General features: G+C 42.3%; 1 protein-coding gene across 1 annotated transcript; it reads right to left on the bottom strand.

Annotated features, from left to right (window-relative positions):
* Window positions 1-63,397: 63,397 nt before the first annotated feature.
* RBM26 (RNA binding motif protein 26) lies at window positions 63,398-118,077 on the bottom strand. The gene is made up of 22 exons (XM_084279100.1): window positions 117,626-118,077; window positions 104,478-104,596; window positions 103,793-103,929; window positions 102,828-102,916; window positions 102,064-102,275; window positions 99,984-100,244; window positions 97,188-97,427; window positions 95,659-95,826; window positions 95,166-95,306; window positions 94,073-94,184; window positions 93,110-93,269; window positions 91,580-91,744; window positions 89,451-89,582; window positions 88,319-88,390; window positions 85,107-85,235; window positions 82,933-83,007; window positions 82,180-82,350; window positions 76,464-76,568; window positions 73,747-73,956; window positions 72,614-72,700; window positions 68,633-68,746; window positions 63,398-64,311 (listed from the first exon to the last, which is right to left on the bottom strand). The coding sequence occupies exons 1-22, from the start codon at window positions 117,694-117,696 to the stop codon at window positions 64,222-64,224; spliced, it is 3,060 nt and encodes a 1,019-aa protein (XP_084135226.1). The 5' UTR covers window positions 117,697-118,077; the 3' UTR covers window positions 63,398-64,221.
* Between the last annotated feature and the right edge of the window lie 26,102 nt (window positions 118,078-144,179).

Here is a 144,179-nt window from a genome sequence, read left to right as displayed (position 1 = left end):
CATCATGTGAGGTCAGTGCAGGCATGTCTCCAATGCCATTGGACAGGTCTAACTGCACTACTGGCTGCATGGTTGTGAAATATACCAGGAGTGACAATAGAACTGATCACTAGAGTGAAAGAGTTGGTGCTGAGATCCCAATGTTATTAGGACACTTTTCAATTTTGGATTAGCTCTAGACTGGTCCAGGGCCTGGATGGTCAGTAGCAACTGGAGGCATCTAGGTGCATGCCTGGAGTACATGTTTCAGTGTAAAAAGGAATCTAATTCATGCACACTTAATTCTGTGATCACTTTTCCATTTCAGTGATGGAAACAAAAGTATGGGAAGTGGGGACCTACAGGAAGATTTTCTTTTAGAAGGATGCTCCTGCTGCCAACTATTTTAGAAGGATGCTCCTGCTATTGTAGACATTCCTAGTCTCTAGATCAAGTACCAAAAAAAGGTCTAGTTACAATAACCAAAGCTTTTATGTCTGCTAATTTGTCCCTTCACTCCAGAGGATAGAACAGTGAAAATGAACAAGAAGATCTTTTCCTTACCGTGTTGAATTAACAAAAATGAGATTCTTCATTAAAAGAATATATTGTCAGTGCAACCTTATTTTTCTAGAGGAAAAAACATGTCTCAACCAGCTTTAGCTATTTGCTGTATAGCCCTTCTCTGTAGCATTGGAACAGAATCATTCCTGGTAGCACAGCACTGAACTTCCACAGGGTAATAGTCCGATCCTCTCTGATAAATGCTGTTCTCCATTGTGGCATATAGCTAAATTCTCCCTGCTCTTAATTAGCTGCACATATCTCATTAACGAGCTTTAAATCAAAGCCAGTCAGAAAGTGGCTACTGTCTCCTCTTGCAGGAGGGAATATTTCCTCCCTGTTACCCTCAGAGAATCACTAAACAATCAGCAAAGGAGATTTCAGAATAATGTGTCTCCTTGTCCCCTAAAGCTATGCAAATGATCTTTTTTATAACACTTTTCAATCTAATTGACACTTGTAATAAAATTCTGCCTGTACTGATCAATCTTACCTTAGAGTCATCCCACACCATCCCTTTAAGTAGTGCCCTTCAATTAAAACTTCCACAAGGCTGTGAAGACTGTAATAATCCACTTGTAGGGAGTGGGAGTTACTTGTTGCTCTGAGGATTTCATTAAAGATATTTTAAGACTACGTATTTTAGTGCAGTGGCTTTGTGAAGGGAGCTTTGTGAGCTTATGAATTCCAACTCCTGTTTAATTATGTCCAGGAGTCCACTGCATGAACTCAATGAAAACCATGCCATGGTTTCAAACAGAACATAGCTCTTTTCCCTGTTTCCTGTAACAGGCAGCTCCAGCTGTTTTTATTTGGAGCGTTCTGCCACTACACATCAAAATAATGACAGAAACCACACAGTGTCGATAAGTGAAATACTGTTTTAAGCAAATAATCCCAATCATATGATTCTAGATTGATCATCCGTTGAAGATGCCAATTAATTATCCTGCACAAGATGAATCACCACTGGCCACATCCATTTTCAAGAAAACTGGTGAAGCACTGGAAAGCCCTTCAGATAGACAAAATAAACTTCACAAGAAACATAGTAGCATTCATCTTTATGCAGGAACAAGATAGGAACAAAAAGACACAGTAGTTCTCCAGAAAGGTGACACAGCTGTCTATATCATAAAAGATTTTAGGTACCAAACGAACAGTCCTGCACACTGGTCCCTCCAGCCTTGATCTATGTGATCTCCTCCTACGGGGAAACAGAGGGGGTTGAAAGCCATTGCTAATTTTACTAGTACTGATGGCAGCGCGGAATGAAGAATGAACATTGTTTTTCACCTTGTATTTAAGGTAGCTTTAAGACTTTTTACATATGGTTAAAAACAAATGCAATGTTTTATTAAAGAAACAAGGAAATAAAAGCTCAGTGTCTCAATTCTTGCGACAAAAGGGAAGAACATTAGCATGTGATTGTCTATAGTAAATCCTACATACCTAGGGATTGTTATATTCTACTAACTATAGAAGGCACACTCGGGGATTTTATTTATTAAAATATTGTTGCTCCTGTCAGAACTTTGCAGTAATGCAATTTTCTCCTTCAACTTGGAACTGCTAATAAAGCATGTTAGAGAAAACCTCTGTAATTCATATTACAAGCAGGTATTGTAACTAAAAGCCCCTTCTGTGTAGTGAAGCTTAAATGCTTAATTTGCCATAAGCATTTAGTTACTCACTGAGTAACTAAACTAAATTGGTAATACATTACAAAGTAAATTGGTAATACATTCTTGTCTAGTTTTAGTAGGATTTGTGCTGCCAATGCATTGCAGAGCAAAGAAAAATGCTGTGCTATGTTGTCACAGATTATTCATACACGTGAATGTCCTTATCAAATCACAAGTGTAGTGATTAGCAAGTGCATGAAAAAAGATTGCTAAACCTGTCAGACAATCCCAAACAATAAACAGCAAAGGGAAATGATGAACTAATCACTCATTTCTTTTTTTTTTTTTTTTAAAATACCACCATTTTTTTTTCTGAAGTGGCATGTTCAGGTCATGGAGTTGATTTGATCAAAAACATACATTTCCAAAATGGTATCAACTTGCAAAGTGGAGTAAATGTTGTAATACATAATCAATGCCTAGTTCTGTGTGAGTTTACAGGAATCATCAGGGGTATCTTAACCAGAAGCTGCGTTTCCTATGAAAAATTAAAGGTGTTAGTTTATTAGAAATGTTAGTAAGAATCTAAGAGGGGAAGCAACACTGCACACTATGGTGAGACAGACCTCTGGGACGCCAGATGTTAATTTGTGATTAACCAAAACTATCCAATGAATTAAATGTAAAAACGCGCTTTCAGCTTCGACTGCTTTCAAATCTGGCACCTATTTCCTTCTTTCCTTAAGGTAAGATCTAATGAACTGGAATTCTGGGAAGTAAAAAAATAGCACCTAACAAATGTATTTTCTCTCCCTTGCATTATATATTTAACAAAATGCAGCCAAGTCAAAGGACCATAAAGAGCAAGGCTGACTGCACTCTTGCATTATGCCTGACCTTCAGTTGCCTTGACTGTCAAACTTTTAAAAATTTAGCAAACTTCAGGACAAGTGGAAACCATAAGCAAGTTTAAAACCAGCCTAAGCTTTTTCTCAGTTGTGTTGGCTACACTGCATGAAGGAAAATGTTTTTGATGGATGGACCCTTCAGTGGACAAGGAATTGGCTGGACAGTTGCAGTCAAAGAGTTGTGGCAAACAGCTCAATGTCCAAGTGGAGACCAGTGATGAGTGGCCTTGTTGGTACTGCGACCAGCACTGTTTAACACCTTTGTTGGAGACATGGACAGTGGGATTGAGTGCACCCTGAGCAAGCCTGCACCCAGCTGTGTGGTGCGGTTGACACTGGAGGGAAGGGATGATGTCCAGGGGGACCTTGACAGACTTGAAAGATGGACCTGTGGGAAGCACATGAAGTTCAAAAAGGTCAAGTGCAAAGTACTGCAATCCCAAGCACAACTACAGTCTGGCAGAGAATGGATTGAGAGCAGTCTGAAGAGAAGGACTTGTGGGTATTGGTGGATGAAAAGCTTAATATGAGATGGCAAGGCATGAAAGCCCAGAAAGCCAATTGCAACCTAGGCTGTGTCAAAACCAGTGATTAGCAGGTCAAGAGAGGTGATTCTGCCCCTCTGCTCTGCTCTTGTGAGACCCCACCTGGAGTTCCTCATCCAGCTCTGGGATCTCCAGGACAAGAAAGACATAGAGCTGTTGGATTGGGTCCAGAGAAGGGCCACAAAGATGATTTAGAGGGCTGGAGAACCTCTCCTACAAGGACAGGCTGAGACAGTTGGGCTTGTTCAGCCTGGAGAAGAGAAGGCTTATAGCAGCCTTCCAGTACCTAAAGGGGCCTACAGGAAAGCTGGAGAGGGACTATCAGAAAGTATAGTGATAGGACAAGAGGTAATGGATTTAAACTATAAGTGTGGAGAGTTAGATGAGGCATTGGGGAGGAATTCTTCACTATGAGGGTGGTGAGGCCTTGAAACAGGTGCCCCAGAAAAGCTGTCGACACCCCCACCCAGGCAGTGTTGAAGCACAGGTTGGATGGCACTTTGGGCTACCTTAGTGTAGTGGATGGTCCCCCTGCCCATGGCAGATGGGTTGGAACTTGGTGATCTTTGATTCCATGGTTCAATGTACCTTCAGAAGCTAGGTGTGGTTGAGTCAATCTCCTTGGTGGAGAGCAGCAGTCTGTGTGAGTCGACATCATAGGGTGTATATCTAAATGACACCAGAATAACTGAACCCTGAAAGTGTCTGTTTCTCTTTTCATTAGCTATAAAGGGACCCTAGAGTGGCTGGCTCAGATGTTGCCATCTACATTTTAGATATCTAAAATTAGATTAGATGAATTGTGTCTTGTAAGTCTCAGAAAGAGTTTATTGTCTTGTCCCTCTGAATTCATCTGAAAATCAGGCAGAGCATGATATTTCTTAGGACCTGATCAAAGTTTATTTTGCGTGCTCAGTTGTGCCTACATTTGGGGACAGGTGAACTTTACCTTATAGGGTTTGATTAATTCAGGGTAAGAAGGTTATATTTAAATCACAAAAATAGCACTGTGCTGAGCTCAGAAAATACAATCGACGGTACTGTCCACTTTTTGTTCCTATCCAGAGGATTCTTTTCAGACTGATTGATTTTTAAACCTTGTTTCCGCATACCAGGCTACATATGACCATAGGACAAGAATGATATCACCCAATATGAATACATCTTTATTGTCTCCCCTAAATCTGGCTGGTGAGTACAAAGGCATATAGGATTTACAAAGGTAGATAAGGAGACCAAAAAGTGAGAGACTATACCTTGACAAGCAAGTAGCTTCTCTAAGGAGCAGTGCGATGGTCACTTCTACAATCAGAAACTGATGCAGGAGACACAAGGCATTTTCTGGGAAGGCTCATTAACAGATGTTGTGTGGAGGAAGGAACTTCCTCTCTCCACCCTGGGAGGGATCTGCCCTCAGCTTTCTGAAACCCAGCAAATGAAGGTGCCTCCATGAGATGCATTCAGACCATCCCTAAAAAAATGTGTAGGCATGGCACTTTGGGACATGGTTTAGTAGATATGTTGGTGTTCAGTTGATGGTTGGACTTGATGATCTTAGAGGTCTTATCCAACCTTGAATATTCTGTGATGTTATGCTTCTATGATCCTTCCATCTACTCATGCCTAAAAGTTACCTCCAGGCTATTCCAAGCAGTCTCCTGATTGATCTACAGAGGTGCTTCAGATCCTTCTGTGGCCAATGCAGAAGAGTATGCTCCTGGATGAGGGAAAGGCTGTGGATCTTATGTAACTGGACTTCAGTGAATCGTTTGACACTGTTACCCACAGCATCCTCCTGTAGAAACTCATGGATTAGATGGGTACTCTCTTTGCTGGGTTAAAAACTGGCTGGACAGCTGGGCCCAGGGAGTTGTGGTGAACAGAGTTAAATCCAGCTGGCGGCAGGTCAAAAATGGTCTTCCCAAAGGCTCAGTGCTGGGGCCAGTCCTCTTTAACATCTTGATTAATGGTCTGGATGAGGGGATTGAGTACAGCCTCAGTAAGTTTGCAGATAAGGCAGGATGTCTGTGCAGAGGGACCTGGACAGCCTGGACCTATGGGCAGGGGCCAACTTTGTGGGGTGCAACAAGGCCAAGTGCCGGGTCCTAGACTTTGGTCACAATAACCCCAGGCAATGCTACAGGATTGGGGCAGAGTGGCTGGAGAGCTCCTTGGAGGAGAAGAATGTGGGGGTGTTAGTGGACAGCTGGCTGAACATGAGCCACCAGTGTGCCCAGGTGGCCAAGAAGGCCAACAGCATCCTGGCCTGTATCAGAAACAGTGTGACCAGCAGCAGTAGGGAAGTGATTGTTCCATTATATTCAGCTCTGGTGAGGCTGCACCTCGAGTCCTGTGTCCAGTTTTAGGCCTCTCACTATAAGAGGAGCATTGAAATGCTGAAGCATGTCCAGAGAAGGGCAACGAAGATGGTGAAGGGGTTTGGAGCACAAGTCCTGTGAGGAGCTGCTGAGGGAGCTGGGGCTTTTTAGTCTTATGAAAAGGAGGCTGAGGGGAGACCTTATCGCTCCCTACAACTACCTGCAAGGAGGATGTAGAGAAGTGGGGTCAGTCTCTTCTCTCAGGTAGCAAACAATAGGACAAGTGGAAATGGCTTCAAATTGTGGCAGGGGAGACTCAGGTTAGATATCAAGAAGAATTTCTTTACTAAAAGGGTAGTCAAGTATTGGAACAGGCTGCCCAGGGAAGTGGTGGAGTCACCATCCCTGCAGGTATTTTCAATATGTACAGATGTTGTGCTTGAGATCATGGTACAGAGGTGGACTAGGCAGAGTTAGGCTGTGGTTGGACTCAATGGACTCAATGATCTTAAAGGTCTCATCTAACCTAAGTGATTCTATGATTCTATAACTTGCAGTCCCTTAACTGGTTTTCATAGACATTATCTTCCTCTTTTAACTGAGTAATTTATCTAGGCTTTCAACTCTGGAGGTATTAGTCATTCTACAGAGACCAGAAATCCACTCTTCCTGTTTGTAATATAGTGTGTAGGTCCCAGCATAGGATACTGAAGGTGTCCTCTGCCTCCAACTCAAGGACTTGTTCAACTTCTTTTGTATTAAAACTTTGATGCTAATTACACCTAACTAACCCAGTTGACAAGACACATCAACAAAAGAGTGATTATAGTTTGCTGCTATATTACAGATATGAAAAGAAAGTGCAGAATGCAGCTCCAAATCTGTACATTTCTGTAGACTTTTACTTTCGTAAGTCTATGTATTTTAAGTCAAAAGCTGCATGTGGGAGTAACTGCCCCCCTGGAACTTACTCTTCTTCAACTCCTAATGAGAAAAAGGCAGTCAGAAAATTTCAGAGAGCTTCAGTGGCTGAATATCCCAGAGAAGGCACTAAAGGTTGCACTCATTTATTTCAGTCCTAAGTCTGGCTCAGATCTAGCTGAGCTGTTGCAGTCCTCAACAGTTTCTTGCCATTTTTGCCACCTACATTAGTGACATTTCCTAAAAGCCTCTCCTTGCTAGCTAACACCAGTTCAGTTCCCCTGGGGCTAGCAATAATTTAAAATATATTTATCCACTTAGGAAGAGACAGATCAAAGAGCAGCTGGGTAAGAGGAGGGGAAAAAAGCAACAGCGAAGACTTGAGGGGATTCTTAGGTTTCAAAATAGAAAAGGTTGCTTTTATACTTTTTTTGTTGTTTTTACATTATACATTTTTCTAGCATCTCCACAAATATGCTGATAGAACAAATGAATGCATTCTGTACAAAAAACAAAATCTGTGACAGTTTGAAGGGCACAGGATTCTTCTGTTCCAAGATCTCTCTGTGGACACTGCCCAGAAGTGATGGGAATTCCTAGACTCCAAGTGCATACCACTTACATTAATTATTGAAATAAACTTCATATCAGGTTCAGCATTTTAAAATATATTTATTTGCACAGAAGAAGAAAGAAGTAGGATGCCTCCGATGCTTCTGCCATCTGCTCCTTTGAAAAGGAGACTCGTCTCCTTGTCTCTTGGCATAGATAATTTCTTATTTACAGAGCTGAAAAAGCAGCTCCAGAAGCCTGTGTTAAGTTGAAGACTTTGGTATCATAAAAATCTTTAAGTTTTATATGCAATTTTACAGTTCAGACGTCTTCATCATGGGTGTTCATTCTTGAAGATCAGGGTCCCAAACAACATAAGGTGAAGCTGACATTGAAAACATGCTCTCCTAGTCTACCTTCTATGCTCACCTAATATTCCATCTAAGGCAAATGACATCTCAAAGTCATTGCTCGTGCCTCATTTAAGCATAATTATTGAATTACAGTCAAGCTAAGAGCTAAACCCACTCTTATTCTAGTATTCTAACTCCACCACACAAAGCTTTCAAATTCCTCATTTTTGAAAATTGCTCTTCAGTAGGTAGTTGTTCACCTCTAAAGCTACTTATTATGTATCTGGGATTCGTATTTTTCTACCAGGTTTAAATCACAGGCTGACATCTTAAAAACCAAAAGGAATCAAAGCTCAAAAAACTAGTTTTTTTAAGAAATCTACAATCAGGTTATCACCATGTAACTTTATAGTTGCTTCCCACATGCTTGTGCTCAAAACCAATTTGGAAGTAGGCACTAGCAGTTTCATTCAGTTTTCAGCAGTAAATAATTTTTAGTGAACTAATAATTGCCACCCATACAGCCCTTGAAACCAGAACGCAGTAGCAGCTAGCTTTTCTCTCTGTAACTGATTAATTTCCTTTAAAAACTCTGAGATATGGGAAATATCCATCACAAAGAATATTTTCTATAGTGGAGCACCTACCAACCTTCCAGAAATAAAAAGGAAGATTGGGGTGTGCAAGATGGGAGTTGGAGAAGGTGCCAGGAAATCTGTCTGTGAGGACTTTCACATCTGATGTAAATTTCTAGAAGCTGGTCACTTTATATGCACTTTATATACATGCCAAGGTGGTTTTGCTTTCCCTTTGATAGCTAAGGTTCAGCCTTACCAGGGCCTTCCACAATGCTGCCTGTCCTTTAGATCCTACAAATATGTTGAGTTTCAAGAGCCTAGTCCCTTCTGTGTCACCAGAAACTGTCACCAAAATTCAGAAATGAAAGAAAACTCCTTAACAGAGAGAATTTCTCCAACCTAATGTGTGTCCAGCTCAGCAATAAAGGAGATGCCTTCTCTTAATACTGAATAGGTGTTAAGGAGTTTTCTTTCATTCACAAATTTTGGTGACACAGTTAGGTGCTGAAAAATATGATCACAATCATTCTTGCTATCAAAATCCCTTTTGATTCCCTTTCTTCCCACAGACTATTCAAATTAATTTCCTTGCCCCCTGCTACAAACTCTGCATGGTATCAGAGATGGATAATGCCACAGGACTTTCTCCACTCTGCAAATGGTGGCGTTTGTTCTGCTTGTTCTTTCTCTCTTTGGCCATTACGTGATGAGTGTTTTACTTCAGCATATACAGAACCCTGACAATAACTTAGGTCAGTTCAAAATACTGCAGTTTCTTTATTTGTGATGTACTTTTCATCTAAAAACATCTACAATGTTTGTAAAGAACATGAATTGATTGTAAATCAACTCAGGAGTAACTGTGAACTAATTAGCACAGGGTATTTTAACATAAATTGGATGGATGAAAAAACCTATTCAATTAAACATCTGTTTGTTGAATGAGATTTGTCCTACTTGATTAATGAGCCCACAAAGTTAAACAACCACACAGGTAAATGCTATTTTATCTACTGAACTCCTCATTGCTCTGTATTGAGACTTGAACCAGACATACAAATTCAGACTGGTTAAGAACTGGTGCTTGTGATTTTGCATCAAACAGAGGAAATGGCCATATTTTACATGTTTGGCATGCCTTTCTGTGGTCATTTTCACTTCTAGTAGAGTGATGAACACACAACTAAGGAGTGAAAGATACTGGCTTGATTTAAAATGATAAGCACAAAACCAGCTTGAGAGTGAAGATTGATTTCTCTTTGTCAAATAAAAATGTGTATTTCTAAAACTGAGTCTATTAGAATAATAGAATAATTTAGGTTGAAAAAGATGTTTGAGATCATCAAGTTCAGCCCTTAACCCAGTACTGCCAAGTCCACCACCAGTAAACCATGTCCGTAAGTGTCATGTCTACACATCTTTTAAATACTTCCAGGGATGGTGACTCAACCACTTCCCTGGGCAGACTGTTCCAGTGACTGATAACCCTTGTGGTGAATAAATTTTTCTTAATACCCAATTTAAACCTGCCCTGGTGCAACTTGATGCCATTTCCTCTTGTCCTGTTGCTTGTTACCTGGGAAAAGAGCCCAACATCCCCTGGCTACAACCTACTTTCAGGTAGCTGCAGAGACGAAACAGATCTCCCCTCAGCCTCCTTTTTCTCCAGGTTAAACAGTCCCAGGTCCTTCAGCTGTTCCTCACAGGACTTGTGCCCCAGACCCTTCACCATTTGCGCTGCCATTCTTTGGACACAGTCCAGCACCTCAATGTCTTTCTTGCAGTGAGACACCCAAAACTGAACACAGTATGTGAGATGCAGCCTCACCGGTGCCAAGTATAGAGGACAATCATTTATTTAGTTCTGCTGCCTGAACTATTCCTGATGCTCTTTGCCTTCTTGGGCACCTGGGCACACTGCTGGCTCATGTTCAGCCAGCTGTTGACCAATACCTCCAGGTCCTTTGCTGCTGGGCATCTTTCCAGAAACCCTCCCCCAAGCCTGTAGCAGTGTTGCATGGCGTTGTTGTGAGCTAAGTACAGGACCTGGCACTGAGCTCTACAGAAACTCAGCTGGCCTCAGCCTGTTATATTTGTTCATTTGATTTCTGATCTTCCAGAGATCATCTTCTAAAGCCACCTAGTCAGTGGTGGTGGTTTCTTCACAAAAATAGTATGAGTTATTGAGATTCTATTCCCTTGAAAAATAGTATTCTGAAAGATGCTTGATCATCAAAATATTTCTAGGATATAGTAATAACAGGTTCTGGAATCATTCTGCCTGGGTTGTTGCAGTGGGATGTGGTATGCTAGGGTAAAATTATGACCACTGGCAGCACACTTCAAGGAGCAAATGAGGAGGCAGCAAATGGGGGAGGTGCAGGGGGAAGAGTGTGGCACTGTGAAGTATGTCTTTACGAATTCAAAGAGAAATAGGCAAAATGTGGATGATTCCTCTGAAGTAAAAATCACACTGGACTCAATCTGGTTGCTAAAATATTCCATAATATTATTATAAAGTAGTTTGGCAGCCTTTTGCCTTTAAAATCGTCACTTGTTTAGCTTCCTCTTGTTTCCATCCATGAGTATTGTAATTTGAGGACAGCTTTTTTTTTTGAGCCCTCTAAAATTACTGCCATATACAGAAAGCAGTAATTAATCTTGCTCATACCTGTGCTATCATAAATCAATTGAATTGTACAGATGAAAAAATGCAAAAAATTTGCAAGATATTTCCTGTAACATCCAGAGTTTTTTCAAATTTCCGCACAAGTTAGGACCTGATCTACAAATACAGTAGCAAGATTTTGAACTTGAGCTTTCAGGAAAGACATACAAGATGATCAGTAGCTCTCCTGAATGAAATCACACCAAAGTCCTTTCCCCCAGTACTGCAAAAGGATGAAGAGAAACTACTTTGTCTTCCATTTAATTAAGGACTAGCATGGGAAATGATCACAGAAATTGTTCTGGCAGTCTGAGTATTTCATGGAAGAAAATAAACTAGCAGTGGCACACAGATCATGGGGCGAGGTTCTTACAACAACAACAACTAAAGGTGCTTTGGTTTCCTTCCTAAATGTTCAGCCTTCAAGATTTTCTTTGCAAGCATAACCAGTTACACCACCACATGCTTCTGGTGTTTCTTTCTGGGTTTCAATCAGAGAACTGCCTGTTGGTTATGGTGGGTATGTGGCAAGCTCCACTTTGCATACACATAATACAAACATATAATAATTCTTATGTGTAACCCTTTGTCTCACATCTGTTGCACTGTTGCTAGCCAGAATGGTAAGCATGAATTGTTTTTTTACTAAACTGTGCACAGTATGTGCCATATATTTTCATCACAACAGGCCCTGCTATGGAGTTGGAGACTTCTGAGCCATAAAATGTGGAGTAGCTCCATGCTTACAAGGAGAGGTCACTTGGGAATGGGGTGTTTGCTACTCTAGCACATGCTTCTTGCAGGAACCATCCTCCAAAATCCTGACACTCACACCCAAAGGGTCTGATAGATTGTGAAAAGGCACAGACTATTCCTGGATCACCAGGCAAATCGAAGAAGTCCTTCAAGTCAGCCCATGCTGGACATTTTGGAGTGAAATGAGGGCTTTCAGAGCCTGCTGTGGTGATAATGGACCCATGTCAAGAAAGGGCACCCTCTCCTGGCACAGGGCCTACAGCCTGTGGTTTTAGTTTCTCCTTTCTATCCACTCAGGGCCTCTGAATTTCCTACAGCAGCAAGTTGAAAGCTATTACACACAGGCTCATTTTTAAAATATGAGCTGAGCAAAATCATCTCCGTGTACTATTTTCCAGTTGCTCAAACTGAAGGATGGTGCCTTGCGTGAGAGTCACAGTTGCTGTGATTGAAATTCAACCAAAAAAGTCCTCCTCTGACACTTTGCTGTGCTAGAACTACACTGAGACCTGATGTGGCTCTGCCTTAATATCTCTGCTGCCCACCCTGGGGCTGAAAATGCTGGGAACTTTTGCTGGTGTGTGAATGGATGGGGAAAAAGGACAACAGTCTGTAGGGCCTTAAATCCCCCAGTGTAAACCAAAGATGCACGGACAGAAGGAACTTGGGGAATAATTCACACCTTGCTGCAGCAGTCATGCAAATTGTCCACAAAGGAAAAACCTTAGGAAAGTGTATGAGGGGATAAGCAGAAGAGCGAAAAGGAGTCATGGCTTTCCCAAGTGATGTGATCCTCTGCTCCTTGCAGTACATCACGCTTAAGCAAGAATAATTCACCCCTGCACCCTTCAGCGACAACACGCCCCTTCCTCCAAGCTGTGTGTTTGTGCCACTTTTTCCTCTGTGCCTGTGTCATCAAAGAAAACATTATTAAGTGGACAGGAAGACATTTGTGAAAGATTCTGGGAATTTAGGGGTACCAGTTTTCAACAAGCTACAGGACAGCATGTCGTAAGAGTACTACAGAGAAGACAAGCACTGTGAAAGAAGTGGCAACCTGCTTTGCTGCCGAGAGAGAGAGGAATCTCTTCATGGATTCTAGTGGAGGGTGGGGGAAGTTGTGTGTTCTCTTTCAACCAGCCTGTTTGGTGCCAATATTTTAAATTATAGGCTTCAGGTGCAAACTCCAACAGCCTGAAAGCATTGCTCAGCATGCAACAGTCCTTTAATCTTGGGACAAATAGGATACTTCGGTTGCCCCCCAGCCATTAATGGGAAGTTTGGAAATTTTGCTTCTTACACATCTCTATCCCAAGAGCAAAATTAACTTACACCTCTTTTTCATGGAGATAAAACAGCAGAAAATGTAAAAGACGAGTGATGCCGTGCTAGGGGAATAAGGCAAAGGAAATGTTAAAAACTGATAGCTTATTCCCAAAGAAACAATATGAGCTCAGCCAAGCAGAAAAAATGTGCAAATACTACTCTTAATTCATTCTAGACAATTTATCATTTATAATATTTTCTTTAGAGTTCATGAAATCACAAACTCGGTGGGTAAACTGCTGCTATTTCTCTTGTGTAGCTGTTTACCCAGGGAGAAGAATGGGAACGTGGGCAGGGGGTTGTAGAAAGCTATTTAAAAATGATCTGGCACCCTAGAAGTTAGCACTGACGTTCTTGTGGTAGCAGTTTCCTCTGATCTGTGTGATATTTAAATCTCAGGCTTTCCTTTTATTTTTGCTTTTTCATAATGCTGCTTTAATATTAATTTATTTATGATACAAGTGGTATAGAAAAAAATCTGTACGCACACGTATATGGAGCAGAGGGAGGTGGGAGCACAATTTACTAATATGATGAAGTGACATGGATTCTTTAAGTCTCATTGATTTCCAGGGGAGCTATATTTAAAGCTAGTCTCTGCAAGGAAATTGATGGACAAAGGGTGGTTTGTTCTGTGAGGTAATGAAAGCTGTGTGCACTAGTGTTAACAAATACATAGCCAGGTTTTTAGGAATAATTTATGGTAATCTGTGGCTTTGCAAAACACCAGCAAAAACTGTAGATCAATACACAGAGCAGCTCCTTGTGAATTTGGCAAATAGCTCTTGTGCAAATAAACAGAAAAATGAGGCAGTCGGGAAATAAATTATCAAGTGAGAAGTGTCCATCTCAGTGTGATTAGGGTGAAATATTTTGGTTTTCTTAATTTTGATCTTTTCAGTCAAAAATTTTTTCAAGTTTACCTGAAAGGAAATGTTTTGGGTTTGGTTGTTAGCATGAAGAAAAATAAAAGGGTTTTTATTTCCTTGAATCTCTTTTTTCCCACTTATTTGGTGGACTAAAAAAATCTATCATGCACACTTATCCCATTAATTTTTTTCTGTGATTTCATTTTTTACATCTCTTCCCTTTTTCACAATAGTCACACATCTGACATGGAAACTAAAGTCACTGCAGCAACACAGTTATTCCAAATAATTATTCACATCTGTTTCCTCACAAAAAGTGACCCCTCAGGCACGTGAAAGTTAAGTGTGGATCCTTACATTTCATTACGTAGTTCTTAAAGTCTTATTGGCAATTTGGAGGTAAAATTAAGAACTTAAACAGATCTCCTAAATTCTAACTGCAATACCAAATTTATTTCTATGGGCAAATCGCTTGATCACCCCTCTGAGTCTTAATCAAGTAGATATGAAGTATGGCCTGATGAGCTAATAAGAAACTGAGACTATTTTTTTTTAATTATTGCTTCACTGAAGATGAGAGTTAGGCTCCTAGGTCATGCTGGTATTTTGGAAAAATGGTAAAATTATTACAAAACAATCCAATATATATTTTGTGGATAATAGTTAATAGAAGAAAAAAAATCTGCAAGGAAAAGCTATGGTTTCCAATTATATTTTAATGGAATTCAGTGAGAGCTCTGGTGTACTGTTTATTTCTGGGAGCTTTCTCTACAATCAGTGTTTTCAGTCTTCCACTGAGATCTTGCCTCTCAAAAAAGGAAGTCTCATTCAGGAAATTCCCAAGGGTTAAGTAGTAAAAATTTCAGGCTTCTTTCAAAATCTTTCTCTGTCTTATGCTTTGATTTCTGTGTATTCACAATATATTGTACTTGTCACAGAGACCAACGCGAGTTGTGCACCTTGTGCAAGGTTTTATCCCTGGTAGTTCTGTCCTGAGTTCGTTCTTTCCTTTATATCTAGGTCTGGGAGACATCCATGCATGGACTTCAGCAGAAGCAAAGCAGGTGAGCTGGGATGGGCATCTACCAGAAGGGCACTTTCCCAGAGCAGGGCTTGTTGCTTCAATCTATCTACCTCCTTTGTTGAAAGCTTCCTATAAAAATGGAAGCCTTTGTGACTGATCTGTTCTCCTCTGTGTGAGCTACCTAATATCTTACTGTTCTAATACATGGCAAAAACTTCCCGTCTTGGGGAAGACTTTTTTATCTATCCACTATCCATAGATAATGTTTTTATCCATTAGAGGCAGGGACTTGGTCTGCTGTGCATTTTAGAACAAAGTGCAAGAGAATCTCATCCAAAATACCATTATGAGCTTTCTGTCAGCAGACTTTTTCCAGTCCCCTTTGATCTGCTCATGCACCTATTGAAAGAAGCATAAAAAATTACTCAATCCTAACACCTAATTTTCACAGTCTGTCTTGTGGAGTGGTGTTAGCATATTAGAAAAAAAAAAAAGCTTCTAGAGAGTTTATCTTGTCCATTATGTTGTTGCAGTAGAGGATTCGGTCTGTTCATATCGCTCCCAATCTTGTTTTCTCTACCACACTCTGCAATGAGAAATAGATTGGATATTAGAAAAAAATTTTTTACTGAAAGAGTTGTCAGGGCCTGGAACAGGCTGCCCAGGGAGGTGGTTGAGTTACCATCTGTGGATGTGTTCAAAAAAAGGGTAGATGAGGTACTTAGGGAAATGGTTTAGCAGAGGATGGGAATGGTGGGACTCGATGATCTTCAAAGGTCTCTTCCAACCCTGTGATTCTGTGATAGCCCTCCGTTGATGTGTACAGACGATCACTGTGCTTCAAAATCCCCTACTACTAAAAGTGTGTTCTGTTATGAATCAATTTTCCCTATTTTCATTGCATTCCTTCATTTTCTGGTCACATGAATGTGAACAAAGGTGGGGTTTTTTTCACTCTTTGAAAATAAATTTTTGAGAATAAACTTATGTGCTTGGACATTTGTACCATGTTTCCACTTAAGCTACTGTTCTTTAGACTAAACAATCCCAATTATAAAAGTCACAAAGCTTTCTAAATCTCTCCTCATTTTTGCAACTCACCAGACTTCTTACTTTAGCCTACACCCATCTTGAAATACAGTACCCATAGCAGGACAAAGTTTGCAGTGGCTACCTAAACAAGGCTGTCAGTCACATTTAGTTTGTGATCCATATTATAGATATTTTTTTTCCTACTAAAAAAAACCCCTCACTAGTTTTCTAGATCTTATACAGAATGCTACTATTACTCATCAAAGATATTCTGAGTCCTTACTTTTTCCTAAAAAACATTACTGTCCTTCTCTGAAGTAGAGTCACACATAGACTTTCATGTACCCGGCTACCCCTGGATACAATTTTTAATGTCCCTTGACAAGTGCAATTGCAGCGTGGGGAGTCCATGTGGTTATGTTAAGCCATCACAACACTGTCTCCTCACTGTTCTAACTGCTCCCTTTGATACACGTATTGTGAGGAGCTCAGCTTGATGGCACATCACTCCGCGCTTTCAAAGGGCCTGTTTTCGCTGTAGCATCCTGGAGGAGACACGCTTCAGAGCTGCTGCAAAGGCTTGTTGTAAGGGTGGTCACTGGGAGAAAAGTCAGACCGTTGCCTGACGTTAGTCGTGTTAAAAGGGAATGCTGGATGAGCAAGGCTGCTGCTGAGCTTGTCCCTGTTCTCTTCGCCTTTGATCTGATTCAGAAGCATCAACTAAACCTCGCTGGTAATCTGGAAAATAGTGAGCATGCTTCACCTCGCTTCAGAGAGCAGTAAACGAGGAATGGCTGAGCCTGCCTCCGTTGCTCTTCATGCCAGTTTCAACAGTGGTATGTAGGTTTGGGGAAGAAGCTCCAACACAGAAGATACATTCATTTCTCCGCTGTTGTTCCTTCAGTTTCACCTCTGCATCAGGGAGGTGAAGCGACTCCTGATAATACCAGGGAGAGAAACAGAAAATAAACTTGGACAAACACTTGTGGGTCTTGCCAGAGTTTTAAAAACTACAACAAAAACTTGCTATAGGTGAAGCTAAGAGAGGGGTATTGTACTCCCAGATAGTCAAAAATGTCGAAAAAATGTAAAGTTCAGTTGCAAAAAAATTAAATTGTTTCAATTCTGAACATTGTACAAGTTTTGAAGTTAAAACAAATTTTAGGATGAAGAACTGTTTCAAGTGCGTGGAGCTGAACCTTTTTAAGCTTTTAGACACCAAAGAGGATTCCTCTCAAATTAAATCATTTGTTGAAAATGAGACAGGCTGCAAAAAATGTTATTGTCTCCAAATTGTCCTTCCTCTCCCTCACCCAGATCACCCATCATAAAACTTCACTCGCATCTTATAAAGAAGATAGCCAGTTTAAGGAGTTAAATGCAATAAGAAGCAGAAATCCATAGCAAATGGAAAAGAGACTGATGTTTCAACTTTTACTCCCCAAATAAGGGAGAATGTAAAGTCCTTTGGGAAAATGACTAATGTTGAAGGAGCAAAAGACCCTCTTTCCTGGAATAACAAAAATACACATTTATTTTAATCTCTGTTCTGGCTTTCATAATGCAGCTACATGCTTTTGACTCTGTAGTGCTGTCAGCAAAAATTAATTTTAAAAGTAGTACACATGAGTGACTTCAGCCTTTGCCTTAATTTAGTTTTTCACTAAGAGCTGAGATGAGATGTAGGCGCGTTGAAGAAGGATGGACGGCTGTACACTATATTGTAGGAGACGACAGTGCTAAATTAATCATGTTCTATCTGGAATTTGCAATTCTTTCAGAGATGCTCAAGACAATATAAAAAATTTAGTGGTAACAGTGAAAGTAGGCAGGAGGTTGCAAGGCAGAAAGCTTCAGAGGGCACTTTAAATGTGAAAGATGCATTACAGTTTCTCACACATGAACAAGATAGCATGCCTTACTAAAAATATAATAAATAAGGAGTGGATTCTGCCAGATGCAGCTGTGAAGGGAGCGCTCTCCCAGTCAGATGTAGGGAGTGTGATTGACACCCCCTTAGCTTTGCTGTGATATGACTAAATATGAAAACGAACAGCCTCGGAACGATGTTTGCATTAAGAACAACATACCATCCATTCTGTTACTCTCAAAAGCCCAGCAAATATACCAGAAGTTTTGGTACATATCCTAGAGGAGTCAGCCTGTTCCTCAGTCACAATTGCAATTTTCATTTGCTTTCCTGATTCTCTTTTCTTTTTATCTTTTAATTTTCACTGCATCCTCTCATCACAGGCTCCTGCTATATGCATCAGGTGAATGAAGACATAAATTATCCCATTAGTGTCTCACTGCTGATAATCTGATGTAATTTGAATAAATCAGTGCATGCCTGGCTGCAGCAGCAACAGGAGGGAGAGACAGCCATGCAAGTTCCCTCTGTTCAGGTCTCACTGATATCTCTGCCTGGGCTCTCAATGCACACACATGTTTTCCAAACCTGCAAAACTCCCTACAGCAACAGGGACTATCTCCTTCCAGAAAGTAAAATGCAAAAGAAAAACTGTCCTCTGAGTTTGAAAATAAATAACTAGTGAGTTTCCTTTTTTCTTGCAAACCTACTTGCTGCAGTCGGTGGATTATCATTGGGTGTTGAAAGTTGCTCTGGGAATTTCCACAGCAGTCAATAGCTCTTCAGGGTGGCCCCAAAGACACTCCTTTTCTGAGGGAAGAAAAAATTATTACTGACTTGACCAACAAATAAGATCCTCCTGTCCCATCTGAACACACTGTTGATGCTTTTGAGCCAAGGCCTCTCTGAGGGTCTGTATGGGCTGTAGGGAGGGACCTTTCTCTTACCATACCGGTGTCTTTGAATTTTGGACATGCATGGAAGTGGGGAAAAAAGATTCACCTTTCAGTTACCTGAATGTGGTGATTGTAACCACTTCATGCTGTAGATATTAATAACTTTCATTATGATTTGACTCATAATTTCTCAAATTCAATTTATGTACAAAATCTCATTTAACTAATGGAATTTATTTAATTATAGAATACGTGAAGCATGTATGTTACTCTAAAAAATCTAATCATTTGTTACAAAGATTGATAAACCTCATAGAACATCTCACTACAAAATTTTCATTACAGTATTTACAAAGTAACTAATAAATCATAAAAATTCTTTTAAAACTGTTTCTTTTCTCAAACTATACACATTGTAAGTGCTGCAAAGATCATCTCAACTATACATTTCCTATCTGTTCCAAAAGGGATCCATTTCGGTGCAAAATCAAACATATTCTCAGCTTCTGAGTTGTTCTTTGTGTCCCAGTAGTTTTTATTCCCTTACATTTTTATAAATATTAATTTGCTTTGGAGTATATTAGTATTACTTTACAAGTTTTGGGGTTGTAATAGATACAGTGGGTCCCAGCCTAGCCAAATCATGAAGTAGAACAAATGGTAGCAGTTAATTCAAGCAATTGTTACTGCCTATTCTAGCCTTGTTTTAAATGTCTGTTGTGGTTTTCTGTGGCTGGGTTCTGATGGAGAAGTAGGGGCTGCAGGGGTGGCTTCTTCAAGAAGCAGCCAGAAGCTCTCTGCAGGCCCGACAGAGCAAACACCAGCCAGCTCAAGGCTGGAGTCGTTGTTGACTGAGGCCGAGTGCATCAGCAATGATCATGGTGCCTCTCTGAGTCACATTTAGGACATAAAAAACGCAAGCAGCTGCTTTTTGCTGCCAGAGAAGGGAGTGAGAAGATGTAAGAAACTGTGCAGGCACAAAGGCCAGGGAAGAGGGGTGGGAGGAGGCACCCCAGGCGCTGGAGAGAAAGATGGCTGCAGCCCATGGAGAAACCCGTGGTGGAGCAAGCTGTCTCCCTGCAGCCCATGAAAGATGACGGGGAGCAGAGATCCTATCTGCAGCCCGTGGAAAGGCCCCATGCTGGAGCGGGTGGGGACATATGGAAGATACTGTGACCCATGCCGGGAAGAGAGAGACAGACAGACAAAGACCCACGCCAGAGCAGGTTTGTTGGGGTAGAGGACTTGTGACACCATGGAGGACCAGGCTGGAGTAGTCTGAGCCTGAGAGACTGAGAGATATTCTATGATTTGTGACTGCACCCCATAGCGTGACCCATGCTGGGGCAGCTGGTGAAGAGCTGAAGCCCTGTGGGAAAGGATTCATCTTGGAGAAGTTCATGAAAGACTGTCTCCCATGGGTGGAACCTCACGTGTCAGCAGGGAAAGGGTGTGAGGAATTGTTTCCCCCTCCCCCAGAAAGAAAACAATGTATGAGGAACTGACCAAAACACCCTACATCCCCATCTGCCCCTGTGACACCTGACAGGGAGAAGAAGGGAGCAAAATCATGAATAAGGTTAAGTCCATGAAGAAAGGAGGGGTGGGGGAAGGTGTTTTAAGATTTGGGTGTACTTCTCATTATCCTACACTGGTTTCTGTGCATGTGTAGTAGTGTAATAAATTATATATTTTTTTCTTTTTAGTCCATGTTGAATCTCTTTTGCCCATGACGCTGATTGCGGAATGATCTCTCCCTGTCCTTATCATGACTCCTAAGCCTCTCAATATGTGTTTTCACTCCTGTGCAGCTGAAAAGGGGAGTGATAGAGGGGCTTTGGTGGGTGTTTGGCCTCCAGCCAGGGTCAAACCACCACAACCTCCTTCACATTATTATTTTCGGTTTTATACTATTATTGGTAGTTACATGATGTTGGCTTTTTTGTTTTGCTTTGCAGGTAATTAAGCTTGACACGAGCTAATCACTTCCATTCCTATGAATTGCATAGGCCATTAGTTTTTAAACTAGAGCCTTTAAATCTGTCCTTGTACATTAAAGGAGGTGTGATTGTGGCAGGAATAAGCAGTAGCTATTTATGCTTGCTTTAATCTCATCAGCAGGACTAGCAGGAGTCATGACTGACTCCACTTAACATCATTTGTACAAACACATTAAATTCTGGGTTTCTCCTTGAAAGAGACTGAGGTGTCTGCTATCACCATGTTGGTACCAGTCTTAAAGATAGTTGTAGAGCACCATAAAACCACTGTGAATGCTAACTAAATCAGTGATAACTGGGACTTATCAAACCATTAAACCTCTCTTTTTCTCTGTGGACATGTTAAAAAGAGGAAGCAAGGCTCTGTGGAAATTGTCTTGTTTTAAAATAACATAAAAGGTCTAAAGACATGTAATTGTGGTGGTTGCTCTCGAAAATGCTGCACTGGAAAATCACTGTCCAGTACTGCTATCGCTTATAAAGAAGAGTGGAAAAGTTGTCTTTAATGATTGGGGTGGCTGTTAAGGAATAAATGTTAGCTTTTACCCAGTAAACAATAATTCAGTGATTTAGAGTGGTTGATTTTTTGGGGAGGAGGGGGAAGAGAGGGAAGAGATTTCATGTTAAAATAACTTTAGAGTGAAAATATTCTGATGCAGAGTTTTAAAACTTTTAGGGAGCCATTTTAAAATCAAACTTTGTTCTGACTCATCAGTCTGTTTCTTTGCAATTTGCCAGAATGTTTTTCACACAAGTAAATACCAGTTTGTAAGTGGTTCGATTTTTTCCAAGCAGCTCAGTATTTTGGTGCTCCTCTACAGCAGCCAGTAGTTGAATCCCTTCTTAAAGGCATCAAGCTGCAACAGGGGAGGTTTAGGATGGATATTAAGAAGAGGTTCTTTTCTGAGATGGGGGTCAGGCACTGGCACAGGCTCCCCAGGGAAGTGGTCACAGCACCCAGCTTGACTGAGGTCAAGAAGCTTCTGGACAATGCCCCCAGCAACATGCTCTGACTTGTCTGGCCCTGTGTGGAGCCAGGAGTTGGACTTGTTTATCCTTATGGGTCCCTTCCAACTCAGGATATTCTATTTTTCTATGATTCTTTAAACAAACAGTGAAGCATCACCTGATCCATAGCACAGAAGGTGTCCTTCTGTAATTATGGTCCACAGTCAACATTGTACTTATCACTGTGCCTTTTGGGTGAGGTTGGAGGGGGAGGGAGAGGCAGGGCAGGGGCAGATTATCCAGAGATAAATATCCTGTGAAGATGGGTGATATGCCCAAAGACATACATTGTGGAATATTTCTCCAGATACATGCATAAAACATGAGGGGTGGAGAAGCATATAATTATGGAAATTAAGCAGGAATACTAATGTAACAGTCTTGATCTGTACATGCATGTACAAAATCTATCGTTAATAATGGCAAAGCACTGCAAAATTATTTAAGGACAATTATTTACTTATATATTCATAAATTACTTCCATTGTTTGGCATAGTGTGAAGTCTTGTAGTAGTGCACCATAAGGCCTAAAAGAGAGAAAGTCCCTAACAGAGGGACAGAATTTAAGGTCCTGAATTTTTAAACTGTTTTCAGATGAAACTGTTGGAGAGGGTTCAGAGGAGGCCACGAAGATGATTAGAGGGCTGGAGCACCTGCCCTACGAAGAGAGGCTGAGGGAGCTGGGCTTGTTCACCCTGGAGAAGAGAAGGCTGCGGGGGGACCTCATTGCAGCCTTCCAGTACCTGAAGGGAACACGAGGGGAATCAACTTTTTAAAAGGGTAGAAAATGGCAGGACAAGGGGGAATACATTAAAGTCAAAGGAAGGAAGGTTTAAATTAGATATTAGGGGGAAGTTTTTTACAGAAAGAGTGGTGAGGTGCTGGAACAGGCTGCCCAGAGAGGTAGTGGATGCCCCATCCCTGGAGGTGTTCAAGGTCAGGTTGGATGGGGCCCTGGACAACCTTGTAGGATGGGGCCTGAGGTTGGTGGCCCTGCCTGTGGTAGGGGGGTTGGAGCTCTATGATCCTTGGGGTCCCTTCCAACCCATGCCATTCTATGATTCTATGATTCTATGAAAAGATCATAGACACATTCCTTTTAAGCTTATCACTTTCCTATTGTTTCACTGTAGACATAGATGTTTATTAAAGTGTTTTTGAAAACCTGATGTCAGTTCTGGCCCTTTCTTTTATTGCTGTTGAGAACTCTTTCCACCAGTTTGAAGGCAAAGACTCTTCATGCTTGATTTTGGCTTGAAGAGTAAATGGTTTTTTTTGATCATTAGAACAGAAATGGAACAGCCATGTTGACATAGGAATATGTTCCAACCTGCTTCACCTGGGAATAGAGTTTAGTTGAGAGGAGTATTCAACCAAGGTTGGTTGTAGAGCTCATCAAAGGATGCTTCACTCTTCTGATGCTGACAGTAATCCCTTCTTGCGTCAGTTTCCATTAAGTCAATGACAGTGTAACCTTTCCCTTTCTATGAGTGGCAGACATGATAGAAACTCTACTTTTTAATTAGGGAATATCATGCATGCAGACATAAGTCTGGGCAGGAACTCTTCACAGCCACTTCTCTTATGTCCCTACCCCTCATTTTCCATTCTGTTTGCATCTAGTCTCTAGCCTTGAGTTGGCCCTGATTTGAGGTACAGGATGAGGAAAGGCTCTTTGTGGTAACAGGAATAAAAGTTTAGATTAAACTAAGTTTGAAGTTCAATTTAAGTTTTCCATTAAAGAAGTGAAAGAACTCAGTTTTATGGTGAATACAATAAAATACCTCAATTTTAGAAGCCCAGGAGAAAAACAAAGGCATGAAAAGGTAGATTGGCAGAGAGTCTTTGTCCTTTTTTATGGTAACTTATTGATTAGAGTATGCATCCAGAGTGTGAGAGATCTGGACACTATCCCCTTCTCACATTAATATTTAATAGTTATACAAAAGGATACAGCATCTTAAGAGAAACTAAGCACCTAGGTACCATTGCACTGTCAAGTCAGTCCCTGGGGAAATGGAAGACCAACAGTCAAGTATCATCACATGAAGAGTGAATTGAATCCAGGGCTCCTATATCCTGGTATGTCCTAATGTCAGGTTACTAAGTAAAGGAGGAGCCTTTTCTGCTGTGATTGGTCCCAGCCTGCACCTGCACACCACGCAGCCCCTTGCTCACTCTTCCCTGGCAGGATGGGGGAGAGAATTGGAAACCTGAAAGTGAGACTGGGTTGAGATACAGTTAGTTTAATACGTAAAGCAAAAGCCACCCACACAAGCAAAGCAAGGCAAGGAATTAATTCATCACTTCCCATGGGCAGGCAGGTGTTCAGCCATCCCCAGGACAGCAGGACTGTATCACACGCAATGGTTACTTGGGAAGACAGACACCATCATTTCAAACATGTCCCACACTCTTCTTCTTCCCCCAGATTTATATGCTGAGCATGATGTCATACGATATGGGATATCCCTTTGGTCAGTTGGGGTCAGCTGTCCCAGCTGTGTCCCTTCCCAAATTATTGTGGCTGCACCCCCAGAACTCACTGGTGGGGCCGGGTGACAAGCAGAAAGGACCTTGGCTCTGTGTAAGCACTGCTCAGCAGTAACACAAACATCTCGGTGTTACCAACACTATTTTCATCCTAAATCCAAAACAGCCTTATACTTGCTACTATGGAGTGCCTTGCCCAGACCTGCTGGTGAGTGGTTTCAGAGATATGTGGACATATCATAACAAAAATAACCCAACCGTGTTTCATATTATAGTATCTTTCTCAGAAAATGAGATCAGGAAATTAAATTTTAAAAAATTAAGTTAAATAACTTTTTTTTTAATTAAAAAAAGCAAAAGCAAATAAAAACAAAAATAAGAAAATGCAGGCAAAATAAAAGTAGTATGAATTCAGATTTTGGGAATGATGAGCATTCATCCTTCTTTATTTTATATAAATATGAGTATGTATATATGTCTATTTATATGTATTTTATGGCACATTTTTATATACTTTCAGATGCGTTCATTTTCTTTTTCCTGTTAAGTTTGTCACCAATAGAAAACACTTCTAGTCAGATTGTTTTTCTCTTATATGCAGTATATCTTGTTCTAGCTTATCAAGAAGAATTGTTGCTGAATAAACCAAGATACATTTTTGGTCGAACAAACAAGCAGATCTGATCAGTCATAAATCCATAAACTTTTTCCTAGTTTCTACCTCCCCAGACTAAATTTGAACCTTTAGCTAGCATCAAACACAGAGAACAGGTGTTTCAACAGCAAGCAGGAGGAAACTGCTCTGTGCTTAACTCAGATCCTATGGCAGGATTAACCTAGGCTTGACTTTATTTTAACTTGCAGAGCAAAGCAGTCCTCTAAATTTAGGCAGTTTTTCCCAGTGCACAGACATCTTTCAAGGTCACAGAAAGTAGGAGTTTATGTCCAAATTTAGATAAATTCAAAGTTCTTTCATTTGGGATCCTTTGGAAGCACCTCGACTCCTCCATTGCCTTAATTGAGACATGAAGTGTCTCTGGCTGTAGGAATAAGTTACTTATATCATACTGAGGTTTCAGGCAAAGTGTCTGTGTTAAGCAGACTGTTTTCAATACTCTTTTCTGCAAGTTTTGTAGGTAGAACCTGGCATTCCAACATACACAAGTTCACCCCATAATAACTTTTGACTTTCTGGGCTGGAATCAAGGCAGTCTACATTTTGCTATAAGAATACATTTTCAAAGGAAACTATAAATATGCATGAAGACAGTATGAGAATAATCATAGAGTCACAGCATGGTTTGGGTTGGAAGCAACCTCAAAGATCATCCAGTTCCCATCCCCTTGCCGTGGGCAGGGACACCCTCACTAGACCAGGTTGCCCAAAGCCCCATTTAACCTTAAATACTGCCAGGGATGGGGCTTCCACAACCTCTCTGGGCATCCTGTGATGGTGCCTCACCACCTTTATAGTAAAGATTTTCTTCCTAACATCTAACCTAAACCAGCCCTCTTTCAGCTCAAAGTCATTGCCCCTTGTCCTATCACTACACTCTCTGGTGAACAGTCCCTCTCCCACTTTCCCATAGAACCTCTTTAAGTATTGGTTGGCTTCATTAGGTCACCCTGGAGCCTTCTCTTCTTCAGACTCAACAAGCCCAACTCTCTCAGCCTGTCTTCACAGGAGAGGTCCTCCAGCCCTCTGATCATCTTCGTGGCCCTCTTCTGGACTCACTCCAACAGCTCTAAATAACACTCTTTAGGTCAAGTGTTCACCCAAATGACTTAATACTGAAAAGTTTTCTAAGAAACCCACCAGGTAGATTTGCTTGCTTACATACACTGCTGAGATTAAAAGCTAGATATGCAAACCAGAATATATGTTTTGTGTATTTAAATTGTAGGATTGATCAGCAGTCCTTTATGGGACTTTACAACAAGGTAGTCACAAGTCAGCAGCCTCTCTTTTATTCTCCAAGGATATGACATTTAAAGAAACCTCAGACAAGCAGCAACATAAGTGAAATTCTTCAGGAAGAGCTGGTTTACCTGCAGTAAACCAATACACGTGGAATTTTGCCCAAATGTGGGCCAAGAGGAAGCAGCCTAGAAAGCATCCCAAATATTGCCCATGTGGAGGACAGGAGGTGACTCTTCCAGAAATACGTCCTTTAGTTGGAACAAAAAGTTCAGAGGACTGACCCATTCTCTTATGCTGGTTGAACTCCTAATCTATGACTGTAGAAATTCGTATCCCACAAATACTTGGTGTTCACACCTGCTTGGTTCTAAGCATAAGCAGCACAGCTGAAATGAGAACATGGAGATGCCAGGAGTTGTGCCCCTGTACTCGGCATTGGTGAGGCCACACCTCTAGTACTGTGTGCAGTTCTGGGCTCCTCACCATAAGAAGAACATTGAGATCCTCGAGTGAGTCCAAAGAAGGGCAACGAGGCTGGTGAAGGGGCTGGAGGGCAAATTCTATGAGGAGCGGTTGAGGGAGCTGGGGATGTTTAGCCTGGAGAAGAGGAGGCTGAGGGGAGACCTTATCACTGCCTACAACTGCCTGAAGGGAGGTTGTAGAGAGGTGGGAAATGGTCTTTTCAGCCAGGTGACAGGACAAGGGGAAATGGCACAAAGCTGTGCCAGGGTAGGTTGAGATTAGACAGTAGAAAAAAGCTTTTTACTTATAGAGTTATCAGGGCCTGGAACAGGCTGCCCAGGGAGGTGGTTGAGTCACCTTGCCTGGATGTGTTTAAAAAAAGGGTAGATGAGGTACTTAGGGATATGGTTTATCTTAGGATGGGAATGGTTGGACTTGATGATCTTAAAGGTCTTTTCCAACCTTGTGGTTACGTGATTCAGATTGCAGAACACCTTTGCAGAGCTGGGCACACTTCCTCCATGCACCTTCCCAGTCAGCCAGTACGTAACGGCGGCGTCAGGGAGGGGAACACGGGGCACTGGCAGCCGCAAAGGCTGCAAGTAATAAAAACTGCTGCTCTTACTGGCTGCAATAAGGCTTAAATTTTCTAATAAATAACACTGGCGCACGTCACCAACGAGCCCTAGGTGGAATGTTGCAATAGAGATATTTATTTGCTATAGCCAACAGACCGCGCTCACGGAGTTATAGTGCACAGCGGGGAAATCACTCTGCACGGAGTGACAGGGCGACGGCCTTACAGCCATCCAGCCCCTCTCACCACCAAGCACTTCGGCGCGCGCGTATTGATTTCAGTGACGCCGCTCAAGCTGAGCATTATGGATGTGTATTGCTGAGCTGGGTCGTGGAGCAGGGAGGAAACCAAGCAACCTTTAGGAAAATATTTATAGGATCCAGGTGGGGGTGCGAGAAGCCCAAGTTCAAGTGAAAAAGGCAGGCATCACCCGCTTCCTCCTTCTTAATATTATGCCTTTATAGTACCCGTACAACTGTCAGAGAGCTTATGTTTTAAGTGAGTTAAGAATTGCATTCTGCAGAAGTGAGAATGTCGAGAGAAACACGCTCACAAGAATTAATTCATTTTTTAATTAAGAGATTTCATATTATTTGGTACCTTAAGCCATGCAGCTGCTAGTGTTTACTGCATCTTTCTGTGTCTGTGCCTGTGTGTGTGTGTGTGTTTGGCCCTTACTTCCCTCAAAATATTCTCCTCTGAGTATTTATTTTTTTCCTGTTCTGTGCAGGGCTGCGTGAGGGAACAAGATGAAAACTGACTAATATTGTTTGGTAATATGGTTGTTTGCAGTTTATTTGTTCTCTGGTGGATTTTATTATGGCTGCTGAATTTTTACTCATTAGTTTAATGGTGGTTATTTTGCAGATTTCTTTTATCCTGTATTTTTTATTGAATCCTTATTCACAATACCACAGTGATTTGAATATGCTCTTCATGAGGCAAAATTTAATTAGATACTAACTAAGTAAGTGGTCCATTAAAATATTATTCAGATTGTTCAGGGAAATGTTTTGGTAAACATTTTCTTTGGAAGTTGACTTTTTTGGTAAGGGAAATGGAAAAAGACAAATGAATGTTGCTGTTTATTTTGTCTCTCAGCATGCAAAGGGTGAGATAGTGTGCATCTGAATTACATCTCCATTTGCAGTGGGGGGAAAGGACCTTGCCATTAGAGGAATCATAGCATCCATTTATTATGCAGTTCAGGTCTAGACTGGCTATACTGTAGTACATCAAAAAGTATTTTAGGGAAAAGATGCTCGTAATGTAGCAGGGAGCTCCACTGTTTGAATGATGATGATGATGACGCGCTGCAGTTGCTGAAGCCACATAATACACATTGCTGGAAAACATCCCGAAAAAGATTTGAGCTGGAAATAAAAGATATACATTGTGTGTATTTAAGTATGGCTCCATTCACTAACAAGAGAGGCTTTAATTATACATGGGTTTTCACAAACAAGTTAGTTCAGAGAGTGTTCAATTCACAAAGGTCTCTTTCTCTATACTCTGGGCTCCCCCTTCTAAGCAGCTTTGCAGCTATTGAAACAGCTGCACAATTTTTGATTTGGTCATGGATACTTTTAATGTGCACATAAAATGAAGAGGAGAGGGAGGGAACGTCTCACTGCCAGCCTCATGCAGGAAAGTGAGCCAGCTTGGTATCTGAAGAATATTGAACGGGTCTGTGCTGACCTTCTGGAGCTGGAAATCAGACCTCCCTAAATCACACGCAGCTTTGATGGCGAGCGGTTCACCAAGTGGCAGCATATCCTTTGGTGGCAGGAGGGAGGGAGAGAGACTTGTTAAGTAGAGAGGTGAACGGGAAGAGAAAAGGTCAGCTGTGAGAAGGAAAGAACAGTGTGTAAAGCAAAGGGACTAGAAGAAATGTCAGAATTACAAGGGAAGACAATTTCTCTCTCAAGACAGCATACTGAAACCTTTTAGCCAGAGATCTGTGGTCAGAGTGTGTCCCTCATCGCTCAAATAAACTGCTTTAGTACCACGAGGCTTCTTTCTGCATTCAAGAACGCCCTGGTGTGAAGCATCAGCTGCTCTCTGCTGAGGTGTGGCCGTGGGGAAATACAGTCAACATTTTAATCACGGTGTTCATGCAGACAGAGAGCATGGGAACATTTATATCTAGGAAGCATTTTTAAACCAATGCTATGAATAAATGGAAAATTAAAGTGGGAGGCAGAGCTCCAAACTGGAAGACCTCCATCAGGAACTATTATTCTTTGATGCTACCATTTGGCAGACCAGTAAGCCTGTTGAGGGAGAAGTTCATCTGGGAGATAAACTGGCATAAAAGATGGGGTCTTGAGGGAATACAGAAGAAATAAGGTCTTCAACATGGCTCATGGGATTATTTCTTTTTCCTATGTTAAAGGACACCTTCCCAGTCCAAAAGGAAGCCAAACCCAAGTAACATTCAAGGTGCTCTACATGGGAATGAGCCATGCCCAGGAAAAACGAAAAGCTCTCAGGATACCTTTATAGCCAAGACTAGATTTTAAAGAACTACCTATTGGCTTTCTGGCAGTTCCCAAAAGAGGTAAATTTTTCCAACAGCATAATAGATGTTACTTCATTTATTAAAAATTCGCATCTTTAGGCTCGCCTCCCTTGTGAAATGTTTGACACATCAGTGCTTGCATGGCAACCTTTCTCTCCTGTGGGGCAGGAATAGGATCTCCTACCTATTTCTATAACCATTTACTTCTGCCAGACTCATAAAAACGTAGCACCTTATCAAATGGAATTGAAACTGGATAAAATGTTTGAAACTATTATGGTGAGATTGACAGATAAATGTGCCTACATATGTGACAACATATACATGCATGAATGATCACAGAGCATTATCATGTGAGCTTCATATCCTTGGGAATCCAGATAAAATTCTAGCATTTCAGGCTGAAGAAAATGATTATGTTTGTCTTTCATTGACCTGAAGGGTTGTCAGCTTAAGTTGTTTAAGGAGTATCAATAGGATTGTAATAAATCAAGAATTTTGGAAATTAACTATTCTAAGACTTTCAGGCTTTTTTTCTCCCAAAATGTTGACAAGACTACCTTGGTATTGCTAATGTTGTGGTCCTCAGACCGTTCCAAAACTTCAGTGGCAAAATGATGTCTAAATCTAAAAAAAACCCACAAAACAAAGCCAAAACACCAAACCCTTCCCAAAAAAGAACAAAAGTACTTCAACTATGTAAGCAGGTTTATAGACAGTTTTTCTTCTCTTCCCATGCCATGTTGGAGTCTCTGAGGAATCGGAATGCCTTCCTGCCATAGAGATTTCATACCAGGGCATGCTGCAGAGTTCCTGTGTCCGCTTACACAGATGGACAGTTTAGCACTATTTCTGGAAAAAAATCTTCTCCATTTCCCTTCCTTACTTTTCCCCAAGTGAGTGTGGAGGAAAACATATCATCTGAGGGAATTTGTTTCTGATGGCTGTGGGACTCATTGAAACTGTCAGAGAGATCCCAGAGATTATTCTTCCTGTGAGAGCCAGGCTGGACAAAAAAGCTGAAAAGGCATTACAGGTGGAAGAGGGTGACTATTAAGCCCCTGTTATCCATCTCGGGCTCACTCCCTCCTTTCTTCTCTCTCTCTCTCCCTTCAATGCAAAACACGATCAGCCAACTGGCACTTCAGCTTGCAAACAGAGAGCAGCAGTTTTCTCTTGTGTGCACTGTTTCAGGTTTCAGCAGTGCTTGAGTAGAGTTGCTTTTAAACATTTATATTTTATTCAGAAAGCTTAATTGGGAGTTTTTCCTATCCTGCTGAAGCTATGGATAGGAAAAGTTTAAAAATGCTAGCCAATTACTACTGGCAACTAATTTTTAAAACATGAGGCAGCACAAATTTTCTTTAGAGGACCAGCAGTCAAGGACCATGGTGAATGGACAGTGAAATCATGTTTTCACTGTACTTTTATCACTACAGGGTCAGAGATGAGGGATCCCTGACCACATCTGCCTTTTCTACATACTTTAATTAGGTAATACCACTCCTTCTATGTGTTTGAAGAGTAATGGTGTTAATTAATAACACCAGAGGGAGCGTGTATTGTAATGCGAGGGTTTTGAGCAGGTTTAACCCCAACATGGGCATTTGCAAAGCATGTGCGATGCTGCAGGTGCCAGGTCATGCTTCTTCAATGGCTCAAACACAGCTGTGGCAGCCCACTTCCCTCTCCTTTCTGCTTCTCTTTTCCTCACTGCCTGGCAAAATTCTCCCTTGAAGGCGCTGCCTCCAGCGTTTCGCGTGTCTAGTGCTGCAGATGGGTTTCAGTCTTGCTTGTTATGCTGAACTGTATAAGTAAAAATGCTTTCTTCCTTTGAGCTGTGTCTCAAACCAAAGAAGTTTAAAGAAAGGAGTTAGAGGTAGGACCAAATGAGAAACAGCAGAGAACTAGAGGAAATTTCAGTGGCAAATTGGCCCCCTCATTAGGTGATTTGGTCAGGTGTGTATCTGGAAAAAAAACCCCTCATAATACACCACTCAGTTTGTACCTATCCCTGTGTACTTAACCATAAAACCAGTGTTTGTGTGCTATGTTTTCATGAGAGGAGATGGTTTCTCATGCAGGTTAGCACAAGACCCTTCTGCAGCAATTGCTGCAGAAATGATGTAGGTGTCAAGTGTGTCTACCTGGCTCAGCCTCATGAGTCACTTGGGACCCTATCACGAGATACAGTCCCACTCAGCTCTCTAGATGGTATAGTTAGTTCCTAGAAGTAACTTCAGTGCTTCCATTGTTTCGGTGTTGCCTGTTAATCCTCTTCTGGAATTTCTTGTGAGAGATCAAGCGGTCACAAGAACATTAAAACCAAGGGGTCTAGCTGGATACTCACCCAAAACACAGGTTTTCATGTTAATACTTAACACTGACTTACAGGGAAGGACTTACGGGGTCCTTAGAGACTTACAGTCCTTACAGGACTTGCTGACTTACAGGGAGGATAAAGAAAACAGTATGAAACCGTTTGCAAAGTTGTTATCCTACCTAGGCAGTTTCTCCAAACTACTTCTGAACTCAAAAGGTGGCTTCGTGAGACCCTTTTTTTCCCCCAATCAACAGGTCGGTAGTTTTCTGTGGAGTCGGCGAGAGGCACGATGCTGGCATGTAGCCATTTTAGGTTATGGGAAAGAGGATCGGGCTTTGCAAACTCCTACTAGTGATGCTGTCTGTATATACACTTTAACATACTGCCACTTAGTGACAGGAATGCGGTACGGCAAGAGCAGCTGCACTTGGGAGCAGGTAGCTGCCGAAAACCGGCTGGTGTGTTTTCACTCTATTAGGGGTGTTGGGCAGGGGGTGAGGGGCGTGTGGGTTTGCTTTCGCTTGGGTTTGGTTCTTTACATACATAACTTGATGAAGATCTTGTGTTGGTTTGTTTTCCAGTTATCAGAGGCTGTGACACTATTGCTAGTTGAAGTCAGTGTGCCTCAAAGTCTTTTACTTGTAAATTTATACATTCCCTTCTTTATTTCAGGTCTCTCTCTCATGTTTTGCTTACAGCCCACCTTGTATTTAAATTTATTGTGAGCCTGATGTCTAGAAAGAGGGGGGGAGGAGGGGCTGTCTGCACCTTAGCGAATCCAGGGAAAGTTAGCCTCAGCAGTAGGGCAGAAGAATTCAGTTCCTATATTTTGTCTTGATCCTATCTTGCCTCCCAAGCTATGTTCTTTGGGTTTTACCCTGTGTGAGTTTTCCAAGGGCCTAAAAATCCCTTGCAGGGGCTCCTTCTAATGCAGGATTTCCTGTTTGTCATTATTCTCCTGAGCATGAGATAAAATGGCTCATCTTGATGTAGTCACCAAAAAAACCCAAAAACAACCCCAAGAAAACAAACCATCAATCTTTTCATTATGAAAATGTAGAACTAGTCGGATCTTCCTGTTTTTTTCAAACCAGTTCAACATTGTGAAGGGTGACAGCATCACACACATTGTCTCTGCCATGAATTTGACAACATCCACATTAAAACTGTTCCGAGGGGGGGGGGAGTGGGGGTGTGGTGGGGAGGGGATTGCCCCCATTTTTCATGTTTATTCTTCTCACTGATGGCAGGTGACAGGACAAAGGTCAGTGGGCACAAACTGGAACACAGGAAGTTCCATCTCAATATGAGGAAGAATCTTACCCTGAGGATGACGGAGCACTGGAACAGACTGCTCAGAGGTTGTGGAGTCTCCTCCTCTGGAGATATCCAAAACCTACCTGGACACTATCCTGCACAGACTGCTCTAGGTGATCCTGCTTTAGCAGGGGGTTCAGACTAGGTAATTTACAGAGGTTCTTTCCAACATCTACCCTTCTGTGATTCTGTGAAAGCTTTCTTTCCACTGCTGTAGTGTATAGAACTTAGTGACATCTGTTGTGCACATTTATTATAGGCTAAAGTTGTTTTCTGAAAAGGATGATGCTTAGTTATTTTTTTAACCTCCAGAAGCTACCCTGATACACTTCCAGAAAGCAGCATTATTCTGTTTTGGTCCTTCTTTGAGACCTTGTTTGCTCTTCTAATTTCTATTCTAAACATGAGCTTAGACCCTGCATTTTTGTCCCTTATAATAGAAAAGATGAAGACACTTTTCCTTATCATTTAGGCAGAAGGAGATTGATTTGGAAAGACAGATTGCTACTACTGTAACTTACACTTATCTTGTCTTGCCAGTGAGTAAAGTGAGATGGGCATCAAGTTTTTGGGCAAATCCTTCTATCTCTGATTTGTTTTAGGAAAGGGAGCAGTTAAAAGATCTCTTCTCCTGGTGATTGCTTTGTACTTTCCCACCATTCGCAGTAATAATTGCAAAAGCAAGTGGTGGTATGTGAGGTTTTAACCTATATTTTATGGGTCACAAATGGGCTCTAAAAACACTGCAGTCTTGCAATTTCATCTAGAGATAATTATTACATAATGCCAGCAGTAAATTATTTGCTGCTCATATACTTCCTAATATTCACTGCTCGCTGGTAATTATTTCACTGTTTTAAAAAGAAAGTACATTTGAGGCTATTTTCACAGAATCACAGAATTGTAGGGGTTGGAAGGGACCTTGAGAGATCATTGGGTCCAACCCCCCTGCCAAAGCAGGTTCCCTAGGACATATTGCACAGGGAGGCGTCCAGACAGGTCTTGAATATCTCCAGAGATGGAGACTCCACACCCCCCTGGGCAGCCTGTCCCAGTTTGTAGTGCTTGTAAGAACTGTACACACCACGAGCACACTGCTGCCCCAGCATTGCATCCTCAGCATAGACATATTATTTATTACACACACTGGGCTAGAATCAGCAATCACTGTCAGTCCAGACCTGGAACCCTGGAGTTACTGACCTGCCTAGAGTTGCCTCCTCCTCCCTGATGGACCTCAGTAGAATTGTTCTGGCTTCACATGGGTGTAAGAGAGGCCATAACCACCCTTTTTTTTTTTTTTGTATTGTGCCCTCAATACACCTACATGCCTTCATCAGGTACGTGGGAAGTTTTTGGTTCAGAAAGCCTGTTTTGGATCAGTTGTCTTGCACAGGTGACTGCTATCTGGTGTGGTAAGAACTCATACAAGACTTTTTTTGTCTTAAAGTAGAACTCAAAGGCTGAAAGAGAGGCCATGAAACCATTTTGCCAGTACAAGCATGAAGGGTTTAAACTTCCCATTTCTAGGATAACACTGTAAAAATGCAGAGGTTTATCGACTTGATTTTTTTAGCAAAGCTAACTCACTTGATGATGGCTGACATTGATCATTTTGTTACAGAATAATCAGCTATATCATCACCTATGATTTACATACAGAGTAGACTGTGTATTATATTTCTAATCAAATCCATATTCTATTTGCTTGTCCATTCCAGACACATCAAAACCACCTTTTCTGTCTTAAATTATAATCAATTCAGGAAACCCAGGTTCTTTCCACACTACCACAGACCTCCTGCAAAACAGTTCTCCTATGGTCAAGTCACTTACATGATAAATTTAATGGCAAATTATATTAATCCAAAACACACCCTTTGCCTCCAAGAAAGCAAGACTGGAAAGAAAAATATGTTGACAGCAGTTTCTCTACTAATTCATGGCTGTGATGAAAGCTCTGCATGAAGTTGGTTTGGCCACAGACAAAATCACTTAGAAGCAATCAACAAACGTGCCAGGGTAGCCTGGCCTGAAGCATTCGCTGTCTCTACGAGTGAGGGTCTTCTGCAGAAGTCATTACAACGTCTTGTCACTTTTAGTGATGGCATCTGAAATCCCTTCCTTGGGAAAACGTTTTTCTGTAAATAAATCTACTGCATGATGCCTCACGTGGTTTTGTATTCGGATAAACTAAACTCAGTCTTCTCCACTGGGGCTTTAGGAGTTCCCCTCCACTAAAACCACCAAAAATAGCCTCCTTTTCACTGTGTTGGGAGTTCAGTCTCCACTACTGAAGAAAAGGAAATAAATCCCAAATCCAGGGGAGCTTTGTATCAGTATCACTTACTTTTTTTGTCTGCATTCCCCTCTTTCCACTAGCCTCACTCCTCGGGCAGATGCCCCCTACTAAAACTGCTGCTGGCAGACAGAGGGGACTTGTCAGAGCTGTGCCTGGGAGCTCACAAGGCACGCTGGCACGGTATCTGTGTTAGCTAATGCCATCAGCATGTCTTTCATGAGTACTTAAGTCATCCCAAATTTTTTAAAAGACTTGTCATTGTTTCTCAAGTAGATAAAAGCTTCATTACATTTCAGGTTACCAATGCTGCCTTCCTCATGAGTTAGGTGATGTTAAACACCACTAAAAATTGATAAAGAATCAAATCTCTGCCTAATTTACAAAATAACAGTCAACTGACACCGCATTAAAAGGCTGATCAGCCTTCAAAATTATTGCAGTGTGTTTATTTTTTAGATCATTTTTAGTCTTTGAAATGTCAAACGCAGTGATCCATCTGAGCTGCAAATGTGGATGAACATACACGGGGATGTCATCTGCTTGGAGAGGAGTTGAAAGCAATTGCACATGGATTCATTACAGAACTTCTACCTGTTCTGCATAAAATTCATGAAGAACAACGTAACCAACCAGCTGCTGTTCTCCTGCTTAATCAGTTTAACTTTTGGGGAGGAAAACCACCTTTTATCTAACACAGCAGCTGGTCATGCAGGAAAGCAGATAGTACCTGCCCACTCCTGCCCCTTCTGTTGCTGAAACTCATGGATCTACAGCCCCTTGTTGCACATTTCTGGTGCAACTCTGAAGCTACATACGGGGGCACACTTTTAAAGCAAGGGCTGTAAGCAAGTGTCAAGCCAAATTCAGGCTTCAGGAAAGAATTGAGCATCTGCAGCCACAGGTCTCTATACATAGGACATATGTACTCACCAGTTCCAGTTGCTGAGCTGTGCACAGGAGAAATCAGAACTGCAATTATACTGGAGTAGAAGAGTGAAAAAGTATTTAAAGGCCTAACAGACCTGAAACTTTCAGTATGGATGACATCTGGAGAAGGTTGTGAAAATATTTCACTCTGTCACCGCAGACAGTGGATGCCAAGAAAAGAAGAGACAACAAAAAAAAAAAAAAAGGATGTTGTATATCTGAATAATTAGATTTTTAAAAATAGTTCTCTGTTAACTGGTCTAAAAGTGATTAATCATAAACTCACACTTGAGATAGCCTGGTGTGTGGTGAATTTTATATATATGACTTCATCTAAATTGTAAGGATAGGGTGGGTATTCTTTTCCACACTTGAATGTCTTGGTGCGCTGTGGTTTCGTTGAATAAAGTGGTGTAGAAATAATTCATAACAATGTTAACTATTTTATTTCACAGAAAACCAGATCCTCTTTATCTCTGGTAACCCATTTAAACCAACCTGCTTTTACAGATGGTTTAGGGAATTTTAAAATGGTATAATACAAAATACAATTTGTGTCTTTCAGGCTCATCTGAAGAAGTACATTTTTGACCAGTCACACAGAGAAAAGGTGGAGAATTCATTTTAATAAACAATTTCTAAAAACCATGCAAGCAAGACTAGAATGATTGATACAGAAGGAGGGACACAGAGCTCTGTCTTGTCAATCTGAAAACATTCATTCACCTTGACTAAAACTTGTTATGAAATGGGGTTATAGATTGAAAAATGCAACATTTGTGATATTGGTGGTGCTAAAAAGAAAGCTTATATTAAGGGTCTTACCAGCCAAGCACTCAAGATTTTGTTTAAATCTTGGTGAAATCCAAAGGTGTTGAAATCCATGCATAGTATTAAAGATGTGTTATTGAGGCCATCGATACGCTATGTACTTCACAACACTGTCTCTTTAAGGTAAAGGTAACTTTAGGTTGGATAGTAAGAAGAGGATTTTTACTTAGAGGGTGGTTGAGCACTGGCAAAGGCTCCCCAGGGAAGTGGTCACAGCACCCAGCTTGACTGAGGTCAAGAAGTGTCTGGGCAATGCCCCCAGCAACTTGCTCTGACTTGGCTGACCCTGTGTGGAGCCAGGAGTTGGGCTCCATGATCCTTATGGGTCCCTTCAAACTCAGGATATTCCATAATTCTACATGCTTACATCCTTTATTGAATATGTATAGTCTCAAACGGGTGTCTTTCTGAATGTGAATATCAATTATTTTTTTCAAGAATCATAATTACGTTACAAAACAACACACTTAGTGGATCTGTAGATCTGGTCCCAATGTGCTATCATCAATAAAAGTTTACCAGAAGCAATTGTCTCAGGAGACTATAAAGTGAAACATTTTTGGAGGCATCTCCAAATAAAACTCTGTAATTAGTAACCATTATCTCAAGTGTCTAGAATAAAAGATTCATTAGCACTAGATTTAAATCAAACAGAAAAAAGCACCAGCAGTTTTCTCTCTAAATTTAAGGTGTAAATTGGTAAATCTTTCACACTTAATTTTGAGATATTGTCACTTCCTGTGTTTCTAATCTAAAGTGTTTGTGCTTTTTTTTCCACTAGTAAATATTCACATTATTTTGTTCTGGCAACCCTTGGTACCAGTTATTCCTCCATCATGGTTAGGATGGCAGGTTTTCAGCAAGATCTGGTATATACAGGCAGAAACATCACAGAATCACAGAGGTTGGAAGGCACCTCAAGAGATCATCAGGTCCAACCCCCCTTCCAAAGCAGGTTCCCTAGGACAGATCACACAGGTAACATGTTGAGCTACATCTTTTTTTCTAACATCCTTCAGGGGTGGAAGCACCAGAACCAAATACACTGTACCAGCTGTCACATCCTATAAGCTATGGCATGGTGTCTCTGGTTTGAATACACGTTCAGTATGTATGTGGCAGGTAGGTGTGCTTCAGTGTGGCTGAAACTGTAAAGCTCATTCAGTGCACCATATAGTTTAACTCTCAAAAAACTTACTCCCTTGTCCTATTTAATGGGTTCACTCTCTCTTACAAGACTGACCCATGCAGACCCACACCAAGTCTATGTCTCTCTTGTCTGACTTGTTACACCCTCAGTTTTGATGAATTTTATTAAGAGCACCTGTCCAGTCTCCAATCCTTCACCGCTGGCTCTGCATCGACCCTGCAAAGCGCAGGCTTTTCCATCACAGCATCACCTGGTGTATATGGGAGCACTGTGCAGAAACCCAACTCTCATCACAGCTCAGAACAACATTCACCAAACTTTTGATCTGGTCAGAAGAGCGACGTTGGCATTATAGAATAAAACCCATAAAATCACAAAAGCATCTGAAACTAACTGTGTTTATTACACGTCCTTTCTTTATTACTCATCTTCCCCCTCAGCCATTCTGCAGGAAAAACCTCAAGCTAAATGTCCGACAGTGATCCCAGCTCAGCCCCCTTGGTTATTATCTCCAAGACTCTGAGAAAATACATATATTGACTGCTCAACCAAGGAAATGAAGGTATTTAATTTTATTAGTAAGAGAATGTTCTAGTGGGTGCATCATTTTTACTTTAAAAAGCTAGGAATTGGGTATAGCATGTAGCTGAAGTTGAGGATCTGCCAACTGAGGCTTGCAATGAGTCTGTCCAAACACTTCTTAAATTTGCCTCGTTGCCACAGCCTGTCAAACTCTTTCCTCTCCTACCTGTACTTTCCAATGCAGGAAGAATGTAAATGCAGAACTTGATAAGGGGGAGAGAAAACCAGGAAGAAGGATGCTAGCTTTGTCATTTACTTTTATAGAAATATAAGTATAGTAGTGTGTTTTGGTCTCTGAATTTCCCTGCTGCTGTTTCATTATTCTTTGTCAGCCCTGTGACAAATTTTGTGCAATTAGCCCACAAATAAACCCCCTCCATCACAAGCAGGCAGTCATGCTGAAGCAATGGTTGTCAGGCTTTTTGGGTGCTCTGTTCTTCCTGGGATGCTTTTCCTTGCCACAACTGCCCCAACCAAACTTGCTTCCTTCTTTCAACTCCAAAGCATGCCAAAAGCAGTGGAGATACAAAATGCTTGACGACTTTGAACTAGAAGTTAGACGTTTCCTGAAGCGATGGCAGCAGAGGAGGAACTCGCGCTGAAGCTTCTCATAGCTCAGGATAAAGTCAATCAACCATGTGACACAGTTCTATTGGAAACTAAGCTTCATTAGTTCTGGTGCTCGTGGTACTACTTGTTTTTAATTAAATTACTAAATGAGGGATTACGTGCAGAGACTGCACTGATACTGTAATTGCTTCCAGTGATGAAATTCAGATATCAAGCCGTGAGCTTCTGTAAAACAAATGGATCTTTTATCTAGCCAGACCGTAGAGCTGCAGTCAGTTAAAAATAAGGTAATAGCTTTATTCACAACAAAAGGGCTGGCCTAACATTAACATGGGGATTCTTCTGTGACCTTTTCAAATAAACATGCATTTAGACACGTAGCCATACCAGCGCATGAGTCATACAGAATCTAGAGCTAAACTTACTTAATAACAACAGCTGCCACTTTTCTTCAATTACAATCTGAGTATCTGAGGCATGAGTATCTATTTTCACAGATTTGGATTTTGGAAAGGTAGTAAAAGCCAACAGGAACATCTATTTTGACCTTTATTGTAATAGTGGCTGCAGAACTTCAGTCGGTCGTTTCTGTATTGTGTGCAGTAATTTATGATTGAATTACAGCCTAGCATTTGGAAAAGAGTCACAGGAAGAAGGTGCATCCTGCCCTTCAGTGCCAAACACACAGAGAGGAAGGTGATTCCCAATGTCCAGGCTCAGGAGCTGAAAACACTTGTGTGCAAGAGCGGAGCATGGGGATGGACATTCACACAACAGAGAACAGGCCGAGAGTTGTTTTCAAGAAGACATCAAATCTTAATTTGGGAATATCAGATAACAGTGACTGTCATCCAAATTGCCCTCATTAAGATTTACCCTTGTTAATATTTTCCCACAGGGTTTGAAGAGATTTCTCTTTATGTAGAGTGTATCAAGTCACTACTCCAACTTTATTTATTTATTTATTTATTCTACTACTAAACTAAGAACTACTTACATCTGTCCATATGAGACATATTTTTCAGTTTTATTTTTATTTTGGCAACATATTGACATACCTCTTACGGTGCAACTAAGCACCCACCACCTGCACGCTCACTTACCCTGCAGTGGGATGAGGGAGAGAACTGAGAAAGCAAAAACTAGAGAAAGCCCATTGGTTGAGATACAGTTTAATAAGTGAATTACAAACCAATACAAAACAAAACAAGCCATGGAAAGGCATCATTTATCACCTCCAGCAGCAGCTCAATGCCCAGCCAGTCTCTGAGAAACCTTGACTACCCCTCCTGTCCTGCCCCTGTCCCTATTCCTCCCCTAATTTTATTGCTGAGCACATCGTATATCGTGTCAAATATCCCTTGGGTCAGCTATACCAGCTGTGTCCCCTTCCAAACACTTGCCCATCCCCATCCTACTCGCTGGTGGGGTTGGCGGGGTCTCACAGTGAGAAAGAGAGGACGCTGTGAAGCTGTGGAAGCACCATTCAGCAACGGCTAAAATACCAGTGAGCTATCAAGGCTGTTTTGGTCACGAATCTAAACCACAGTATGGGCTGTTCTGAAGTAAAAGAACTCCCCTCTCTTAATGAAAGCAAGCAAGCTAGACCTGGGATGTGGTTCTTGTGGGTCAGTGGAGCAAGGCTATAGGTTGAAGTTGCTACAGTAATAATCCAATTTAAATTGCAATGGATGATGCTAAGACTAAAGAAGCACCCAGCACCAAGTTTCATAACTATATGTACTGTGCAACAGAGATTGAAAAATATTGAAATTGACACCAGTATCAGAGGAAGTACATAAAGTTAAAAAAATCCATTCCATTACTCATCTGTAAAGGAAAAATAGATGTAGGTCAGGTTTGTAAAGGGTCCAATGTGTGGCTGAGGGAAGCTGTGCCGCTGAGTCACAAGATTCAGAAAGGATCCCTTTGCTCTCTAAACTTTTTCTCAGAGGGAAGCTCTTTGGTGCAATTCCCACAGTCAGTGATTCTAACTGCAATTACTTTTTACTTTGCAGCTTCTTAAGTGGACAATTTTGATACTGTCTCTTTTTCCCCAGGACAACGGTTTTCCCTGCAAATCCTGCCTCTACCTGTGCCTGCTTCTTATTAAACATGGCTTTTAAATTCATTAAGCATGTAGATCGTCAAGGTATCAGTCTGTGCTAGGTTATGCATTAAAAACCTCATGCACACATGAGCATAGGCAAGAGGAGCAACGCGACTAAAACCCTGTCCAGAGACTTCCAGGCCCTTCACAGGAGAGATGGTGGCCCCAAGAATGAAAACCATCACCACAAATCAAGGGAAAGAAGTTCTCCAGACCACTTTCTGGACTAAAGGGTGTCACTGCCTAGGGGCAGGGAACATGTACTGGGGTGCAAGAGAAGACTGTTTGGGGATTGCACAGGACTTACTTACTGTAGAACATGCAGGGGCGGAAGTAGCTGGTGAGTAGACAATGTGGTCCAGGAGCTGGAGGATGTCTGAGGGTAAGACCATGGGAAGATCTGGCTACTGGAAGCACCAAGAGAGTCCCATCCAACTGCTGGAGGGATCTTGGGGTTTGGGAGGGGGAGGAGAGACCTTCATGAGGGTGTGCATGAGGCACCTGGAGACAAGAGCACCCAGGAAGAGTTACCAGATGGGGTGTGAGTCAGAGCCCAGTTGCAGGAGATATCCACATTAAATAAACATCTGTATTTTTCCCACACATGGGCCCATCCAGAGAGAAGAACAAGATGAAGCCTCAAATGTTCACATGCGTCTGCCTGTGCGCGGCAGGAGAGATGTGTGCATGCATGTATATACATATGTATTGTATACATGCATTTGTGTGCATGTCTACTGAGAATACATCCCCAGCCTCACTACTGCTTGGAGCTGGGCACCTGGAGACGTGGCAGCCTCACCTCCATGGGGCTGCCACATTGGGAAACCCCAAAGAACCTGTTCTGACTTTTCAACATGTGTTGTTTTAAAAATACTGAAGACTTCTGGATCAGCTTCAATTTAAAAGTGCCACACACACAGAAATGTAACAGTAGGGACTCTTGTTTTGTTCTCTCATGTCAAAGTGTCCCTTTTTTATTCCTTTACTCTGGCCTTTCTGCCACATCTGCGTTCGGATTTTGGTTTGAGAAGACATCTGGTGACTCCCTTTATTAGAACATAAGAACTTTTTTTCTCTAAGCTGGTAAAGTTCAGAGGTACCTTCAGGTGCAGACAGGTAAGAAATACCACTGTCACCTCTACTGTCTGTCCCTTCGCAGCACGCTGACAGCATCGCTCCGGCACCGCGTGTGGAAGGCAGGCTGAGGAAATCAACTGTGTACAGCGCCTGCAGACCCTGCTTATTTTATTATTTCTATTAACCTCAGCCCATTTTCATTTTATGTGAGTATTTTGATTCAGGTGGAAGGCAGTTTTTATTACATAGTTCATTTTATTATTATTCCTCCACCTTATACCCCTCAAGGTCCCAGTGGTCTCCTCTTCTACCATTTGACTGTTTGCAGTGCTTCAAAGTAACCATCGGGTGCCTGTCCTTTTTAGCATCTAATTACACTTTGTAAGGGCTTGATTACCAAAATGCATTAAACAATAATTAGATAAGGATAATTTACATCCAAACAATAAAGTTGAAAAGAACAATATAACTGGTAATTGGCCTTGACCAAGGTAAATAATGTCCTCTTTTTTTATTTACATTTGGTTTTCCCCATAAACTGCCTACTGGGTTGTACAGAAGTAAGAGGCTAGCAAAAATCTGAATCCCCATCCATCAGTATTAATCTCACACTTTACTGAGGCCCCATCCATTTATCTTTCCGACACAAATTAGAAATTCAAGAGTTTTAACAAATGAGCCTGCAAATGTAAACTTATTAGGCCATATATTTTTACTACACACTGTGCAGTGCCCTCCACAAAGCTGTCCCTTCAGAGAGTGTTTTCCTATTTTGTGTTATTGATGGCAGCTAACTAATCACATTTTTAATGTAGTCTTTGGGGAGGGCTGTTTGAGTGAATGTGCAAACTAAACTACCCAGAATAAATCTACCTTATTAAATGCTTGAAATTATGTGTCTTTTACGATAAAGAAACTCTCGAGCATTGTTACATTTGCTAACCTTCTTTTTTTGCAGAAATCAAAAGACTGGGATTAATTAAAATAATACATCAAAACAGGGGCTTGTACAGAACGTGTCGGCGTGTGAGAGAAAGGCCAAGAAAAATTGGTTAATTGGTCTCTTCATCCCTGCTCTCTTTCCACCCATTGAAATATCTTTAAAAATTGCTTTTAAACTAACCTTTTTTAGCTAAATGTTGTAATTATCTAGGCTATCTTGGAGAATTTACTGGTGAAGGGATCAAAATGCAAACCTCAAGAAACAGCCCTCCTCCTGCACTTGCCATGAGAGTTTGCCAAAGCTTCTGCGTAGCAGGGAGACTCCCTGAGCCAAGTGTCTCAGATTTTGCAAAATCAGGTTATTTTACCAATAACTACTCCCTAAAACTTTCTATTAAGTGACAGAATTAGTTTTCCATCTTCTTCTTTCAAGGCATAGTTGACTGTGTCCTTAAATTTGTGTCATTTTAAAGAAGTCTGGAAGGGGAAGGGACTGATCTGAAAGGCACAGGCTTTTCTACAAGATCATGTTTAAAAGCTTTTAATGTGCAGGGATAAACATCTTTGACCGACAATATCCACGCTGTTTCATCTCATCATTCTTAGCATTTAACAAAATGATGTAATTACTTCAAGGATCTTTATTACTTTGCTAAAAGGCAGATTAAATCATTTTAACCAATGATCAGTAGAAATGCTAATTGCCCTTTTATTGCTCCCTTTCCAGCAGCAAATACAAACACGGGCAGTATCAGGATTCTTATCTTTTAAAAAAATCAGGCGTATTATCCAAGAGCAGTGTGCCCTGGTGGCTAAGAGAGCCAATGGGATCCTGGGGTGCATCAAGAGGAATGTGGCCAGCAGGTCGAAGGAGGTGATCCTCCCCCTCTACTCTGCCCTGGTCAGGACCCACCTGGAGCATTGTGTCCAGTTCTGGGCTCTCTGGTATAAAAAAGACAGGGACCTCCTGGAGAGAGTCCAGAGAAGGGCTACGGAGATGATTAAGGGCCTGGAGCATCTCCCCTATGAGGAGAGGCTGAGTGAGCTGGGACTGTTCAGCCTGGAGAAAAGAAGATTAAGGGGGGACCTTATTAATGTTTATAATTATCTGAAGTATGGGATGCAGGGGGAAATGGCCAGCCCCTTTTCAGTGGTCTGTGGAGACAGGACAAGGGGCAATGGCCTCAAGTTGGAGCACAGGAAGTTCCGCACCAACATGCGGAAGAACTTTTACACAGTGAGGGTGACAGAGCCCTGGGACAGGCTGCCCAGGGCGGGTGTGGAGTCTCCATCTCTGGAGATATTCAAGACCCATCTGGACGCCTCCCTGTGCGATATGTCCTAGGGAACCTGCTTTGGCAGGGGGGTTGGACCCGATGATCTCTTAAGGTCCCTTCTAACCCCTGTGATTCTGTGATTCTGTGACCAATGGACCAATTAGTCATAATTTTTCTTTTCTCAATTAGACCTCAGGTTCTCCAGTACTTGGTAAGTAATAAATTACTTGGGTCATGTCGTATCAACTGCATTTTTATATTAAACATATGGTTTTTCAGCTGTTGTCCCAAGCACAGGTATTATTAGTAGTCACATTATTAACAAATCGCTTGAAATTCCGCTTGAAAATTTTTTATTATTAATATGTGCCAACTGAGAATGCTGTAGGTGCCACTACAGTAGTAAAATTATCTAGTGGAATTTCAGAGCAATGAATATTCTGCCATTTCAATACAATATATATCCTATAAATAGCACTCTAATGCATATGAAATTACAAATACTGTTATGTTGTCGAAACCCTATGGCTTGTGCTATAGAGGAGGTCAGGCAAGATGATCATAATGGTCCCATTTGGCCTTACGATCTATGAATTTCCAAGAGTTATAGGTATAGTTTAAGTGCACCCTCAGCATGAGTTGCCTTATTATTTAGCAGAAAGGGGGGAAAAAAAGTAACCTTGTTCATGCTTACACTGTAATACAGTAGGTCAACACACATTTCACCCATCGGGTAAATAAGTTTTCTTTTTTATACATATAAAAAGAGCAGGCAATTTAACATATCTCTTTCTTCACAAACACCCACAGACCATGGGGATGTGCACATGGGCAACCATTCCATGTGTACTTATTCTTTTGCATTGAGCTACAGTCAAGAGCTAAGCTGGTGGGAAGGGGGTCAGCTTTGTAGGATACAATACACAGGGGGCAGATGGAGCAGTTGTCTCTCTTACATGCTGATGAAGTTACTTGCAATCTAAAGCAAAACAATAACCAAGTTAATGGAAGTTTGTTTGTTCTAACATCCAGCCTAAGAGACTGAGCTAAGGAGAAGCCTTTATTTACCCAAGCGGACCTGGGAAAATGAGAAAATCCCCTTGAATTACACAAAGGTACTTACAGAAGCAGGGGAGATTGTTTTTAATCAAACATCAATAGATACCTAGTCGAAGGATAAATGGAAAGCGTAGGGTTTATTAGAGCTGAGGGAATATGGCAAAACATTTTCCATTAATACTTGTTGAAAATTTTAAACACATTTCTTGCCTTGGCTCTGTTGTGTTTCTCTGACTTGCCTGGCAAAACGTTTTGTGGGGAAGGATGTTGAAGGATACAAAACCTGAGGAAATTTTGCAATGTAGTTTCTGAAATTATAAATCAAGTGGGCGTTCACATTTACTTGGGAGACAGATAAACTCACCCAACAAAGTTGAAAATCTAATTTCCCTTTTCAGAAACTGCCATTTAAGTTCTCCTGTCAAAAATATTTTGGCTGCAAAACTTACACCACACACACCTGCATCCAGCTTTGGAGCCCTCAACACAAGAAGGACATGGAGCTGTTGGAGTGTGTCCAGAGGAGGGCCCCAAAGGGCTGAAGCACCTCTCCTATGAAGACAGACTGAGACAGTTGGGCTTATTCAGCTTGGGAAGAGAAGGCTCCAGGGGGACCTTATAGGTGGCCTTCCAGTACCTGAAAGGTGCCTGTCAGAAAGCTGGGCAAGAACTGTTCACGAGGGCATGTAGCAATAGGACAAGGGGCAGTGGTTTTAAACTAGAGCAGGGTAGGTTTAGATTAGACATTAGGAAGAAGTTCTTCACTATGAGGGTGGTGAAACGCTGGAACAGGTCACCCAGTGAGGTGGTGGACGCCCCATCCCTGGAGACATTCAAGGTCAGGCTTGATGAGGCTCTGAGCAACCTAATCTAGTGGAGATGTCCCTGCTTACTGCAGGGGGGTTGGACTAGATGACCTTTAAAGGTCCCTTCTAACCTAACACATTCTATGATCCTATGATTCTATATGAAGAAAATGGGTTCTGAAGATGGTCCCTATTTTCATGAGTAGATAAATCTTTTTGCCTCTTTGATCACAGACATCTCAAGACAGTTCAGCTATTGGGATGTAATTTGTATGTGGGAAAAGCTGGGAAGGAATACCAAATTCACCATGGAAGATCTTGTTGAAGGTTACTCAGAGTATCTGAAAGATGTAACAACATTCTGGAAATCTGCAAGTCACGTTTTTGTTCTGCACCAAGAGGTGATACTTCAGACTTTCAGAATCAGACCTGTTGTCGAGTATAGATTTATTATTATTTTTTAGCTAAAACATTTCTTAAATTTCCATTGCTCCCTCATTTGATGCCGTGGGCCTGACACAGTAATAAACAGTCTCTTCCAAATATATCTGTATTCCTCTACCAAACATTTTATTTTGCAAATAACGTAATTCACTGGCAAACTTGAGAAAGAGGACAGGAAAGGAGGTCAACTTTGGAAAGCTGTTAGAGAGAAAGTAGTATGATGTGAAGGAAGGATGTGAAAAAGGAAACTGATAGTATTCTAGTTATCACAGACAAACAGAATTTAGCAAGTACAGAGTCCAGCATGAGCTATTTCTCCAGCTGTATTTTTAATCACAGCAGAATCCAGTAGTGAAAATGAGGAAACAAGTAAAATTTAATGGAAAACTAAAGGACAGTGATGTCCAGCACACTGAGCTGTGAATGTTAGTATCTTAAACTGCTGCAGTTAAATACATGAGCCTTTGTCTGTCAAAGCCCTTTAACACTTCAGCCCATTCAGCCTAGTAAAATGAAGAAAGCGATGACATGACAGCTGTCTGAGAACGTATAAAAGAAGTAAACATCACAAAGGGAGAAAAATTATTTAAAACAAAGGATAGCTAGCCATAGTTAACCTGGACATAAATCAGTTTAGGCCAAAAATTTTACAGTTCTTAATAATCAGGGGGAAAAAAAAAACCTTTTTATGTTTGTTTGGTTGGGTTTTTTGTTTGTTTACAAACTTACCAGAGAAACAGATTGAAATATCCTACTGTTTTAAGATAGTCCTTGATCAGTTTGTGAAAGGGATGATGCCACATGATTCCCACTTTTATCAGTGAGCTGCACTTGACATGAAGGTCACTTCAGGGACTTTTCCTCCTTCACCAACAGAATGAAATGAAATTAAAAATCATTTTAAGCCAAATGTTTTCAATTTTATTTTTAAACAATATTTCAGTCATATCTGCTGACAAGTCGTTTTCTTCATTTGAAAGCAATTATTTTGATATTTTAGCACTGCTAGGAAAATGTTAATTGTTTATGTCTAAATACCAGCTTTTCTTATCAGGTTGGTTTTAGAAGTTTTTAGTGGTCTTTATAGATTTGTATCCACTGTGTCCACATTATCATCCACCTTCTAAACAATGACAGGTACAGGCTTTCAGGGTATTCCAAACAGATGGATCATTTGGGTAGGTAGATTAATTTTTTTGCATATTTGTATAGATAATTGTTTGGCTGAATTGCTCCTCAAAAAAAAGCAACACGACATTCAACTGCTTTTTTGGTGACCTTTTGGTACACATTATAAGAAGTGATGAGTAAATTATACATATAAGAGGTGATCTGAACTAGAACTGTGACAGCAGTTGCAAGCACAGTCAGAAAGCTAAGTCAAACCCCAGAATTTTGAAAAAAAAAAAAAAATCACAGTAATTTGATCAATCCATGAGCTTTCAAAGCCGGTTCAAAAATGGGTCTTAATTTTAAATGAATGCAACACCTCCGTAATAGACTGCTACCAAGTACCCAGAAAAAAGAACATGGGTTTATTTACTGTTTGCTTTTTAGAAGAAAAATCTTAGTCTCCCTTTGGAAGCAATACATTTTCCCCCCATATATAACCAAAAGCAAAAACATTTTCAGGGTTTATAGGAGGATGAGACAAAACAGCAAAATGCAAAGGCATATACCAGTAATAGTCTGCAAAATCAATTTAAGAAGTGCAACTGCAGTTGTCTTTCCCAGGTTTTTAATTATGTGTTTGTTTGCCATGGTGGCCTAATTTAGTCAAGTAGATGAGCCAACATTAAAAGCTGGTAGGAGAGGTAAGTAATCCCCAGGGTGGGCTGCTTGTGCAGAGAGTTTAAAAGCTACATGTACAGAAGCAGAAGCCAAGGCAAATTTGAGAAGGGGGTCCACATGATAAACAGTGAAAAGCCAGCAAATCAAATTTTTCACAATTAGTTGAACAACAACTGTGACAGGTTCAGCGCTTAGCATTTTCATTTGTGTGCTCAAATTTGGTTATCCGTCCTCTTTTATGCAAATGTGATGTGACAGGAGAAGCTGGGAGCACTCAAGCAGGCCGATCACTCACAACAGGAGTTAGGTCTGTACAGCTGAGAGGCCTGGATTAAATGGACTGAGTGCTGAGGGATAAATGACACAAGCCAGGCTGAAAGCCTCATGAAGTGATTTAAAACTTCCACAAGATGATGCCCAGAACATAAATTGTACTTTATCCTCAAATGTAAAAATAGAGGGGAGAAAAACATCAGCTTCTCCTAGTAAATAACCATGCTTGTGATCTCACTAAATCCAGCATGAGTGTCACTACTGGAACCCAAAAGTTGGGAAAACTACCTTTAATAATCGCTTACGCACCACCAAGTCACTGTACAACTCACTGTGGTGGCTTTGTGCCGGCACGGGAGACCTGGAAAGCTGATTAAGCAATTAAAGCGTTCACCCTGCGTTGACAGATGGGAGCGTAGCTGATGAAATACACGTACAGACACAGAAAATATTTGCACAATGTACGGGCAAGTAATTTGGCAATAAAAAATATCTGGTCAGATAATCCTATCCTGCTGCAGAAGGTGTAATAATTAAGGTGATGTATTGCTCTAGAAAGCACGCTTACATAGGAAGGGCTAAAGGACGAATTGTCTGTGTGTAGCTCCCCCTTCGCCACTTTATAGGAAACTGCAGTTCCATAGGCAAGCTTGCCAGCCAAGTATCACAGCTTGCCACTTTGATTACAGCATTTCATTATTGCTAGGTTAATTACAGTTCAAGAAACCTCCAAACCTTACTAATGACAGGAACATTTGAATACAATGATCTATGTGTATTTGAACTTTTAAGATTTGTATTGCTTTTCTTTACTAAGGTTTCTTCTAACCCCGTATCTCACATGATGTTCATGCATTTTACACTTCTCATTAAACCCACTCATCTCCAATAATGTGTATGTTAGCAAAAGTACTGGGATTTTAAATTTTGTTTTAAGTACACTTTCTCCCTTTTTGCTAGTGTCATTTATCACTAGAGTGGACGGATTCCTTGCAAAACCGTGTTGCCTATTGTCACTGCCTTGCCAAGGAACAGATGCTCCTCCTGGAATGGGCTCCATCCACTGGTGGAACTGGACCCTGTTACCCTCTGCTGTTGGGCAAAGCTTGGCATTTAAAGATAATGCACAACTCAGACCTCATCTGAATTAGTAAAACAGGTTGTCCTGGTTCTGGCCAGGCCAGAGTCAACCTCCCCAGGCAGCCAGCTCAGGTCAGCTGAGTCAGCCCAGGTGAGCTCAGTCAGCCTGGGCTGTTTCCACACCACCTGACATCACTCCCCTATAAAAGGGGCTTGTTAGGGAGGGGTCTTCCTGGGTGCTTCCAGAAAAGTCTGGGTGCCACCAGGGCATAGGGTCAGTCCTTGCATTGTGCAGCATTCTGTGTTATCACCACGTGAACTGAGATTTGATGCAGGCTGTTATTGTTCCCCTTTCACAGTGATTTTGTCAGCAAACTGCCCTTATCCCAACCCGGGGAGGCTCTGTCTCATTCTGCTCTGGAAGTCAGCAAGCAGCCTGAGGTGCTCAGCCACTGGTTGGGGCTGAACCACCACACGGGTGTATCATGGACCATAGGCACTGGAACTTTACTGCGAAGCCTCAGCACTGCAGACACCTGGGAGAGCTATCCCAAGCTTGAGACCATTCCCAGCAGGGGATGTGGAAGTGACTGTCCTGTTCTGAAGCCCAATAGTGTGCATGAGAGTTAAGCCATGCCACTTGGCCTCAGCATCAGAGAACCCTCCCACCCATGTTTAATTTCCTAGTATCGATGCAGACTAAGAGCCTGAGTACCAACACTGAGACAGGGAACAGGACGTTGAAACAACCTACGTCTCCAGTGAGTTCTGCAAAAAGCAAAAGCTACAAAGACACACTGAAACGTGGCAGTGCTAGATAAGCAGCAGACTAAACCACAGCATGACTGCGTGACATCAAGACACTCAGAAGCCACCACAGTCTATCACCTTGCAAAATCTTCAGGCAAGGTGCTACAGGCAGGAGCAGCTGGTGTTTCAAGAACATCAATGGGCTATTCTCATCATTCAATTTTTGGGTGTTGTGGTTTTGACTCCAGACAGGAGCTGAAAACCATGTAACCATTCGCTCTGGCAGGGAGGAGAGGGAAAGAGGAAGGGGGAAAAAGGCAAACTGTGTGGGTTGGGATAAGGACACTTTACTGGGACAGCAGAGAGAAGGAGATACAATAATAGGCCTTTACAGCAAAATAGACAAAACTGGTGATACACAATGTAGTTTCTCACCGAACTGCACAACTCCAGCCATACAGATCAAAGCCATCCTGAAGCTGGACTGTCCCCAAATACTGCACATCCTGGAGCCATGCAGTCCTCCTCCACACCCCTTTATGCTGAGCATGATGTAATTGGTATGGAATACCCTCTTTAACCAGTTTAGGTCACCTGTCCAGCTGTGTCCCCTCCCAGCTTCCTGGGTGGTCCCGCCTTCTCGTTAGCAGGTCAATATGAACAACTGAAAAGTCCTTGACTGCTTGGCAACAACTAAAGCATCCCTGTGTTATCTCATCCTAACTCCCAAACACACTTGGCAACAACTAAAGCATCCCTGTGTTATCTCATCCTAACTCCCAAACATGGCATTTCACCGGCTGCTAGAAAGAAAATGAAGTCTCTCCTAGCTGAAACCAGGACATTGGGGTAGAAGCACAAGTTGTGTGCAACTGCTTGTCCTTTGTCCCGTAAACATTTGGTGTAAAATTCAGAAGGACCTGAGATGAGATACCCACATCATTCAAATTTTCATTCAGTATGCTTGTAACCACGATTACAGCATTCACGCTGAGGATTCCTAGCCCGTTATTCCCATAACCACTAAATAATACTAACCTGAGTGGCTAGAGAAGACTACACTTGTTTTCCTTGGACATTTGGATGGAAACAAACAGTTGAGCTCTTCAAAAGGCAATGTATGTTTTTGCAAGTAACATTATATATGGTAGGTGGGTACATTGTAGAGATTTGCATATGTCTTACTTTCAGTTTTGAGAACTCTTAAATTGACCAGTGGAAATAAAAGTAGAAAATTACTTTTCACTGTGATTTTTGGAGTCCAACAAAGATGTAAGATTACAGTCTACCAGCTCACATATTAATATTTTCATTTTGAATACTTTTGATTACCTATTTTAGAAAGCAGTCATCAAAGCATACACAACCTCTTTCAGATAACACAGTAAGTACTACAGCTCCTAACACTTCAAATGTTCAAAGGAGTTCCCAATCTGTTCAGAGAAAGAAGGCCATGTGACCACTGATGTTTCAGGCACATAGAGAGAGATCTGAAAGGAGTGGCACTGAAACTCTTTTCACTGTGAAAGTGTCCACTTCTGAAGATTCAGTTAACACTAGCTCCTCTTATAATAACTGTAAGAGTTTAGATCCGAACCTTCCATCTTATTCTGCAGCCATGATGCCCAGAGGATCCTATATTCCCATACTACAATAGCTCATCACGATTTGTTCTCTCTGCTGACATCATGATCTGCATGCAAAGTTACTTGGGTAGCTGCTTCTGAACCTACCCACTCAGGCAACAGAATCAAAGAGTTTAAATAACAGCAAAGATCCATTACTTGGCCTGTTTAAGCTAGCCTAACTCAGACAGGCTTGGGCACACCCTGCCTGACTGGTAAAGGACAGTAGTCTTTCAAAACAGCAACCGAGTGATGACACGACACGCTCCATAGGGATTAATAACACCAAATTCCACTACCCAAAGCCATTAAGAAGGGCTTTTAGATGTTATTTTAAAATTCCAGGTGGAAGCCTCTGTGAAAGCACAAGGTAGAGAAAGAATCACTATTTCCTTGCCCAACTTGGTGGATTTAGCAGTGTTTCCCAAAGCTTTTCAACAAACCAGGCTGCCCACAGGTGTGGCAGTGTCCTGGTTCTGGCCAGGCCAGTTGACCTCCCCAGGCAGTGATGAGACTGGCCTGGCCAGAACCAGGACAGGCAGACAGCAGGTGGACTGCAGGAAAGGAAACACACACATAAGCAGTTGTTTGGCCTAACACTTGAAACTTCAGCTTCTACCTGCCTCAGCACCTCCTTCTAGCAATTTAATATTGCTAAGCTTATTTCACTAACACCCAACAGACTTCAACAAAACTAGTCTTGATGCTGTCTAATCTAACTGCAAGTCCTATAGCACATGGTTCCTACCCATACTTCTTCCACTCTCTTCCCACCAGCTTGGTTCCCTGACTGGCCACGGTCCCCTAAATGCCATTGGAATTGTCCATGGTCCCTGGCAGATACATTAGAGGAAAGGACCTCTCTCTGCTGCAGCCTAGCCCCACAGCTGTTTTGCCCAGATGGAAATGTGAGTTCTCCCAGGAGGAGCAAATGCAGGCCCTGTGGCCCCGTGGCACAACAGTGATGTGAAGGAGAAAGTATCTCTTGAGTAGCTTGCTGCTATGTCATCAGCACTGCACTGACACATGAATCACACAGCCTCTGACACAGAACTGCTACACTCACAATCAGCTAAGCCAAGATCCACAACGCCTGACAAAATCCTTCCAAGGCTGCTCACGCCTCCTTTAGAGGCGATCCTGGGCTCATCTGACAATGTCTTTCCCCTCCCCATCCTATCAGAACCACTGAGGGACACACCAAAAAGAGTCAGAGCTCCCACCAAAAAAGTCCCCAGTAGTAAGGCTATTAAAGACTCCACCTTCTCACTGAGACTTCCAAAGGGTTACTGACAGTCAGCTCAAAAACAGGCTCACCCAGCTTTCAGTTGAGCAGGCCGCTGCTGCACCACAGCATGCCTCACGTTTCTGAGGAGCCTGTGCAAGCTCAAGCACCTCTGCTGCTCTTCTGATCTGTGGAAGCGCTTCAGCCTCTGCATCTTGCTCACTAAACACTTTGTTAAATGCTTTGGTCTTGGGTCCTGAAATTGTGTGGAAAGAGGAAAGGCAAGAGCTGAAAGCAAACACACATATTAATGTCCTGGTTCGGCTAAGTTTTTTTCTCAGCAGCTCATGCAGTGCTGTGTTTTGGATTTAGGATAAGAATAATGTCAATAACACACTGATATTTTAGCTTTTGCCAAGCGGTCAAGGACTTTCCAGCTTCTCATACTGCCCTGCCAACAAGAAGGCAAGGGGTGCTGGGAGGGGACACAGCCAGGACAGGTGACCCAGGCTGGCCAACAGGATATCCCATGCCATATGACATCATGCTCAGTATATAACCATGGGGTTGGCCGGGAGGCGGCACAGCTCAGGAACTAGCTGAGCATCAGTTCCAGGTGGTGAGCAATCATGCTGTGCATCACTTCTTTTGTGTATTCTTTTATCATTATTAACTACTGTCCTATTAAATTGTCTTTATCTCATCCCAGAGGTTGCACCTTTTCCTTTTTGACTCTCTCCCCCCACCCTCACGTGCAGCTGTTTTAACTGCCCACTGGGCTAAACCATGAACAACACTGGGACCGGTGCTGGCGTTTCTAACAGCAGTACCTCAGGTTGAACCAGAGCTCTGGGATGAAGAGCTCTACTGATCCCAGCTCCTCACTCCTGCCCCAGCATCCCCCAAGACTTTTCAACCACCTGGTGAAGCAGATTAGGATGGCGATTCAGTTGGACTACCCTATTTTTACAAGCGTAGCCCAGCTCCTCAATCACTGTATTATCACACAAATAACTGCTCCACCCAGCACAAAGGATGGGCAGAAGTGACTGGCCAGGGTCATCTTTAATACTGGCACAGAAGACTATTTATGAGAACATTTTGTGCAACCCAGTGCTGGCCATTAAAGAGTTACTCCTGCTCTATCCAGGAAATGAGTTCTTGAAAAACACTATAAAGCTCAGTAGTGGGCAGAAATTATTTAACAAAAAAAAAAAAAAGATAGATTCAAAAGCTAAAATGCAGCTCAGTATTTGTTAACTCAGGGTGACTCTGGAGAGTAATTCATAATCTTCTAAATTAATATTTTTAAGGAGGTCATAAAATGTGAACTTTAGTAACTGCTACAGCCAATCAGGCTGCCATCAATCCTGCTTCAGACTACTAAACCACTAGTAATTACCTACTCAAATTACTTTAAAAGTTTAACAAAAGCTTATCTACAGATAGTAATGTAGCATGATATACTGCCATCTTAAAAATGGCAGTTCAGTGACTATTACTGGTTAATCTTTTTATTATTTCAGTTTCTATAACTTATTCGCCTAATACAAAGCTATTTCTTTAGTGTTTTCCTGGCAGACTATCTTCAAAAAATGTAATATATAATAAATTTGCAGAGAAGGGCCAGAACAAGCACAAACACATGAGTATTTTCAGTACAGGAAGCACTACAGTAAATGAGGATGGAAAAGAAATAGTACTTACAGCTCCCTTGAAAGGATGTTTAGATATAGCTCAACACAGAAACAAAAGGAAGTAATAGATTTTAAATTATTTAATATTAAAAGTTATCAAAACATAAATTCAGTGCAGACATACAAATAATTTTGCAGAAAATCCACCAATAAAAAAAAATAGCAGATACAGACATTAACCTGATGATGTTAACGTGGTCTAATGATGACTTCTGTTTCTTAATTTTTCACTATGTATCAATAAAGTGCTCAGTTTCATTCAGCTATACTGCCCAATATCCTCACATAATTTCTAACAGAGGAATTATTTTGCAGTCCAGGTCAGGCAGTAAGCCTGCTGACCAGCATTTTGCACAGTATGCATTTGCTCTTTCACATTTTTTAAGAATAGAATACCCCCACGTGTAATTTTGGCAACATCACAGTAATACATCTATATGGGTGGACAGGATGTTGGTTCTGGAAACAAAGAATTCCAGGCACAACAGCAAAAAAAAAAAAAAAAAAGCCTTTTTCTGGCTCCAAAAAGGTAGTTGTGCAAACTAACCTATGAAATCTTCCCACAGAAAAAGCCCAACAGAAGCAGCGTGTAGGACCTCCAGTGTTTAGACCCAGCAGACAAGCAGTTATGGTTCCATACTCAGGGACATTTGATCACTCGAACAACACATGGAAGCAAAGTTTCCAGCCATGAGCAAGTAACACTTCCCTTCACTGCAAGAACTTGTTTGAAAGATGGTCAAGATTTCAATCACTCATGCACTGAAAATCCACCTTTATGAACACCTGCATACTGCACAGTCCTGGACCGCAGCAAAGTTCTCAAGCTCTTCACTTGCTGCTTGCTGGGTACTTCTAGTTCTGTGTTGGTAAAACTCAGTAAATTCTACATAACCTTACACAACCTTTTCTGTCTTGTACATGAAGAACGGTACAGCCTATGGAGGAGTTTGTAAAACAGCAGCAATGAGAAAGGTTAAGATTGTAGGCCTCTGCAATAGCAATACAGTATCCCACCACTCGCCTGTTTTCTAATATAAAACCATTACCATGGGGCACGTAGATGCAAAAATATAATTTAAAATTGTATCAAAATACAGATGAAGATAGTATGTGTCTCTTGCTTGCTAGCAAACTGATAGAAATAGCACATGGTATAATTTTAAACATCCATCTAATAATTCTCTGAGAGCAGCAGCAGGCAAATGTTAATCATCTAAAGGATCTGAATGCAAACAAATCATTGTGATTTAAAAAAACCCCAAAGAATATTTTCAACGAGAAATTACCTTCTTACAATCACTTCTGGTAAGCAAGGTTTCCATCTTTAGATGAACTCAAAAGGTACTGACTTGGAAGTTCTCCAGTATTTTACAATGTGTGTCTATATGTGACAATACAGCTGTCGTCTTGCATGAAAAAACAGAGTGCATCTTTCTCTCTCTCTCTCTCTATATATATATATACATACATGACCTCCATATAGCTGAATTTTGGAGTTAGGAGGAATGTAACCAAATTTTTGGTACCTGAGCACTTTCTGATACCACACCAACAACTGAAAGGGAAAAGAAAGGAATCTGGAACAAGCCATATTGCTGGCCTCATCATGATTTGTGTGTGTGAACACTGCACATTTGGAGTTCCAAGTGTAGACCCACACAGGCCACTACATCCGGCACTTGGGTGAGATGTTAATAGACAGAAGTACCAGGATGAACAAGTATTCCACGTCGTAGTTGGAAAGCTGCTTCTTGCTGTTTCTCTGCACCAGCTGGCAGGGCTACAGTAGCAATTCTTCGCAGTGTTTAACATGAGCACACCATAAAGCAAAGATAACTGCCCGGAGTGGTGAATTTTCTCCATACCATCTCAGGCTGGTGATTTCTTTTGTAGTTTATATAAAAATGGAGTGTCATCGGCCATTTCTGCCCTTCCTCTGCACACACCCTTTCTGGAGATAAAGTTTTAGCTTTCCACTCGTTGCACGTCCCCTACATATTGCAAAGCATAAACACACACTTATTAACTTAATTAACTGATTAATTTTTACAAAAAAGCTTTGACCAACCAGTTAATTAGCTACCCAAAGTTCTCCACAGCTTCAACTGCGACCTATCAAAACCTAATTCCACTCCCAGAGCAGAAAAGGAGACGGATTCGCACCTCTTGCAAGATGGAAACATTCTTCTGGTTTATTCAGGTTTGAACACCTGGAGCCACGTTTTATCACTGGCACCTAAATCCAAAGAGAAAGACTTTGTTTCTGTTCCCACAAACAGGATTTCTGCTGACGTGGTAGAGATGTATACAGATTTCTGCAAGAAATGCAAATATTAGGATGAGAACTGAAACAGGGAAAATATCACCGGGGTGTTGAAATGGGAGCAAATCACTCCCAGTTACTGTTTCACTTGTGTGGCCATAGTGCCCTCTAGCAGGCGAAAGAGAGAATACAGGATTTTATCTCCAGGGAAAAAAATAATAAACCCACAAAATCAGGACTTCTTTTAAGGCAGAGAAAGAGCAGTTTGCAAATGTGAGGAAGAGCATTTCTTCACATCAAAACCAAGGTATTTTAATGGCAAGGAAACGTGTCTCAGCTGTTCAGCAACAGAGTCATGTAGAGCTGGGATGCCCTGCAAAAGGAGGCTTCTTGCACCTCCAAAGGCATTTCGTGCCCCTGTAGATCATCAGCAACAGGGGCACGATTTTGGCAAAAGGACAGAGATTTTTACAAGCACAGATCAACACACATTTTTGTGAATCCTTTGTTTTCTCTACAGGGAGGAAGTGTTTTGGCTGAAACATCTTTGTCACACAAAATTGCATGCAAGATGAAGAACAAACAATGACCTTTAAAACCTGAAGAAACTTTTCTCATTTCCCTAGAGAGCAAATTATTATATATAGAGAAGAGTTAGTGCATGCCTTAGAGCTGAGAAACTTTCTGTCTAGCTGTGGATCATTAGGAAAACACTTTACAAAAGTTAGCAGTTTTTCGTTGTGGATATTTTGTTTTACCTTTGCATTTAGAAGAACATGAAGCTTAAGAAGCAGAAGGCATTCTTTAGCAACTGGGAAATGGTCATCTTCGCTGTTTGAGTTTTGAGCCTGTAAACAGCATTTCTGGTTTCAAATAATGCCAGTAGCTTGTCAGGAGGGATTGCAAGTACCAGTTTGCTCCCCCTTCCTTTCTTTTTAAGTATATGCCAAATAATTTTAAAAGATCTGATTTATGCATCAAATTACTACCCAAAAATTTTAGGTGAAGCTGCAACATAGGAGTGTAAAATAGCATGAAAGAGTTAAAAAAAGGTAATTGTACCCTCTCTGCATCCCAAAGGTCAGAACAGAAAAATGTGCCCACTGCAGAGGTTTCTCAGAAAAATGAATTTTGAAGAGTACACATGCCTCAAAATTACCCCACCCCCCCCGAGTTGCTAACAGGGAAGTACTAAAATCCAGCTCATCAAGTGGCACAGACAGATTTGCTGAATGTGCTTTTCCAGTCTTTGCCAGAAAAAGGTGAGAAGCTGGATTTGCCTGTTGTGTTCACAAAGCAGGAAGAAGGATCATGGAATTTAAGAACTCAAAATGTAACGTTAAAATTATTATCGAATACCACAGGGTCAGATGAGATGAGTTTTCAAAGACATCGACTGGTCTCAGGATTACAAGCTTACTGCAAGAAGAAAAAACAAATCAGCATGGACAAAGAGTCAACATTCAGGAAAGCTTTAGCATCAACAGGCATAAAACACACATTGAAGGATTTTACGAGTAATGAAAAGATAGTTTTCTTGTGCAGTATGTTCTTGAAACCCCTCTCATTACCATCTATTGGTTAGATCTAAAGAGAATTTAAGTAAATGACTGAAATCTCTGAAGCCTCTTTTTGTTGGAAGTATTTTTGGTGTAAGATCTGGTTGAGGATAAAACATGCAAAGACCTATCAAAATAAAAAAAACTGATAAATACCACAGTATTTAGGTAACTATGTGACACATAAAGGCACACTAGTGCCTTTATAAAGGTCTACACAAGTCCACAAAAACTAAGAGTTCATTTTGACCAAGGATCAGTTTAGAGCTATACTGGCTTAACTTAAAGATGTAATTGGTTTACTTGAAAAATAAATAAATAAAACCCTTGATCAAGAAATTCTGGTTTGTTAGATTTCACAGAATCATAGGGGTTGGAAGGGACCTCAAGAGATCATCGGGTCCAAACGCCCCTGCCAAAGCAGGTTCCCCAAGTTCATTTGAAAATAACCGTGTGCTGTTCACACCAGCGTAGTAAGAAAGAGCTTCTCCCAGAATAGAGTGATGAACAATCAGAATTTCACTTTTTTCCTTCCACAAATCCCTCTAATTTCTGCTATGTATTCCAGCTGCTCTGATCTTAATTCGTTGTTACTTAAATTACAAATTGTAATTAAAGGATTGAATCTGACTGTGTCTTTAGTTGCACCTTTAAAACACTGTTGAATTTACAGTATATGAGGTGTTTTGTTGAAGGTCTATGCCCACTTATGCTACTTTGTGTACTGGTACAACAGCAGTGCAGGACTGGTAAGAGAAAAAAGTCCCCTGCTCTTTCTCATCAATTTCTGGTGTGACCTACTAGTTCAAGAATTTGGGTTTGTTGGGTATTTTTTTTTAAACTTAACATTAAAAATCACTTCACTGAGTCAAACCCAAGTTCTTGTGTATCTTTCTGTGCTCTTTCATGCTTGTGAGAAAACTGATAATTACAAACTGTCCATTCCATCTAAAACATCCTCAAATAAATGTAACTATTGAAAGTTATCCAGGGGCACTAAATACCCTCAGTCGCTTAGGGCACCTTCAAAGTAGAAGTGCCTGAAATTACACAAATACTTTTCAGTGGGTGCTGAAAAAAATAGAAAACATTCAAAAATTCACTTGCTTAGACCTGTTTGTAAAACAGGTCCTGTTCCCTTTGTGTTTCACCAATAACTTGTATTCCTTCTGTGGGTTCTCCAATCTGAAATGAGTTTGGAGGGAAGAAAGAATACAAACAGCACTGGCCACAAGTAACACTTCAAAGTGGTACTCTTGTTACTTGGTTGTTTTGTGGAGAGGCTGTAATATAGTCTGAATCACTGATTACCATTAATTTTTTGTGTGTGTTTCAACCAAATGCTGTTTACTACAATGTTGTCATTTAATTAAATGTCAGATCACCTCTTACTCAAGCCATTTAGCATCTAACTAGAAAAATTACTTATAACTTTTACCTTTTCTTTTTTTTTCCTCAGAAATTCTGAAAAGCTGCCTGGGAAAAAGCAAGGGAACCCCGCTCTCTGTTTCAGACCAGGGACATCCATGTGCAGAACTGTTAAAGAAATACAATGATTTAGCTAATCACAGCAGAGGCACGCTCAGGAACACATTCAGAACCATCAACTAAGTCAAGAAGGGAATGAAAGTCAGCAGGACGCATGGTTTGTTGATTCAAACAAGGAAGGATGCTGCTCCCTCCAGGTGACAGCTCGTTTGACTGAAGGATATGCTAGGAAGGATCTGACTGAGCAGAAAAGACAAGAGTTAGCGAAGTAGCAGCAAAAAAGGGAGGGGAGAGCAGAGCTAGACAAGGAATGCAAGGACAGAGCTAGCCAAAAAATGAAATCTAACCAAGAAAGTCATTTGATGATGACAGAAGTATGTATAGAAACACAGAATTGTAGGGGTTGGAGGGGACCTCAAGAGACCATCGAGTCCAACCCCCAAAGAATCCTTTAGATTGCAGGCAGGACACCGTTCTCTTACGCTGAATGGTGTACAGTCACAGATTAGCTTTGACTGAAACAAACACTTGGGCTTCGTTTCTTAAGATGGGAGCAAACCAAGCCACTCTGATCCACAGCCTCACATGGAAGCAGCAGGGGACAAAATACACAGCGGCAAGAATTCCCTCCAACACCTTTCACTGATGGAAGTTTTGGGGAGGAAGGTAGATTTTTAAAAGGTTTCATCACCTTTAACAAGTAGACATGGGTGCAAACAGTTACCAAAAAAGTCCATCTGGCATGGATGCATTACCAGGCTGGATTCAAAACAAGCAAGCAAACTTGCAAAGCTAAGTTGAAAATTACATGATGCACCAAATTTGGATGAATCATCAGCAGCCCCCGTGTACAGAACAAGCTAGAAGTTGTCATTAGCTACTGTTGACTGACTGCAGTGAAAAGGCAGTCAAAAACTTGCCACCTTAACACACAGCCCTTCCCTGGGCTGTACCTGTGCCCCAAGACAACACACAGAAATCTTCCACTTCCCAGACTGTCAATCAGATCTACTAAATTACTAAAAAAAAAGAAAAGTAGGAAAGCTTGTATTTCTTTGGGTGAACCAAACCAGCTCTTTCAGAGCACTGGATAGAAAGGTTCTTGAAGTAGTTTATTTTGTCTGAAATTCAGTGTAAAAGGAAATCAGTTTCCCAAATACAACTCCTTATGGCAAGATTTAGAACTTACCAGCAGTCAGTTGTGAAATTTCAATGTGAAACTAAGGCTGTACAAAAAATTATATGTACACATTTTCCCAACGAGATAGACATGGACACATGGGCACAGGGAAAAAGAATCCAAATGAGAATAACTAAACAAACTCCCTCCCACACTCTCTAAGAGGTTCCAGGTCTCAAAGAGCCCTGAAATAACAAAAAGTCTCCAGCCAGAGCTCCTCTTACCAGGATACCACCACTTCTACTTTCCTCCATTCCACCCACACCCACCAAAAAGACAAAAAAAACCAGCATTAAGAAAAAACACTGTTCACTGAAGTACTATCTCCTCCATCTAGTTGATAAGTGAGACAGTGGTTTTATGCTGCACTCCTTAATGAGTTGATGGGGCAAAAAATAAAATAAAATAAACCCCACAACTTTTAGTACCTAATACGTGTATTTTCTCTTGAAAACAGACCAGAAGATGCCACTTTCTGATGAAAGATGCCCTTTACTGCAAAGAACTAGGTAGTTCCCCTTGCTAGGAAGAGAGGAACTTCAGACCTCACAGAAAAGAATTCCCCATCACAAAGAGCCAATTAAGTATTTCTGGGGAGTAAGAACTTTAGCATTTCACATGTGTATGATTTTAAGTGATGAATATATACTATGGTGTGAAGTTAGTATCTGCTGAGTATTATTACTTTTGAAATGGAAAAGTGTAACCACAGAAACACCGGAATATAAAAGATGTAACAGGGTGTGTAGTCAAAGTTTTAAGAATAATACCTACTGAATATTCCACTTCCCCTAATGTACTTTTCAAAGTCAGACTTCAGTACTGCACATAATTTTGTGGTATCAAATTTTCTTCTACAGCTGCACAGTGCTGGGATACAGCATAAACTCCTTATTACTGGAATATTATTCTATTGTCCATTTGTTTTAAATCAGTCTGAAATTCAGAAGACATCCCAGGGTTTTTTTATGCAGAGTATACCCGTGTGTAAAAGTAAAGGAAACATCATTATGTCAATGTTTTTACAAGTGATAGTGATTAGAGCTCCTTTTGTGAATATGGGGGTGGGGGTTGCCATTTGGAACGGTCTTATTTCTTTTCTCTTTTTTTCTTTTTTTTTTTTTTTCCATTATGAAGGACCATTGCCTTAGCTTTTTTGGTTATTGCTTTTTTTTTTTCTTTTTTTTTCTTTTTTTTTTAAGACCATTCCATTTCTTTATTTTTTAACATCTTAAAGTCATAAGGACTTATATGCAAAGCAGTCATACACTTTATCATTAAAACCCATAGGTAAAATACGTACACAAATCCAACAAAAGGCTAGTACATAGTAAAGCCTAAGCATACTACTATGCAATATTATGAATACATAACTTTAGAGACTTCGGTTTAGTACTGTTATCTATTCATTTCTGAAAACATTCACAAAGATTTTAAATGCAAATTTTTCATTCCGTATCTGGAATAGAACAAAAATTACCTATGTTATAACAACTTTTGGTCATTTGTGTTTGACCAATTCAGTAAATTACAAAGAACCCAAAGAATTCTGTAACTTTCTGTAGAACTATGTAATAAAAACATTGCATATGTTCCTAGTATGATGTCTTTAGCAATCATTTACTGAAATGTAACTCAAACATCAATCTCTCAAAACGTGTAACCGACCAGCTGCTTTTATAGTCTATATCTGAATCCAATTTCATCACAAAACCCCTTTTAATACAAAGATGCAGAAGTACATTAGGTAATACTAATGCAACACAGGTGCAGTTATAGCATTGTCATTTATCAGTTGAATCATCTTCTCCATGAACGAGATTCATTATCTTCCTCCTCTTCATCATCATCTTGAAGCAGCGAGTCATCCACCAAAGATTCTTCCTGAAACTTCAAGAGAAAAAAAACCCATGATATTCTATTGATCTTTTAACATTTCCTGACAAAAGGCAAAACACAAAACTCTGACGCTTGCAATTTAATAAAGAACAATATTGGCTTTTAATTGTAAACAGTAATGCTTTCAAAGCAGTACACTACATGTGTATGTTTATATCCATATATTAATAAATGGCAAAGAGAACACGTGTTTCTCCTTTTCAGAATGATCAGGACACATGCACATCTTACTTAAAAAGCTCTCCTGATTCTTCAGCATACAATACATGCCCAAGATGCAATGTTCCCATGAAACTTAAAGATGTGACTGAAAACTAATGTTCATTTTTACACATTCAGAAAAACTGCATCTGTTTTCATTCAAGAGCTAACCATCCTGTGCCACATTATTAAACAGGTTTAATCTGAGAGATTCTCATTTTGACAGCTTCATCAACCTCAAAACCATTATAAAGATTTAAAAGCTCCAGGTGGGGAGTCAGGTATTTATAGAAATTTAGACAAAATGTATTAACGCATTTCCAATTGCTTTCAGGAACAACATAGTAGCTCAGCAGACTTCACAAAACCATTAACATTTCAGGTCGGCAGTTACACGCTTCAGAGGGGCAAAGTTTAGGAAACAAAGATAAACAGTGTGTTGCTTTAAATTGTGTCCACATATAGACACGGGGTTGTATACATAAGCTATCCCTTGTCTCAAAACCTTTTTGATGATCCCACCTAACACAGTAATTTCAGCACTAACTGAAGAAAGGACTAAAAACATGTCCTTCCCTAGCAAAGTTCTTGTAAGGAACTGACTGAAACCCTTATTCCCTCCACCCCCACCCTGTCTTATGCCACCTGAGGGGGGGAAAAGGGAGAGAAATCATGAATAAATTTGAGTCTGCATAGAAGAGAGGGAGAAGGGGAGGTGTTTTAAGATGTGGTTTTATTTCTCATTACCCTACTCTTGTTTCTCTGTGCATGTAGTATAGTGTAAGAAATTATATAGGGTTTTTATTCTGTTGAGCCTGCTTTGCCTGTGATGCTGATTTGGAATGATCTCTCCCTGTCCTTATCTCAACTTCTAAGCCTCTCAATATACATCTTCTACCTTATCCAGCTGAAAAGGGGAGTGATAGACCAACTTTGGTGGGTATCTGGCCTGCAGCTAGGATCAAAACACCACAACTACAGAATTTCCAAATTCAACAGGAGTTGTGAAGGTTGATTACTTAAGTTAGGAAACCTGGAGAGATGTGAGGCTCTAGGGTAAAGAAAGCCTAGAACTAAACCTTCTCTTGTTTTACAAGATGGAGAAACTACCATCTTCATTAGTTTTGCCTACAGAAAGTGCCCTGTAAACAGCAGCTCTGCCAACACCTGCCCTGTCTGTCAATGTATGCCTGGGGACTCTGAGCCAGACTAAACCACAGAAGCTTTCTGCTGACTTCACCTATTCCCCTGGCGTTTAGATGTCCAGCAGGCTAAAATTCAACAGTGCTGCCAAAAAAGGAGTCCTTCTGGGCAGTGCCCAACACAGAACTCCGAGGTACACAAGGGTGAGTGGTAGGCAGTAGGCATAATCAAAAAGCCTGGAACAACTTCCATATAGGGCAACAACTATAGGGACACTCTGGCCTGGAGAGAAAGTACCTGGGAAGAATCCATATATCAGTGAAAGTGAAGAGAAAATAATGGTTTTCTTTTTCAAGTAAGATCAGAACATCAAAATTAAACATGCAGGTGGCACGTCCCATACAAAGATACTTATTCTTTGTAGATACAGTTGAACAGTAAAATTCTCTATTGAAGGGCCCTATAGATGCTATTCAGATTCCAAAGAAACCAGACAAACTCAAGTTGTACCAGGGGAGGTTTAGATATGATTCTATGAACTGTGGGCACACAGAAACACGAGACATTTTGCATCCACAAAGAATGTATGATCGAAAAACAGGCCAGTGACTGTAAGAACCCACCCAACCCACAACCCTGCATTAAGTACCAAATTTTAAACAATAAAGCCGTATGAAATTTCTTCTATGCAACTGGTTAAACTTCAGCACATGAACACCAAGTTCTGGAACTCATCCATCCAGGACTTGGGGATCACAGCATTATACTTCAAATACTAACTACATGCTAGAAGCAATACATAGCTCACAGAAGGAAAGAATGGCATTTAAAGGCAAACTTTCCCAAGGATTACTGAATAGAATTCCCTGTTTAAAGAAATCTGGTGAAGGTTAGGAGGACTAATTCAGTTGTAGAAAAATCAAAATGTAATTAAATCTCGTAATACAAAGACAGGAAAGCTACATATATCATGATTGTTTTGAAAATTATAAACAGGGATATGTACATCAGTCATGTTAAATAAATAAATATCAATAAACACTGGGCCATGTAAGAATCCAGCCACAGCAGTAAAAAAATTTAAGTAAGCAAATATTTTTATATTACACATCTTCTATTGAAAAGATTCTAGCAAGCACACAAAAGCATTAACAGCTAGAATGGTTGATCTGAGCTCAACTCCTATAGATTTTCCACAAGAATAATTAGCCAAGGAATGACTGCAGAAACAGTCCAGAGACAAATAAAACTAGTTAAATTACAAAAATTCAGATCAAGAAAAGTGGGGGAAAAATACATGGTCAGAAAAAAAAAATCTACATTAAAGCTAAACATTCAAATTATGATATTATTTCTCAATAACAACCCCCCTCAGTTAATTCTTCTATTTAAATTTTGAAAATATTGGAAGTTTTAGATGAAGCCAGTGAGGGGGGGTAGGAGGGTGTTGAGTTTTCTTTCTATACCTGTTGACTCCTGTCAAGAACAACGATCACTTAAAATCGATGTAACCTGCTATCACAAGAACTTCTCATCTGACAAGATGCTGTCAAGCATCGAGGCCCAAGGCCTTTGTAAATCTGTCCATTCCCTCTGACACAGCAGCCAGCACATTTAGCATGTTACTATGCTCATTCCTTTTCCACCACTACTGTAACCTCAGAGGTTACCTCCTACATTCAGTGTCCTCAGGTGGGGTTAAAAGATGAATCTCACTCTAGCTCACCTACCAATGAATCTGTACTTTCCTTCATTTACTCCACTGAAGTGTTTGCATATCCCTCCATGCCCTTCCTTAAGGTGAAATGGAGAAGCTCAGTGAAACAGTTATTCAATGAGACCTCTCAATAAGGTAAACTCCTTGCAGCAACAAACATTGCTGTTTGTCTTCACAGTTAATACATCCCTGAAGTGACAATATATCTAAGATGCTCTGAAGATCCCCCAACACAGCTTCTGTTTCACTCACAGCTCATTACTGTCTGACTATACTTGAGGTTTGCATGTACAAGGAGAGTAGTATTTCATAAATCAGAATGCCCAACATGAAAACAGAGAACACACAGTGGTGGAGGCAGTCCACCTGTCTTCAGCTGACATGATGAAAAGAAAATGAGCATTTTTGGAGACAGAAAGCAAGTAGACAAACTGGCTTTCCTAAAATGTACAAAGCTAACCAAATTTGGTTATATCAAAACATTCTGATGATGTTGCCTCTATGGTATTTCTGCCCAAATATCATAGGAAAAAGGTACAGACAAAATACTATCACTGAGTATGTCAAAGTGTGCTCCTACCTCACCTATTGCATGGCAATTATGTACATACACTTAACTGACAGTAAATGAATTAGGAAAACGATTGCATGACTCCTTCCCCAAGTGCAATTTATTTTTCAGAATTCACAAAAAAGTCAACATTTTGAGTGTAATGAGTTAAATACATGAAGAAATGTTGCCCTACTATTGCTAAATTAACCATTTAAGGTTATCTGGACAAGACTTTAATATCTTTCAGGCACCTCGGTGAAGACTAACACTCAGGAAGGGTACTTGAGATCTCTGAAGCTAGTAAATACTCTAAATTATCCCTTCACCTATATACTCCAAGCCATCTCTCTCTCTCTCTCTCTCTCAAGGAAAAAAAGAACCTGAAAGTTGATCCTGTACGAAATGAGTGCCTGAAGTAGATGGTACAAAATCCGCAATATCACTCATGCAAGTTCAAACCCATCACTTCCATTTTCTAGATATATCCTCTAGATTTCTTTGTTGTGTAAGGAAACACTTCTGTAAGGAAAAGTAATATATCTGGACTTTTAACAGCCCAGAAAACAAGTAATGTATTTATAGATACATCCAATCTATAATATGAGATAGATTCAGAAATAAGTATGAATCAACACATAATTTTCTTCTGAAAAACCTATATTATTTCATCTTAAATAAAAAAGAAAAAGCAAGCTTACTTCTTCTTCATCAGGTTCAGCTTCTTCTGTTTCAACAGCTGACATATTAGCAACAGGCTTGTTCCATGCCAACTTTAACTCCTGTCCTTTAAAACGAGATCCATGGATTGCGGCCTAGAACAAGGTTAAAAGTTTTAGTTATGCATTTCTGTTTTCAGGAGAAAAAAAATTACTTCAGTAATACTTAAATACTGGAAATAAACCAACAGCCTGCTTCTTCAAAAGAAAATACAAGTTGTAATACATTTGTAATGCATTACTGTTAATAGGTCAAAACAAAACAACTTAATTCACACATCCTTGCAGGGAAAAGATCAAAGTATATTCAGAAGGAAATAAGCTTGGAAAACCACAAAGCATTTGGTGATGTGGGTAACATACTGAACCAACACCTTCCTGGTTTTTAATGCTACCTTGATGGGCTCTTCACCTTTCAAAGGAGGACTCAAAACTCTTAATGCATGACCCACTCTAAGAAGAAAGACATCCCACAAATACAAGTGATTTAATGTATTTTTAAAAACCCAAACAACTAAAAAAGCCCCTCTGTGATTACAACTTAATCTACTGGAAAATGTTCCGCTTCCTGTAAAGCCCTTGTAATTGAAATGTAAAAATTTTTAACTTATGGGATATTCATGCCTTTCTAAGTACCAGCTGCATTAAGTGGCTGCTTTGGAAATAGTATGTTCAAATTAAAGTAACATGAATGAGCATAAATCAGCGTTAGCAACATTCAGAAGTAACCGTCACGGTCACAAAAGATTTATAGCACAATCTGAAAGCACAGCATAATGTGAAATGTAGAAACAATTACATGTCCAATGACATCTGAACATGAATTGTGTGATATTAAAGTCCCCAGGTATAAATTTTAAATCTGTACATATAAATTTATGATAAATTTAAAAGATTCTATGCTTATTAAAATGCAGCTCAGGAGCTTTTTTGTCCGTGGTCTCATCACAATGTCACACAACTGGAATTTTTAAAAGTACTTATAGGTGACATTTAGGTCCTGAAACAACTTGTAATCTTTGGAAGAAATTACTACTACATAAAAATGCAACATTTCACAACAGGGAATCCTCTTCTTTCTAGGCTGGAACATATATGGCCATAAAGCTTAGGCCTATTTTCATTTAAGAAGGTAAAATATTAGCTGCATTTACATCACAATTGGCCTCAGCAGAGGTTTTTAATGATTACCTTCTACAACTTCTCCAATTGCCAGGCTTAAAGTCTGCTTTAGTAGTAAACACAGAAATTCCAGTGGAAATATATTTAATACACAAGAATATCTTAAGGAAAACACAGATTTGACTATACTTGATCAAACACAAGTTTTCATAAAATTTTCATTAAAAAATGAAGATGCAATTAGACACAAAGTCATTCAATAACTAAGTTTTAACGCTAACTAAAATGTGGACATCTCATATCAATCACGAATTCTCATCCAGCTAAAAAATCCCCACTTTCTGAAGCATATTCTGAACCTTGAATACAGCTTGAAAACCCCATTTTTTCAGTTTGGGAGTGATTTAGGGAAGTACATAACGTTGGCCTCAACCTTCCACAGAAACACAGAATGGTTTGAGTTGGAAGGGACCTCCAAGATCACGTAGTTCCAACCTCCCTACCGTGGGCAGAGACACCTTCCACTAGGACCAGGTTGCCCAAAGCCCCATCCAACCCGGCCTCAGACACAGCTTCAAGGACACAGATGAGGATCCACAGATTCTGTGGACAACCTGAGGGCTGTGAGGCACTAGAGTAATTTCTTCCTTGTCTCTAACCTAAATCTTCCCTCTTTCAGTTTAAAGCAATTACGCCCTGTCCTATCACTACACTCCCTGGTAAATAGTCCCTCCTATTTCAAAGCACAATTTTATTCCTTCCACTTCAGGTGTATTTAAATATAGCAAAAAAGAAAACTGGTGAACTTTAAAGGCTGTGTGTTTACCACCAAGTATGACCCTGAGGACTAGTGGCATGTCATGGCTTACATGACGTATGGCTAAACTGTAATATCCCTATAGCAGAGAGGAAGGACACAGTCACAGGAGTCTGCTGGGAAGAACCAAATATATTCCACTGAACATACCTGTATCTCTGTCTTCCCCCCCGCCCATCCTTCTTCCCTCTCTGCACTTCCTTCTTTATCAGGTGCTTCCTATTTCTATATTTCTATGTTTGGTTCCAAAATATTACTTACAGCTTTTTGGGTGCAAAAAATTCAGCTAAGGCTGAAAAGATTCTCCATGCCAATTTTTAGGCAAAACAAGTTATAGCAGTAAAAACTTTATTTTGATGATAAAAAAGTATCCATAGTAAGATACTTCCAAGGTCCTTGTTTTGACTCATACTCCACCTGGCAGAAATAAAGACTTTATCTGGATAGTCAAAAAAATCAGATTACTGTTCTTAGTGACCTATTTTTATCTTCAGGAAAGCAGGTGGTCTTCTCAACACTGGGAATATTTCTTATGTAAACGACAACATCAAAGAATTTGAAGTTGCAAAATGCAGTACCCTGTGTCAGGAAGCACTAAAACTCCAACCTTGACTCAGTCCATGTGTAAGCATTCTAATTACGACAGCTTTTGTCTGTGACCAGGTTATTTCTTGTTCTCCACAGAACTTCTGTTCACTGTTAACCGTGTTCCTTCACTACGGTCGCACAGTATTGTTTCTCTCTATCAGTCAGTATATACCACATACCATTAATTACACTTTTCTTTTTTCAGAGTAATTACCATTTCCATACAGTTAGTGTTAAACCCTACTGTACCTAAGAGTTTAACAGAATTTCCATGTTTCTGTAAAACATCTGTGATCTTGTTTCCCAAAATATGTAACCATAACAATACTGTAAGTGTTCACAACAATGCCACTGGCTTAATCTGCATTGTAATGATCAGCGTATCTGTCAAATCACATCACTTACTGGCATATTTTGTATGCCAATAAGGCATACAAAAATAGAAGAGCCTGGCCAGGTATGAAAATTGTGTTCAATAACTCCAGAAGATGAGCTTTCTGCAAAGTCAGAAACTTTGTGCATAACATAAATATCAAGTGAAAACTTTTACATATAACCATACCATAAATACGAATCCATTCTTTCTTGAGTCCCTATTATTTTCACTCCTTTCCAACAATGACGCAAGGATTTTAAGGAAAACAAATTCATCTGCAGTACAACTGTGGTCATTACTTTGCACAGGTTCACATACTGCCTATGCCATGGACTGAAGAAAGCAGGAGTTCCACTGAGCCAAACGCTGAAAGTCTCAGTGATCCATAAGTAAGGATGCTGAATTACAATATATCTCACACTCTGGATTTTAATCTCTAAAAGAGCTACTTCTACAATTTTATACTTCTGTGATTTCCTGAATTTTTAATAAAAATGCTTAAAAAAAAAGGGGTGGGGGGAAGGAGGAAAAAGAGAGAACAGGAAAAATAGAGAAGAAAACAAAAAAAACCCCAAAACAACAAAATAACAACCAAAAAAAAAAAAAAGAGAAAAGCCCATAACATCAAATCACATTTACACCATCACAGGTTTCCATACAAAGGTAAATCCAAATGATTCCGAAATAAAATATACAGGTTCACTCCACAGGATTATCAGTGAAATTTCAGGCAGAAAGTGAGGGTACCAAGTGTTCAGGTGAAAACAACTGGCAATTAAATAAAGATAATCCAAGACATTCAGCTTTCAATTCCCAAGCGATTCTATTAATTTCTCCCCTACAGCCTGTATTTAAATTTCTTATAAAACATCCTCATTTCCTAAGGATTTCAATGATAGGCTGTTCTGTTCAGATTTGTTTAATCTAGAATTAAACTTATGTGTCAGACTTCTTTTTCAATGTTTTTAACTAATTGGCAGTATTAAACTTAAATATGGAAGCATAATGTAATTAGAAAGTAGCTGAATGTTGCAGAATATTTTCAGCAGACTATACTCACAGCTTCAGCTTCTGCTCTTGTCTTAAATGTAATCACCGCGTGGAGAGAAGAGTCATCAATCTGGCAATCTTCAATTTCTCCAAATTGCTTTTAATAAATAAAGAAAAAGCTTAGTGAAATAGTTCTCCAGTCTGCTATCTTAGATCAAATGCCCTCAGAAATCATACAAGGTTAGAACAGTCTATCTTTCATAGCCCTAATGCTATGGTACCCTAAGGTACTTGGCTTTACAAGGAATAATGTTACTTTCACTTGCACTGCTATGCTTTTCCTGATCATAAGCATACAGGTATGAAGTAAAACTTCCCTTGGTCAGAAAGAAGAGATCTTGAGATGATTCCCTTAATCTGTTATGAAACTTGTCCACCTGAGATTTATTAGACACAGGGACTGTAGAGACATTCTCAGAACTCAGCATCTGAGGAACCTGACACATCTATTTCTTTAACTGTCTCTATGGCATTGTTCCCTCTAATGCTGCCATCCCTGTGAGCTGCAATACCCAACATATCTGTACAGGTGGAGCGTGCTGCTGATGCGCAGAGAGTTGTGACATCCTATCACAGAAGCAGAAACACAGCTCAGTGCATTTCCAGGGAACTTGCAGCAAGTTTAAAAAAAACCAAATGCACAACCTGTAAAATTAAATTATTAACATTTTCCTCAGTGAGATACTACTAACACTGTGAACAGAACTGTATCTGTCGACACTACTACTTTTTTGTTAATATTTTTGTTTGTTAAATATTCTGTTTCATGCTCCCTGCAATAAAACCAAAATAGAAAAAAATGCTAAGTTCTGAGCAATTTCATGACCATAAACTCACACCACACAACAAGCTTTTAACTGTGGCAGATTCTCTGTCTTCATTTTTATATACTTTGCAGACAGTAAAATAAGCACATAATGAAATGGAAAATGTAAGAAGTTACCAGCAAAAGTTACTTTAGTAATTTTCACAAGGCAGACTAAAATACAGTACCATGCTGTAGAACAAAAATGTTTTCTTATACTTGTCATTGAAACTGGACTCATTGTTAAGTATTTCCAGCTGAAGTGAACCAAGAGAAAAATAAATCATTCAACAGAAGAACGTCATCCAAAGAACAGAGAAGGTGAAATTGCCACATACCGCAAAGTGAGGAAGAAGATCTTCTCTATCGCTTTCTGTAAATGCAGAGATCTCTAATGCCCTAGGTCGGTGATCCAAAACTGCATGCACAGGAACTCCTCTGCCTCTACCCCGGCCTCGTATTCCTCTACCTCTGCTACGCGATGCACCCCGACCTCGTGCATGAACCCCTCTACCACGAACTGAAGAAAGAATCCCTCGTTTGGCAGCCTAAGATGTTTATACATAACACATTGCTGTATTAAAATTCATAACCTAAATATTAGACAAAATTAACAAACACATATTCCGATGTTTCCTAAAAGCCAAGCCCCAAACAAGCCTCAGAAAGAGCAGCTTACAGGTCTTAAAACAACAGAAGGTGAATATGTTAATAACGTTAAAAAACTAATACTGTTAATTAATAGATCAAAAATAGGGTGGAAATGGGAAAAGAAGAACCAAGTATTAAAAACAGCTACTAAAAGAGCCCTTATCTGGGAGGATAATTCCTCACAGGAGGAAGGAACCTCAGTACATCTGAAATCTCATTAGCAAGTTTTCTTGATGTGGGGACTAACTACTTACTCTGTTTGTCTCTCAATTTGTCTCTGAAAGCCCAGCCAGGACTTTTATTCCGACCAGAATCAATGCAGCACAACAGCCACAGAACTGTGAGGTATGAAGCAAGAGCCTCTAACAAGCACCTCGAAGGGCAATCTGTGCACTAAAAAACTGGCTCTATGTACTCCCTAATTTCCATTGCCACAATACCTGTGCATCCCTTCTAAAGAACTGGGGTGGGCTCTCCAGGGGAAAAGGCCAATGACAGTATTTCTAACAGCCATTTCAAAAATAATTTGCAAACATTAATTTTCAAAAAAGCACTTTCAAAGATTAAATTTCAGTATTTATAGCAAAAAAAAAAATCCTTCAAAACACGAATAGATCTGAAGTTGAAATCAAACACTGAATGACATCACCATACTTTAACATAACCTACAGTGTTTGCAACTCAAACACTGATAGCATTGCTTTAATAGATACCCGTGGTATCACCCATGAAGAGATCAAACTGATGGCTTTATTAATTAAATTATTCAAATAATTTTACAACAGTATACAGGTTCAGGGTTTATTTTTTTAAAAAGAATCCTGCAGTTTGGTGTGGGGTTTTTTGGGTTTGTTGTTGGGCCTTTTTGGAGTTTTCAGGGTTTATTTATTTTTGTTAGATGAATAATCCAGAAAGTTCACTTGCTGACTCAATAATCAGGCTGCATACTGTTTGGGTCTTCTCATGGTAAAATCAGAGCCACCTGGAAGAGCAGCAGGTTATGAGCCACAGAAGCAACACATGAATATTATGGGAGTTAAGTCTCAAATGCAATGTGTGATTAAGTTTTTTTCTGAAAAATTTGTAAAAATACTGAAGAATCAAAAAAATATCAAGGGGAAATACCCATATCCCTTTTGCAAATTATACAAGGGATACGTTTAATCCTGTTCCTTGAAATTTACTGGTATGTTTTACTACTAATAACCCTGTTTCTCTCCATCTACTCTGACCAGTTATTTGCTAAAGGCTTCAGAATATTCATTTTATTAGCAAAAATTATTTTCCTGAAAGAGCTGCCTTTTTTCTGCAACTTGAAATACTCCAACTGTCATCAAGTTTGTAGGATTAGCACTCCACTGTCTTTATGAGAACCTACTTTTAAACTGCTATTTTACAGATAATTCATGTATTCTCTAAAACATATGATTTATAAATAAGATTTCAGTACACCTACGAAATGTTACTCACTATCAGAATACAGAGTGTTAACATAAAAGCTGAATTACACTATTCAATTGGATTGGCTTATTAACAAACCTCTTTTCAGAACTACCAAAGCTGCATAATAACTTGGTTTTAAAGTAAGACTTTAATGCAACTTAGCCATACGTATGTGCACTGTGTTCATATGCAGTTATACATAGGACATGAACAAACTTCATTAAGAGGGATTTAAGTGACACAGCAGCCTGCTTAACAGTAAAAAGAGATAAGATTATCATGCAATTAAGTAGATATTACACAATCACATAGGCAAGACAGTGCAATATAGCAAATTAATAGCACCCACAGCATTCAGAATTTCTCAAAATAAGACAGAGATGAAGAATCTTGCACAACCTTCTGGTTTTGGTTGCTTTTGTTATTTTTAAGCAAGCACTGTAAGAAAAAGTGTGTTTCTAGACAGTGAACACTTCTTGAAACATTGTATTTGCTTTTGGCAAGTCCTCCTCTTGGAACCAATACTGCAGTAGTATGACTTTTGGCACTTGAGTCTTTTTGCTTAATCTCATGAAGAGAATACTAACACTTAAGAATAAAAGATCAAAGCAATGTTTTTTAACTCTTCTATAGCAAATGCAACACCACCTACAGACAAAAATTTAAAAACACTTCACACTCTCAAGGAAGTATTACTACCACAGATCTATAAAATACCATGCCACCTAAATAATTACAGAGTTTAAATAGATTAGAAATCAAAATTAAGGACAAGCCTGTATTTCTCTACCTCATTCAGAAACAGATTTTTCAAAATATTATTGCTAAATGCCTCTATCTACATGCAACTTAATGCTGCCCACTGGGAAAAAATAGTTTATGATACCGTACACAAGCTAATGAACATAAATGAATATGTCTGATTAAAAGTTAATTGTTACAAAAGAAGAGACAAACATACTTCCAGCTGTAGCTCTGTATATTTTCGTCTTAATTCAGTAACTTCCTCCCCAGCTTGCATCTTCTTGTATAAATCCAGTTCAGTATCTAGTAACTCTTTCTGCATCTAAGAAATTGTTACGGTAAATTATTAGTTCCACAATTCACATTCTCTACAGAGGAAACAATCTTGTGACAAAACCCAAGAACCTATTGCTACGTTCCTCTCAGCAGGCTATTTCAGAAACACACACAGACACTTAAAGATTGGCCAGCACTGGCCTCCAGGTAAGGTAGAATCTGTCACAGAACCTCTATCTGTAAAAACAGATTCCTAGAAACTCTAAGGAAAAGGAATTTGAAAACTAGAAGCTGCAGTGGAATTTTCAACTTAACCAAGTTGTGGCTTATTAATTCAGATCACAGCTCTAACTTTGCCAGTATACTGCTTGCTAGGCTAGGTTTCCAACCACAAAAAAAAGCCCCAAGCACAAGCTTAGGAGTCTTCTTGGCAAGGCAGAACTACAGTGTGTAGTAGTGTGCTGCTGAGCTTGGTGATGTCAAACCTTTCAGGCTAACACACAAACCCAGTGGAAGTTTCTCTAAGCTACAGATCCACAGATACACAAAATGCAAAATTATAAGGTAGTGATGATGAGAAAAAATGGGATTCTACAAAAGAAAAAAAAAAGCAGTACAATTACAAATGAAGACAGAAACTATAATCAGTAATGAGAAAAGGCATCTAAATTTATCATTCTACAAGGCAAAAAGCACAAATGGCAGTTCTGCTCAGACCACAGTAGGAAAAAACACAGTAGCAAGACCTCTGCTAACAAACATTTGTCTCTGATGCACCCAGAATTTTTTTCCAGCAGACAATACCTTAAAAAAAAATTGAAAGTTCAAAAATACATCTGAAACTAAAAGGTATCTCTAAACCTAAATTTAGACATGTCCATTGCAATAACTGAGGTGCAGGTGCTGGGTACAGGACAGGGCTTTATGTGACCATCAGCATTTTATTTGAAGTTCTGTTCCAACTTGGAAGCTTTTTTTTTTAATGGAAAAAGCAGCAGTGAAATGTTCCAGTGACATCATAAATGAAGATAAAATCATAGATGACTGTGAAGCAGTTTTACATTTACAGATGTTGATTCAAAAACCACGGCATGTAATGTACTCAAAGGCTGACTGTCAAGAGATGAAGGTTTCACAGTTGTGACAGCTGGAAACCAAGTATCAACACTGAAAGATAAAGAAGGGGCCTTTGTTTCTTTGGTTTTTTTTTCCCTGGAAGCTTTAAAAGAAAAAAAAAAAGCTGTATTATTCAAATGGCAGCTTCAACCTGAACCCCTTTCAGCCCCATTTTCTGATTACCTACAGGAACCACAGAAAAAATCCATTATCCCTTGCATCACTGTTTTCAATCTCAGATCTCATATCCCACCACTGGGTTGCAACACATCAGTGACATGGCAATACAACCACTTCTGGAGTTTAATAATGACCAGCAGTTAGAACTCACAAAGCAGCCAGTAACCCTGGTAACACAAAGAAAGTCTCTAGATCTTTGAAATTTATTTCTAGTGCTCTTAATGAAGACTTCTCTTTTACAGAAGTGTGCCAGGTGTCAAGTAGTAAATACCTCCCTGAAGATACACAAAGAGGCAGCAAAGGTTTCTATACGCAGGTTGTGGGAAGAGTATTTTGTAATCTGCATGAGCTAGAACAAGACAAAAACAGGTAAAGATAATGGCACACTCACATAAGCCTCATCTTCAAGTCTGCAGTTTCTTCTGAGCTGCCCAGGTTTTAAACAGTAAGAAAAAGCAAGAGAATCTAGAGCAAAGTCTTTCAGAAAATTGTCAAAGTTGTAAGTTTTAACTGAAGGCTCTGTTAACTCCTCACTTTCACAAAGGTCAGGTGGGACGGGGCTTCTGTCTTTCAAACATTAACAAAACAGTGCTCACAGACAATGCACAATCTCTGCCACAGGAAAGCTATCAATAAAATCAAGTTTTCTGCAGTTTGGATATTTTGTCCATTATGAATTGTTTGCTTAAAATGTTTCTTGCATTCTGTATTACAAAGGAAAGAGAAAAACAGCTCAAAAGGTTCATTAAAACTGCAATTCAAATCAGCGTTATCACCTTACGTTAACTAGAAACAACAATCTCGCACAGGAGTGGTGGACCAGGTTGCCAAGCAAAGGGTGATGTGGGCAGAAGAATTCTCAAGATCAAAAACACCTCAAGCATACACATACCAGACCACATAAATGAGGGAGAGCCTACAGAACAGTATCACAGGGGAGGATCTAATTTCTTTTCTAGATCAGTGCCCCTCTGAAGAGCCTGTACAGCAATGCACACAACATGTGAAACAAAAGGGGAGAAATTAGCTATCTGTGTACAGTTACAGGGCTACAACCTCACTGAGACTACAGAAACACCAGAGGAAAACTCACACCATTTGAGTGCTGCAGTGGACAGGCTCAGTCTCTTACAGCTGGATAAGCCGGGATGACAAGGAGCCGGCGCTGCCCTGTACGTGACAGGGCAGTATTAACACATGGACCTCTGCTGGGGGCAGATGAGGAGCCCATCAAAAGTTTGAGAGTCAGGATTAAGATAGCAGGCCAGTGCAGGGAATGTTGCAGAGGGTGTGGACTACACACTGCCCAGGGTCAGGCAGAAGTAGATGAAGCCTTATTCAGACAGCTGGAAGAAGCCTCCTGCTGGGCTTGGGTATCTGCTGGAATAGCAGAATCACATCCTCCAAGTTCCAGAACACGCAGGAAATAAACCATGAGTTGGTAGGAAGCTTTCCTGGATAACAAGGAGCAACAAACCAATCCAAAACTAAGGTGTACTAGAGGTGGGAGAAAGATCAGATGTCAGAATAAACACAAAGAAGCTAACTGAACTAGTGGGCTCTGATTTCACAAGTTGAAGTCCACCTATAGATGAATCTGGCAAGGAAAAAGAAGAAAGGCTTCTGCAGGTCTATCAGCAGCAAGAGAAAACCTACGCTGTGAAAAAGGTGGGCTGACTGATAAAGATGGAGCTGGCACCAAAAGACACAGGAACACACAAAGAACTCAATAGCTCTTTAATCCTCAGCCTTTACTGGAAAGACTTGCCTTCAGCAATCCCAGATGCTGAGGCCAGTGAAAGAGCCTGGAACAAGACTTAACTTTTTTTTGGAAAAGAATCAGGTAGGAAATACTTAATCTAACTGGACACAGACAAATACCTGGCACCCAATGGGATGCAACCAATAGGATGGGGGAGCCTGCTGGTGTCATTGTAAAGCCAATCTCAATTATCTTTGAAAGGCCATGGCATTTGGGAGAGGTTCCTTGGGACTGATATGAAGTGAGTATCACTCCAATCTTCAAGGATAAGGAGATCTTTAGAACTATATGCTAGTCGCCCTCACCACAATCCTGGGAGGATGAAGGAGCAAATAATCTTGGAAAATATTTCTAAACATATTACAAACAGGAAGGTGACTGGGTAAAGGGAAAGAGAAATCATGGTTGACTTCAAATGAGATGACTGGCTTGGTAGACAAGTGCATAGTAGTGGAAGCTGTGTATCCTGACTTCAGTAAGGCATTTAATACCATCACTCACAGCATCCTTACAGCCTAAAGGATCAAGCGATGACTAGATAGGTAGATAGTGAGATGGACTGAAATCTAGGGGAACTGCTGAGTTCAAGTAATTCTGATCAGTGGCAGAAAGTAAAGCTGGAGACCAGTCACTAGTGGTGTACCCCAGCAGACAATGCTGTTTAACACCTTCATTCATGACCTGTATAGTAAGACAGAGTGCGACCTCAACAAGTTTGTAAAAATTTGGAGGAGTGACTGCTACACCAGCCAACTGGGTTTCCATTCAGGAACACTGAATGGAACACTTGGCGCACTGAAGAAATGGGGCAGGAAGAACCTCCTGCGTTTCAACAAGAGGAAATGCCAAGTTCTGCACCTGAGGAAGAACCACCCTAGCCACCAGTACAGGTTGGGAGCTGCCCATCTGAAGAGAACCTGAGGCACCCTGGTAGAAAGTTGAACGTGAGCAAGCAGCATGTCCTTGTGGCAAAGGAGACCAACAGTCTCCTGGGCTGCATTAGTAGCAGCACTGCCAGCAGGTCAAGGGAGGTTATCATCCTCTTCTGCAGTGCGAGGCCAAATATGGAGTGCTGTGTCCCGCTCCAGGCTCCCCAGAACGAGAGACAGACTTAGTGGAGGGAGTGCAGTGAAAGGCCACAAAGATGATTTAAGGAACTGGAACATCTACAACATGAGCAGAAGCTGACAGAGCTAGGACTGCTTGGCTTCAGGATGAGAAGGTGGGGGGAGGGGACAGAATGCTCTTATCCACGTGGATATCCAGTGTGGATGAGTGAAGACAACATTCAAACTCTTCCTAGTGGCACCTGGTGATGGAACAAGACAAGCCCCAGAGATTCCTTTTAATCTCAACAGCTCTGAGAAATTTTGTGTTATTGAACTGTTTTGTTATCTGCTCTAAGGATTTACCAGACCATTCTCAAGGTAAAACAACTGTCACAGGTTAAAATACTGCATTTATGGTTTTCTAGTCAAGAATTTACCAAGTTTTCGTGATACAATTTGCTGCTTCATTTCTATGGGTCTGGGTTCTTTTCCTGGCATGTGATGAAAGCCACAGCCAACTGTTATTCCTGAATCAAAACTGTTATTAACTATTCTTCCCATTCACGTTTAAGAAGTACTGTACACCACCAGAAGAGTATTTCTCAAAAATACAAGGCTTTATCAAAGGCAGCTTTGAAAATATTGCCAATTTCTAAGACTTTATCATTCAAATACACCATACAGGTAGAGTAGGTTCCTCCAGACCTCTCAGGAACAATTTTCTCACCAAACAACGTATCTCTCTTTCAAAACCATAAAAAAAATTCTTCTCATCTCAAAAAAAAAAAAAAAGAGGAATTCCATCATATTATAGTAGCATCTGAATTCTCAAAAAAAAAAGTTAGTTACCCCTCTAAAACACATTAACTCTTAATAACCTTGTGATCTGTTTAGGAACAAATACTTTTATAAAAAGCAAAATAGTGCAGTTAGAAAAGATAATGTATTTGCACCTTCAGGCAGTTCAGGAACTGGCTATAGCCATATACTAACACAAACAATAGTAGAGGAGGGAAATTCTTCTCACAGGTACAACCCAAACATGGGCAGATAGTTCAAAGGAAAACTGACCAGTATTAATCTTCAACCTAAAAAGCTCAATACATTGCAAAGTTTCAGTAACATAAAAAAACCCAGAAAATTACATACCAATAGTCAACTAGCTTCATGAAGTAGTATGTTGAATAATGATAATCCTTTTCCATAAGAAATATTACTTTCACATTTTCTATTAAAATTTTAAGAAAGCAAGAGACTATAAACAAAAGATTGGATAAGGCAAAAGAGGAATTAAGTTTTTTGTTTGGGTTTTTTTTTTTAATTTTCCAGATGATATAGAATCTTTGTAACAGTGGGTAAGCCTTTTAGACAACAGCACGTTTTTACAATTAACTATGTTCCTTTAAAAGAGGTCAAAACAAATTTCACTTCAAAGAACACTTCAAAGTTAAAGCAGCATGGTTCTAAATATTGCTAATTTGTATTTTTTTTTTCTGCTGACATTAGCACATGAATCCATCTTATTAGAAAGCTGACCAAAACTTGAGTACCTGAGTCTTAGTTTTCATGCTTTTTAAAGGAGCCACTCCTCCTGGTGATACACCTTTTAGTTCATCCTTTAACTTGGTAATGCTATTAGTCAAAATTTCCAGTGTTTTCATGATTTCTGCTTTATCTTCTGGCTTCATGGCTTTATTCTTCTCCAGCTTTGAAATCAGCATCTGTCCAATTAAAAAAAAAAAAAGTCAGTCTCTTTAATGGGCAACTACTGTTGCAGATTCTGTTTTCCAGTACTAGTTACAGCTAACAGAAAAGCACAATATTGCATTTCTTCTGTTGTGATCTTCAAGTTCCACATATAGCAGCTTCCATTAAATTAAAATCTGTCTGAATATCTGATTAATTCATTTTCTAATGAACAGCTAATATCTCCATTTCATTTGGACAGACTTTTTATTCAGCTTAAATGACGTTTTGGCCTTTTTATCCTCCTCAACCTGAATGCAGTCATGCATGCTTTCTGACACCAATCTCCTAGGCTTTCACTTCTCCCCAAAGTACGCGTGTTGCACCCTAATTCAGGCAATTTTGTCTAAAACAGCATCTAAATTGCATAAGCTTCTAGTTTAAGTGGACTACCAAAACAAGTCAGATTAGAACTCTAAGCATAAAATAATGTGATAATAGCTTTCTAAGAAAATGCTATATTTATAGGTCAGTTTTGTAGCTGACACCTACAGATTCTAAAATATTTCAGACAAGTGAACTAACATTTTAACTGAATAGAATAATGCTTATGTTACCTTTTGTGTTTCAATGTGCTTCTCTAAGATTTCTTGCTTCTTTTTCCTCACATCTTGTTGAAGTCGCAATGCTTCCTATAAGCACAAAACAATTACAGAACATTTCTGTATTTTGAAAAATAATGCCAAAAGAATATGCTACAGACAACAACTACACAATTTACAGTAACAGGGGGAAAAATAGTAACAGAATCTCAACATACTGATAGGCAGTATGTCCAATTCTGTTTTTGAAAATAGTGTTTCATCAAATTAGTGAAGGATGTAATAATCTTTCTTAGATCAGTGCTGGGAAAGCTTTGTTATTATTTACGTACAAGGTAGCCCATTTACACTACTCAGCTGAAAGGCAATGTAATACACTACCACAAGAGGTACAACACACAAGAGTTTAAACATGCAAGGACAGCATCTTGAAAGCAACCGTAAATCACGTCCATCAGTTAAAACATTCTTCAGTACAGTTACAACCAGAAAGAAAACACATTGTATTTTCTAAAATTCAACTGTAACCCAAAGAAAACCACTTCTCCTACATATGACTACTATAACTCCCATGTTAAGCACTACCACTCAATCTGCTAAAAACAGAATCTTGACGCTGCAATGGGCAAATCAAAATTAATTTAAACTCAAACTTGTGACACAAGGAGATGCCACAGCTGCTGTGCTCAACTCCTACTAATGCTGCTTGAGAGAAAGCAACTGCTTCCTGCCCTCAGATACAGAACATAGAAGTACTGGGACTTAGATAGCAGGATACTTGCAGAAAACAATTAAGAGCTTCAATACGAACATATTTAATGGGATAAAAGAGGAGTGGCGAAAGTCCCAGCCAACTGGGATCAGACAAGTGGATTACCTTATACCAAGAGCATAAATGTACAATAGCCATAAAAAAGAAATAGTAATAAGGTTATGTATGTCTTCCCAATTAGTGACAAATTATTCTGCAGGAAGTGTTAGTTTTGCGATACGGTGTGCAATCATTTCTTTTTGAAGGGAAAGGGAAGATAAGACAAGGGGATGAATGCTGAGAAAAACTAGGGAGACAGGAGGAAAGAAGGGAGCGAGTCCCACAAAATCATGTTTTTCCACAAAAGTACTAGTATATTGTAATAGAAATCTCTGAAGACATGGAGGAGCCAGTCACATAGCACAGTGTCTTCTCCCCAAAAAAAACCCCTACAGCTCTTACAAGGAGTCAGTAATTTTATTACAAGCTTTTTGCCATTTCACAGGCAGAGTCTTCACTTGAAAGGTACTGGCTCCAATTATGAAAAAATATATTTTAGGGGACAAATATGAAGTGATGTCCCAAAATCAGAAGTGATTTCTTTCAAGTCTGGACCAATGCTGTAACTGACACACAGCTACAAACTGTTATTTTAAATTAGATTAGACATTAGTGACAGAAGTTTGCCAATAGGCTAAAACCTTCATTTAATGCTTACACTGCTTTCAATATTTATGTTTGAATCTAACTTAATATTGAACTCTTTGTTTTGAGATTTGAGACCAATATGGTAAATACCATCCTACATTTAGTATTCCTGAATTTTAAGAACAGTTCCAGGTAAGAATAAACCTGAGAAAACAGATTTACTGGGCTCTTCAGAAAATTCTGTGCAAGCTACACTACAACTAAATGATCTTTTCAAGGCCAGATTAATTTTTGTTGCATTTCATCCTTAACATGAAAAAACCCTGATAAAACCTAGTACTATGCAAAAAATGGATGCAGGGGAACTAGTTTGGAAATGATGTAACACAGAGTCATGCAGTTCTCTCCAAAGAAGAAACAATTTTGTTCATTAAGTACACTGAGAATAAAGGCCGGTTCCAGAAAGGCTTGCAAGATAAGAACAGTGTCTATACTATGCTCCCTACTCACTCACTACTCAATTCATGCCTCAACATGGAGATTCTGCTTCCAGGAAAAAGTGCTTCTAGAGACTTTTAATCCTGCTTACACTGCCTGAACATACACTGAAAAAAAATAAAAGAATGATTCTTTCTGAATTTTCTTGTTCTTCCTAAAGAATGCATCATAGTGAATTTAATATTTCAACTAGCTTCATCTATGCTTTCAAGAAGAATATACCTAGTGCACTCTCTCTAGTGGTCACAAGTTCCCAGTCTAGGTCCATTTCAAGAAGAAGCATTTAATTTACCTGTTTTTTCTTCTGTGCTTCATTAGAGTCTAGCACGGAAGTGGAAACAACAGGCAAAGATTTCTGTGCTGCCTTCAAAGCAGCAGGGTTGTACACAGTTTTTGTCAAGCCAGTAGAAGTAGATAAAACCTATAGGAGGAAATCATTTTATTTTTTTTTGCCAGTGAATTTCAGGTTTTTAGAAAAATACACACACGAGTGCTTAAAATATATAAGTGTCTTTTCTTTTGTCTGTTTTGATGATATGGAATATAAAAATCTGGTGTAACAATTGTATTTGGAGTTGGTGAAATTCAAGAATTTTTAAAGAGGCAGCATCACATCAGAAATGTAAGATTTAAGGATCAGATCATAAATGCTTTTCATTGAGCTTTCATATGTACTGCCATGTTTCAAGTATATAAAAATTTACATATTTGAGCATTATTAAGGAAACAGAAGACTGAGATTTTCCCAAGAAGCTTTTGAAGTTTAAAATACATTTTTTGATGGATGCATGAATTTTCCAAGTAAAAATGCAACAGAATTTTAGACACCAAGGTCCAAAGGAGATAGCTTTTTTTCATATGAAGTTTGTGCAAAGCAGAGCTTGCACAACCAATGAGAAGGAACTCATACAGCATGGTCTTCAACATCATACAGCAAAGGAAGAGACTCCTATGGTTCTCTGTTGTCTTTCCTACATTTGTAATGAAGTATGAAAACATGCCCATGACTTACTAAGAACACTGCTGTCTTCATTATAACCTCTCTAAAGCACAATGCTATGTACATCTTCACAACACCCAAAGATTTGGACTGTTCTGTTTTCTTTATCACATTCCTTAAAGGACATTTTGTCCATGCTCCTATTGAAAAATCCATGGCTAACTGCTGCAGATGACACAGGCACGGTCTTGTCTGCCTTGTTCAGCCAATCACAGCAATCCGGCAAATAGTATCAACTCCAGGAGTTTGAAAATACTTAAAATATATATATATATGTGGAAAATTAAAAGGTGCACACAGAGTCTATTGGTCATCATGCACTCCATAAACAGACACAATGCCCACCAACAGGAAGAAGAAAAAAAAGAGACAGGCAAGAAACACCAGAAAGACAGAAAAGATGGAGAGATCAGGAGAATTTACAAGAGGAATGCTTCATGTAAAAGCTTTTCACTTTCTTGTGCTATTTTTACTATTTCTTCACACAGTATATATTTTTCTGGAGTAAACAGTGCACAGAGAAGAACAAACAAGAAAACAAAAGCATGTTACTGGGTATTATAAAAGGCAACAGAAAATACTCTAAGCAGGCCAAAAAAAGCGGAGGTGAAGGAATTAGTATTTTTTTAACTCATTAAAGCACATCAATGTATGTATTAGTTCATAGAGTTCCTATTGCACAGTAGCTTTAGGACACGCTGTATCACAAACAGAGGACCAAGACAAAAATATTGACAAACACTCCTTTTGCCCTGAGCTGCCTTCATGGCAAAGTGAACCATGCGTCCTCATGTCTTCTGATATGAGGAGAAATGCCACAGCAGGTGTGTCTGCATCAACTAACACGGAAGAGCAAGCAGCAATATATTAATGTCTTCTAAATCTCTTCAAACTATTCCACTGAAGGAATACTATGAATATTTTCACAAGTTTCCAAATTGCAAATCCCTATACAGATCTTGTAATGCCTCAGAGTAACTGCTCCATCTCCTTTTCCTCCTCTGAGAAACAGAGCTGCCTATTTTCTTACTTAAAAGTTCTTGTTTAAACCCTGCACTTAGTCAGAAACAAAAAAAACCCACCACATCCAGGACATGCTATTTACACTTTTTGATAACTGTCAATCTTTTCATTCCTAATGGCTACAGAGCAATGTCACTGCAAACAAAGGAAAGTATCTCCTTGTAAAGGGAGAGCAATAGGTAGAACCAGGTCAAAACAAGTTTCAGCCGCCCACTAAGAATGCCAAGGGAAACAACTGCTCCACAACCAGTTCATTGAACAGCCCAGCAGCTCATCAAAATGAGTGTGGGCTGTAAGACAGCACAGCAGAAAACCATTTTAGCATTGATTTACTCTTTGTAGGGAAGTCTACCAGGCAACTCAACTCTTACAGATTAAGTTATAATTCACTCAAACTGAAACAGACTTCCTATTTCTAAAGTAAATATACAGTACTTACATACTTCAGGATTACACAATAAAATATTTATCTGCAACTAATTTAGGCCAACAAGACGGCAACTAATCAAACCAACACCATAATATAGGCAAGAAATCAAATTCTGTGCATTCATACAATTAGATCTCAGCATTAGGCATTGTTACTTTTGCATGCTAAGTACAGCATAGTAACACTGGAGTGAATTTTGCTTTCTAGATTCCAGTAAATGAATTTACTGCCATACTGGGGGTGGGAGGGTGAGGGTAGAAATGCAGTGGGTGCTTTATTTATTTTAGGTCAAGCCAACTCCCAAGAGAAAAGACAGAGACACAGGCAAAGGAAGCTTGTTACCAAGTAAAACTTGCTCCATTTTACCAAAGGTCTTGGCACATGAATATGATAAACACTGGGGAAGTCTGTTCCCTAAGGTGCTACTCAGATCTAGAAACACTCATCACCAATGCTGCTACTAAAGTAAACACATCAGCATCTCCATGTTCTGAAAATTGTAAATAGGCAACTCATAACCACCATTCAGATGCACCTTTCCCACCTTACCTCTCTGTCCTTTCTATACAGATTCATTTCCACTTTTACCTTTTCACAAGTACTGCAAATTCTAAGTCCAGATAAGAGGGTAAATGTTTACAGCAACACCTTTCAAGGGACACAGAAGCCCCAAAATGTATTTGTAGAAAAGGCTTTCAGTAATTCACATGTACTGTCAAAATGTATTTATTTTTTAAATTTAGTTCTGTGTTCTTCTAACGTGTCATCTGGTTATTTTTATAACTGTATAAACAAAATTTACTATATTCAAAAAAACCCAAAACAACAACCACCCACAGAATAGCAGCTTCTCTCCTAGCATGTTTTTTTATTCTTATAATCATTTAGCCATCTCCTGAACAGTTTCAATATACTATAATTCATAAAACTAGCCTTAAACAAATAGTTTTATTCACAGTTAAGAAACAATACTGACACAAAGAGATTTAGGATAAAATTAATTCTACTGAAATTAAATGTGAAAGGAAGAGAACATGAAACATTCTCTTACCTTTTCAGTTGTTGGAGTAACTGGCTTTGACACAAAACCCAGTCTATCCTTCACAGATAACTTAGTCACATTCTAAGAAAGCAAAACAAAAATATAGTTCAAATATATTTTACCTTATTAATATTTTCATTTCCTGTTAAGTTCCAAATGTTAGAAATTTAGAAAAAAACATACAAACTAATAAACTTAGAAAAAACTAACAAAGCCATAACATTTTGAGCAACAATACAATGAAAAGTAATGTTCAAGCAACTGATAAAGTTAATTTTAGATATCTGATTTTATAGTTAGCTTACATCTGTAAATAGGCTGGAGAAGACAAAGAGAGAGTCAAATTTGTAATCAAAGATTATACCATGTATTTTCTGCAAGAAGCCCATGGCATGCTATTTGGCAGAGGATTATCTACACAGATCCTTTTTAAACACACTTCAGTTCTTGTGTTTTATAATGTGGTACTTGCAGACATCAATTGCAGGAGGTTCTTACTTAATTTAAACTACAGTTGTTTTCTGAAGTACGGTGGCAGTCTTTTTCTGAAGTAAAACTAAAGCAGTGGCACAATGCTAATAACGAGGTATTTCTAACATAATAAAACTTTAAAGACCATTTCTAATGGGAGCAACATGCCAGATTCAGTCATTCATGCTGGTACTGTGGTTACATTTTTCCTTGTATTAAGGACGATACTGAGCACACTTTTGGATGCTGACCATCAGCCTTCAATTGTCTCAGCTGTTTAACAGATACAGTATTTCAAAAAGGATACTTTGTAGTTCTTTGCATAGAAAACAACTTTATTTTGAAATCTGAAAACTGCAATTTAACACAAGATTACTGAAATATTTTCAGAGTCTTTTTGGGTCTTCTAATTTTTAGTGTCTCAAACTAAGTAAAAAGCTCTGACACTGAAAATTAAGTAAGTACCGTGTGTGGTTAAGAAAGCCAAATATCACTGCACTGAGGAAAGCTTTTAATATCAATACACCACTCATTCAAATTAGATGGACTTCAAAGCAGTAAATATGTACTTGCACGGTAAGAGTAGCTGCAATGGATACATTCATATGCTATGGAACCTATTACAGAGAGAAAAACAGGCAACTGATTTTTTTTTAACAATTACACATACCTGAGTGACTTCTGTATTGGCACTCTGTGCTTCTGCAGGTTCAATATTACTTGCAGGTACTGGACCTAATCGCTCCTTGACTGATTGTTTCACTACTGGTAAACTCGGCTGCTGAACTAAGGGTTGTATTACCTGTAACACCACCCCGCCCCCAAAAAAAGCACATCATGATATTAGTAACACAAAGCTGCTACGTGTATGTAAGTTCAGTAAGTACACAATGAAACTCCTGCAACGGCACTCAGATTTACACTTCTTTCAGTCAGTCAGTAGCTTTTTCACCTGATGTCCATAACAAAGACTTCACAAGATCTAGGATGTTCTACTACTTGTGCAGTGCACACAGCGGTACGTGTAGCTCACAGAAGCAATTAAAAAACTCCTGCCTATTTCTGTTAATCATTTCTACTGAGACTATCTTAGTTCCCACCTCTTAGAACTGAACAAGTAATAAACAGTCTTCTGATTCTCTTCACAACTCTTCTATCATCAATCATTCATAGTTAAGGAAAGGCAGAATACGAACTGCTATCATAAAAACACTCTCTTTTTACATTGATGACATTTTTTAACTCCTATGTGTTTGTTTGACAAAGTAGAAGGATAGGGTGACATGTTGTCATGGGACTGACAAAAAAAAGCAATCCACAGAGGATATGCCCTGACAGCTAACACCTTGCCTTTTCATTCTTTAACAAAAACATTAAACACCTATGACCAATAAAAAAAATGGTTCCAAGCAACATTCTTGACATATTTATGACCCTCAGTAGGTCACCTAAACCATTCCTCCACTCCAGGGAAAACTCAGCTATAGCTAATTCATTACAGAAAGTATCTATCTATCTAGTTCTTAGAGATTTCACGTGAAAGAGGTCCTAACACCTCTCTACAGAAGTGTTTCAGCATCCTTTAGCATTAGAAAATGTTTCTTAATATGTAAGCTATTAGGTATTAAGTTCTACATCAAATTGCAGTCTCCTGACACATTGCAAAAGGCCGTCCTTTGAGAAGGAGAAACCCTTAATGCCACCTGGTACCAAGGGGAATTTATGCTCAAACCATCAAGGTTAAATTGACAGAGATGGTGTCCTGAGAAGCTAAATGACATCACTAAAACACGTAAATGTATTTATGTTTTGCAAAGCAACAAATGTATTTATGTTTTGCAAAGCAACAAATGTATTTATGTTTTGCAAAGCAACAAATGTATTTATGTTTTGCAAAGCAACAAATGTATTTATGTTTTGCAAAGCAACAAATGTATTTATGTTTTGCAAAGCAACAAATGTATTTATGTTTTGCAAAGCAACAAATGTATTTATGTTTTGCAAAGCAACAAATATACAGATATTTGTTTGGAAATACACAGTTAATAACCCAAGCTCAATAGCATAATCAGCTATCCGATGTAACTATCCAAGCCATCCTTTGCGAGAGAGGCAAGGAGTGTACAAATGCAAACGACAGACTGCCCTCTTCTGGCTGATCAGATGCACATCAGGCTGAGAAAATAACCATTTTCAGTAGCACTAGTTCAGATCAAGCATCAAGCATCCAAACTCAAATCTAAGGCATGGTAACCGAGGACACAGTGAGATAGGTGCCATCAAAACTGCATTTTTGTAGATAAAATGCAGGTTATTTGTTACAAAAGGAGAGAAAGAAAAACGTTACCTAAATTTGCCTACAGCAGGATTGCTACAGAAAGCTCAGTAATTGATTCTGAGTGATGAGGATGTACACCAAAGAAAAAGATTCCAAAACTTAGAGCTGCAATTGGAAGAATCCTCTAACAACTCATTAACAAACAAAACTATACTAGTTAAAGCAAAATAGATGTTATGCAGCAGAAAGCAGGATCAAATCTTGCTTCACATGAAAAGAGAATAAAATTCTCCTTAGGTCACTGAAGGGCTTTCTTTAAATACCTTCAGTCACACCTTGCTAATCAACTCCTGCACCTCGTATGTGAGGCCAAGGAATCTACAATTAAAGAATAACTTTCAGAGAAGAATTACACAAAGTATTCATTATTTCAAAAGTACTTAGTTCACTTTCCAGAGACATTTTTAAAAGCACTTTTATCTTATGCAACATTCTAGACAGAACAGACTTAGATCCTCTACCTTCTGTGGGGTGGTTTGGATTTGCGGCGCGCTGCCTTCTCGGTGCCAATAAACTTTAATAAAGCGATTATTTAACACTGCTTCTGTACTTGATATAGCTTTCTTTGCTTCCTCATGTGTGGCAAACTGAATAAGGGCACCTTCTGGATCACCTTGATATGCAACCTGAGATATAAAACAGAAAAACAAAACTTACTGCACATAGGATTGTCATTTATGCCTCGATTAACAAAAAGCCATTATTTTAAGGCTCAGAAGCTTACAATTTAAACCCAATTTGGGCCAGCAGTTTAATACTTCCTGTTCATGATTCTCATTCTTGACACCAGACTTCTCAATCTTGAAATGAAGCTAATAAACTTCAAGAATAGTTAAGAAAACACAGACCAAACAACTGAAGTAAAATACCTAAACAAACAGTACTTGTATTCACGAATACGAGCCACTGTTTGAAAGAGGAAGCATCACTGAAGAAAACTGTTCCAGAAATACAGGGGTTAGTTAATAAATGTCCTGTCTGGTATCAGAGCTGGACAACAAAGTCCATTTTAGTTTTCCTCTTCTGAGCATTAATATGTTATTTTTAGACACCTTCAAAGAACAAAACAGTACCTTTCTGAAGAAGGGCATAGCTTGCAGAATCTATCTGCCTGTCTGTCTACCCACAGCTATGCACAATTTTACTTGCCTTACTGAATCATATTGCACCCATATCCTTATGTTAACTATGGAAAGGTTTAAGATTTCTTAAAGACCTATTAAGAAAGATTTAAATTCTCTCAGTGTGCAGACAGCCACAGGAGCTTTATTCTTCACTGTATCAATATGCACAAATACACTCTACTACACGTCTTCATTCAATCTCTCAGTGCAAACTAGAAAACAGACATAAAAACACCAGCTAGCACCTGGATCTTGGGGCTGATAATGAAACATGATGAAGAATCAGATTGGTTACGAAATAATGACACTACATAAACAACCTGCAATAAATAATACCAACCTAAGCTAGGCCTTGGATCTCTGCACCTCTTCATCGTTCTCTAATAGTTTGCTTATTCCTGTTTACAAATGTGAGTCACTCAGATACACCATGAAGTAATTACCAGGGATAAACCACCACTAACGTGGGACTACAAAGCAATTATTTAACAGGAACTGCTTTCTGGATAAGAAATACACGTTTTCTGTATTCACAATTTATCCCCCTCCCAAAAAAGAGGGTTTATTTTAAGAGATTGAGGGGTGAAGGAAAACCACTTCAAATCAGTTTTCAATGTTTTAAACAATGTATCTTAAAGTCTTATCCACGATAAAAACATCTGTTCAAAAACTGTAAGGTGACTAGAACATTTCATTTGTACTTCTTCAATCACAATTCCACAATGAGTTGATGCTTAAGAAACAAGCTAGGAAAATAACTAGAACAATTTCAGGGAAACAATTAAAAACCCAAATGGCTTTCTCACTTTAGCAACTACCTTTGATATTAAATCAAGGTATTATTGTCTTCTCTTTGTTGACTCTTACCTGCAAGTTGACTAAGTTTCCAAATTTACTGAAGTGCTCATTAAGTTTGCTGATATTGTTAAGTTCTGGGGGAACTTTCCTCAGTTCAAGCTTGGTGTTTTCATTTCCAAATTGCACCTTCTTCTGGAAACCTGGACTGTTCGTTCTGTTAAAATTTTGCCTGCAACAAATAAAAATCAAGCCAGAAATCCATAGCAAGCTAACAAACACAATGTGAAATTGTATGCATTTACATAGGAGCATGTGTGTATAAGACACAAAGAGAAAACATCTGCAGACTTAAAGAAATGTCATTTTAGAAAAGAGTGGAAGACAACAGTGCACAGACCCTTGTATCTGCAGTTTTCCCCACTGATACTCCAAGCACACCCCAGCACATAAATCTGTGAAATAATTCACAATAACTAGCTTGTGTCAGTAAAGTCCTGACTTCCACACTGCTTCTTTCCAGAAACTAGTTCTCAGCTATTCCAGGGAAATTCCCCACTCACATTACAATAAACTGTTGCTTCAAGGCTCTCCGCAGCCCCAGTAATCTATTAGAACACATTCCAACTTCTTGTCACCCCAGGTATATTTGGACACTAAGCACTGCACCCTGTATTTTGTGTCAGTAACATACCTGGCAAGTCAATCCAAAATAGCAATGATACAATTCACATTTCAGAACTAAAACCAGTCATCCCTAACCATCATCACACTGCAGCTTATGTTTCTTAGATCATTCCAGCTTTCAGGGAGTAGATTCTGGTATCATCCAAAGCAACTTCAGCTACCTCTACACTGCCTTTGAGAGAAGACAGTCAAACACAGATCACTACAGCGTGAGTTATTTTAGTACAGTCATCTTATTGACAGATTAACTTGCTTGCAATTTATGGAGACCTGTGTATGATTCAGACTACAGAAAAGAGCTCCATGGAAATCCAACTATTAGCCAACCTTGAGTTAATAATCACTCACTTGTCAAACCAAGTCTTCTTTGTAGGAACTCCACCATCACCTGCACCAATTGTTCTTTTCCTGGATTCAGCATCTACCACTATTCTCATGCTGCTTTTATTAGGAGGTTTTTCTGTAAACAGATAGAAAGATTTTACAATACTTTTTTAATTTTCTGTGAAAGGTATTTTGCTCATGCTGAATTTGCATTAAAAAGTACAACTGTTTGTACTTTTAAATTACTACAACCCCTATTCACACTGGATCAAATATTGGCCACAGACTTTGCTTCTAAGCTATCAACAGATGCTGTGTCAGATCAGGATACCAAATGGCTTCCATTTTGTCACAGAAACATCCTACGTAAGGAAAACAAGACAGGTGTGACAGAAAGCATCTGCCTCAAGATGACTGAACTCACTGATTCACAGTGTCCCATACAACACTCTCAGGTTCACTCCATTTCTTCTAGCACCTCCTTTCTACTGTTCAGTAACACACACTAAAATGCTTGTGATAGGAAAGGTACAATACTACAGAGCATTGTAACCTAGGAGCAAGATTTTGGGATGGGTGTGGCAGGAGGAGCAAAGAACAGGTATCGTATTGAGGTGCCCCTCACTGAAAATACACCACCACAAACACAGTAAGTTTAAACACAAATGTAAACAAAACCAAATTAAATAACTGGGTTTATCCCTCTTCCTTTCCCATTCTGTATGATGCTGCCTCTTCTCAGAGCCACAGAAACTATGAGGTTAAGATTAGTCATGCATAACTATCTGCTGGTAAACAAAAATGACCAGCTCCTCTCTGCCCTAAAAACCATCCTAAGATTCTGTTGCAGAAACATTAACTTTTTTTCTGTGTATGAGATACAAAGTGACCAGTTATTAAAGCCAAGTCTAACTGTGAAATACTCTAGCAAGAGACTTTATTTTATAGACACAAAAACAGACACAAAGCAACTGTGAGAATAATTCCCTATCCAATTAAGCTTCTTTTGATTCCACAAGTTTTAAAAAAATACGTTTCCCAGTATTACATTCTCTGAAAACTGCCTCAGTCTGCACTAATGCAAGAAAACCAGCTAAGCCAAGTTTGGAAAGCATACCTCTGGGAGGGAGATCCATATCACCTGATGTGAGTCCTATTAAATTTGGTCTTTGGGCATGTACTCTATGTCTATACATAGGTCTTGAAGTATTTGTTATACTTGGAGCTTCTGGATTGTAACCATCTGTGTCGTACGGTTCTGGTAAGAAAGAAATTGTCTAATTAAAATAAATTGCAGTTAAAACTCCTAAGTTTTAAAATATAATATTTCATTTAGTTACAAGATACAGTTACAATGTAAGACTTGAATAACAGCTATCCTAAAAAACTGCCATCCCACGTTTTCTACTTAAACACAGTGAAAATAATATTCTCCAGTCAAGATTCACATTTTACATGCAAATTTTACTTCTGTCCTGCCCTGAGTTAGAAAAAGTGTTAAGTCACTGTCAACAGTCTAAATGATACAAATTTATTCTCCCAAACTATGACAATTAAAATCGCTAAAGAGTACAGTATAAAACAAATCAATGTTATTCTATTTAGCAAACCTTGTGGGCAAAGCCTCAGTACTACACCTGCTGTAAAGAGAGAGGGTGGAGCAGGAGGCGGCTGGTGATGAATACCCGTTGTAACAACAGTAGGAACTGAGCTAGTTGCTGAGTTTGGGGGAGCATCCATGCCAGCAGGCTGCAATGGGGGAAGGGGAGGGGGTGGTCCTGTCAAAAACAAAAGAAAACACTGCATTAATTTATTATTCAAATGATTACATTACACTCAAAGAAACTGATCTGAAATGTCTTGAAGACTATTTAAAAAACAGGGGGTGAGGGGGCACACATAGAGAGATGACGCTGTACCCTTAATTCCCATGAAACCATCCCCACCAGCAAATGACTCAGAACTCAGATTACAGGAAAAAGCATTTGAGTAATTTAACACTTCTCCAAACACCTTCTTTCTATGAGCAAAATTTAATTGCTAACCCGTTATTTATCTTCACCACCAGAATACCTATAAAGCTTTATAAAAAAACCCTCAAAGAAACCATTTATCTTTTTTAATAGCATATAACAAAGACATTCTATGATAATTATTAATCTGACTGAAATTATCTTTCCAAACACCCAAGAAGAAACCCACAACTGGTAAAAAAAAAAAGGAAAAGAACCCTTCTGGAACCCAACGGGGTGGGGGTGTTTGGTTGGTTTGACACTTCTTTTTTTACCACAAGTAACATAACATTTTCAAAGCTGGTCTCATATATGCACTTCACATAGAGATCTGGAAATAGCATACAAGGCCGAATGGATCACCCCAGCAATACAGTTACTCTCTATACCAAGTGAAATGAATAGATTCAGTTTTTACTTAACTATACTATCAACCAGAAATGAAAAGAGTTGAAGAAATTTTCAGCAATATTGAATACCAATTATTCTGGAACAACTTTACCGAGTGGAACATCTAAGTTAATAAAAAAAGGGAAATAAATAATCCCATAAAAATAACACAACAGTTTTTAAACCACACAAGGGAATGGAATACTAAACAGCTATTTTATAAATGACAGGCAGGCAGGCACACAGCTCCTCATGCACTTTTCAGTGCTTGAGCCAAAGTACTGCCTAATGTAAGAGTAAACTAGCTGGGTAATTTTCTTTCTTAATTACAAGTTTAGTTTCAAATTTAATCACAAATCACTTATTTTCAGGTGTAAATTTGACGTGGTCACAAATTCTCTTCAATTTAAGTATTACAGTTGAAATAACAACTATCTGTTGTTTCCAGGATTCTCCCTTCTCTTCAAGTAGTCAGTTTTTGGAAAAGTAAAAAAAGCCGTGCTGTGCTGTTGCTTAAACACCATTATAATATTACTCCATAATTGAGACTCACATTTAACATGCAAATTTTACAACAATCAATTCTGCATGAAACTCAGGTATATGGGGATAAGCTATGGCACAGTACAGCTTTCTAAAACGTAGCTGGCATTCTTACGACAGCTTTTTGCACTGCACGCAACCCAAACAACATCCAGGCTTTCCTACTAAAAAAAGGTTGTTTAATCTTTCATTACCTGTTACAGGTGGAAGGCTAGGTGGTAAGGGGCCTGGTGGTGGTACCGGGGGTCTAAGGTTAACAGGAGGAGGACTCAGAATTGGTGGAGGGGGAGGAAGTCCAGGAGGAGGTGGTCCTTCGACAACAGGGGGTTGTGCTGGAAAAGGCAGAATGCCAGGAAGATTCACATCCTCTACCACTACTGGATCGCTGCCATGATCAAAAGGGCACATGTCTCCTCTCATACAGAAACCCTTTTCTGAAACATTAAAAAAAAATACAGAATTGTTGTTATTGTTTAGTATTTCACAGCTGCAGTCTGAGTCAGAGTATATATGACATATCATATGTGAAATTCAGCAATTTGCAAATTAGGAGCTTCACATAATAAGCAGAAATTTATATTAAGAAAATTAAATTGGCTGTAGAACAGTCGGCACACAGGAGGATTGCAGCAACATTCTAGCAGAGTAAATGTAGGAGTCAGACTTTTCTTCAACAATTAACTCTGCATTGAACTGTAAAAAAACTGAAAGAATGAAATCTAGGTGTCACTGCATTATCAAAACCACAGTGTTTCTAAGTAAAAAGTGCAGATATTAGGATTGAGAAATCCTTATTAAAGTTGTAATTTAGTAGTAGAAAATTCCAACATGAGAAGATGCACTCTGGTGCTTTTTTCTCTTTTACATTTATTTCAAGAAGAACTAAGACTATTTTACTAGTTTAATATGATTATGTAAGAGCAAAACCTTCTGTTATTTACGTATTTGTTTTACATATACATACACACATGCATATGTAAATATGCAATACACACATATAAATGAAAATTAATGTGCAGTCACTTCTTTTACAGGCAAAGTAGAACACTGGAGTGAGTCTAAAGGAGGGCCACAAAGATGATGAGATGATCTCCTATGAAGACAAGCTGAGAGAGTTGGGCTTTTTCAGCTTGAAGAAGAGAAGGCTCCAAAGAAAATTTACTGCAGCTTTCCAGTCCTTAAAGGGGGCTTAAAAGAAAGATGGGGACAAACTTTTTAGTAGTATCTGTTGTGATAGGCCAAGGGGTACTGGTCAAACTGAAAAAGTGTAGATTCAGACTAGATGCAAGGAAATTTTTTACCATGAGAGCAGTGAAACACTAGAACAGGTTGCCCAGAGGTGTGGTAGATGCCTCATCCTTGGTAACAATAAAGGTCAGGTTAGACAGGGCTCTGAGCAACCTGATCTAGTTGTAGATGTCCATGCTCATCGCACAGAGGTTGGGCTAGGTAACTTTTAAAGCTGTGATTATCTGTTTAGCAACAGCAAACAAACAAGCAAAACAATGCAATATGGGGGAACAGTTGAAAACATCTTCTGGTGAAACAGGAAGAAAGCTGACCACCCACTTCCTCAAAACATGATGCTGAAAAGCTGCCAGTACTACCTCATCTTCAGGAAGAGTTATAGAACATATAAACTGAAACATTAAGGAAAAATACAAATTCTGCTGAGGGTAAAGTAGAAAATACGCAAGCACAGATAGGAAGAGTGGTTAGCTGGAACCAGCTAGCCAATGAAGAGAGAGAGGTGAGTTTATAAATCTACAAGACAAACGGCTATGAGAAAAGAAAATAGAAAAGAAATTTTAGTAACAGTCAGAAAAGGCTGGGACACATGCACACAGGACGGGATGAGATGACGGACAACAAGACACACAGTAAAAAACTGAGGACTCTTATCACAGTTTTCCAGTACATAACCACTTGCTTCATACTCAGAAACTGGAATTAATAAGCTGCTATAGAAGACAGACTGTTAAAGGTACAAAGCCCCAGTGTGCTGTCTGAAGATGTTGTTTCAAAAGGGTATTAGCCTGCACATTCTGTTCCTTTCTAAAAAACCTGTAGAGCTGGGAGACCATGACACAACGTTCTGCAGCTCAGCCTGCATTACAAGAAAATCTCAGAACAAAACTACACTTTCACAACGCTACTGGCTCCATGGTATCACTGTGACACACACTGGCAAAGCTACTCTTCACAAGTAGGACTCTGCCAATGCTTGAGAGTTCAGTCTCCCATTTTCTTCACTTAAAACCAAATTCTGTTCTAATCACAGAGTTCTGAATGTAAACTGGCCTAGATCTTAAACTCATCATTGTGGTTTACAACAAAAAATATCCTCAGAAAAAACTTTAGCTCAGAAATTCCCAAGTTTCCTTCTAACAGGTTAACTGGATGAATTTAGCCAAGTCACTGCCAACTGCAGCAGCCTCTTGTGTGGCTTTTGGCACTAGACATTCCAAGTGATAGCTTAAGATACAGATAAGTACAAAAAGCTACCCAATTCTAAGAAACACCTACATGGAAAAAATGAGTTAATGTGAGCCAGAAAAGCTGCAGCTCTGGACCTTTCTAGTTAAAATTTATATCTTAGGATGGAATTAAAAAACAAAAATCATGTCAATAAGGTGCTAATCATGGTTAAAACCATCAAATATGGTATTTGGCTTGAACACGACATAAGAGAAAACCTGAGTAAAATTGCATTTTTTAAAAATAACTTCTTAATATAAATATACTGGGTTTTATCTACATAAAATAATTCTAATAACTCAAAAATCTATGCAAGCACTAAAGAAAGCAAGCTGGCTAAAAGCTATGTTAATAAAAAGTGGGATAAAATTTGGATTCAAGAATTGTGTAGTAGAAAAAAACCCCAACATAGTATTAGAGCAGATGAGGAAAAAAAGAAAAATAATCTCAACCTTTTCAGAACGGGGCCAATTGCTAGGAGCAATTAAACAAAACCCCAAAACCAGACTTACCATCATAATCCCTACAGCGTTTCTTTGGCAGCGGAGGTCTTCCATAGGAGTTGTGGTCCAGCTGCTCTTCATGGAACTCCGACCAGCTTTCAGTAGTGTTATTTCCATGATGAGCAGGAGCAATAACAGTAATAGTGCTGCTCAGTGTAGGGACAGGGTAGTGGCCGGAGGAAATATTTGTCACAGAAGAAACTGGAGTATAATTGTTCTCTAATGGATCCGTCCTGTCCATATCATACTTTGGCTTCCCCAAATCCCTTTCTGCATTAGGAAAAGAAAAAAAAAACAGAAAAAAAAAATAGTTGTAATAGATGATTCGTTCTGCAGATTTTTACGAGAAGCTGCCACTAACCAGTTTAGGTATTTTCATTCCACATCAATTCAACTCAAAATATAAAAATAATAATTGAAATGTTCAACAGGTTGCCCCAGGGCCTGTAGAATCTCCAACTCTGGAGTTAGAAATAACCCAACTGGATATGGTCCTCAGCAACCTGCTCCAGTTTATCTGCTTTGAGGACTACATGACCTACAGAGGTCTCTTCCAACTTGAACTATTGATTCTACATTCCAAAGGCTTAATCAGAAAAATAAAAATCTTACAAGCACATTGTCTGCCACTGTGTTATTTTAGGAACAGCTATAGTAAAGCAGAAACCTTATTTCACTTCAAGCAGAGTAAATCTTCTGTAGCGATGCATATACTCTGAGAACTTCAGATAGAAAGTTATTCTGAACAAAGAGAAGCAATGGGCAAGAAAAAGGTAACTATGAAGTTACACATCTTAAATGTTTCGATGCACTGTTACTGTTGTATCTCCATGCTGTTCATCTTCACTTTAGCTGCATTCAAACGCATATATTTATTGCGTGCAAAGGTTTGACTGGAGAAATAATAGTGCTTGACAGGTGCAAAACACTCCTGGACAGATATAGCAGCAACATGACCTTTTATTCTGAATACATACAAACTATTCTCTGAATTTTCTAATATTAACGTTAAATGCACAGTAAGTTTCCAGATTAAGACAGAAAAGCATTGTCATGAGCTAAATTGGTAGGCTTGAATAACCCTACATTAAAGGGATATTAATAAGCATGTGTTTAAAATGGCAGGTAAAACTGTGGATAAAACAGGCTTTTCTTAATATGCTTAGAAAAAGAAACAAAGCTTTCACTCTAAGATACTGTCTGTAAGATATTACCATCGCAATTTATGTAAAATAATCCTTAAATTAAGATTTAATCACATTGCAATCTTTTAGTTAAATTGCTGCATGCTATTTAACTTGCTTGTTCATTAGGATTTTTTGGAAAACATCCACTCACATTTTCAGGAACTCTGCATTCCTACTTTCAAGGCTGAGTTACTGAAGCCTATTCTACAGAAATGCACAGAAGACTTAAACAAGACTATTTTTACCTCTACACAGTTTAAGACTCAAGATATAAAATGCTCTTTTCCAATTTATCAGTTACAACATTGGGGTAGAAAGCATTCTTTTCAGCTGAATAAACAACTTTGTTTTTAAAGAAGCTTAATTCAAAAAGCTAATGCACTGAAGCCTGAAGTCCTACAGATATGCCTGCAAATGTAAATATTTACCATAGTAATTTCAGCCCCTCCCTATGACACCAAGAAGGGGACACCACAAAAAGAACAGAGCTGTACTGTTCTGCTTGACAAGTCATTTACAGTCAAACAGGTAATTTCTGCCAGTTCTATTTCCATGGATACCCTCCCTAGATGGGTATTAATTTCTAGATGTTCCCAAACCAGAGTCTCTGTTTCCTAAAGCTTAGTGAAAGGCAACTGACTAGGATTTTTCTGCCTCTCTTACAATACTGCTTGCAAGTGACCAACACAGTCAAAGATATTAGAGAAGAACAGAGGGAGAGGAAAACAAGCACTGAACACACAGTCACATAAACCCTATTTCCACAGAAAGCCAAGCTAGAGTTGAACAAAGAAACAGGAACAATAGAGGAAATTTTACTACATCGTTCACATAGTGTTTAAATTAAATATCTAAATTTTGTAGGCAACATTCACCGTATTTTAGAGACCAACTGTTGGTACCTCTGCTTCGTGTTCTGCTCCGGCTTCTGCTCCGGTCTCGATCCCGGTCCCGCAATCTCTCTTTGCTCCAACTTCTACTTCGACTCCTACTGTAGCTCCGACTCCTCCCCCTTCTTCTGTTGTATCGATCCCTATAGGAATCTCTTCTGGGAGGATTTCGATCATAATCTCTCTTCCGAGAACGTTCATCCTTCTTCCTTTCATCCCGGCTTCTAAAAATGAAGCCGTAATTCAAAACTGTAACTACCATTAAAAACCTTGAGAAACATCAGTGAAAAATGACAGAAAAAGCTACATATGGAATCTAACTGTGGCCCTTCTTTTCTTATCGGGACACTTTTAAAACTCTTACTTGACTTACTCATTTTACTTTTACCATAAGTTGTTAAATGATACGTAAAATTCTGTTTCTGCCAACCACTGCACCCCTCCCAAGCTGGAAGTGCCAAAAAAGGTAAGAGTTACTGAAGAAAAGCCTTCTAAATTAAAACTGTCACAATTCAATCCCAATACTGAGCAGAGAAAGTGTTATAATCCATAAATCTAAAAGCGAATCATAAAGTTCAAACAGGGTAATTGTGCACAACTCAAACAGTTTACATTGTCATTTATATAGCTGCCATTTAACTTCACATGCATAGAAGTCTTAGTTTTAGGCTTCTTAGGTGACCATACAGAAATAAAATATTGAATTTAGTAAAACCACAAAATCCAAATCCATCTGATGACTGAAACAGTGCAAGAGGTTAGGCAAAATTTATTACCTGGTATCTCTGTAGCGAGAGCTTGACTGGGGAGGGCTGTGATTTAATCTTCGAGAGAACTTTTTCTCACGCTCTTCCTCTTTCACTATCTGTATTTACAGTACACACATTAGATCAAAACACTACCCACATGGAGACTTCCTCACAAACAAATAACACACAACCCCCCCCCCCCAAAAAAAAAAACCAAACCCAAAATTCTGAGAAAAGACAGCAGTAACACTGAAGGCAGACAACATTTTTGCATCTAATGCAATTAAGAGAATCACATTTGATTTCTATTTCTAGGAATATTCAAAGCAGGGGTGGAAAGAAAATAAAGCAGACAAAGCAATTCCTGCTGTGCTACACAGAATACACATCCACGTTTGCTGCAGGTCAACAAAAATCCATACTAAGGCATGGTGACAGATTGAGAGAGACATGAATATTCAACAACTGACACAGTAAGGCATTTTCTTCAGCAGCAGGTTAGTTGCTTCAGATCATGGTTAAACACCTTCATGCAGCCAAACCAAGGCTGCTGTCGAAAAAGAACAAAACCTACTCTTCTGCCTCAAAAACCCAACATCAACACTTGTGTTGAAAAAAGGACTTTATGTGGATCAAGCAGCTGGAGGAATGAGAACTGCCATTTGGAACAGCAAGTCTGGGTTTATGCTGAATTAAAGGGCAGCATAACTACAACAGCAATCCTGACTAAAGAACTAATGTAGGTTGAATAGCAACTCCTATACCACTAAGTACTTTTATTTACATTTGCCTAGTCAGAACGCCTTCAGTTTACCTTTGAAAACCCCACTTAGGTTTAGGAAAATGATGCAACAGTACTCAACATAAGCACAAATCTTGTGACATATAATTAGTATGAGTTTGGGTAATAGACACAAAGCTGAGCCACTTAAGTAAACTACAAGAATGAGGAAAAAAAAAAAAGACATGAATTTAAAATATTCAACACCTACCTCTTCTTTTTTTGTCTCTTTTTCTTGGTGCTGAAAAAATTCTACTTTCAAGCTTCCTGATGATGGCTGTTCTGGTGGAGGTAGATAGCTTTTTGTATTCACAGCATCAAACAGTTTTTCCACGAATATCTGAGTTTCTAAAACCAAAGAATGTATAAATATCCATTAGCCAAAACTTCCGTTAACATTTGGTTTAAAAATAAATACCTTGGGAGGGTTAGGGTGGGCAATCACCATTCACCAAAATGATAAAACAATGAAATGCATTATTTTTAAATATTCTGTTGCAAATTTTGTATTTTAAAAAGACATTTATAGAGTCAAGAAACAGCGATCATATTTCATAAAGGTTTAGAACAATTTAATAATTTAATGTGTCTTAAACACCTGTAAAAATATTTCTGGAATATATGCAGAGCACCAAAACTTCTAATTCTGGCAATAACTCTTAACAACCGCACTCTTCTTCCAGGAATACCAACAGACACAAAGCATTTACCTAATATATGCATATTGTGTTATACACCTCTTTTTAGAAACAAATTACTACATTAAAATTGAATGGCATACTTCAAAGAACCAAAGCTAATATGGAGAGAAATGCACAATTCAATGGTAAAAGACTGTTTGAATTAAACAAGACAGACTTTTCACTCAAGCTTAATTGTTATCACAAAGACCATACCTTTCTGAAGAAATACATCCAGCTGATCAACACACAATGCCTTCAGCTCCTTTTCACTTTTATCCTTCTTTACCAAGGCCAGAACATATTTAGCTAGGGCAGATGGATCTGCATCACATCTGCAAATAATTAAAAGAAAAAGGCAATTAAATTACAGAGGTTTCTATGTATCAGTCATTCCATCTTCAGGAATATGTGTTGGTACAATACTGTCACAGAAATCTCCCTAGACATACAGAGACAAAATGAAATTTAGGGGATGATGTTTTAGACATGTAAATTCAATCTAAAATTAAGTATGGGGCACTTCAGGGTAGAAGCTCATGATCTCAGCACATCAACAAAAAAACTTAATACGGATATAGAGCTTACTCTTAAGTCGAATCTTATTTAATATAACTGATAAAATTTTATTATATTTCGTGAACAGTAAACTACAATGAACTTTGCAGTGATGCTATAGAGTAAAACATCCCAAAGCAAGCAAGAATACCACAGGAAAACATTTCACACTTCATCATTCAAAACCAGTAACAAATGAAACAGACTGGTTTGTCAGGCAGAACGGCAGCATTTTCTTAAACCATTTAAATCCCATTATTTAGCACAAACCAAAGACAGACCTCAGACCCCACAATACCAGATAGGACTTAAAACACACACACACACATAATGTGATACTGACAGCAAGCTTGCCTGGGTGATGATCAGTTAATACTAGCGTCTTTAAGAACTACAAGAGGGGTAAACTGCACTCATGCATCCAAACTGTACATTCTCTCTAGCAAAAATAACTGAGAAGTAAAACACAACTGGAGACACAGAGTGGCACTGAATGGAAGTAAAACAGAAATACTGTTCCAGCCTGGAAGTCCATTAGTCACAGTGACAGAATGAAACTGCAGTTCCCAATCTCTTCCACATTAAGTGAAGTGGCATTTCAATGCTAAAGCTTATTTATAAATCTGATCACAGAATCACAGGGGTCGGAAGGGGCCTCAAGAGATCATCGGGTCCAACCCCCCTGCCAAAGCAGGTTCCCTAGGACATATCACTCAGATAGGCATCCAGACGGGTCTTGAATATCTCCAGAGGAGACTCCACACCTCCCTGGGCAGCCTGTCCCAGTGCTCTGTCGCCCTCACTGTGAAAAAGTTCTTCTGCATATTGGTGTGGAACTTGCTATGCTCCAACTTGAAGCCATTGCCCCTAGTCCTGTCTCCACAGAGCACTGAAAAGAGGCTGGTCATTTCCCTTTGTCTCCCACACTTCAGTTACTTATAGACATTGATCAGATCCCCTCTTTGTCTTCTTTTCTCAAGGCTGAACAGCCCCAGTTCATTCACTCTTTTCTCGTAGGGGAGATGCTCCAGGTGAGCTGATGTTGACCATTTAGGTGACACGTATTTAAACACTGTGCAGAAGAAAACAAATCCTTTACCATATCACACTACCTAATTCCTCTCTCCAAAGAAGCTATAGGCTGCACAGCAAGTCACATCCTCCACGCAAACATGTCCAGTAAGTAAAGGAATCACATCAGTTGGCATCCATCCTCAGAAGACCCTCTGGATAGCCTGGGCCCAGCACAGAGTGCTCTGAAGTTAAAGGTCAAAGCATCAAACATAACTCATCATCCTCTAGAAAGCAGGCAATAGCAGAATTCCATGCTTGTAAAAGCAACTTGAGCTGCTAGGGGGCCATGCCACGGTATTCTGTATTGGTCTGCATTATTCATAGATTCAGTTTACATTCCAGAAGAACCCACACACACTAAACTGACAAAATGCAAATACAGGCTGTTAGCTGAAAAACAGACCACATATCGATTGAAAATGTTTCAGAAATGTCCTTCAACTATCACATCTGGTTTGCCCTTGTGCAGATTTAACAATTCTTCACCCAGAAATTAAAAAAACACTGTCCAAGCACCAAGTCACCTTGGGAGTGGGCACATAAACAACCTCCTACAGTGAGAGAGGCAGGACTGCATGGTCTCTTCTGGGCTGCTGGGACCTGAGCACATCATCCCCACGGGTTACCTGAAAGCTTAATGTTCCACAGTGTTCATCATAGGCTGCAGCAAGGGTTCTTGTCTAGTACAACCCCCAGGAACTCCTAACACCAGCATTTCATCTATTATCAATGCCTGAATTACTGGGGGGCGAGGGGGAATAAAAAAATTGATTAATTGTAATTTTTTTTTTTACTGTTCCTTAATGCAACTTCAACATCACTACAGACAATTTTCAGTCCTCTCCTAGTTTCAAGCTGAATCATGTTTCAGGAAATCAATGTGCTCTTCTTATCTATCTACAGTCATAACAGGAAAACAATTTTTGGGGGGGAGAGGACAGGACACTTCATATGACAACCTTCAATTCTTTACTTCTCCTTTCTATTCTCCATCAAATTCAGATAAAACATCAGAAGCTGAATTGCTTTATTTCAATTTCCACATATTTGATTCTCATCTGGTAATAAGAACTGTCAGCTGTCACTGTTCAAAATCTGCTACAACTGATTTCAATTACGGACTCAAAATTATTTAGTGAAAACTGAAACAGAGGCAAAAAAGCCACTGCTGTTAGCTACTGCAATATACTTTTAATTCTCCAGCTCCTACAGAAGTGACCATACAGCAAACTCATTTTCAGTTTAATTCTCCTCCCATGAGCAGGGTAGAAAATTAAAATGCCTTTGTGTGAAAAGCTATCTGAGGCTCCAAAAGGTGTAAGGAAGAAACAAAAAACCCAAACCAACCCAAAGCCCAAAGAAGCAAAATTCATTTAAAAATAACAAACTACCACTGCTTTCCTCCCACCCCTTGACTGCTTTGGAAATCTTAGCAAAGTTGTCCACCCCAGAATGACCTGAGAATTTCAATCCATCCATCCAACTCCAAGATATTCTCAAGAAAATATCCTCAACAAAAACGTACATAAAAGTACTTTTAATTTCCAAAACACAGAATCACTTTCTCCTGTGGCACTGTCGTCACATTTACCACTCCACACGTGATACTACCACATATGAACAACGCAAAATAATAATTCTAAACTTCACTGTTATTCAACAAGTCCATGTAGAAATTCCCCTGTACTGAACAGGAAAAAATCCTATGCCTTCAAACTAAAACTGTACTTATCTTGGCTATTTTTAGAAGAAATACTAACAGATTAATTCCTTCAAACTGCTTCTAATTAAGCAATAATGAGCTCGATGCATTTTGTGGTGTAGTGAGATGGCGAAAATGTTTTTTTGTAAATTGACAGCATGATTTTAAGTGATTTATTTTAGCTTTTTAGAAGTAAACTACTAATGATCTGTACACAGCCAAAGCCTGGCTTCCACTTTTATGTACTGACTTAAACCAAAAGTCTCCTCTTCTGTATCTGTTGTTCAAAGCTTGAAAAATAAAAACCACAAAAAACTGATCTGTTTCCTCCACACTACTGTGAAGCCAATGCTCATTTCTGTAGCTAGTATTTTAGACATATTTAACAAGTTTATAGCTTTTACTGCTTTTCAGACTCTTACAAAATGCTTTCCCTTTTTTCTTTTTCAGATGACGCTACAAGTAAATTGCTAGAAATCTGAAGTGGTGGAAGAGAGGAATAACGTCTCATGAAGTAAAGATGTAAACTTTACAGAACTGTGAGTACAGGTGGTCTGCCTGAAATTTTCTATTCTTTATAGGTATTAACGATTCTGGATGTGATTGTTAATGACTTTGGGGGAGAGGTGCTTTTTAAAAAGCAATTCCTTTCTAGTTTTTCATTCAAACTGAAGTCTGAAGTGTTGTCTATAAATTCTCCATCCTCCGGTTTAGTCAAAATGTGCTGGTTCAGATTGTAGCAGTCTTGAGTTTTTCTAATAAACCAGTTCTTACGTTCCCTAGTTTGACAGAATAGCAGCCTTTCTGTGTGAATAATTTGCATTATGCTTGCTGTATCTTTCTTCTGCATATATGAATTTTGCACCTGTTTTCAGCTAGCTTTATCAATTTCTCTAAACCTGTCCTGTATGCTACGCTTGCATGGCAGGAAAGGCACCTATGCACAGCAAATTACAGTGTAGCACAAGGACTTACCATACAGTGTGTATATATAGAATCACAGAATGGTTTGGGTTGGAAGGGGCCTCAAAGACAATCTAGTTCCAACTCCCCTGTCATGGGCAGGGACTCCCTCCACTACACCAGGTTGCCCAAAGCCCCATCCAACCTGCCCTTCAACACTGCCAGGGAGGGGGCATCCAAAGCTTCTCTAGGCAACCTGTGCCAGGGCCTCACCACCCCCACATCAAGTTCCTTAATCAACAATTCAGAAAGAAAAATGTGAATACCATCTATGCATTTCAAATAGTCTAAGCTGCATTCAAAATTAAAATTAATTTTACATTTCAATTCTACTGTTTAATGAATGGTACAGATTTTCAGCAGCTAGATACCAGGTTTGAATCCTTAGCTTAACTTGAATATAGTGTGGTACATCACAGACTGATCAGAAATGGAAGCTGTGCATTGAAAGTGTGACAGAAATTTAGACATCATGCTTACACTAAAACACAGCTACTAGAAAAAATGGTTACACACATTTAAACACGTAACAACATTTCTCAACTTTGAATGGTTCTCCTCACCTTTTTGCAAGCACATGCTGCCAGCACTAATAGACATCAGTAATCACATCATTTTCTCCTCGTCTCTTTCGTGTTTTCAACCACCTTCTGAATGTATGTTCCTATCTCTTAATGCTAAATGCTTTTACCTCTAGTCATGCTTTTTTTTTTTTTGGCAGAGTCTGTCCTGTAACAGACTACGCAGTGCCTATTGCCCTGGCTTCAACAGGAAGATTGCTCTAGCAATCCTGCTTTATCAAACAGTATTTAGTGCAGAAGCACAGATGGAAGAATTCTCTTGCTAGAGCTCCACGTGTTCTTCAAGGAATGATCTGGATACCTCTAACCACCAGAGCAAAGTTTCCAAGAGGAAAGTAACACCCAATAAAGTATTCTGTTCAATTTTATAGTATTTTCCTCACAACTTGCTTGCAACAAACCTCACGTAAGGGTTCAAAATCCTTCTTTCAAAACCCTTCGTTTCTGAGCTCATCTGGTTTTGCACTCATTTCAAATAGAGGAAATAAAGCAGAAGAGGAAATATGAAGTGGCTAGAATTAAATTTAAGTCTTAAATATATACATATTTTTAAGATGATTGCTTGAGAAGGGAAAAATAATTTGGCTGATGACAACTCACTTCTCTGTAAAGTCTTTTTTTAATATTTTGCAATTTATTAAACACCACTCTATCTATTGGTTTCCAATACTAAGATTTACGTATTTTAAAATATAAGATACTGAGAAAACACATTTTTTTATATAATCACCATGCCATTACAGGCATCAGCCCTAACTTACAAATTCCACGGATGTGGAATATATATTAAAGTTGTTTGCAAAAAAAAAATGTACATATAAAACCTCTTAATAACAACAGAGCTTATACTGACTTAGAAAGACTTTGACATAATAACTAAAAGCAATTCAACACAGCAGATAAGCTAAACCAGCAAAATACCTTTGTGCATTAATATTACATAAGAACCATTTTAAAAGACACTGAATAGAAGCATACAGTAAATTTCCCTCAAGCCTTCAGAGAGAATAAACACAAACTTAGAATATGCTATCCTGAGAACACACTTGGCTAGGTTAGTGCCTATGAATGTGCTTAGGCACCAATATAAAAATACATATTAAAATGAAAGACAAAACATGCTGTTTATTTGGGTGTTTTTAATGTAAAAGGTTTCAAAAGAGAAGGCAGATCTGAAAGTCTCTGCTGGATTAAATATTTCACTACCAACTAAAAATTTTGGGCCTAAACCATCCACCAAGTCACACCAACAAAAGGGGAAAAAAAACCCAACAAACCCATAAATAAATAAATAATCTCAAACCTGTCAAATTCTTCTTAAACCAAGAGAATAAAGAAATGCAAGGAATTAAAAAATGGCAAGCAGACTCAAAAACGAGAGCTGTGAAGTCAGTAAGACTACACATGAAAAAAACCCACATACATACATAGCTTCCTACTTTACTCCCTTGAATAACGCTTTCCAACATGACAAAGCACAGAACAAGTAAAGATACATTTCCTAAGTAACCTATGTATATACCAAGCTGAAGCCTTTTAAAGTATTAACTAATTAGCCTGAAGAATGGTCTGAAATACCTAAAGCCAAATATTTTCCTCTCAGAAAAACCCACATCTCTAATGCTATGAAGTTATTCATGCTGTAATTCATCATTTAAGTCAGTTCTTAACAAGGAAAGTAGCCACTTTGAACTGGTGCCTTAAAAGTGTAATTATTTCCAGGCATTTCTTCTTTTTAAAAGTCGTGTCCACAGTATTTGATCCAGTCCTGACACACTAGGGAAATCAGTTTAACAAGAGACTAACTCTTTATTTTGCTAAAATTCTCACTGGCATGGCAAAACAAACAGCTGCTTCAATTTTACCACTGTTAGACAATAAGTCAACCATTACATGGAAAATTGTCTTTTTTCCAGCTTTTTTTTTTTTTTTGCAATATAACTTAACTCATACTTTTTTACATGCCTTTTCTACGAAGAAAAAAATCTGGCACTCTAAGGTCTACCCTCTGGTGAAAACGTCTGGCAAATAGATGCAAATTCCCAAAGGAGATACACATAAATAGTGTTTAACTACAGGGTACATGACCTTTTAACCATCTGGGAAAAAAATAAATTCCCATGATGATGAAGCTGTCAAGCTGTGATCCAACAGTTTTCACAAAACTAACAGGGTTACGCAGTGGAAAAAGTGTGCTCGGTGGAGAGAGAGGAGTGAGGACAGAGAAAAAACTTCCATAAAGTTTCCTTGTAACAAAAACACTACTCATCCATTTCTGATTTATTTCACTGCCTTTATTTCAAACTTTATTTCAGAGCCCTCCATCTAGACTTCATTTTGGACACAGCAGTGCACACACCCTGCTATTTTTAAAATGGCAAAAGAAACTACATGAGGGGTTGGGTTTTTGTTGTTGTTTGGAGTTTTCTTCATTTTTTCAAGTCAATGTGGAGACAAAAAGGTGCTGCAAGTCCTGAAACAAGTTTCTTGGTAAATTTAAAACTATCACAGTACACTGAAACCACAAAAGCATGTCTGAAGTCCTCCAGGCAGGGAACGGTCTTTCTGTAAGGGAAAACACATGCAGGTGCACATTATTTATTTGTTGTACTCTGAACCTGGGAACTTACAAGGAAATTTTCGGGGTCTAGTTTTGTTGCCTAAAGATTAATATTTATGCTTCTCTACAATACTGCTTGTTCTTGACATAAACCAAGGAGACATGGTTATATTTGAAGGCTGAAAGACATGCTCATATTTGCTGGGCTGCGTGGATGCAGAAAATCATACGCTGCATATTGGGAAAAGCAGCGAGTCCAATTGAGGTAGCTGTACTGATCTACTGTGCTACTAAAAAAAATTTAAAATCTATAAAAAGCTACAGTGTTCAATAAGTAAAATTAATAAGATGCATTCAGCCAGATCTGACTTTTATCTTGAGACACTGCTGTAGGTGAGAAGGACCACTCTTATAATGCTCACTTTGATTAACTCTTTAACAGCACTTAAAGTAATAGAGATACACTGAGAAATGCAACAGCCTCCAGTGATGTTACGCAAGTTACTGATGTCACTACAATAGCTCTAAATTATCATGATACCCAGGTCTGACATGTTCATGCAGCTGCAACCAGTAACCAGCAGCTTAAAATGCCATCTCTAGATTTGAGAAAGCTCTCGTGAGGCAGAACAGCTGTCAGCTTGCCAGCTGTCCCACACACATTCAATGCAAAAAGCAAAATTATCATGTTTATGACTTATGATGAAGTCAAGAAGTTCCATTTCGCTGCTGATGTTCAGCCTAAGAATGAGAAAGATTTCCTCTAGCAAGAATAATTTTATCCTCTTTAATTTCTGCTTTCAGCAACATCTTATAATATCAGTATTTTAATTCTATCACAGTATGTTTACACAGAAATTTAGCAGTACCAGCACTCTAAGTTAGGAACCTCTTGTTTCTTGAATACAGCAGCTCTCCCCAAGTCAGGTGAACACACCATCAAGTTTTGTAACAGATGGAGAAGAGTAACATCCTAGTGTTACAAGTGGGACGTACCGATGATGTGGATTTATGCTTCATTTATCTCAGTTATAAATAGCTTAAATAACTTTACCTTAAGTAAGTGAAATGACAAGAAACATCTATTCCTCCTAAACTTCCTTGAAAGTTTCATGGGAAGTGACAATGAAACCCTCCTGGTCTGCCACAGGATGATATGCCACAAGTATGTGGAAAGGAATCCCAAATCTTTCATTCCCAGTCCTTCAGTACCTCATCTTATTAGCATATTCCTTATACCATTCTCAAACCTTTTTTATTCTCTACCTTTCTTAAGTAACCAGCTGATGATAATTTTTAATAGGTTAGTTAAGAATAGATCAAAACAGCCAAAAATACGATGAGCTTTAACAAAGAAAGGTTGAAAAGCATGACAAGCAAGAACAGAACAGTGAAGGCATAACTGAATACCAGGGCATGGTATTTGCCATAAAATATTCCAATGATAAATACTCAAAATATTCTTTAAATCATTTGGATTTTACTCCCTCTAACTTAAGTACTTAATATTATGATCACTTACAGAATTAATCTATGCAAAAATACCCCTTTTTATTTTAATGAGGCACGTCTAAATTCTACATAAACACTGGTTTTGGTATTTTTTTTCATCTCCCTTGCAAGTCTGATTTAGTACATGAATATAAATACAGCAAGTAGAGAAAATTGGATATAGAAGCCTGAATCAATTGTAAGTAAGATGCAGTGGGCCAGTGGAAGATTTTAATTAAATTTATTTTACGCAAAGTAATTAAAAACAAGAAAATTTTCCAGAGTAAAGAAATAGGGCAAGAGGGAGAACATTACAATGTCTTTCAATTCAAAATGGTGAGCACAGCATTAGAACAAGAGGATTTGTTTCTCCTCCACAGGTAGAGATTCAAACAAACTATATAAAACAAAAACCAAACCACTCACAAAAACAACCACAACCTGACAACCCTAGTTGGAACTCTGCCAAGTCAGATCCTGATATTCCAGCAAGGATTATATGCAGTTTATACAGGATCTAGAATGCATTTGCAGAATAGAAATCCGTCTCAACAGATACACCTCAGTGAAGACCATGTTGGTACAGATAGCAGTAGTGACAGGCTATATTCCAAGTTTTAACATTATTTTCAAACACTTTACAGGTCAAGAAAAAGCATGTAACACTAGAACTGAAGCACACTGCTACCTGCAAGCAACAAAGACAACTGCTGAGAAATGCTTTCATGCCAGCACTGGCTGGAGTTGAACACAGAAGATACAGTCAAAGAGAGTTCTAGTCAAATACATGGCAGCCCTTGCACAAAAACCCCACTCTTCACACTTTATGTTGGTTCTACATTCACATAGATGCACCTAATGGTACGTAATGGTTCTGTGGGCATATTTACTAATTCTCTGTACACCAAATTCAGCTGCTCAAAGATTTATTTCCAAAACCTCAAAAGCAGCCTCTCTTTGGAGAGCTGCATAAAGTTACTAGAGCAGAGGGGGACTGTGTAAATGCTCCAGCATAGAAGCACATGCAGCTTCTGCCTCACTGCAACAGGGCCAAACTCAGACACAGTGTTTGTATGGAGGATCACCAAGGCTTTGTCGAAGGCATTACAGCAGTCCAAAACACAAAAAAACAACCACCACACCACAAATGAATAAAAAATTTGAAAACCTAAATCCTCCATCATCCCTTTCCTCCAAACATTCTTGTCTATGAACTACATCTCCCAGAGGCACCACAGGAAAGCAATCAACCAACCAAGCGATGTCCAGTCCTTGCAAATACATAACACCCTTACTTCTTTACAATAAGTTTGCATTTTTACTAATGCTTTAAAATAGTTCAAAGATAAAATGAAATTACCATTGCAGATATTACTATACTCTAGTTCTGAAACATTATGTTTCAGAAGCTCAGGTGTTAAGGGCCTTCAGAACAATCTACATACATCCTGATTAAAAACTTCTAGCTACTTGGAAACAGGCAACTTGGAAAATAAAGCATGCTCAGTTCTAGACAGCTAGGACATAAAAATAGGCCCACAGAGACTTATGCATCTTTTTTAATACACTTCTCCACTTAAATCTACCAAGACAACACCTCCTTAATGGTCTAATACAGTGATGCATGCCTTAGTCTAGGAAACTCCGCTGATCATCTTGCAACAAAAGGATTCTGAAAGAGCCATGAGATAAAAACAGTTGGGATGTTTGTTTCATTACAAAGTAAATGATTTTCAGGCTATGGTAACACCTCCACCTCTTAGGGCTTCTTTGTACTAGCATTGCACCACCAGCAGTTACTGTTAAAGCAACAAGTAACTGCACACTAAAATTCTCATACAAGCAGAAGCTACAGCCATAGGTCCACGTTTCAGGTAGCCGAGATCACAGGCAGCTCCAAGAGTATTTGACTACTAGGAAACACAGTACTTCTCCATTAATTCCAACACTTCCTGGAATCACATAATCATTAAGGTTGGAAAAGACCTCCAAGATCATCTAGTCCAACCATCCTCCTACCACCTATATTACTTACTAAACCCTGTCCCAAAGTACCTCATACATACGTGTACTAGAGTAGCATAAGGTTCTGCACAAAAACGAGTAACAGTTGAATTTAATGGCCACTGCTGGCTTGTTTCTTCCCAAAGCTAAGAATTCAGAGAACTCAACGCCCTCCAGGTCAGCAATTCCCTACCCCACAACACAGCTCTCCAGCATAAAAACCACATTTGCACTGCTCACACACTACATTTAAAAGAAACATGCCGGCCTTTTCAGTGCTAAAGAGCAGAACACAGCACTGATCACAAAAGCTGAAAATCACGATTCCACCCTTTAACTGCTGCTGATCACTAGCAGGTATCAGTGTACAATATTAAAATGAACAGAGAAACGCTGAACAACCTGAGTTTGTTACCAGAATATCAGTTGATACCACACATCATAAATGAATGGTGCTTGAGGAGAAAGACTGAGGAACCATGCTAACCTCCAGCTAAATTCTCTCTGACAAACATTGGGTAGTTTTTATGTTATGAATAGAAAACGTCTATTATTCACCAGTAAAGTCAAACTTCAGCTCCTGGTGTGTAATACTCGAGAACTCTTAAGAAAAACTGTATAAATGAATGTTGGACACAGACGCGCAAAATCCAAAGAACCTAATGTATTCACTCAACCAAGGGATTCTGAAGTCAACTGGAACCCTCCTGTAAATGCCACTAACAGACTTCCATTTAAAATGCTCCTCCTTAACTGTTTGAAGCTAACATACCAATCTCCAGCTGCTGACCAACTGACAAGTTCAGTGTATATTAATCTTCTGCTTCCAACTACCAACATGCATTTTGGAAATTACAGGATTTTCCAAATTTAAATCTCATCTGTTCCAAACCTCTTCACCAGCACGCTCCAAATACTGGTAACAAACTGTTGATTGCCATTAACAGAATATTCACACAAGGAAGTATCCAGAGACTAACAGGGAGCATTCTACACCAAAGGACTAGCTGGATCTATCACCACAGAGCACAGCGAGCTGTTACTCTAACATTACCTTACCACAGTGCTTTGTTATTCTAATATTTACCTTACACTCACCCAACAGAAAGAATAATTCACCTCTCAAAACTACACCTTTACAAGAAGGTGATGTAGTTGTTGATTTCTTTTTGGCTTTGTAGGGTTTGGGTTTGGTTGTTTGGGGTTTTTTTTACAAATAATGGTAAGTCCTACCACAGTCTTAAGGGTCAATCTTTTAAAATAAGGCATTCAGCCTAATTTGTTGCAGGCCTAATTCAAAGTCCACTGAAATTAACTTTAAGACTCATCTATTTCAGTGTGGCTTGTATTAGGCCCTATTAAAAAGGCAACCATCACACACAAGTGATGCTCTCCTAAAAATGGCTACAAAAGCCATGAAGCAGACTTTTTTTCCCCTCCCCATTCAATAGCATCAGAGTAAAACCACCAGCAGCCAAACATCTCAGAAGAAAAGTTAATACCAGAATTCATAACCTCTAGTTCTACTGACTCAAATAAAGCTCTAGCAGTTTAATTCAAGCATGATAAAATGCTGTTTCAGAATGACAAATGCATGCTTTAATCTAAAATATCTATAGGCACCATACTTTGAGAAGACAAAACCCTGAAAACCAAGCTCACGTCTCTGTTCCACTAAAATACCATTTCAGAGACAACATGGACTATTTGCAGAAGAATCCCAATTAGTCACACCAATGTTATGCTTAGAGACCAAGCCGGTCTTCACAAACAGGGAAATTATTCTCTGGGGCTCCTACTCCCAAGCGTTCCACTGATGCATTTTTTATTCCAGGGGGAGGAAAACAAGGGAGCATCAAACGTTCAAAACAACAGAGAACGACGTGCGATGAGCGTAAGGAAAACGCTACTGGGAAGATCCCAGGACCCCGGAAAAGATCCCAATGGCACCTGAGCGCTCTCAGAGACTGTCACAGGGCAGGGCGGCAGACCGCGGTTATTAACCGGGCCTCCTCGGAGGCTGAGGACAGGGTACAGCGAGCTGCACACGCAGACACATTATCTCCCGCTTACCCTGGGCTACAAAGGGAAAGACGAGAGCGGTCGCTAGGGGGGGAAGCTGCATCCTCCGGAGAAAGACGGTCCTACCTCCTAGCAGAGGACGGCGCCCGAAGAGCGGGGAAACGACGCAGCCCCGCATAGGGCCCCCACTGAAGGCGGCCAGGGAAGAAGGACGCTGGGAGGGCATCATCTCCCGGGATGCGTTCACGGCCCTCTCCAGCACTGCGTTTCCCTCCCCTGAGGATTCCCGTTTTTTCCAAGGGAAGGTGTTTTTTTTGTTTTTGAGGGGTTTTTTGTTGGGATTTTTTTTTTTTAGAGGGGGCGGGAATGAGACAGAGAGAGAGAGAGAGGAAGGGTCGCGGTTACTCACATGGGCTCCAAGGTTTTGCTGAGCCAGGATTTCAGCGCCTCGAAGTTTTCTATGATCATTTTAACCACCATCCAGAGCGGCCCAGGCCCCCCGCCTCCCCGGCAGCAGCAGCAGCAGCAGCGGCGGCGGGGTCCGCGCCGCCCCGCCGGCCGGCACCCCGGCTCCCGCCGCGCCTCCCCCTACCCGCCGAGGCCGCGGTCGCCTCCCGGTTCGGCAGAGGCCGCCTGGCAGAGGCCGGAGGCCCAGCGCCACGAAGGGGGCGGAACCAACCGATCGGCGGCTGTTCCCTGCGGGCCCCGCTCTCGCTGCTCCTTGCCCGTGGAGCGCGGACCAGCCGCTCCGCAGTTCTCCCCCGCCTCAGCGGAGGGCAGGGGACAGCGTGGACAACGAGCCCGACGAACGGCGGGCCCTGAGCGCGGCTCCGAAACGCACCGCACCGCACCGCCCCCCCCTCTCTCCTCAGCCGCAGAGCCAGACCGAGCGAGAGAGCGAGCGGCTAAGATGGCGGCGCCCCGATGTCGCGAGAGTAAGAGGCCTCGCGAGGACGGGAGGTGCGCGGGGGTTGCTGGGAGGCGGGGCTGGCTCCTGCCCCGCTGGGGCAGGGCGGGAGGGGGGCCGGAGGTGGGCCTGTGGCTGGTGTGGGAGCGGGTTGGGTGGGAGTCGCTTGTGGTCGCTCACACCCACCCCGCCCCCGTCCCCACCCCGTAGCGGGCGAGCGATTCCCCCGGCCTCCCGAGTAAGCGAGAGAGTGCTGTAATGAGGAAGCGCGCCTTGGCGAAGCAGAAGGGGAGGTACAGTGAGTGCTCCCCTCCCCCCTGATCTCCCATGAACGTTTGCAGTGACAGGGGGAAAAAAAGCAAACCAAAACCTTATTTTATTTATTTATTTATGTGAGGGTGACAGAGCCCTGGGACAGGCTGCCCAGGGAGGTGGTGGAGTCTCCTTCTCTGGAGATATTCAAGACCCGCCTGGACACCTATCTGAGTGATATGTCCTAGGGAGCTGCTGTGGCAGGGGGGCTGGACCCCATGATCTCTTGAGGTCCCTTCCAACCCCTACAATTCTGTGATTCTATGATTTATAATATATATAAGATCAGAATAAGCTGTTTCTCTGAAAACATGGAAGTTGGCAGCAGGATCCTGTGTCTTCCTGATGCCAGGATGGAATGGGATGGGATTGGATGAGGCACTGCAGTGCAGGGGGGCGGCCTCTGGCAGGAGCAGAGCCCACATGACTCCTGGTCACCCCCAGAAGGAACAGCAGTGGGGGCACGAAGACTGGCACCCCAAAAACCAGTGCCCACCAGTGCCAGGCCTTCCCATTAGAAGTTGAGGTACACTGCTGCTGTAAATAAGTGCTGAAAGAAAAAATGTCCACAGTGAATGTATCTCAGGTGATTTGGCACGCTTCTGAAAGACCAGTATCTCACCCGAGCTCCCGAGTGTGGCGTTTTGAACAGTCCATGAACAACAGTGAATGTTTCAAGGAAATTGTTTATTCCGCCTTTCTTGGGGCAGAGTCAGTGGCTCTTGAGCTGCCTCCCTGGTTTCCACAGGTAGAGAGGAACTTTAGGGTAATTGATATAGATCAGACAGCACCCATGGTCTTGGCTGACCCATCAATTTGTGAACATCCTGAAATCCTACCTTTATCACATGGAGTCAGGATAACAGCACAGGGAGCCTTAGAGAGTGGGGGCAAAGGCAGGAAAACCTGTTTGGACAGGATGCCCATCTGTCCTATTGGCAGGACAACTCCTTCAGGATCCACTACCATCTTCATCCTGCCCATGGGAACCCACCACAGATCCCTAGCACTTAGGTCTGTTTGAAAAAGCTCAACTTTACTTAACCACATCTGTATTATAACAAAGATCATTAACAAATGACCCTTTTTACAATTTTCCATGCCACCAGGAAGTACATGACTTCAGCTAAGTCACTTCCAAGAAATTCAATGTCTGAGACAGCTAAAAGCTGAAGGAGGCTATGGCTGTCATGATTATTTATGGCTTGATTATCATCCTTGAAAGTTGGTTGAAAACCAGAGAGTCTAGCAAGTCAACCAAATACACTGCCAGCTTGGTGGCATTTCAAGGAGGACTTCCAAATTGCATGATATACTTTGGTTTCCTTGCACAGTGAAGGGTGAACAGCGTGTCCAGTCAGCAGACAGAAAATCATCAGAGCCGGAAATTCTCTGGAGACTCTTCTGTAGACATCTGAAAAGTCCTCGGCTCCCAGGCACCAACTTGTAAGTTGACTCCCCCTGAACATGTAAAAAGGGTCATTACACTGGGCATTCTGAGGGGTCATTGCAGGGACAGTCACATAAAAATTAGGCATTGTGATAGGAATCTAAATGCGGTCTTGAACCTGGCCCTTAATCCTTTACAAAAGAAAGCGTCTACTGGAAATAAATCAGGCAATCACTGTGTCAGTCCACTTCTCTCATCTTTGTAACTACCTTTGATCCTTGAATCTCCAACAGCCAGCAAGAAAACACAGCCTCTGAGGCTTCCCCACATAACTTGCATGGATATAATCATGGAAGAACCTTCTCTGTGTTGGACATTTCCTCTTCTGAACTGCTTTCCAGCCATTGAGAAGCCCAGTGCTGTAGGCAAGTGAGATTTGTGATCTGACACTTGATGCATTTGGTAAGCCCGGTACGCACGGCTGTCGTGGTCTAACCCCAGCTGGCAACTGAGCAGCCCCCAGCTGTTCCCTTGCTCCCCCACAGCAGGATGGGGTGAGAATCGGCAGAGTAGAAGCGAGACAACCCATGGGTTGCACGAAGGGCAGCTCGAGAGGTAAAGCAAGAGCCACACGCGCAGCAAAAGCAAGACAAAGAATTCCTTCACCACTTCCCATGGGCAGGCAGGTGTTCAGCCATCCCCGGGACAGCAGGGCTGCACTGTAACACTGTGAATGTCCCACCGGTCAGTTGTGTGCCCTCCTGACTCCTTGTGCTTCCCCAGCACTCACTGGTGGGGTGGGGTGACAGGCAGAAAGGGCCTTGGCTCTCTGTTATCTCAACAGTAACAAAAGCGTCCCTGTGTTACCAACGCTGTTATTTCATGTCCTCACACTAGTGGTTAGTAAGGAAATTAACTCTGTCCCAGACAAAACCAGCAGGATGTTGGAAGTTTTCAGCTGTGTTGATAAAAGTACACTACTATCACCCTTCCGTGGCCATACTTAGAATAACTTAAACACACACACACACACACACTTGCACACAACGGCTGCTGACATTCCCAGTTCTGGAGTTTGCAGGCTGGAAGTCTTAAAACTGTATAAAGATTTACATCCTGCATCTTCATTAAGTGGCTGCTGCCGTGTCCTCTAGCATCTTTGAGGCAATTTTCAGTTCATGTCAGGGACTAGAGGAGTACAAAGTAAAACTGCTTATTAGATCTGAGGAAACAATTTCCTCTGAAGTACAAAGTGGCTTCTATATGTAAGGTGGTTTCTATTTAAAACACATCTTTAGGCTCTTAATTACAGTACACAAAATAAGGAATATGCTGCACCTAAATCAAACTTTAGTCATATGTGAAATAAGTACTTTAACTGAAAAAAATATTCCTGTAGATCATGTTTCATTTAATGCAGCATAATAGAGAATCCGTGCAAAGGGTCAAAGTAATTATTAACTTCTATGATGACATATTTCCGTGAGACAAATAACTTTCTCCTGTTCAATATAAATGTTCTAAGGGAACTGTCCAAGGGAAAATAAAACATACTCTAAATTTGACCCCTACCTGTAGAATTAATGCCCTGAAGGACTTACCAAGGAAGATGGAAAGCAGCAAAAGAAGAATTAAGCACACTCTCCTTAGGTTTCAACAGTTTAACAACTTCATTTGAAAAATCAGTTCCTGATTCTAAATGACAGTGATAGTCACTATCATGTATATGATCTATGCATACCAAATATCCAATCAGAACTAAAAGCAATCTAAACCAAAAAGAGAAAATAGAGATATATATTCTCTGGATTAATATAAAAATGTATCTTAACATTTATAAAAAATGTATTTTAACATGAATAATCCTAAAATATTAAAAAATATGCTTATAAAGCAATACCAATGTAATTCCCTTATTTATTCAGGCATCAGAATTGCAGATTCCTAACAGCCATTTTGACTTACCAAAAGAGGTTAGATGTTTTCATATGTAGAAACTCCCAAAGTTCATAGGTTTGGTTTGTGGTTAGTTTCTGGTAGCCTTATCTAACTCAATTTAGTGACCTTTGATGTCTAAAAATAATGGACTGTATTTATTCACATTTTTATTGTTTCAACTCCTGATGTGAGAGCTGAATGTTGCCAGCCAAGATAGACTTAGCAATTCTTCCTGACATTTCTGAGTTTTTATTTCCACTGACTCCTCTCAAAACCCATTGGACTTGTGCTCATAAACAATCTTTGTCAATGTGTAAAGCTGCAGTTTTCAAGTGTTTTCTTTAAAATCTGACATTTTCTTAAATGTCCATAAATCTCTTTTTAACTCCCCTTTAACTTTTTTAATGCAACAAGTAGTTGTAGAAGGAAATAACTTTTGGGCACATCTGTCTTTTTGCAAAACCTATCCTACCTTCATCACTGTTCATGTCATACAGAAATAAGGTTAGTCATTATTTTTTATTTCTTTGTGTGTTTGGGGGTTTCTTTGGTTGGGTTTTGGTTTTTTGGGGGTTTTTTAAAGTTACATTTTTTTGAAGGTACCAGAGTCGTCTATGGCATTACGAGGTTCTTCAGTCTGTCCTTGAAGCATTTCATCCCTTTGTTTAGGAAAGAGGGATTGCCTTCATGTTGGGATTTAAACATTCATCTCTGATCGTAGGTTTTCTTCTAGTGTTACAGGTGATTCTGGTGTTGCATAGTGGATATGATCCGCCAGTTCCAGGCTTGGGACCCCCAGCGACTTCCAGAGAACACGTTTAAGCACTGCAGTCCTGGGATGGATCTGAGCACATGGTCTGGAGATCATGGGTTCTCTGTCCCTGCAGCGTACCACGGCCCCTAGTGTCAGAACACGGGCTGAAACAGCAGGGTTGGTGAAACTGGGTGTGATAAGGCTGTGTGGAACAAAAGCATTTTTGTGTGTTCAGGGTTTTAGTTTGTACTTTCAGTGAGTTTTGCTGTAGGTTGCTATTTAGATGTGTGTAGGTGTACGTCTGTGCATTTGTGGACGTACAGCCTTTGCTCTCTCTAGAAAGGGTCAAATGATACCCCTCCTGATACGCCGTGGCTGATCCACGGTGAGCTTCATCTCGGGAAGCATCAATATGAACTTCAAGGGTAATGTCACAGAATGGATCCAGACCTGAAGGCTTGCCCTTCCATCCTTCACAAGGAGCAAGTATCAATCAGTTCCCTGAGGATCTGAAAGCTTCTGCTTTGTTCTGCACGGAAATCCACCTACTAGTGCTTCAATAGAGCACCTTCATATTTCTCTTACTTCACTGTGCCTCCAAAAGATCGGTGTTTGTATGAATGTTTAGTCCTTTGATTTTTTATTATTGACTCCTGCCTAGTGAATTGAATCAAACTGGTGCCCCTAAAAACTGAGGCCTTGTAAAAGCTCTCAGACCAGATGGTCTTTCAGACCTGAAAGTATTCCCCTAATCTTGAAACCACAGAAATGTAACCATGAAAAATGCTGTGGACAGTAGATGACTTTCCATGACTATGGTCTTTCTATAGAACACAATAAGCTATGGGATGTGTGTATCTCTGGCTTCTGTTGCTGCAGGAGGACAATAGGTGATACAACTGGAGAACAGGCCTCTCTGTGTGGCCCTGCTTGAGCAGAAAGGTTGGACCAGATGATGTCCAGTCTCAGCCATCCCATGATTCAGTGAAAAGCTTTTGGCCAAATATCTCAAAACCACAGATATTTGAGGTATTTGTAGCTAGTGCATGTAGCATTTAGCCTGAGATTGCAAGTGACAGAATTGAGCATTGCTTTTTCACACTGATGTAACACCTGATGAACAGGCTTTCTTGAAAGCCAAGGTCAGAACAAGTTGTTCCAGTCAAAAGTCAAATCTACAAACTCTGTGGGCTTTATTATTGTTTAAATATGGAGACATTACCAGTACTGGGTATTTAACAACACACGTCACGTTTCTGAAGTCACACTGTGCTGTCTGTATTGTGTATCTCTAAATGACCTCATGTTTTAAAAAATAAAATGGGTCAGTTTTGTAATACAAGATGCTTGTGTTGTGGAACCTCATTAGCTTGAACTAGGGTGGGACAGCTTGTTGTGTATGTGCTCATTAGCTTGTTTTAATGCAGGATTGCTCCACTTTGCCAATGGCAGCAAAATTAAGGTTAGCTCCTGCTTGTGCCTATGGGAAGGACCTAACTAGCGTGTAATTATACCTCATTTTCTTCCCAACATGCAGTGGAGGAAGAAGAGAAAGACACAGCTCATAACTCTGCTCCTGTGACACCAAGCTTCATCTTCCAGAAATCTTATTAGTGCAGTCAGCAAATGCCAACCACGTCATTGTGGTCTGCGGAAGCAAACAATCACGGAGGAGAGCCATACCTGGATTTGTGCCTGTGCACGGGGTAAGCAGCTGCCCACATTCCCCAGCCCCTCCAGCAAACCTCTGTGACAGAGGCTGCTGCAAGGCCTCTATGGCCCCAAGGCCTCCATGAGCCTGGCCAAGGCTGGAGGCAGCTGTGACACTGATGACAGCGCTGCACTCCATTGTCATGAAGCACATGCTCCGCCTGGGGGTCGTACTCTAGGGAAGAGAGGCTGGCTTCCTAGTCATTACTCGGTCCATGCCAAATGCTATTTCCAAACTCCTCTCTATTATGCGTCTTAGACACCAGCTAATGCTCAGCCCCATGTTTGGCCATAAGCCTGCAGTTTTGGGCCACACTGCACAGCACTGGACTGTTGACTCCTGGACTGGCAGCTTTTGAGTTGGCCCTACCATCTAGTGTATTTTGCTATGCAAATGCTCTGCAGAAATAGCAGACACAGGATCTTTCCCATTTCAGACAGGAGTCACGCAAGTGACTTACTGCTACCCCTTAAACCCAGCCCACCTTCCTGTTAAACTGAGCAAGCATAGAGAGAAACACTTTCAAAGGAGGTGTTTGCGCAGGAGACGCCCCGCTGGGAGAGAGGCAATCCTGAGCCATGCTCTGAGCCTCCTGTGCCCCTTAGGTGGCTCAGCTACCTCAGATCAGAATCGAACTTGTAGTAAATGGAAAGAATGATCGCAAGTGTCAGAATGTGCTTTATCCCTTTCTCTTGAAACCTTCAATTTAGATTTAATTATAAATCAAGAATCTTTTCACTTAAAACTGAACGCCAGCCATCATTGCAGACTGCTCCGACAAGCTGTGGGGACTGGCTTTGCACCACAGACCTAAAAGCTCATTGTTCAACGCTTGATAAACCCTGTCAAAGAACCATAAAGGACACCTTCTTTATATCTGAGGGGAGAGTTGTACTGTTTATTCTTCTTCACAATAGGCTGCTGTATACAGAAACAGGTATGGTGGAGGCACGAAATCTCAGTTGTCCTGAGTTCTTCCAGCAGAAATATACAAATAAATTGCTCCTGAGAGAATGAGACTATCTGGTTTTTCTTTCTGTTTCTCTTTATTTTGGAGGAGGTATTTGGTATACAATAAGACAATTTACAAGAATCTAATTATATCACTAAAAACGTTTTTTACATCTTTCATCTTTTGTCAAGTGTCAGATCTTGGAAAAACCTTTCAGGAAGTTGAGAAATAAAATACTTTTTAAAACACTTTCATTTTCATTGGAAGCAAGTATTAGTTTTTCTCTTTAAGGAAGCTGAAACTGCGGTGCTTGACTTTTCCTTCTCTCTGCCCTGCACAGGTCTCAGCCCTGATGTCAGCAGGGTTCATTGCTTAGGTCAATGCTGCTGCGGAACCAGGAGAGGGAGCACAGGCATTAGTTTGTCTTGGTCGTGTTCTAAAGGCAACTTGGATTGTTTCCCAGAGGAAAACCACAAACTCTATTTTTAGAGAAGGTAATGTACAGCACCTTTTTCCTTCTTGCTTTTTTTTCTTCTTAATTAACATGATATGAGTAATGAAGTTTTGAGAACGGACTATTTTCATCAATTTTTTCAAGACAAAAATCTGTAATTTTATGAATGGCTGGTACAGTACTTTAACATTTTAATGGGGAAGTTCCACTCAACTGGAGGCTGGCAGATGTTACGCCCATTTACAAGCAGGGTCAGAGAGAGGATCTGGGAAACTATAGGCCTGTCAGTCTGACCTCAGTGCCAGGGAAGATCATGGAGAGGGTCATCTTGGGACATGTGTGATGGCCAGGGGATCAGGCCTAGTCAACGTGGGTTTACAAAAGGTAGATCCTGTCAAACTAACCTGATAGCTTTCTATGACAAGGTGACCCACTTAATGGACAAGGGGAAGGCTGTGGATGTGGTCTACCTGGACTTCAGTAAAGCCTTTGACACGGTTTCTCACAGCATTCTGACTGAGAAACTGGCTGCCACTGGCCTGGACAGATGCACCCTCTGCTGGGTTAAAAACTGGCTGGATGGCTGAGCCCAAAGAGTAGTGGTTAAATGGGAGTGGGAAAAACAAGGTACTCACAAATTCAAGGATGACAGGAAACACCTTGATTCCAAAAGTGCTTCTCTGTAGGACAGGATTCAGCAGACAGTGAAAGTCTCTGTGTTTATGTGTCAGCTGACCTGCTGCAGTCATGCTGTGGGATCCCAAAGCCCTGATAGAGCAGACCTGGAAGCTCTGTGGCTTCTCTCTAGCCTCAGTACCCCTTCCACTCCCTCAGCAGTGAGGGCCTAGGGGCAGGTAGGGATGCCAGCATGGGCCTGTCTCCTGGCTGCCTGTGTATCCGCCCTGAGGAATGTGAAAATATCCTTGAGTTTGGTAACAGAAACAGTACTGTTGTCATTACATGCCACAATGAGAGGGAAGAATGCTGCCAATCAATGGGATTGATAGAGCACTTCAACTTTATTGCAAGCACACACTTTCTTTTATACCATTCCTACCACGTGTCACACTTTCCACATTTTTCCTTCCAAAGGTATAGTAGTTGAGGGGAGGTGCAGGCCATGGTGGCAGATTTACGCGCACTACTCACTCCCCTTCCCGGTCAGTTCTGACAGATTTATCACTTTGCTCTGATAACATGGCATTATTACTGAGCATAGTAACTGGGGTAGATGAAAGAGCACCCAGAAACAAAAACACATTATCCACAGTAGATTTTTTTCTCTTTTAAAATTGGTTCTGTAGAACCCAGAACTGGTGCTAAAGCTGCAAAGGCTGAAGTAGCAGCAACGCGTTCCGCTAAAGTCCTTTTACTTAATTTCCAGAGAGTTACTAATGACTTAAGTTTGAGTTCCAATAGTTTCCCAAGTAGGTAAATCAAAAGCGCTGTCAAGGCTTGTTATCAGTTTTCTTTCTTCACTCCACAAAAAGGAGGGGTTTTAAAGACTTCTCATCATTTTTAATCACTCAGAGAGCATATCGTGAAGGAGTTTCACTACCACCTCGCCTTTCCTCCCCAACTTCTGCCTTTCCGAACGCTACCAAACCTTCTAACTCCATTTTTAAGGATAATGTCCTTTACTTGCCACTTCTCTAAAAAGCATAAGAATAAATTAAAAGCTACCTCGCGCTCCATGGAGATTCCGTCGCGCTGCCGACTCTTGGCAGCTCCTGTTGCTGACTCCTGGCAGCTCGTGGTGCTGACTCTTGGCAGCTCCACCTCGTGCAGCTCATTCCACGTTTGTAGCCCCGGACGGCGGGACCCTGCTGTCAGGCCAGCTCGTGACGAGCCCCCGTTATCAGGACGGTCCCAAGCATTCGATCAGACGCACATGTCCGGCATTCGCTGATCTGCTCCCCGGTCGCTGCTCCCGGTGCCTTCCCGAACTCTCGCCGCTCCAGATCCGTGTCCTCTCCGGGGGACAGGTCCGTATGCACTCCGGGTTCCTGTCCTTTGTAGGGGACAGGCTCGTTCGGGCGCCACTTGCCGCGACGAGAGGGAAGAATGCTGCCAGTCAATGTGACTGATAAAGCACTTCAACTTTATTGCAAGCACACACTTTATTTTATACTATTCTTACCACATGTCACACTTACTGTATTTTAATTGGTTCTTAACTAAAACTTACATTTACATACTCCACCCGTCTTGCAGCATGGGAATCATGTCTTCTTCTCAGTCCCAGGAACACTGAATCCTTATCACACCTCCTACTCCCACATCTTGTGGCCACGCTGTATGATACACAAGAATATGCTGACCGATTGTTGACCCTTCTGTTCTCACCAAGACGGCGTGGGGCCTGGCCTTACTAAGCTACACAGGCGACTGCTTGGACAACTGCTCCATAGGCTCATGGCCTTGCTGCTCAAGCCATTCTACAACAATTACACACTGCTCATGTTGAAAAAATGCTTCCCCCAGCTTGGTCAGAGCACAGAAACCCTCCACTGCTGACACTGGTTCTGTGTCACAGGTGCTTCCAGCTGATAATGTGCAACCACCACTTCCTACCAGAGGATCCGGTCCACTTGGCAGCCAAGTGATGCCCAGAAGGCTGCTCTGGCACAGAAATCTGTAAACTGAGTTCAGGTCTTCTTGTAGAACTTGGACCAAGTTCTGCTCCTCACGTGAAAACTGAGGCTAACAATATTTGTATTTTCTGTTTTCAAAATGTGGCCCATATGTATATGGCCAGGTCAGTGTTTGCATGATTACACCTCCTGTTCTTCCACAAGCACAGGAGCATGCCATCCCATGGCCTCTTAAGTTGAGGAATTTGGGCAGGAGATCGACTTTGCCAAACAGGGAACTCTACACAAAAAGAACTTGTATGAGTGAAGTAATCACAGTGCGCACTGTGAGGAGCTCTGGCCTGTGGCAAAACTAAAGCTTTCATTGTCTAGTGATCCTCTTGAACGGAAAGGCTGCCAGGCTCTTCACAAGGCTGCCAAAAGAGGAAACCCACCTGTGCAGAGGGGAGCGATGGGCAACCAATTGGGAAGAGGAGAAGAGTGGACAGACAGCTCCCCAGAAAGAGGAGGAAACAGGACAAGAAGAGTGAGAAGCCCAGGTGTGTAGCAGCCTCTGCCATCCACCTTTCCAATGCTCTGACTCCAGGAAATCCTCCTGAGGCTGTTGTCTGAATCCCAGAGACACAGCAAGGAGCTGCTCCGCAGAGCTCTAGCTAGGGAGGTATTGTCACTCCTCCAAAAAGGGACGCTTCTCCTGAGAGACTTGAGGGAAGACAAAACCCAGCAAAAGCACCATGTTTTGTCCTCTCTGGCCATGCCAGAGGACTTCCTAAAGAAGGGGGGACCAAGTCCCACCCACTCCTGCCTTCCTGGTTCCATCAGCACTTTCCAACTCTGTCCTTGTAGGTACCGGTGTCTTTCTGTTCCTTGGACTCCCCAGATGAGCTCCAAGGCTCAACCCTCAAGAGGCACGATGCAGCCTCAGCACAACCTTGGCAGAGGAGACGAGGAGGCACCCGTGCCCTTCTGTTATCATTATCTTACTAAATACTAGCTTCAGAGGAAGCAAGCCTGCACACAGTGGGAAGGAAGTCCAAGGAGAGAAAGGAGAGTGAGGAGCCCAGGTGTGTAGCAGACTCTACCATCCATCTTTCCAATGTTCTGACTCAAGGAAATCCTCCTGAGGCTGTTGTCTGAATCCCAGAGACACAGCAAGGAGCTGCTCGCTCTGCAGAGCTGCACTGTTTTCATAAACGACCCGGACACGGGACGCGAGGGTGTCTTCAGTAAATTCGCAGATGACACCGAACTGGGAGGAGCTGTTGACTCCATTGAGGGTGGAGAAGCCTTGCAGAGAGCCCTGGACAGATTAGAGAGCTGGGCGATCCACAAGCCCTTGAAGCTGAACAAGGGCAAGTGGCGACTTCTGCACCTGAGAAGAGACAAGCCTGGCTCCACAGGCAGACTGGGGAGTCAGACGCTGGATGCCAGCCATGCTGAGAGGAATCTGGGGGTCTTGGTCGACAGCAAGTTAAACATGAGCCTGCGGCGCACCCAGTCACCCAGGAGGGCCAGCTGGGTCCTGGGGTGCACCAAGCACGGCATTGCCAGCTGCTCCAGAGAGCGCTCTACACTGCGCGGGTGGGGTTTCACCTTGAGTACTACTTGCAGTTTTGGGCGCCACAGTACAAGAGGGGCACAAAACTATTGGCGAGTGTCCAGAGGAGGGCAGTGAGGATGGTGTAGGCTCTGGAGGGAAAGCCTTCCAAGGAGAGACCTCAGCGCAGTCTCTGGCTTCCTGAATAGGGGAAGTGAAGAGGCAGGCACCGACCCCCTCTCTTTGGCAGCCAGCAATAGAACGCGAGGGAACAGTATGGAGCTGAGACAAGAGGTTCTTTATTGAGAAGATGGTCGGGCACTGGCACAGGCTCCCCAGGGAAGTGGTCACTGCACCCAGCTTGACTGAAGTCAAGAAGTGATTGGGCAATGCCCCCAGCAACATGCTCTGACTTGGCTGGCCCTGTGTGGAGCCAGGAGTTGGACTCCATGATCCTTATGGGTCCCTTCCAACTCGGGATGTTCCATGATTCTAGGAGGGGAGATACCCCTGAGCCCCACCCCACCTGTGATACACCCCCCCGTCCCCGCCCGAGTTCCAAGAACCTGTTTGTTACCCAGCGCTGCCCTGGCAACGGCGTCAGTGCGTGTTGGGCCGGTACACAGAGCGGCACTGGTGAGTGGAGCTCTGGCCCAGCAGCACCGCGATAGGAAAATCAGCATTGCTCTGGACGGCTCAGCTCGTTCCAGAGCCCAAGAGAAGCGTCCCAGGCCGAGGGTCTACCAGATCTTCAGGATGGGACAGCTGAACTGCCGCTGCAGCCCCAGGTAGGATCCCCCCACGGCTCGGGACATGCCGGCAGGGCCCAGCCCCACAGCAGCCACCTTTATCACACCTCACACCGTCGGCTCCGCAGGGACGACCCTGAGCCCGTGCAGCAGTGCCAGCCTGCCCAGCCATCCCCCGAGCCGCTGCTCCACCAGCGCGTGCAGGTGACCCAGGGGCGTGTGAGCAAGAAGAGGGACCTCCTCCTCTTCTCGGACACCTTGGTCATCGCCAAGTCCAAGTAAGACTCCCAGAGCCCAGCTCTCTTTCCTGCCCAGCCCTGGCCCTGGCTCCACAGCGGGGACACCCAAGCGGCAGCCCCAGGCCCCCAGTGCCCTGCTACCGGTTGCAGCTTCAGCCATGCCTGGGGAAAGCGGGTGCTGGAGGGGTCGGGCCGGGCCACCTCCATTCCACTCCCCAACACTCCTCTCTGCAGACATGGCATGCCTCCGCGCCCGAAGCTCTGCCTACCCCTGGGCCAGCTACACGTCCTGAGCAGCGGCAACTGGGCAGCCAGGGATGCAGCCGGTGACGAGGAGGAGCGGGAGGACCAGGACACCAACTCCCTGGTCCTCGTCTGGCCCAACGGCTCCCTAACCGTCACCTTCTGGTGAGTCAGGGGACATGTCCCACACAGCCAGGGCTGGGCAGCGCCTCGGTCCGGCTCCACGGGCCATCGTCCTGCCTCCGGGGCTGTCCCCATGGGGCAGGGCTGTCCCCACGCCCGGCTCTGCCTGCCTCAGGCTGGCTGGGTGGGGAGCAGCGGGCACTCAGCCTGCGTCTCCTCTCTACCTGCAGCTCCCGGGCACTGAAGGAGCTCTGGCTCAGCGCCTTCCTGGGGTAAGCCCTGCCCTGGCCCTGCAGCCTGGGCCGCTCCTGCTCCCAGCCCGGCACTGGGGGGGCTGCTCCAGGCGTAGCCCCACGATGCGGAAACACCGCTCCCGAGCTGGGGAGAGGTGCTCCCGGCCGCCTCGGGGCAGCTGAGAGGGGGCAAAGGCGGCTTGTGCCTCACGCGAATCTTTGTCCGCCCCTTCCCCTGGCACAGGCCACCGCAAGGAGTGGAGGGAGCCCGGGTGACCCAGCTGCCCTCCATCAAGCTCCTGCTCAAGGAGCTGAGGCGCCGCAGAGCCGTGAGTGTCCCTCCTGCCCCCGCTCTGCCCCCAGAGCCTACTCCAGCCCAGCCTCAGGGCCGTGGCTTCTCACCACCCGCTCTCTTTCCCCTTGCGCAGGCCGCGCCGCTGGACACCGGCAGCCTGGAGAGGCTGCTCGAGCGCCAGGCAGAGGTGCGCGTCGGCTGGCACCGCAGCGCTCGGGCTGCCGTCTCGGCCGTGCCCAGCTGTCCCGCAGGGCCAGCGGCCGAGGCAGCTCGCCGGGCGCCCTTTCTGCTGCGGGGCTGCTGGCTGAGCGCAGCGCCTTTCTTGCAGGCCGGCCCGGAGCAGCGCCCAGCGCCCGGACCCTCGGGCAGCGAAGGCGGACTCGGCGCCTCGGCCGGTGAGTGAGCAGGGGCCGGGGACACCACGGCCCTTCCCCGCTCCTCTGCCCGGAGCCCCAGCGCTCTGCGGCAGGACGCACCTGAGCCCCGCGGCCCCTCCTTCCCAAACCACGCCTGTCTGTCTCCCGCCCTCCGTCCGTGCCTCTGTCAGTCCCTCGAACCCTCTGGCCGAGCCTCCGTCGCTGCCTCTGCGTTGCTTTCAGCGGCGGCGGGACAGCGCCGAGAGGCTCCCGGAGCGCTCGCCTGGCGCTTCTCGTCCCTCCACGGCTCTTCGCTCTCTTGTCCTTGGCAGCAGGCGGGACCCGCCGGCGGAGGTGGCGGCTGCCCTGGCCCTTCGGAAGGCGGCGAGGGAGCTCTGCCGCTGCAGAGGCAGCGGAGCAGGCGGGCGCCGAAGAGAGCAGGGGGGCTCTCTTTGGCCGGCCCCTGGCCGCTCTCTGCAGCCAGGACGGCGCGCTGCCCCAGCCCATCCAGGTAAGCGAGCCTGGCCAGGGGCTGCCCGTCCCGCTGGCTGCTGCGCACAGGCGCTGTCCCCAGCCAACGACGCCCGGCTGGGGCTCGGGGACAAAGCCGGCTGCTCCCCACGGATCCCCCGTCCAGACACCCCTGTGTCCCGCCCCGGCCAAAGCAGAGCCGGCCCCCTGGCTCCTGCCCCTGCGCAAGCTTGGCCTGGCCCAGGACCTGTCTCCAGCCCGGCCGCTGTCCTCCTCTGTCCCTGCAGGACCTGCTGGCTGTTCTGGAGGAGCAGGGGCCATCCACAGAGGGGATCTTCCGGCGGGGGGCCAGCGAGCATGCCTCCCGGCAGCTGATGGAGGCCCTTGACACCGGAGTGGAGGTCGACCTCAGAAGCCAGCCTGTGCACCTGCTGGCTGTCATCCTCAAGGTAAAGCCGTCTGACCTATCTTCCATCAGCTCCGGGCTCTGTGCGAGCTGATGGACACCTGTGAGAGCAGGAGCCCAAAGCCAGCCACCTGCTCGTGAGCCAGGCTGCCGGGGATGCTGCCCGTGCTGCCGGCAGCTGTGCTCCAAGCCTCACCCGGAGCCCTGGGCATTGCAGGCCTTCCTCCGGCAGATCCCCTCCAAACTCCTCGTGGCCGATCTCTACGAGGAGTGGATGAGCGCCCTGCAGAAGAGCAGCAGGCGGGAGAAGCTGGCGGCACTGAGGGAGTAAGCGTCGAGCCGGCGTGGCCAGGGAGCCTTCCCTGGGCTGGGCTTGGCTGACATCGGCCTGGGGGAGCGGTGTCGACAAGGTCAGCTTTATTGACTGTGCCTTTGTGCCCTGCCAGGGTGGCCGGCAAGTTGCCCGCGGCCAACCTCCTGCTCCTCAAGAGCCTGCTGTCCCTGCTGCATAACATCAGCAGAAACGTGGACAGCAGCAGGATGAGTGTGGGCAACCTGGCCATCTGCGTGGGGCCGAACCTCCTCAGCCCACCCCAGGAGGACACGCTGCCCCTGGACGTCCTGGTGCGCGTGACAGGGCAGGTACGCTGCATTTCCCAGCCGGCTGCAGCCTTCCGGGCCCAGCCAAGTGCTGCTGTGCAGAGCTGCCTCCTCTCTTCAGGAAACGCTCCTGAGGGAGCTGCTGCTGGGAATAGCAGCCCCCCTGCAGCTGCAGCTTTCTGCACAGTGGCAGTCGCAGCGAGGGGCAGGAGGCAGAAAGGCCCCTGGGTGAGCCCCTTTCAGCCCCCCGGCTGCAAACCACTGCTTTGCTGTGTGCAGGTGACGCAGCTGGTGGAGGTCCTCATTGAGCACCACGAGGAACTCCTGGGGGAGGAGGTGGCCGGGTTGCCAGCACCAGGGCCCGACGCCAGAGCAGCAGAGGTATGTCAGGGCCACAAAGATTGGGACAGCCAAAGCCTCCCCCCTCAGAAGGTGGGTGGCACCGCTGCTGCAGGGACAAGCCAGGTCACCGCCAGCCTGCAGGCCTGCCACAGCGCAGGGTCAGGCTGATGCACGTCGGCCCTCGCGCTTCGTGCCTTCATCCCCCCGCTAGATGCAGCTCAGCTGAGCGGAGCAAACCCACCCAAGGGATGGATCTGCCTGTCAGAGCTGAGATAGCAACCAGGCAGGCAGGTCCTCGCCACCTGCTAACTTGCTCATTTCCATTGCAGGTGCCTCCAGTCGCTCTGGACAGCCAGCAGCCCAAGAGCTCCTGTGAGCACAGAAGGTAAGATGAGCTGGCTTTGATGCAGAGCACATCTGGTTTGTGTGGGTCATGGCTTTCCCTGTCTAATGATCCTCTTGAATGGAAAGGCTGCCAGGCTCTTCACGAGGTTGCCAAAAGAGGAGACCCACCTGTGAAGAGGGGAGCGATGGGCAACCAGTTGGGAAGAGGAGAAGAGTGCACAGACAGCTCTCCAGAAAGAGGAGGAAGCAGGGCAAGAAGCGCGAGGAGCCCAGGTGTGTAGCAGCCTCTGCCATCCATCTTTCCAATGCTCTGACTCCAGGAAATCCTCCTGAGGCTGTTGTCTGAATCCCAGAGACACAGCAAGGAGCTGCTCCGCAGAGCTCTAGCTAGGGAGGTATCCCTAGCAGGCAGGGAGGCAGGCAGTCGCTGGAGGGGAGCGACAGGGCCAGGCCACCTCTAGACCAGCCCGTGACGCTTCTCTCTGCAGACGCGGCAGGGCCCCGCACCCGAAGCTCTGCCTGCCCCTGGGCCAGCTGCAGGTGCTGAGCTGCAGCAACGGGGCCGTTGAGGAGGAGCAGGACATCAACAGCCTGGTCCTCATCTGGCCCGACAGCTCCCTCTTCGTGACTTTCCGGTGAGTTGGGGGGCCATGTCACAGGCAGCCAGGGCTGGGAAGCGGCCCTGCCCGTCTCAGTCTGGATGGGTGGGGAGCAGCGGGCACTCAGCCTGCGTCTCCTCTCTTCCTGCAGCTCCCGGGCACTGAAGGAGCTCTGGCTCATCGCGTTCCTGGGGTAAGCCCTGCCCTGGCCCTGCAGCCTGGGCCGCTCCTGTTGCCAGCCCGGCACTGGGGGGGCTGCTCCAGGTGTAGCCCCACGATGCGGAAACACCGCTCCCGAGCTGGGGAGAGGTGCCCCCGGCCGCCTCGGGGCAGCTGAGAGAGGGCAAAGGCGGCATGTGCCTCACGCGAATCTTTGTCCGCCCCTTCCCCTGGCACAGGCCACCGCAAGGAGCGCAGGGAGCCCGGGTGACCCAGCTGCCCTCCATCGAGCTTCCGCTGAAGGAGCTGAGGCGCCGCAGAACCGTGAGTGTCCCTCCTGCCCCCGCTCTGCCCCCAGAGCCTGCTCCAGCCCAGCCTCAGGGCCGTGGCTTCTCACCACCCGCTCTCTTTCCCCTTGCGCAGGCCGCGCCGCTGGACACCGGCAGCCTGGAGAGGCTGCTCGAGCGCCAGGCAGAGGTGCGCGTCGGCTGGCACCGCAGCGCTCGGGCTGCCGTCTCGGCCGTGCCCAGCTGTCCCGCAGGGCCAGGGGCCGAGGCAGCTCGCCGGGCGCCCTTTCTGCTGCGGGGCTGCTGGCTGAGCGCAGCGTCTTTCTTGCAGGCCGGCCCGGAGCAGCGCCCAGCGCCCGTCGCCTCCGGCAGCGAAGGCGGACTCGTCCCCTCGGCCGGTGAGTGAGCAGGGGCCGGGGACACCACGGCCCTTCCCCGCTCCTCTGCCCGGAGCCCCAGGGCTCTGCGGCAGGATCCACCCGAGCCCCGCGGCCCCTCCTTCCCAAACCACGCCTGTCTGTCTCCCGCCCTCCGTCCGTGCCTCTGTCAGTCCCTCGAACCCTCTGGCCGTTCCTCCGTCGCTGCCTCTGCGTTGCTTTCAGCGGCGGCGGGACAGCGCCGAGAGGCTCCCGGAGCGCTCGCCTGGCGCTTCTCGTCCCTCCACGGCTCTTTGCTCTCTGTGTTTGGCAGAAGGAGGGACCCGCCGGAGAAGGAGGGGCCTGCCCTGTCAGCGAGGGAGCTCTGCCGCTGCAGAGGCAGCGGAGCAGCCGGCTGCTGTGTGCAGGAGGGCCCTTGTCAGCTTGGCCATGGGACTTCTCTGCACCCAGGTCATCACGCTGTTCTGGCCCGCGCAGGTAAGCGAGGGTCAGGCTGATGGACGTCGGCTGTTGCACTTGGTGCTGGGATCACCCCACCAGATCTGGCTCAGCTGAGCTGAGCAAACCCACCCAAGGGATGGATGTGCGTGTCAGAGCTGAGCTAGCAGCTGGGCAGGGAGGATCTTGCCCCCTGCTGATTTGCACTTGAACACTTGCAGATGCCTCTAGCCCCTCCAAGAATCCAGGAGGTGAAGAGCTCCTCCCTAGACGAAAGGTAAGACAGTCTAGGTTGATGAAGAGCACAACTGGTTCACGTTGACCGTGGCTTTCCCTGTCTAACGGCCATCTTGCATGCAAAGGCTGCCTGGCTCTTCGCAAGGACCGAGAAAAAGAACATCTCCCTGTGAGGAGGGGAGCGGCAGCCAACCCGAAGAGGAGAGGGCTGGCGAGGGAGACCTTGCAAGGGAAGAAAACATCCAAGCAGGGCAAGAAGAATGAGGAGCACAGGTGTGTAGCAGCCTCTGCCGTCCATCTTTCCAGTGCTCTAAGTCGAGGCAATCCTCCCGACTGATTGGGCCACATGGGCCAAAGCAACACAAGGTGTGGCCAAGGCGGCTTCTTTGCTGTGTGCCGGAAGACATCCCAAAGAGTGTGTGGTGGGGGACACAAACTCCTGCTTGCTCCAGCCTTCCTGGTTCCGACTTTGCGCTTTCTGCCTGTGTCCTTGTAGGTGCCGGTGTGTTTCCACTGCTTGGATTCCCCGGACCAGCTCTGACATCTTGGCTTGGAGTGGCATGACGCAGCCGCGGCACCACCTCGGCGGAGGGGAGGAGGAAGGCACCCGTGCTACAGAGCTGTAGTTCCATAGATAGGACAGCATTTTTCACATAAAATTCCTGGTTTGTGTTAACTGTCGGGCTGTTTGTGGTTTTTGTATGGCCGGTGTGTTTGTTTCTCTTGTTCAAGAAGAAAGAAGAGACAGACACAGGAGGTGACAGTCTGAGGGGGTTTGGCCCTGGCTGAAGGCCAAACACCCTCCAAAGCCGCTCTATCACTTTGCTTTTCAGCTGGGAAGGGGAGAAAATATATATTGAGAGGCTTAGGAGTCGAGATAAGGAGAGGGAGAGATCATTCTGCAATCAGCGTCACAGGCAAAACAGACCCAACAGAAAAGAAAGGAAAGACAACTTTATTACACTGCACTGCACACCCACTGCCACCAGAGTCGGATAATGAGAATCTTAAAGCACTTTCTCCCTGCCCCTACCTTCTTAGCAGACTTAAACTTCATTCACGATTTCACTCCCTTCTTCCCACCTCAACATGACGCGGGGAGGGGCAGGGAATGGGGAGTGGGGTTCCAGCAGTTCCTCACAAGCTGCTTTCCCTCCCCAGAGCTTAACACTTCTACTTCCCCCCCAGGCCTCGCCTCTGCGCACACTTGACTTCAATCATAAATTCGCTCCCTTCTTACCCCCATCGTGGTGCGGGGAGGGGCAGGGAATGGGGAGTGGGGGTTTTCAGTCCCTTCCTCATGAGTTGTCTTGAGTCTTAGCAGGGGGTGGGGCGCATTCCACACACACACATACACACACACACACACACACACATACACACACACACACACACACACACTCTTCCCCTGTGGCACCGTGGGGCTGCACCCACGCGAGACATTCATATCCACAGACTCATGCAGCGTGAGCCCTCTCTATCGAGGAGTCATCTCCTCACCACACGCCTCCCAGCAGGACTCCCTTCCATGGGTGCTGACATTTGGGCCCAGCCTCCCCCGGCCTGGTCCCCCGCAAAGTCACAAGTCCCCCGGCAAACCTGCTGGGCCGTGGATCAATCTCTTCACAGTCCGTAGATTTCTCTGCTCCCCGTCCTTATCCATGGGCTGCGAGGGGACACCCGCTCCAGCACGCTCTTCTCCACGAGCTGCAGGGGAATCTCCCCTTCCGGCGCCTCATTCTTCCCCCGCCCTTCTCCTTCGGGCCTGGCCTTGGTGTCCGCGCAGCTTGTTACATCTTCTCGCTCCCTTCGCCGGTGGCAAAATGCGTCTGCCTGCAGTTGTTTTCTCCTCTATGCGCTTCACAGAGGCGCTGTGACCATCTCCCATTGGCTCGGCCCTGGTCAGCAGCAACTTTGGCCTTGAATTGGCCGATGTTTACAGTCTGGGGCTTGCAGAAAGCTCTAGCTGCTGCTTGCAGAAGCCATCTCAGCAGCACAGCTACACAAAACCGCAACAGAAATACACCATCTCTCTGCTTCCTGCCACTGTCCGGGGCAAGGGGGAATGGATTGAAGCTAAAGGAGGGAAGGTTTACATTAGATATTGGGGGCAAGTTCTTTACAGAGAGAGTGGTAAGGTGCTGCCTAGAGCGGTGGTGGATGCCCCATCCCTGGAGGTGTTCAAGGCCAAGGTAACAAGCTAGTGATCACAATCACCCATGTTCACGGGGAGAGCTGTTATGGGGATCCCTTGAGTGGGGGTGTGCGGTAAAGGCCACCAGGTAGTCACAAGAGAGAAATGAAGCATGAGAGCAAAACCTTGTGTCATTTTATAGATCCCATTGTCTGGTTTGGTGTGATTTATAATCGGGGAACCATCAACACATGGTTCAGAAACTCGAGCCTGTCTGTTCCATACACCAGACTGTCTGCTTGTGCCCGTGGTTATCAGAGAACAAAGGTTTTTACAGTTACAGCCATGCTGTAGTGCTTATTATTAAACCTTGAGTTACAAACAGTTATCCCTATTGAAACTAACCTGCAAACAGACAAACAGGCAGACACAAAGCTGAGATCAGAAGACCAAAACTGCCGGTCCATGCTTCAGGTTTGACCTTGATGAGGGAATAGCATCCACGCTCAGCAAGTGCCGATGATACAAAGCTGAGAGTGGTGGCTGACACGCAGTAACACTGCGCTGCCATCCAGCAAGACCTGAACAGGCTGGAGAGCTGGGCAAGGAGAAGCCTAATGAAATTCAACAAGAGCAGTGTAAAGTCTTGCACCTGGGGAGGAATAACCCACTATATCAGTACAGGCTGGGAGATGACCTGCTGGAGAAGAGCTCTGTGGAGAAGGACCTGGGGGTCCTGGTTGATGACAGGTTGGCTATGAGCCAGCAGTGTGCAGTGGTGGCTAAGAGAGCCAATGGGATCCTGGGATGCATTAGGAAGAGTGTGTCCAGCAGGTCGAAGGAGTTCATCCTCCCCCTCTACTCTGCCTTGGTCAGGCCCCACCTGGAGTACTGTGTCCAGTTCTGGGCTCCCTGGTATAAAAAAGACAGGGACCTCCTGGAGAGAGTCCAGAGAAAGGCTACGAAGATGATTAGGGGCCTGGAACATCTCCCCTATGAGGACAGGCTGAGTAAACTGGGACTGTTTAGTCTCGAGAAAAGAAGACTTAGGGAAGACCTAATTAGTTTTTATAAGTATCTTAGACATGGGATGCAGGGGGAATCAGCCAGCCCCTTTTCAGTGGTCTGTGGGGACAGGACAAGGGGCAGTGGCTGCAAGTTGGAGCACAGGAAATTCCGCACCAACATGCGGAAGAACTTTTTCACAGTGAGGGTGACAGAGCCCTGGCACAGGCTGCCCAGGGAGGTGGTGGAGTCTCCATCTCTGGAGATATTCAAGTCTCGTCTGGACGCCTATCTGAGTGATATGTCCTAGGGAGCTGCTTTGGCAGGGGGGTTGGACCCGATGATCTCTCGAGGTCCCTTCCAACCCCTACGATTCTGGGATTCTGTGATTCTGTGATCACAGTGGCTGTGAGTGGCACTGTGTCATTGTCCCACTGCCCGCCTGCTGCTGCCAGCCATCCCCTACCGCCTGGTGTGCGTACCGGCCATACCAGGGCCTTACAGGGGAGTGGGCTCTGGCCGCAGTATCAGGAGTTTCCAAGGCTTTGATCACCTCTCTGATCCCCTCCTTAGCAGCAGATGGTAAAGGATATTGAATACCATTTGTTCTTCTGGAAGGAGGTAACTTAACAGCTGCTTCAAGTGCTGGAACTTCACACAGTGGGGCTCCAAAGCTCCACACCCTTCCACTGGGTAGTTTCCAGACTTGGTTTGCTAGGGCATCAAATTCCAGTACGTTACTTCAGTTTGGACCAATGATCACCTTTAGCTTTGTCATTTGGTTTTCCCAGTCAGATTTCAGGGGCTGCAGTTACTTCTATTATATTTATTTTCTTCTGGGTAGGGGTCAGTCCTCACCTCTCCTGTGAAGAGAGAAGGTAAGATGAGATGGCTTTGATGAAGGGCAGAACTCTGATGCCCAACCAGACAGGAACTGGAGAAGTCTGGAATAAGAGCTCTCTGGGATGGATGAGTGTCGTGGTTTAGCCCTGGCTGGAGGCCAGATGCCCACTGAAGTCAGTCTGTTACTCCCCTTCTTAGTTAGACAGGGGAGAAAATATGTATTAAGAGGCTCAGGAGTTAAAATAAGGACAGGGAGAGATCACTCTGTCAGCAATGACGTGGGCAAAACAGACTCAACACAAAGTGTAGAAGAGAAAAACTACTCTATTACACTACATCACAACTACAAAGAACAGTGAAGAATCCAGACTTGAGAGCACGACCAGATCTTAAAACAAATGTAACCAGATCTTCAAACACCCTCCCTCCACCATTCCCTTCTTAGCAGACTTTAGTCAGGATTATGCTCCCTTCTTCCCCCTGCTTGCAGTACAGGAGGGCAGGGAATGGGAAAAAAATGGGGTTCTCGGTTACTTCTTCATGAGCTGTGTTCCTTTTCCAGATCTTAAAACACCTCTAACCTCCCTCCCCGCTCCCTTCTTAGCAGACTTCACTCTAGTCATGATTTCACTCCCTTCATTCCCCTGCTCGCAGAACAGGGGGTCAGGAACTGGGAGATGGGGCCTTGAATTCCTCGTTGTTTATAGTTTAAGCTGGCAGAAAACTGTAACTGCTGCTTAAAAAACACGTCTCAGCAGCAGAGCCTCACAAACTACAACAATGAGGAAATCCAACAAGGGAGAGAAGGATGAGGAGCCCAGGTATGTAGCAGACTCTGCTGTCCATTATCCAGCCCGACTGCCTGGAAGGGGGCACTGCCCATCTCTCTCCTGTTGCTGTGCTCTGAGGGTACAGCACGTGTGGAGAAGGGGCCAAAGCAACACAGCTAGTAGCCAGGAAGGTTTCTTCCCTCCTCCATGCCAGAGGAATTCCCAAAGGAGGGGGACAAGATCTGGGCTTCATGGGCAAGGGGGAATGGATTGAAGCTAAAGGAGGGAAGGTTTACATTAGATATTGGGGGCAAGTTCTTTACAGAGGGAGTGGTAAGGTGCTGCCTAGAGCGGTGCTGGATGCCCCATCCCTGGAGGTGTTCAAGGCCAGGTTGGACGGGGTCCTGGGCAACCTTGTCTTGATCCAGGCCCGGAGGTTGCTGGCCCTGCCTGTGGCAGGGAGGTTTGGAATTCTGTGATCCTTGGGGCCGCTTCCACCCCAGACCATTCTATGATGATTCTATGATTCACACTCTCTTATCACCTGCCTTTGCAAGGGATGAAAGAGCCATGATGGAAGCGGTATTACCAACTTGGCTGGGTCTCCTGGTAGCAAACTTTTCAACAGCAGCAGCCACAAGCTAAGAGCTGCCAGAAAACCAGGCCGGGTTTCCCGGTCCCTTCTGCCCATGCACAGCTTTGCGGCTCCAGCGTACCCCTGGGGTGATCATCCTTCCACCCTCACGTGCCCTCGTACTTTAGAAAGGGGTGATACTTCAGGCAGTCTTTGAAATCTGCTTGTCATAAAGGAACCACCTATAAGCTCAGTCCTCAATTCCAAGGAAGCCAAAGCATGTTTAAAATCTCGGCTTCAGAGGAAGCAAGCCTGCACACAGTGGGGAGGAAGTCCAAGCAGAGCAAGGAGAGTGAGGAGCCACGGTGTGTAGCAGACTCTGCCGTCCATCTTTCCAATGCTCTGACTCGAGGAAATCCTCCTGAGGCTGTTGTCTGAATCCCAGAGACACAGCAAGGAGCTGCTCGCTCCACAGAGCTGCACTGTTTTCATAAACGACCTGGACACGGGACGCGAGGGTGTCTTCAGTAAATTCGCAGATGACACCGAACTGGGAGGAGCTGTTGACTCCATTGAGGGTGGAGAAGCCTTGCAGAGAGCCCTGGACAGATTAGAGAGCTGGGCGATCCACAAGCCCTTGAAGCTGAACAAGGGCAAGTGGCGACTTCTGCACCTGAGAAGAGACAAGCCTGGCTCCACAGGCAGACTGGGGAGTCAGACGCTGGATGCCAGCCATGCTGAGAGGAATCTGGGGGTCTTGGTCGACAGCAAGTTAAACATGAGCCTGCGGCGCACCCAGTCACCCAGGAGGGCCAGCTGGGTCCTGGGGTGCACCAAGCACGGCATTGCCAGCTGCTCCGGGGAGGTGATTGTCCTGCTCGACACTGCGCTGCTGTGGCCACACCTTGAGTAATGTGTGCAATTTTGGGCGCCCCAGTAGAAAAAGGCCATGAAATGATTGGAGAGTGCCCAGTGGAGGGCAGTGAGGATGGGGTAGGCTCTGGAGGGAAAGTCTTCCAAGGAGAGACCTCAGCATAGTCTCTGGCTTCGTGAAGAGGGGGAGTGAAGAGGCAGGCACCGACCCCCTCTCTTTGGCAGCCAGCAATAGAACGCGAGGGAACAGTATGAAGCTGAGGCAAGAGCTTATTTACTGAGAAGATGGTCAGGCACTGGCACAGGCTCCCCAGGGAAGTGGTCACAGCACCCAGCTTGACTGAGGTCAGGAAGTGTCTGGGCAATGCCCTTGACACCATGCTCTGACTTGGCTGGCCCTGTGTGGAGCCAGGAGCTGGACTCCATGACCCTTACGGGTCCCTTCCAACTTGGGCTATTCCATGAGTCCAGGAGGGGAGATACCCCTGAGCCCCACCCCACCTGTGATACACCCCCCCCGTCCCCGCCCGAGTTCCAAGAACCTGTTTGTTACCCAGCGCTGCCCTGGCAACGGCGTCAGTGCGTGTTGGGCCGGTACACAGAGCGGCACTGGTGAGTGGAGCTCTGGCCCAGCAGCACCGCGATAGGAAAATCAGCATTGCTCTGGACGGCTCAGCTCGTTCCAGAGCCCAAGAGAAGCGTCCCAGGCCGAGGGTCTACCAGATCTTCAGGATGGGACAGCTGAACTGCCGCTGCAGCCCCAGGTAGGATCCCCCCACGGCTCGGGACATGCCGGCAGGGCCCAGCCCCGCAGCAGCCACCTTTATCACACCTCACACCGTCGGCTCCGCAGGGACGACCCTGAGCCCGTGCAGCAGTGCCAGCCTGCCCAGCCATCCCCCGAGCCGCTGCTCCGCCAGCGCGTGCAGGTGACCCAGGGGCGTGTGAGCAAGAAGAGGGACCTCCTCCTCTTCTCGGACACCTTGGTCATCGCCAAGTCCAAGTAAGACTCCCAGAGCCCAGCTCTCTTTCCTGCCCAGCCCTGGCCCTGGCTCCACAGCGGCAGCCCCAGGCCCCGGGCACCCTGCCGCTGGATGCACCCATGGCCATGCCAGGGGCAGGCGCTGGAAGGGAGCAACAGGGCCGGGCCACCTCCAGACCACTCCCTGATGCTCCTCTCTGCAGACATGGCGAGACCCCACGCCCCAAGCTCTGCCTGCCCCTGGGCCAGCTGCACGTGCTCAGCAGCAGCAACTGGGCAGCCAGGGATGCAGCCGGTGACGAGGAGGAGCGGGAGGACCAGGACACCAACTCCCTGGTCCTCGTCTGGCCCAACGGCTCCCTAACCGTCACCTTCTGGTGAGTCAGGGGACGTGTCCCACACAGCCAGGGCTGGGCAGCGCCTCGGTCCGGCTCCACGGGCCATCGTCCTGCCTCCGGGGCTGTCCCCATGGGGCAGGGCTGTCCCCACACCCGGCTCTGCCTGCCTCAGGCTGGCTGGGTGGGGAGCAGCGGGCACTCAGCCTGCGTCTCCTCTCTTCCTGCAGCTCCCGGGCACTGAAGGAGCTCTGGCTCAGCGCCTTCCTGGGGTAAGCCCTGCCCTGGCCCTGCAGCCTGGGCCGCTCCTGCTCCCAGCCCGGCACTGGGGGGGCTGCTCCAGGCGCAGCCCCACGATGCGGAAACACCGCTCCCGAGCTGAGGAGAGGTGCTCCCGGC

Source organism: Gallinula chloropus (genome assembly GCF_964237585.1).
Source record: "Gallinula chloropus genome assembly, chromosome: 1".
NCBI lineage: Eukaryota > Metazoa > Chordata > Aves > Gruiformes > Rallidae > Gallinula > Gallinula chloropus.
The sequence above is the reverse complement of the archived record's forward strand: the minus strand, read 5'-3'. Positions and strand labels throughout refer to the sequence as shown.

Coding starts and splice junctions, on each gene's coding strand:
- RBM26 (XM_084279100.1), bottom strand. CDS start 117,696: ATGGTGGTTAAAATGATCATAGAAAACTTCGAGGCGCTGAAATCCTGG. Junction 91,745..93,109: donor GAAACTTAGTCAACTTGCAG/GTAAGAGTCAAC, acceptor TTTATATCTCAG/GTTGCATATCAAGGTGATCC. Junction 76,569..82,179: donor GCATGAAAACTAAGACTCAG/GTACTCAAGTTT, acceptor ACAATTTCTTAG/ATGCAGAAAGAGTTACTAGA.